Source organism: Myxine glutinosa, chromosome 1 (genome assembly GCF_964187855.1).
Source record: "Myxine glutinosa chromosome 1, kmMyxGlut1.1, whole genome shotgun sequence".
NCBI classification, from domain to species: domain Eukaryota; kingdom Metazoa; phylum Chordata; class Myxini; order Myxiniformes; family Myxinidae; genus Myxine; species Myxine glutinosa.
Genome location: NC_136261.1, coordinates 126,610,758 through 126,754,936, shown reverse-complemented (window position 1 = coordinate 126,754,936; position 144,179 = coordinate 126,610,758). Strand labels below are relative to the sequence as shown.

The following is a 144,179-nucleotide window of genomic DNA, read 5'->3' as shown; positions in this document are numbered from 1 at the left end:
AATATCAATTTAGACTTGTGCGTGCTTCCTGCAGCATGCTGCTTGATATGCGGTAACTATCAATTTAGACTTGTGTGTGCTTCCTGCCGCATGCTGCTTGAAATGTGGTAACCATCAATTTAGACTTGTGTGGGCTTCCTGCACCATGCTGCTTGATATGTGGTAACATCAATTTAGACTTGTGCGTGCTTCCTGCAGCATGCTGCTTGATATGCAATGACCATCGATTTAGACTTGTGTGTGCTTCCTGCAGCATGCTGCTTGATATGCAGTGACCATCGATTTAGACTTGTGTGTGCTTCCTGCAGCTTGCTGCTTCATATATGGTGACCATCAATTTAGATTTGTGTGTGCTTCCTGCAGCATACTGCTTGATGTGTGGTGACCATCAATTTAGACTTGTACGTGCTTCCTGCAGCATGCTGCTTGATATGTGGTGACCATCAATTTAGACTTGTGCGTGCTTCCTGCAACATGCTGCTTGATATGCGGTGACCATCAATTTAGACTTGTGCATGTGCCTTCCTGCAGATGCTGCTTGATATGCGGTGACCATCAATTTAGACTTGTGCGTGCTTCCTGCAGCATGCTGCTTGATATGCGGTGACCATCAATTTAGACTTGTGCATGTGCTTCCTGCAGCATGCTGCTTGATATGCAGTGACCATCAATTTCGACTTGTGCGTGCTTCCTGCAGCATGCTGCTTGATATGCGGTGACCATCAATTTAGACTTATCCGTGCTTCCTGCATCATGCTGCTTGATATGCGGTGACCATCAATTTAGACTTATGCGTGCTTCCTGCAGCATGCTGCTTGATATGCGGTAACTATCAATTTAGACTTGTGTGTGCTTCCTGCCGCATGCTGCTTGATATGTGGTAACAATCAATTTCGACTTGTGCGTGCTTCCTGCAGCATGCTGCTTGATATGTGGTGACCATCAATTTCGACTTGTGCGTGCTTCCTGCAGCATGCTGCTTGATATGCGGTGACCATCAATTTAGACTTGTGCGTGCTTCCTGCAGCATGCCGCTTGATATGCGGTGACCATCAATTTAGACTTGTGTGCGTGTCTTGCAGCATGCTGCTTGATATGCGGTGACCATCAATTTAGACTTGTGCGTGCTTCCTGCAGCATGCTGCTTGATATGCGGTGACCATCAATTTAGACTTGTGCGTGCTTCCTGCAGCATGCCGCTTGATATGCGGTAACATCAATTTAGACTTGTGCGTGCTTCCTGCAGCATGCTGCTTGATATGTGGTAACCATCCATTTAGACGTGTGCATGTGCTTCCTTCAGCATGTTGCTTGATATGCGGTAACCATCCATTTAGACTTGTGTGTGTGCTTCCTGCAGCATGCTGCTTGATATGTGGTAACATCAATTTCGACTTGTGTGTGCTTCCTGCAGCATGCTGCTTGATATGCGGTGACCATCAATTTAGACTTGTGCGTGCTTCCTGCAGCATGCCGCTTGATATGCGGTAACATCAATTTAAACTTGTGCATGCTTCCTGCAGCATGCTGCTTGATATGTGGTAACCATCCATTTAGACGTGTGCATGTGCTTCCTGCAGCAGGCTGCTTGATATGCGGTAACATCAATTTCGACTTGTGTGTGCTTCCTGCAGCATGCCGCTTGATATGCAGTAATTTAGGAGTCGTGGACGGCGAGAGAACGAGGCCATTTGGTTGAGTTCAAAGCTTGTTTATTCGTACAGAACCCAGCACACTCTGTAAAGCCCGTTTATCGGGTAGCAATATATATATACAATCAAACACGGCGAGAGTGGGCATGCCCGGGCGGCCTGGGCGAGCCCGGGAAAGGCGAGACTGGGCGTCTCCGGGCGGTCTGGGCGAGCCCGGGAAAGGCGAGACTGGGCGTCTCCGGGCGGTCTGGACATGCCTGGGAAAGGCGAGACTGGGCGTCTCCGGGCGGTCTGGGCGAGCCCGGGAAAGGCGAGACTGGGCGTCTCCAGGCGGTCTGGGCGAGCCCTGTACAGTGATCGCTCCCTGGTTGCGTCTTCGGCAGGTGTAAGGCGATTGTGTATGCTCAGCGGCAACCACTACAGTAACATCAATTTAGACTTGTGCATGCTTCCTGATATGTGGTAACCATCCATTTAGACGTGTGCATGTGCTTCCTTCAGCATGTTGCTTGATATGCGGTAACCATCCATTTAGACTTGTGCGTGCTTCCTGCGGCATGCTGCTTGATATGTAGTAATATCAATTTTGACTTGTGCGTGCTTCCTGCAGCATGCTGCTTGATATGCGGTAACTATCAATTTAGACGTGTGTGTGCTTCCTGCCGCATGCTGCTTGATATGCGTTGACCATCAATTTAGACTTATGCGTGCTTCCTGCATCATGCTGCTTGATATGTGGTGACCATCAATTTAGACTTATGCGTGCTTCCTGCAGCATGCTGCTTGATATGCGGTAACATCAATTTCGACTTGTGTGTGCTTCCTGCAGCATGCTGCTTGATATGCGGTGACCATCAATTTAGACTTGTGCGTGCTTCCTGCGGCATGCTGCTTGATATGCGGTAACTATCAATTTAGACTTGTGTGTGCTTCCTGCCGCATGCTGCTTGAAATGTGGTAACATCAATTTAGACTTGTGCGTGCTTCCTGCAGCATGCTGCTTGATATGCAATGACCATCGATTTAGACTTGTGTGTGCTTCCTGCAGCATGCTGCTTGATATGCAGTGACCATCGATTTAGACTTGTGTGTGCTTCCTGCAGCTTGCTGCTTCATATATGGTGACCATCAATTTAGATTTGTGTGTGCTTCCTGCAGCATACTGCTTGATGTGTGGTGACCATCAATTTAGACTTGTGCGTGCTTCCTGCAGCATGCTGCTTGATATGTGGTGACCATCAATTTAGACTTGTGCGTGCTTCCTGCAACATGCTGCTTGATATGCGGTGACCATCAATTTAGACTTGTGCATGTGCCTTCCTGCAGATGCTGCTTGATATGCGGTGACCATCAATTTAGACTTGTGCGTGCTTCCTGCAGCATGCTGCTTGATATGCGGTGACCATCAATTTAGACTTGTGCATGTGCTTCCTGCAGCATGCTGCTTGATATGCGGTGACCATCAATTTAGACTTGTGCGTGCTTCCTGCAGCATGCTGCTTGATATGCGGTGACCATCAATTTAGACTTGTGCATGTGCTTCCTGCAGCATGCTGCTTGATATGCGGTGACCATCAATTTAGACTTGTGCGTGCTTCCTGCAGCATGCTGCTTGATATGCGGTGACCATCAATTTAGACTTGTGCATGTGCTTCCTGCAGCATGCTGCTTGAAATGCAGTGACCATCAATTTCGACTTGTGCGTGCTTCCTGCAGCATGCTGCTTGATATGCGGTGACCATCAATTTAGACTTATGCGTGCTTCCTGCATCATGCTGCTTGATATGCGGTGACCATCAATTTAGACTTATGCGTGCTTCCTGCAGCATGCTGCTTGATATGCGGTAACTGTCAATTTAGACTTGTGTGTGCTTCCTGCCGCATGCTGCTTGATATGTGGTAACAATCAATTTCGACTTGTGCGTGCTTCCTGCAGCATGCTGCTTGATATGCGGTGACCATCAATTTAGACTTGTGCGTGCTTCCTGCAGCATGCTGCTTGATATGCGGTGACCATCAATTTAGACTTGTGCATGTGCTTCCTGCAGCATGCTGCTTGATATGCGGTGACCATCAATTTAGACTAGTGCGTGCTTCCTGCAGCATGCTGCTTGATATGCGGTGACCATCAATTTAGACTTGTGCATGTGCTTCCTGCAGCATGCTGCTTGATATGCGGTGACCATCAATTTCGACTTGTGCGTGCTTCCTGCAGCATGCTGCTTGATATGCGGTGACCATCAATTTAGACTTATGCGTGCTTCCTGCATCATGCTGCTTGATATGCGGTGACCATCAATTTAGACTTATGCGTGCTTCCTGCAGCATGCTGCTTGATATGCGGTAACTATCAATTTAGACTTGTGTGTGCTTCCTGCCGCATGCTGCTTTATATGCGGTGACCATCAATTTCGACTTGTGCGTGCTTCCTGCATCATGCTGCTTGATATGCGGTGACCATCAATTTAGACTTATGCGTGCTTCCTGCAGCATGCTGCTTGATATGCGGTAACTATCAATTTAGACTTGTGTGTGCTTCCTGCCGCATGCTGCTTGATGTGTGGTAACAATCAATTTCGACTTGTGCGTGCTTCCTGCACCATGCTGCTTGATATCAGAACAGGTCAGAAGGCCCTGTTTTGGGTATATAATTAAATAACCAGGAATAAATTCCCGTGTTGGGTTGTGAAAAAATGCTGACCCATCCTGGGACTCAAACTCAAGGACCTCATCGCGAACGAGGTGACAGCCCTCTATGCTGCAAGGGGTGTGTGTGTGTGTGTGTGTGTGTGTGTGTGTGTGTGTGTGTGTGTGTGTGTGTGTGTGTGTGTGTGTGTGTGTGTTGTGTGTGTGCGCTCCCCTTCCCTTCCAGCTATTAATTATCAAGTCCTCCTCGCACTTGGGGATAATTGATTACGTAATAGCTCATTGGTTGCTCCCTCCAATTATTGGTGAGGGATGTGATTGGGCCTTTGATATATCCATATATGTATCAGCAGATACTAACTTTGATTTCCACAAAATAGTCCCGGCTTTTGCCTTTTCAATCTCTCATAGTTGCGAACTTATTCAAGCAGAACAATCACCTGCAGCAATAATGTGTATGCCATGTTACCTGTACTGTATTTAAGCCTTGTTGGGCTCTGCCTCGATACTGGCAACGCCCCTCGCCACACTCCAGCTCCACAAGGTAACTTTGTACATTTCCGATGTTAATCAGTACCCTCATGGGGTACTCATTGTGGACACTTGCGTTAATCGTTGAACCTTTACTGTTCGACTTCAGACACAATGTTGAAAAATAAAGCAAGGTGGGCAGGTGGCGCATTGTGCATTTAATATGCGTCGCCAAAAACGCTGCAACAAACTATGGTGTTTGGTAATTGAATCGAGTTCAACTTGAATCTTGTAGTTCCAAGTCCAGTCGTCGGGGTTAGGCAACCAAGGGTGTGTGGACTCTGAGAACAGTAAACCGATCACACCTGCTCTCTCTGCCATGATCCAGCTGATGGCAGCACTGCATCTGCTAAACATGATATAGTCCCAGAGAGCTCAACATGCTATTGTCCACATAGTTGGGACACCCAGACAACTGTAGTCTCTTCCCACAACTAAGTGACAATCGCTGGTGGAGAAAAGATTGTTATAGAACATTTTACAAACGAAACTCATTGACTTTAATGTGCATTATTTTCAATACTAGGAGCCCATTGGTCTTCACCTTATAGCATACCTGCGGGCCAGATTCGGGGGTCTTTTGGGTCCTCGTAGTCTTTTGGGTGCTCGGGAACCTTTGGGTCTTCAGAGTCTTTTGGATCCTCTGGGTATTTTGCATGGTCGGGGACTTTTGGTTTTCTGGGTCTTCTGGGTTTTTGGGGTCATCTGGGTCTTTTTGGTCCTCGGGGACTTTTGGGTCATCTGAGTCTTTTTGGTCTTCGGGGATTTGGCGAATTGCAGTCTGCCAGATAAAGCTGTCTATCACAATAATTCCCTGGGATAACAATACTGGAAGCCATTCCATGGATGATTGATGATTAAGAGTTCCGTTCAAAATGTCCTACGAACTAGCTAGTCCAAGACATGCCAAGGAATTATTTTTTGTATATCATTATCATCGGCCCCATCTTTATTCCACTGCAGGCTGAAAGTCTCTCTCAACTCAAGCTGGAGGTACTGGCATACTCACTATGATTGCCAAGTGTGGGTTGGCGAGAGAGTTTGGGTATAAATTTAAGATTCAGGCAAGGTGCCTCCGATACCTCGCTGACTCTTCACGGAACACAGCATGGGATCTTCATACCTACCAACCACTACTGTTGGCAGATGAATCCTCAGGTTTAAACTCCTTCTGATAAATGGCACACAAATTAATTAATTGCCCTACCTGTGAAACACCAGGTGATGGTTTATGTCTGTCGAGGTTCATACCCCGGCTAGACAGGTTAGACACAAGTGTGCATACCTATAGGCAATCCTGGCAGCTCCTTCAATATGTGAGTGGATATAATGAGAAAATATCAAAATGGATATACGTATATATAGGATTTTTTTTTTTTTTTTATTGTTTTTTTTGGATACAAGATCCAGGCTTGTGAAAGAGCTAACATTAATCACACAAAAAGTCAAACCGACACATAAAACACAAAATAAGGGGAGCTGTAGACAAGATGGGGAGAGAGGGCGAAGTACACAAACACAACATTTGAGAGCAGAGACATCGAGAGAAATGTGGGAGGGAGAGGGCTAGGGGGGAGGTGGGAGAGGTATAAAACATATGGACACTGCAAGGACTTCCGGAAATAAGTTTGAATTTCAAAAAAGTGTATCTGGGGCGAATTAGCGGGGGTAGAAAAGATCAAGGTTTTGGAATGTGTCGCTTTGGTCGTTTTACACTGAAGGGAAAACTTATAGGGAGGGCATGGCGATTGCGAGTATTACAGCTCTGAAGGTACTGTATCTTTGACTTCGCATAACAGGTAAGCACAAACATGGCGGCTGTAGTAAAGAAATTGTGGGTGGAGTGTGGCGATCTGTCCAACCAATTGTTGGAACTCGCATGCACAGTTCCTTTAGTAGTATAGAATACAGATGATAAACAGGAATTTTTCTAACCGACCTAAAGACAGAAAGCTGGAGTGCAAACACTATGCTGACTGGAGAGTTCATAGAACACCTTGCCCCATGTAATCCTGAGAAAAGGACATGGGAAGGGTCTTTTAAAATCTTGCTTAAAATTTTGCACTGGACAAACAGCATGAGGTGTTTCCATATTTGTCTGAATACTGAGTCTCACAGTTACTCTGCCCTCAGGGCATGAAACAGTGTAAATATTTTCCACGTACTGCACTCTACTGCTAAACAGAAGGTTTTTGAAAGCACCAAGAAGGCAACATGTGTTCTGCAGTGTCCCAGTATATAATTCAATTGAAATCAAATAAGCTTTCTAAAGGCAGTAGAAAAAAAAACAATACAAACCTTTTTTTGGAAATTTACCACCGTTGATGCACCGTCTTTTACACCACCTTATTTAACATGCTAATTTAATTATTCGTGCCTGTTGTTTGTGTCCTTTATGACATCCCTAAAAACAGTAAGTTGCCCGTTTGGAATGATTTTCAATTTGTTTGACTGCGAGATAGGCAGACGGACTAAATAAATTACCTGACTCCTCTGCGCATGCGTGATCGGCACGATATTCCATACATTTTGCCTAAATTCAGAGCCAAAGTACTGCTAAACTGCAGGTTTGTGTTCTGCAGTGTTCAAAACATAAAATTCAACAGAAAGTAATGAATAGTCCCTTGATCATAAACCGATGTCTGTAGACAGACAGACAGACAGACGAAGTGAACCATTTGCTTAACCCCGCTTTTTTGCTTTGTGCAAGTGGGGTCAAATCAAATGCAGATGTACAGGCAACTTTTTTCACATCTAGGGCTGAAAAACAAACTCTGCTCAGACTCTGTTGTGCCTCAAAGATCAACTTGGGATAAATGACTGTGACCCTTACACGAAAAGCATATATCCGTGAATATATCGATTGAAGATGATGCACATTCAAGTGCTGTTTCTTACGAGTGCAAGTCTCCCAGGCAAAGATGCCCGAGGATATTGGCCAGTGACCGCTTGTCAGGGAGCTTGGCAAAAACAACAACAAAATGCTGAGAACAAAACAACCATGGCAAAAACAAAATGCCAAGAACAAAATAGCAGGAACAAAAAGTGAACAATAACAATGAATCAGCAGATTTTTTTCCACCACCCACCAGAGTGCACATTGGTAAGCAAAACGTGACTTCTGCAAATGGTGACTATTGGGGTTGAGCCAAAGACTGTTACATACAAACTGAGAATCTAACATATTGGTTGTACCACCGCGAGAGGGCGTAAGATCACAAATGGAGGCGAAATACCAGAGATTGGCTCACACTTGATGGCAGAGAGAATATACTTTCGCTTTTGTATAGACTAGTGGGCCCGTTGGTCCATTGGATAAAATTTTCATTGTCTTAACAGCCTTGTAGTATACCTGCCTGCTAGACTCGGGGGGTCTTTTGAGTCCTCGGCGTCTTTAGGATGCTCGGGGACTTTAGGGTCCTTTGGGTCTTTTGGGTTGTCAGGGACTTTTGGGTCTTCTAGTTATTTTGGGTCTTCTGGATCTTTTGGGTCTTTGGTGTCTTCGGGGTATTTCAGGCTATCAGGGACTTTTGGATCCTCTGGGTCTTTTGAGTTATCGGGGACTTTTGGGTCTTCTCGGTCTTTTGGGGTCTTTGGGGTCTTTTGGGTCCTTGGGGTCTTTTGCGTCCTCAGAGTCTTTTGGGTCACGTTTGAGTTTGAGTTTACGCTTGCCTCTTAGCAGGAGCTCTTATTTAGAGATAAAGTCTGATACCGGTAATGTACACATGTTGTCGATGAGAAACGAGATGAGACACAGCTTGTAAAATAATGCACAAAAACATATTGCAGTACCTGTTGTTCAGGTGTTAAAAATAAAGATCAAAGTAAAGTTTCCTGGGAAGAAACATGTCGAGAACAGAAAGGTTCATGTGATGTGCAAAGTCATAAAAGGGAGGTTCAGGTTTAAGTGAAGGAAAACTTAAAGGTTTAATTTCAAACAGATGAGCAGAATAAGGTTTAATGTCCAGATGAATGAACATGGTAGGTAAAGAAGAATAGCTAAAAGAGTAGAACAATTCGTTCTTTCATGAGTCTTGGCATCTGCATTAAAAGAGATTTCAACCCAAAATCAAAGCAGGATTAATATTTATCCAGGTGGGAGCAGTAAGTCTACAGGTCAGATTTCTTGTCAGAATCAAATTCAAAACAGTTTAATAAATAAGATGGCAGGATAGTTCAGTTTGAAGTAAGTTCGGCTTTCTACCACTGGCAGAGTCGAATCTGGCAGAGCTACAGTATGGTAAATATATTCAATGTAAAATGAAATTCACCACTGACCTGACTATCTTATCTGCAATGTGGATGTTAAAGATTCTACCTCACGTTTCTGCTCCTCCATGGGCCTCAATGATGAAGACCACTCCTTTCGCACCATGACGATGCATCGGGCTGCCGAAGCCGTTTCCTTGGCTATTGGGCACAATCCTGGACGGGTCGCCACTCCGACACAGGACACTTCAATGGCTCATTCATCCCAGCATGCTGGTACTCATTTTACCAACCTCGGGAAGTCGACAGGCTGAGTCAACCTGCCTGGCGTTCATTTAGCAATAGACCGGGATTCAAACCCATGATCCTAGGATCCCAAGCCAGCACCCTAACCGCTAAGCCAACACCAGGCATACCATGAGCCTCAATACCTGTATAAAAATGAGTTCATTCAAAAAGGCCTTTGACCAGTGCTGGAGACAAATTAAAATAAGTTGATGTAAGTTGAATATTGCCATTTATACCACCTCATGAAAAGCATCATGGACTTTAACCCTGTGTGTTTCCACTAAAGTAGTGAGTACCCCTTGGTATAGACCAGTGAGATTATGGTAGGGCAGATGATTCAATAAATCGAGGGTTTCAGAAAGTTATCCTTCTTTTCCGATATATATATATATATATATATATATTGTTGCGGATCCTGGGTCTGTCGACATACTAAGGGGGGGGGTTTATGACCCCGTTTCCCCTCAGACCCCGAGTCCACAGTCCGCCAGCCACGACTAAACTCGCGATCGATGGGTTGCGAAGCAACTTCAATCGCCAATCTCCCAGCCATGCGCCAAAGGGTTGCTGGTCACTACATGCAAATACCTTCGAGACACGCGGCCGGAGAACCCGGGGTTTGAACCCTCGCGTTCCCACACCTTATGGTGTGCTGAGCGGATCGCACGGTGTGGGTCGTGGCGTTATCTTGCGTGATTTATGGGCCTGATTAAAATCAACTCGGTTCGGACTATGCTGGGCCAATGGAGAAAAGGACGATACGAACAGGTTGAAAAGGACCAAAAAATGTACACTCCTTTTATTTACAAGGCACAGATAAAAGGGACGAGAAGCAGTCTTAACAATCCTTACCTAGCCTAATCCCAAAAGGCACCTTGCTCACCTACACAGGGAATGAATCACACTGGTTAAACTCGTACCGATGGACGTGCCGATGCTGACTTGGGTCCGCCAGCTCCCATGCGCAGCACACGGATCGATCCAGATGCGCAGCTTGAAGGAGGTCTGCAGGACGAACCACCGCTTCAAAGTCCGCACGAATGATGATCCAGGAAGGATGAATTTCAGCGCAGGAAGGACGAACCAGCACGTCGGACAGCCAGCTTCAGACGAATGATGATGGGCACTGACCTTTATTGGGTGGAATGTCCTTCTAGAAGGTTCCACGGCCTCCCATTGGCCGAGGTTGGTCACGTGGGTCTTTCCCCCCCCACCTCCTTCTGGAAGGTTCCACGGCCTCTCATTGGCCGAGGTTGGTCACGTGCGGTCATTCAGCCCTGCCTCCCTCTGGAATGTTCCACGACCTCTAATTGGAAGATTTTATACCCCGCCTCCCACTGCTGCGGTTGATCATGTGGACTGTTATTTTAGCCACGCCTCCCTGCACATGAAAACGTCTTCTTTCACCAGTACGAGGGAGTTGGAATCCTGCCTAATGCAACGCATATCTGCTTTAATTACGACACACTGGAAAGGGGAATAATCTTTACATTTAATAAGAAATAACTAACAACTGCAGGCTACATGTTGTCGTGCAATTAACTATAGGGGGGTTGCCTTCATTGCAAAACTGCAACAATACACACATATATATATATATATATATATATATATATATATATATATATATATATATATATATATATATATATATATGTATATATGTATAATGTATATATATATATATAGACAGTGCATTCAGAAATGCCCGGTGTGTCCCCTGGTTAGAATAGGTACACCGTATCCCTGCATGTCGTAAGAGGCGACAAAGAGGGTTGGCGTCAGGAAGGGCATCCGGCCATAAAAACATTGCCTCAAAAAAGAGAACCATGACAATTACAACTACATATGGGCAGGGTACAGCCCGAAGTGGAGATCAGTTTCTGAGGTTTGGGACATGGAATGTAGGGACAATGACAGGGAGATCAGGAGAAGTGGTGGAAGTATTGGTCAGAAGAAGAGTGGACATATGTTGTGTGCAAGAGACGAGATGGAGGGGAAGTGGTGTGAGAATGGTGAAGGGTAGGCAGGGACAGAAATACAAGTTTGTGTGGCAAGGGTGCCCGGAGGGCGTGAATGGTGTTGGTGTCCTGTTTTCTGAGGAGTTTGTAGACAGTGTGGTGAGTGTGACTAGAGTGAGTGATAGGTTCATGATGGTGAAAATGATGATTAGAAAGCTCTTGGTGAACGTCATCTCGGGATATGCTCCACAGGTTGGTCGGAGCGATGAAGAGAAGGAAAAGTTCTGGTGTGCGATAGAGAAGTTGATGGAAAACGTGAAAGATGAGGACGTTGTTGTGGTAGGAGGAGACCTAAATGGACATGTGGGAAGGAGTATGGACGGTTTTGAGGGAGTTCATGGGGGTTACGGATATGGTGTGAGAAATGGGGAAGGTGAAAGGATTTTGGAGTTTGCTGATGGAGATGATTTGTTGATTTGTAATACTCAGTTCCAGAAAGGGGATAATAAGCTTGTTACATACACGTCAGGTGGGTCGATGACAACCGTTGAATACCTGACGGTGCGTAGGCGAGATAGGGGGCACCTCCGGGACACAAAGGTGATCCCGGGGGAGGAGGCTGTTTCACAGCACCACTTGGTTGTCTGCGACATAAGGGTGAAAGGTGCGAGGAGAGCTCGGCGGGTGAAGTACCAACCGAGAATGAAGGTGTGGAGGTTGAAAGAGGTGACAGTAAGGGAGGAATTAAAAGAGAGGCTGAGTAGGGTAGAGGATGATGTGGTTGAGCTTGAACGTGGTTGGATGTCAATGAAAGATAGTCTGTTGGGAGCCATTGGTGAGGTATGTGGATGGACAAAAGGACCACCGAGGCACTCAGAAACATGGTGGTGGGATGATGAAGTTGGAAAGAGGATTGACAAGAACAGAAAGAAGTTCAAGGAGTGGCAGAAGGCGAAGGGTATGGGGGCAGAAAAAGCAGAGCATGAAAGTTATAAGGCAGCCAAGAAGGCTGCAAAGAAAGAGGTAGCAAAGGCGCAGGAGGCATGTAGGAAAATGTTCGGAGAATGCTTGGATTCGGAAGAGGGTCAGAGAGCGGTATTCAGGATTGCAAAGCAGATAGCGAAAGAGAGGTGTGATGTGATGAGGGTGAGTTGCTTGAAGGATGAAGTGGGACAAATCGTTATGGACCCAGATGGAATTAAAGGAAGATGGAAGAGATATATGGAAATGCTGTTGAATACAGAGAATGAATGGGATGGCAACATAGAGAGTAACCCACTTTTAGGACCGGCAGAGAAGATAACTGAGAAGGACGTTGAGGAAGCGATAAAAGCAATGAAGAGTAGAAAAGCGGGAGAGCCGACGGGAGTTGTGGGAGATATGTTGAAGGCAGCAGGAAGTTGTGGTGTGAAGAGAATGACAGAGATCTGTAATCTGGTGGTGAAAGAAGGCCGCATTCCATTGGATTGGGATCTGCGTACCCTCGTCCCTCTATACAAGGGGAAAGGTGACCCTCTGGAGTGTGGCTCGTACCGAGTGATAAAGTTATTGGAGCATGGAATGAAGGTATTGGAAAGGGTGTTGGAGAGGAGGATAAGGAAGAAGGTGAAGATCGACGAAATGCAGTTTGGATTTATGCCAGGAAGAGGAACGACAGACGCGCTCTTTATTGTGAGGCAGTTGCAGGAGAAGTACATGGAGAAGAGGAAGAAGTTGTTTCTTGGGTTTGTTGATCTAGAGAAAGCATTCGATAGGGTTCCACGCGAAGTATTGACATGGGCATTGAGGAATTTAGGAGTGGAGGAATGGTTGATCAGAGTAGTGATGGCAATGTACAAAAGAGCGCGCACAGCTGTAAGGACGAAGGACGGGAACAGTGGTGAGTTTGAGGTGAAGGTGGGAGTGCATCAGGGGTCGGTACTAAGTCCACTACTATTTGTAGCTGTGATGGAGGTGCTGGCTCAGAACGTAAAGGAGGGTTTACCGTGGGAGTTGTTGTATGCAAATGATTTGGTGTTGATTGCGGAAAGTATGGATGGACTGAAGGAAAAGATGAACAAGTGGAAGGAATGTATGGAGACAAAAGGTCTGAAGGTGAATATAGGAAAGACGAAGGTGATGGCAGGTGGTAAAGCATGTGGTGAGGTGGAAAGAACTGGGAAGTGGCCATGTGGTGTGTGCAGGAATGGTGTCGGAGTGAACTCCATTCAATGTACAATGTGCACTGAGTGGGTTCATCAAAAATGTAGCGGTCTGAGAGGGTCATTAACCAGTGTGGCAGCTACATTCAAATGTAAGGTGTGCACAGAGGGAGCTGCAGATGGAGGAAATGTTGAGTTGGATCTTGGAGACGGCATGAAGCTGGAATGTGTAAAAACATTTTGCTACCTCAGAGACATGCTGAATGGAGAAGGTGGATCAGACTCGGCAACGGTTGCCAGAGTGAGATGTGCATGGAAGAAGTTTCGGGAACTGAGTGGCGTGCTGATGAGGAGGGGAGTGTCGTTGAAGCTGAAGGGAAAGGTGTATGCTGCATGTGTGAGAAGTGTTATGATTTATGGGAGCGAGACATGGGTCATGAATGTAGAGCAGCAACGAAGGCTGGAAAGGGTGGAAATGCTAATGGTTCGGTGGATGTGTGGGGTATCGTTGAGAGAGAGGAAGACAAATGATGAATTGCGAAAGATGATGGGAATAGAGCCTGTGATTGATGCTGTGAAGAGGAACAGGTTGAGATGGTTTGGTCATGTGTTGAGGAAGGATGAAAGTGACTGGTTGAGAAGAGTGATGGAAATGAATGTGGAAGGAAGTAGAGGACGGGGAAGACCGAGAAAGACTTAGCTAAAGATGGTGGAAGAAGAAATGCGGGCAAGGGGGTTAACAAGGAGAGATGCAGAAAATCGGTCAAAATGGAGAAGATTGTCATGGGGACCGCAAGGTCTTAACCTTGCGGTTCATCCTTTATGGCCACTCTGCCATAAAGCCCAGATCGGTGGAGTGCTGCAGTGATGGTTGTCCTTCTGGAAGTTTCTCCCATCTCCACACAGGATCTCTGGAGCTCAGCCAGAGTGACCATCGGGTTCTTGGTCACCTCTGTTACCAAGGCCCTTCTCCCCCGATTGGTCAGTTTGGCCGGGCAGCCAGCTCGAAGAAGAGCCCTGCTTGTTCCAAACTTCTTCCATTTATGAATTACTAGGACGTGCCCGTACGTGGGTGCCCGTTCCTTGCCAAAAAAAAAAAAAAAAATGTCTTCGCCCATGCATGCATGGGCGTGCCCATGGGCCCATGGGCGTGCCCGTAAGTGCGTGATGTGACCGTACAATGAATGTATCGTCCCGACGCCGCAGCTCGGATGGCGCTGCAGTTAATCGGGCCTGTATCGGCAGAGTTATTATAAACGTGTACTACAATCGATCGTACCTTACAACAATCAACACAGATTGCAACGTCAAATAAATGAATACGCTCTCAAATGTGCCGTCCGAGGCAGCGTCTGCTCGCCACGTTCAGCATCAGTACGTCGTCACTATGACTATCCGTAAGTCCGGAAGTGACGTCCTCATTTGACTGTCCGGAAGGTCGCATATCGCAGTTACGATGAATCGCAAATTAGTTTGAATTAGTTTTAAAACATAGTTTAACGCCAACATAGCGCCAACATAGTTTGCCAACGTGAAATAAATGAATACGCTCTCAAATGTGCCGTCCGAGGCAGAGTCTGTTTGCCACGTTCGGCACACGTGATAGCTCGCTGCTCTCTGATTGGTTGAATCGTTTTTTGGACATAGCTCGGTAACTACTTCTCCGATTAATATGAAACCTTGAAAAGGCACATCCTCAGGTCCCCAGCAATATACCTGGCAAGTTTCAAGTATATCGGACCCGTGGTTGTCGAGAAACAGCGGTCACATACACACAGAGATTACTGGAATTATAGATAGATGGAGGCCACTGTGCTCTTGGGAACCTTCAATGCAGCAGAATCTTTTTTGTAGGCTTCCCCAGATCTGTGCCTCGACAGAATCCTGTCTCTGAGCTCTGCAGGCAGTTCCTTCGACCTCATGGCTTGGTTTTTGCTCTGATATGCATTGTCAGCTGTGCGACCTTATATAGACAGGTGTGTGCCTTTCCAAATCATGTCCAATCAATTGAATTTACCACAGGTGGACTCCAATCAAGGTGTAGAAACATCTCAAAGATGATCAAGAGAAATGGGAGGCACCTGAGCTAAATTTCAAGTGTCATAACAAAGGGTATGAATACTTATGTCAATGTGATATTTCAGTTTTTCTTTTTAATAAATTTGCAAAACTTTCTAAAATCCTGTTTCCTCTTTGTCATTGTGGGGTATTGAGTGTAGATTGATGAGGGAAAAAATGAATTTAAACGATTTCAGCATGAGGCTGCAACATAACAAAATGTGAAAAAGTGAAGGGGTCTGAATACTTTCTGAATGCACTGCATCACAATCGCTATGCTCTACCTTTACATTTTTCATTCAGTGTGAAACACAAACAAACCGATTATTAAAATGACCATCAAATATCAAAAGCATCGGCGTTACGGCTCTTCCAACAATACGGTATGTATAGGCCTTAGGCTTCATGTCTCACCTTCGGCCGTTTCCGACAAATTAAGGCCAGGTTTCTTAATACAGTAGTGTATCGTTTCAGTAGTGTCGTTTTCGTAATGGTAATAATAATATCGTAAATATGACCATAACACTTTAATCCCAATGTCGTGCATACAAAGTAAATGAATTGAAGCGGTCTATGGTTCATGAATCAATGATAAGCGGTGTATGGTACTAACAACCGCTGAAGTAAGGAATTCGCCTCGTTTTTTGATAGCATAGTATTAACCCAATCATTGTGCAGTATATAGATTACAGTAGATCTTCCCTCAGTTCTGTAAGTAAAACTTACCTCATGGATGTCGGGATTCCTCCGAATTTCTTTGTTTAATGTTATAAACAGCATTAGCGACTGTTTAAAAAGCTAATCATGTGTGTTTGTGGTTTATAATATTTTACAAGCCCGGCTACCCCGCTTTTAGACATTCGGTCCTTGTCTTTACATGCTCCCCTCCTGAAACTCGCACTCTTTTACACATTCTGGGTGGTCTCTCATCATCTGGTCTCCTTTGCCACTATGCATGGTGCCATGCTTCTTCGCTTATCTTTGACTTTTCCTCGATGCGTTAATCTTTGAGACATCGATGCTTGTATTGAATTTTGTAAACGATTTTGTGATTACGATTGGGACAACAGGTTTTGTAGGCTGAGTAACGTTTTCCTGCTCTTTATTATTATTATTATTTTGTATACAAGATCGAGGCTCGTGTAAGAGCTAACATTAATCACAAAAAAAAACATAAATGGACACATAAAACATGTAATAGAGGGTGTGGGAGACAAGATGGTGAGAGAGAGGGAAGCACACAAGTACAACAGTAGAGAACACGGACATCGTGTTCTCTACTGTTGTTCTCTACTGTTGTTCTATACTGTTGTTCTATACTGTTGTTCTATACTGTTGGGAGATCTGTGGGAGGGAGAGGGCTTGGGCGGAGGGGGCATGGGAAGGGAGTGGGGGGGGGGGGGGGAGGTGGGAGAGGAATAAAACACATGGACACTGCTAGGACTTCTAGGAAAGAAGTCGGTATTTCAAAAAAGTGGATCTTGGGTGAAATTAACGGGGGTAGAAAAGATCAAGGTTTTGAATGGGGAAAGATAAGAGATGGTGGTGAACAGCTGTTTTAAAGACCTGGAGGGAGGAGTGGGATTGAAGAGAGTGAGGGAGTTTGTTCCAGAGGCGGAAGAAAAGAGGAATGAAGGAGTGAAGGTGAGCAGAGAATCTTGATTTTGGCAGTTTAACCTGAAGAGGGTTGCTGGCAGATCTTGTGCGACCTGCAAGAATATTTGGGGGACCAAGCAGGGGGAGCAAGGCCGGAGAGGAGTCGGTCGAAGACAGAAAGGAGTCGGTAGAATACTCTTGCTTAATACACCCCGCGGTAGACTTTGAGAACCTAAACAAATGTTCCTTTTGTCGATACTGTCAACACAGTTTCTATATTGTTACATTAACATGTTGATAAACAAATTAATCTTGATCATTCTCTTTTATGACGGCAGCGTTTCGTGGAGGAGTTTTGAGGAGTTATTTCTCCAAACAGAACTGTAGGCTGTAGGAACTTTGTCCTCAGATTGACCGATAAATGTTTATGTCGGTGATTTTGAAAAGTTGCTTTTCAGGTGTTTATTTGTATTGCAATATAAATCCTACTTATTTGGCCTGGCAGTATAGATTTATTGCACACTCCGTCTCTCTCCATTGTGAAATCGTTCTAAGAACAAACGGAATGTTTTTAAACATCGGAAATACGGGGTTGAAGGAAGACAATTTTACACAATTTCCAAGGCCATCACTTCTTCCTGTGAGTTGTGAAAACTGTTTAAAGGAAAAAAAGAAAAGAAAAAAAAAGGAGTAAAGTTTGTTTCAACTCTGTTCTCCATTCTACTGTGTGGGTGATGCAGGGATTTGCCAATGTCAGGAAGTGCCGAAGTGGGAAAGACTGTTCTGGGATGGGTAATTTGTCTTGGTACCGGGGCCCACCAATAAGTCTCGGGATGGGATACGACACCTCCGCAATAACAGAATCGTTTTGATAATATCATTTTCTGATGGCAACGTTGCATTGAGGAGTTCCACCACAATTAGCACACACTTCACTCTCACCATTGTTCCAAATTTATCCAATTTATACAATTTCAAGTTTGAGCATCAAATGCGAATCAACATGGAGTCAAAAAGTTTGTTTTTCTCCCAACCATGAATGAATAAGAACAGTAATAAGACAAAAGTGTTTCGTGCAGTGTTCTTACATCATGCTTCCATAGCCAGTCTCTAGTCCAGTTGAGACAAATAAGGGGGAAGTGCATCAGCAAAATTCGAGAAAGATGTTCATCCTTTTCTATAATGTTCAGCCATTGTCACACTTTTTTTTTTTCACCCTTTCCTGATGCCACTGGAAAAGAAGTCATGTTTCTGGCTCCGAAATCTTTTTGGAAAAGGAGAATATTTTTTACAAGGAATTCCAATGCAGGAGGAGGCCATTAGGCCCATCAGTACTGAACAATCGTGTCAGTATCTAATTACCAGTTTCTCCAACCCCCACGACTTCCAAATACCTATTGAACTCAATTTATAAATTATCCACTGACTCTACTGTCACTACCCTTGCAGCGAGACCATTCTATACATTCACCACTGTCAGAGTGAAAGATCTCAACATTACTACCTTCTTAACTCATCCCTTAATTGACTCGTCAACTGTGGCCCCTGGTCCTGCCAGTGTTTATTCTGATGAAATGTTATTCTGCATTTGTTTTATCTAAACTCTTCATTACCTGAAACATATCTCAATCAGATACCCTCATAATTGTAGCTTAGTGTTGGCTTAGCGGTTAGGGTGCCGGCTTGGGATCCTAGGATCCTGGGTTCGAACCCCGGTCGATCGCTGAATTCTACGCCAGGGGGGTTGACTCAGCCTGTCATCCTTCCGAGGTCGGCTAATTGAGTACCAGCTCACTGGTAATTCTCTGTGTCGCAAGAGGCGACTAACAGGGTTGGCGGCAGGAAGGGCATCCGGCCATAAAACACTGCTTCAAAAAGGGGACCACGGTGCCCGAAAAAGGCCAACCTCTGCTCTACGGGGGAAAATGGCCTCTAAAGGTGGTTCTATACCCTCATAATTGCCTCCTTTCTAATGTAAAAAGTCTTGTCTCTCTTTCAGCTGCTCCTCATAGCCTAGACTAGCTAGGCCCGGGATCAATGTAGTTGCTCGACACTGTGCCCTCTCTATGGCAGCTATGTCCTTCTCAGATGTGGTAATCGAAACAGTGCACATTAGTTGTTGATTCTTCCATACAAGCACTTGATTCACACACTTTTGATTGAAAATGTTCTCGACCGTAATGCGTACTCTACTACAAAGTTAATTTGTGAACAACATTGGGTAAATCAGCTGGGCTGGCAGGAAAGCCTCAAAGTATTCATACCCACCTCTGAACTGTGTAGCCTAGGTTCAAATCCTGACACAGCTATAAACCGTCACTCCGGTGTTGCACATACAGGGTGAGTCGTCAATTTGTGTGCCGTCCTGTGGATAGATCGACGGTAAGCTGAAGGACATGTCTGCCGGCACCGGTGGACATTAAAGATGCCAATGCGTTAACGATCTGACTTTCAGGAAGAGTACGAGAGTTATTGGCAACACCCTGAACAAATTCCAAATTGCTGCCACCTTCAGTCGAGCATCAGGCCTGGTCAGCCAGCTCATGAAATGCTTGGCCCAAGAACGTTCCCTGGCCAACCCCACAAAAAGGGGGGGAATATTTGGGGCTCTTAAAGGAGCAGTGGTATCGGGTAAATCAGCAATGAAAAGTTTTTGTTTTGGGTTATTTACCCAACAAGTCGGGTCACCCGTTCAAAGTTGGGTTATTTAGAGTTTTAGTAAAACATCAAGAACATTGTTGTTTACAGTAGTATCAAAAATTAACTCAGGAGTTCTTTACAGCCGGAGGAAAACTTAACGCGGGAGTTCCCAAGCAACACGGCATTGATGGGTGAAATGACCTCCCTGTTTCCTTGCTTATAGGATCGTACAGGACCTGACCTGTCTGACCCCTCATCACACTCAATGCAGTCGAACGGAGATCGGGATCCCTTTGTGTGTTCATTTTCATGCTGCATATGGAATACAAACATTTCAATGCAATTGCTTTGATTCCCCATGGAGAATCACTTTTGAAATTTCAAGGCGCTGGGGCAAAAGCTAAGCTCCACCCCTATCCCCATTGAGGGGGGCACTCGACATACTACTGTCGATCACAAAAAACACCATGATTTCATGTTTTTACATCAATGTGATTTTTTCCAACCAGGTCTTCAAGACAGCTGTTCACCACCATACAAAACCACCCCACACCCTCCCCACCACCAATTTCGCTTCTGTATCCATCATATCCACCCCCTGCATTCTCCTCTACCCCTGAACCCCACCGACACACGTCCCTTGTTGTCCGGGTCAGTCTATTTCCCCCCTCGGCCCTCATTTTGGCATTTCCCCCCTTCTCTTTCTGCTGCTCTTTTTGTTATGTTGCATGCGTCCTGATCCGTTCTGTGTTCCAGCTCTTCCACGAGCTTTAACTTTGTATACAAAAAAACCTTTTTATTGTGGCATTTACCCTCCGCATGTGAAAATAATTTGGTGGAGCGAATTTCATGAAAATTGTGCCGAGGGGGGGGGGGGGGGAGGGGGTGGTGGGCGGGGGTGCAAATGTATAAGGAACAAACAAAGAAACAGATTTGCTGTCATATATTGACTCTACATCTCTCTTGTTTTGAATTCACAATCACCACAAACACCAGCTGAATCCAGTGTGTGTGTGTGTGTGTGTGTGTGTGTGTGTGTGTGTGTGTGTGTGTGTGTGTGTGTGTGTGTGTGTGTGTGTGTGTGTGTGTGTGTGTGTGTGTGTGTGTGAAATTCATACATGGAAACAATCAATATGCACTATCATTGCAAATACAGGCAGGTGTGGACAGGTGCATATAGATGCAGGTGCGAACAGACAACAACCATTATTCTAAAAAAGATGGCGGGATGGTTTCACATAATCATCTATTGTGACCATCCCTACCTTGTTTACATACTTTTTGACATACCATCCCTACCTTGTTCACATACTTTTTGACATACCATCCCCTACCTTGTTTACATACTTTTTGACATACCATCCCCTACCTTGTTTACATACTTTTTGACATACCATCCCCACCTTGTTTACATACTTTTTGACATACCATCCCTACCTTGTTTACATACTTTTTGACATGCCATCCCTACATTGTTTACATACTTTTTGACATACCATCCCTACCTTGTTTACATACTTTTTGACATACCATCCCCACCTTGTTTACATAATTTTTGACATACCATCCCCTACCTTGTTTACATACTTTTTGACATACCATCCCCTACCTTCTTTACATACTTTTTGACATAACATCCCTACCTTGTTTACATACTTTTTGACATACCATCCCTACCTTGTTTACATACTTTTTGACATACCATCCTCACCTTGTTTACATACTTTTTGACATACCATCCCCACCTTGTTTACATACTTTTTGACATACCATCACCTACTTGTTTACATACTTTTTCACATACCATCCCCACCTTGTCTACATACTTTTTGACATACCATCCCTACCTTGTTTACATACTTTTTGACATACCATCCCTACCTTGTTTACATACTTTTTGACATACCATCCCTACCTTGTTTACATACTTTTTGACATACCATCCCCTACCTTGTTTACATACTTTTTGACAGACCATCCCCACCTTGTTTACATACTTTTTGACATACCATCCCTACCTTGTTTACATACTTTTTGACATGCCATCCCTACCTTGTTTACATACTTTTTGACATACCATCCCTACCTTGTTTACATACTTTTTGACATACCATCCCCACCTTGTTTACATACTTTTTGACATACCATCCCTTACCTTGTTTACATACTTTTTGACATACCATCCCCACCTTGTTTACATACTTTTTGACATACCATCACCTACCTTGTTTACATACTTTTTCTCATACCATCCCCACCTTGTTTACATACTTTTTGACATACCATCCCTACCTTGTTTACATACTTTTTGACATACCATCCCTACCTTGTTTACATACTTTTTGACATACCATCTCTACCATGTTTACATACTTTTTGACATACCATCCCCGACCTTGTTTACATACTTTTTGACATACCATCCCTACCTTGTTTACATACTTTTTGACATACCATACCCTACCTTGTTTACATACTTTTTGAGATACCATCCCTACCTTGTTTACATACTTTTGACATACCATCCCCTACCTTGTTTACATACTTTTTGACATACCATCCCTACCTTGTTTACCTACTTTTTGACATACCATCCCGACCTTGTTTACATACTTTTTGACATACCATCCCTACCTTGTTTACATAGTTTTTGACATACCATCCCTACCTTGTTTACATACTTTTTCACATACAATCCCTACCTTGTTTACATACTTTTTGACATAGCATCCCTACCTTTATTACATACTTTTTGACATACCATCCCTACCTTCTTTACATACTTTTTGACATACCACCCCAACCTTGTTTACATACTTTTTGACATACCATCCCTACCTTGTTTACATACTTTTTGACATACCATCCCTACCTTGTTTACATAGTTTTTGACATACCATCCCTACCTTGTTTACATACTTTTTGACATAACATCCCTGCCTTGTTTACATACTTTTTCACATACCATCCCTACCTTGTTTACATACTTTTTGACATACCATCCCTACCTTGTTTATATACTTTTTGACATACCATCCCTACCTTGTTTACATCCTTTTTGACATACCATCCCTACCTTGTTTACATACTTTTTGACATACCATCCCTACCTTGTTTACATACTTTTTGACATACCATCCCTACCTTGTTTACATACTTTTTGACATATCATCCCTGCCTTGTTTACATACTTTTTGACATATCATCCCTACCTTGTTTACATACTTTTTGACATATCATCCCTACAACCTGTTGCATTAAAAATCTTCTATTTTTATTTATTTATTTTTTTTGTGTATATTTTGGGCTTTCACAACTACGCACCTCAAACAAAATTATGTATGGAATTCACGAGTTTCATGCACGTCAATGTGTTGCCGGCTAAAGGGAAGTTCCTCAGCTGGCCTTGGGGCAGCGGAAGATCACAATGCTTTCCTTCACTGCAATGGACATGATACGTGAGTGACGTGTGGGCAAAAGGTGAAGTAAGGCACACAGGCTGACCAACCTGTCAGGTTATTGTGTGAAATCGGCCTCAAAAGAGTTCATAACAGGTGTTAAATATCTTTTTAATTGCAATGCTCAAAATAAAGATAAATGAATGACAGAACCAGTTTAAAACATTCGTGCTGCTGTGCAAAATACCTTCACATGAAAACAAGAAAGACCTGAAGTTGTTGCGCATGTGCGTAGTGAGCTCCAGTACTTGGTAAACAACTTTGTTGGTTCTCCATTTTTGATAGAGAAAGAGAAAATAAGACCTTCCTAACTATACACATAATCCGCACAAATGGATGTGAAATTGACAATTTAAAACAAAAGGTAAAATTGTTCAGTGGAGATTTTGCAGCAGACGTTTCAAGAGCGGAGGAATCCTGTTTCTGTGGTTTTGTGACTATTTGGCTTTGTTTGTTTTTCGGAGGTTATCACAAGACTTGCGTCAAGGCAGCTTTGCGTGGTAGATGTGCTCGACTGTAGTTTCGAAATGTCATGCACTTATTGCCTTCCCTAGCTATTCTTTCACAACTAAAAACCACCGTTCCCCTCCCACACCCTCACCCTCACCCACACACCCTCCTACCCACACACTTCAAAGCCGTGATATTTGCTCAATTTTCTGGATTGTGAGCTGGATTGCTGTGACGTAATGAGCCATTACACGTCAGAATTGCTCCGATCTTTGAAATGCCTCATTTTGGATGCCATGTACCGGTAGTTTAGGGCTTATGACTATAAGGAATAATTAATTTGAGAAACTGCCCGTTGTGACTCTGTACTGTGCATGTTGTATGAAGAGGGATATACCACTCATTGTATGGAGAAAACGTTAAACCTGCTATATTTATTTAGTCTTTGTATCATATAGACCATTTATGCAGGTAATCTCTCCAAATGACAAAAAAACAAACGGACACATAAGACAAAATAAAGGGAGCGGGAGACAAGATGGGGAGAGAGAGGGAAGCACACAAGTACAACATTTGAGAGCAGGGACATCGGGAGGTCTGTGGGAGGGAGAGGGCTTGTGGGGAGGAGGCGCGGGAAGGGGGTGGAGGTGGGAGAGGTAAAAAAAACAAAAACACATGGATAGAGCTAGGACTTCCAGGAAAGAAGTCGGTATTTCAGAAAAGTGTATCTGGGGTGAATTAGCGGGGGTAGAAAAGATCAAGGTTTTGGATGGGGGAAGATAAGACATGGTGGTGAACAGCTGTTTTAAAGACCTGGAGGGAGGAGTGGGATTGAAGAGAGTGAGGGAGTTTGTTCCAGAGGCGGGAGAAAAGAGGAATGAAAGAGTGAAGGTGAGCAGAGAGTCTTGATTTTGGCAGGAGTCTTGCAGATGACTACAGGGCAGTGAGCAGAGTCTTGTAGATGGATTAAGTAAAAGGGTGAGGATTTGGGTTTGAGAGCATTATTACCTCCGCCACCGAAGGTTGATGGAGGTTATGTTTTCACCCCTGTCTGTTTGTCTGTTTGTGAACAGTATATATCAAAAAGTTATGGACGGATTTGGACGAAACTTGGTGGAGAGGTTGGGTGTGTGATAAGGAAGTATCGATTCATTTTTTGGTGAAGATTTGGAAGCCGGATCCGGCTAGTATAATTTTTCAAGTGATTCTTCACCATTGGGAGATGGGGCCAAAAACGCTTTCTCAGCGATTCCAAACAATGATTCTGTATTGTTATTTTCTAAGCCTGGTGTTGGTTTAGCGGTTAGGGTGCCGGCTTGGGATCCTAGGATCCTAGGTTCGATTCCTGGTCGATCGCTGAATTATTACCAGGGGGGTTGACTCAGCCTGTCATCCTTCCGAGGTCGGCAAATTGAGTACCAGCTCACTGGTAATTCCCTGTGTGTTCGCTGGAGGCGACTAACAGGGTTGGTGGCAGGAAGGGCATCTGGCCATAAAGCTTTGCCCCAAAAAGGCCAACCCCTGCTCTGCAGGGTAAAATGGCCTCTAAAGGTGGTTCTTCTTCCTCTTCTTCTGTATCGTGATTTTCTGGTCTACTCTGGGATACAAAACGTAAACTGTCCACCTGGCAGAGGTATGCTCTCTACTGAGTGCCACTCTAGTTGTGCTTTGCATTTGGGGTTTCCATTCCGTGTTAATTTTTGGGATATTTAAAACCATTATAGGCAACCCATCATGATGATGAGATAGATGTGCCATGCGCTTTACAGAACAATGGTTCTGGTGAAGCAGCTTCTTCGGGTTATGCTGGGTGGTTTGTCATTGCCTTCTCAGCAGTCCTACAGGAATTTGTCATTTGTTCAGGGTGTTGTTGATACTCTTCGCGAAGGACACTGACAAATTTTTAACGTCCCCCAACTAATACTGGCAGACGGGACATCCATTCGATGGACGTCGATGTCGATGGCACACACACTGATGATTCACCCTGCCTATTAAACACCAGGATAACAATTTATAGTCTGGCTGAGATGCCAACCCAGGCCGGACAGTTTAGAAGCAAGTTTGCATATCTACATGCCAGCCCCAACTAATCATGGTGGTGATTTTATTTCATATACCTGATATGAAGAATTGAGGAACTATAGACCTGTTAGCTTGACTTCCGTTGTGGTTGGTATTGGAAACATTAATTAAGGAATGGAAATGAAACCATTTGAACAATTTCAACCGAATTAAAGGCAGTCACCATGGATTCACCAAAGGCAGATGATGTCTAACAAATTGATTGGAGTTCTATGAAGCAGTTTCTGATTGGGTGGATGAGGGAAGTGCTGTGGATGTCGTCGATCTAGATTCTAAACTTTCAGAAGGAATTGGATAAGGTACCACATAGGAGGTTGTTAGCTAAGGTGAGGGCTTGCGGAGTGGCTGGCCGGATAACCAACTGGGTTGGAAACTGGCTTCGTGATAGGAAACAAAGAGTGTCTGGAAATGGGAAGATGTCTGACAGGGAAGACTAACTAGTTGGGTACCTCAGGCTCAGGAGTTAATACTCAGTTAGTGATAATATACAATTTACATCAATAATTTGGACCGTGGATTGAAGATCGTGTCGGCTTTCTAAATTTGCAAATGACATAAAGCTTCCAGGTGAGGTAGATAGCAGAGATAGGGGTTATCAGATTCAAGAACATCGAGGTAGGCCCCTACTTTCATAGATTGGGCAGACAGCACAGTGCCAGTCCGCTCTAAGTAAAGTAACATGGTTTTCGTTTTTGTAAGGGGATAAAGTATAAATCCAAAATAAGTAGAGTATAGGAATTTAGTGAGGTCTCATCTAAAATATAATTTACAGTTTTGGTAACCACATCTGAGGAAGGATACAGCTGCCATGGAGCGGGTTCAGCATTGGGCTACATTGATTCCGGGCCGAGCTAGATTAAGGTATGCGGAGAAAGCTGAATGAGATATGTGTTTGTACATTAGAAAGAAAGCGATTACAAAGGGATTTGATTGAGATGTTTAAGGTAATAAGTACAGACAAAATAAGTGCAGACGAGTTCTTCAGCAGAATAGACAGTGATAGGACCAGGGGCCTTAGCCTGGAAGTGAGGAAGAGAATAATTAGGACAGTAATAAAGTAGAGATATGTCAGGCAGGAGATCAGAGCAAGTAGTTAATGTCCGCAATGGTCTCCTGAGAAAGGTAGTGGCAGCAGAAAGAGTACAAAGGTCTTAATTGGGCTTAGATGGCCTCCTCCTCTTATTCTCCTCCTCCAAATGGCCTCCTCTTGTGTAAAAGTTCCTTATACATCCTTGTATTTCCTTGATATAATCAACAAGCATGAAATCAAGGCTCACATTTTGCCTTCACTTGAATGTCAAGTTCTAAAAATCCAATCTAGAGGGTTAAGTGTTGAGTCGTTCGTCGAGTCAAGTGCGACAGCGCTGTCAGTAGGTAATGTACGTGGCTTTGCTATTTCAGGAAAAGATTAATGATCTTTCCTTGAACGCTACACACATACCAAGTTTGAAATGTGTCCAATTACAAGTCACGTTTCAAGAGAGAACCGGTTAGGCCAAAAACCTGACCTGATCACTACCACTGGCACGCATGGCGTGATCGTCCTCTTCTTTCTTCACTGCTTTTGCATCTTGGATGTATTCTGCTGAATGAGATAAAAATCTGCCAAACACTTTCCCCACCTTGAGAAATTCAAATCGAATGTTTTCATGGTGGTGTTTTTAAAAATGCAAAAAAAGAACTATGTTAGATACTTTCGGAATGTTCCCTCGTGTTTGCTTTTTTGCACATGCCTTCCTTGTTTGCTTAGGTTTGCAAAAATATTTCTTTACATCTAACCAGAGGGTGGGTTCATCAAAAATGTAGTGGTTTGAGAGGGTCATTAACCCGTGTGGCAGCTACATTCAAGTGTAAGGTGTGCACAGAGGGAGCTGCAGATGGAGGAGATGTTGAGTTGGATCTTGGAGACGGCGTGAAGCTGGAAGGTGTGAAAACACCTCGGAGACATGCTGAATGGTGAAGGTGGATCAGACTCGGCAACGGTTGCTCGAGTGAGATGTGCACGGAAGAAGTTTCGGAAACAGAGTGGCGTGCTGATGAGGAGGGGGTGTCGTTGAAGCTGAAGGGAAAGGTGTATGCTGCATGTGTGAGAAGTGTTATGATTTATGGGAGTGAGACATGGGTAATGAACGTAGAGCAGCAACGAAGGCTGGAAAGGGTGGAAATGCGAATGGTTCGGTGGATGTGTGGAGTATCGTTGAGAGAGAGGAAGACAAATGATGAATTGCGAAATATTGATGGGAATAGAGCCTGTGATGGATGCTCTGAAGAGGAACAGGTTGAGATGGTTTGGTCATGTGTTGAGGAAGGATGAAAGTGACTGGTTGAGAAGAGTGATGGAAATGAATGCAGAAGGAAGTAGAGGACGGAGAAGACCGAGAAAGACTTGGCTAAAGGTGGTGGAAGAAGAAATGCGGGCAAGGGGGTTAACAAGGAGAGATGCAGAAAATATGGCAAAATGGAGAAGATTGTCATGGGGACCGCAAGGCTAACCCCCGCTCTAGCAGGGGAAATGGCCTGAAAATGCTTGTTGTTGTTGTTGTCCCCGGAGATCCATATTATACTCTCTAGAGTCTAGACAATAGCTCCAGTAAGTTTGTCGTTCTCCTGTTTCATAATAAAATGAGGAGGGGACTCTGAATATATTTATTTGCAACCCATTCACAAAATTCAATCAAAGGCCTTGCTTTTTCCATTATTCAAAACTCCGAGAACTTATTTCATTGTAGGACCAGTGCCTACCCCTCTTTAGTCTCTAGCTATTGCGACTGTCACTGCTCTGCTGAGATTTATCCTCTGGTTCTACCTTCATACGAGTACGTGTCCATACGGCTTACTCAGTTCTCTTGGGCACAGCATCCTTTATTGGTTTCTTCTTCCTCCAGACTTACTCTTTCACTTTTTTTCCTCCATTCCACCCACATCACCACCTTTGCACTCCTGAACTGTATAGATTCCTCTTACTTCCTGTCCTTCAAATGCCTTGTTAATTAATTACTTAATTTTTCTTCTGAACATTCTTTTCCCTGCATTCATGATCATTTCTCAGTCATGCGTTATGATCCTGTTGTCCCTTCTGAGTAGCTTATTATGTAAGAATAAAAAAAATTCATATTAAAAAATCTATTTCATCTTGTATTTCACTTTTTACATGAAAACATCAAAAGTTATACGTAGATTCTGCAACGGTAGTCACGAATCTCAAGGATCACTCGTAACCCCAAGTGCATTTGGCCTTCTCAGCCATAACGTCTTATTTCATGGAGTCCTAAAGACCTGTCCCTGGGGGAAAACAATGAGGAAGAAGATGAGCAGTTTCCTCTACTCCACTTTTTGTCCCCCGTCACACCGCGGAGCGAAAGGGGGACTATGGTTTTCCCCTCCGTCCGTGTGTGCATACGTCTGTGCGTGCGTCCGTGTGTGTGTGCGTGTGTGCGTCTGTGCATGCGTGTGTCTGTGCGTGCATGCGAACGTGCATGTGTGCGTGTGTGCGTAAGCGAAGGACCGAATTCTAATTTGGTGTGTGGGTGCAACCCACGTCAAAATCCAAGATGGCCGCCGCCATGTATGTCTGACGCCATGTATGTCTGAACCTTGTGAGCGGAATATCTTGAAAAATAAGCGAAGTACCAACTTCCAATCTGGTATGTGGGTGTATCCAGGCATAAGGAAGAACGCTATTGAAAATTGGGTCGCCACGTCAAAATCCAAGATGGCCGCCACCATATATATGTCTGAACCTTGTGAGCGGAATATCTTAAAAAATAAGCGAAGTACCAACTTCTAATCCGGTTTGTGGATGTATCGACGCATAAGGGAGAACGCTATTGAAAATTGGGTCGCCACGTCAAAATCCAAGATGGCCGCCTTGCGTCTTCCACTTTGTCAACTCACATCACTTCAACGACGGGGGACCTAGGCGTAACGCTTGTTACAATTTAACCTCTCAAAGCATGGAAGCATCAAAGGACTTCCAGGATTGCAACGATACACCCATTTAAATTGGTTGCCCTTCTCATCTGAAAAAGGGTGTTCACATGAAGCATGCAAACCACCTGGCCAGTTATGTTTACAGTGCAGAATCTGCTGACCAGAAAACTACCACACTCTCGGGTAGCAAGCAATGTATAACCTGGAGTAAATGGAACGTCCAAGAAACCAGACCTCCTGCTAACCCTCAGTTAAGGAGGCAGGAATTCTTAATTTATTTGGGCTGCTGGCCTACTGCAATGAAACACACCTGTGGGATGTTTTTGGAATCTACCAACTAATGCTGGCAAAAGGGAAGCGCAGGTTTACAGACCGTCGGTGCGAGCGGCGGCGCACAGATTAATGCATAGCCCTGCCAGCGAAACACCGGGGTGCCAGTTTATGGTCGGGCTGAGATACCAACCCAGGCTAGACAACTCAGAGTTTCGTGTGCACACCTCTAGACTATCCTGACAGCACATAAATCTCCTCATTATAAGGTACACAGACAAATTTACAAAAAATATTCCCAACATGACTGGTTAGCTGAGTTAAAATTATGTACCAATCGGCCATTGCCAATGTACACTACTTTTATACTTTTGTCCAGTACAGTATGTACATCTCCTGAGCCTTAGATTTTTACATTCATTCTCTGTGCAGAATGAAATGCTTAAACATTCAACACAGCAGACCGACACACAAAGGGAATCTTCATTTCTTGTCCTCCTAGCTGTGGATTGCATTGTTCTCTTTATGCAAGGTGAATGTCTGTCGTAGTTAGGGTGGGAAACCCCAGGAGCACATTCGTGTGCACACCCTATAGCACATCTAATCAGGCACACTGTCTTGAACCTCTCAGTGGTCATGTGGATTCATGCAGGTATGTGCGTGCTGACGTCTCATCCCAGGTGAAGTAGGAAGATGCACAGCAGGAACAGCCGACAGCGGGATTGGCCCCGCTTTCCAGGAAAACAAATTTAATGCCTAAGTCACACATAGGCGGATATTTTGGCGACTACTGGCGACTGCCGGCGATCAAGATTTTTCGGCGACTACTGGCGATTTGGGGCGGTCAAATATGGTCAGGCGGCAGTATGGCGACTGCATTGCGACGACGCCCCGAGTGGGATGGCGACTGTTGAAGATCGACGACGACTGCATTGCGGATGCACGGCGGCAGCGTGGCGACAGTCTGGCGGCAAGATTACGCCCGATGGCGGATCGCGGCGACTGCATTGGGGCCGGGTGGCGGTTTACTCCGACGTCCGCAAGACTGCAATAAGACCGCCGGCGATTGGAGACGATTCACACAACTTTTTAAATCTTTATTTCTCTGTTTTACATTTCACTTTATCCATTTCAATGATGTATGACATGAAGCATAAAGATGTTTGATGTACAATAAGAAAGTTAATAAAGATGCATCATTGTAATGTAATAATCAAACTTTTCTGCAGGGAGAGAGAATGGAAATAAAGTCCAACAAATTATTTCCACTGGTCCCAAGTCCCATAAATAAAGTTTCCAAAGGACCAAAGTCCCAAAAATAAAGTTCCCAAAAGTCCCAAGTCCAAACAATAAAGCCATATCCTTGTCGGCACCACAGGACCTCACTCCACGGAGACCCTCACACCATCCTGTCTTGCCATGGAATCGTGGTATGTCGTAATGCAGTCGCCAGGCAGTCGTATCTCTGTCGCCAGTGGCCGTAACTCGGCCGCCACTAGTCCTACTGCTGTCGTCGTCAGTCTCCCATAGCCGCAGGGGAGACGTGGCAGTTCTTCTGTAGTCGATACGCAGCCGCAACAGTGTCGGCCCGTAGTCGGGAAGATGCCGCAGGAAGGCCGTATGGCATTCGCATCTCTGCCGTGCTGGCTGGTGGGGCGATGCTGGGGCGATTGCGGAAGACTATGAGCGACTGGGTTGCGGCCGCTTTACGCTCTTATTACGGATACCGACGACAGCATGGCGGTTCCATCACGACAGCATGGCGGATTTTTTTCGAGTGCGACTGAGCGCGCCGTTTAAAAAATTTTTTTTTGCCCCTTTGCGGCTCTTGCCGACTGCAGCCGACCTGGGGAGGATAACCACGACTACAGGCGACCGTCCATTACGGTTTCATTACGATTGTCGGCGGGTGATGGCGATTTTTCCAGTCGCCAGTAGTCGCCGACAAATCCGCCTATGTGTGACTTAGGCATAAGGGCCCTGACTACTGCTTGATGTTCCCACTTGATCACGATGCTGCGCTCTCGGTTATATCCCATCTACTGTGATAATTCGTCCAACATCTGGAATCTCTTTTATATCCCATCTACTGTGATAATTCGTGCAACATCTGGAATCTCTGTTATATCCCATCTACTGTGATAATTCGTGCAACATCTGGAATCTCTGTTATATCCCATCTACTGTGATAATTCGTGCAACATCTGGAATCTCTGTTATATCCCATCTACTGTGATAATTCGTCCAATATCTGGATTCTGTGTTATATCCCATCTACTGTGATAATTCGTGCAACATCTGGAATCTGTGTTATATCCCATCTACTGTGATAATTCGTGCAACATCTGGGATCCCTGTTATATCCCATCTGCTGTGATAATTCGTGCAACATCTGGAATCTCTGTTATATCCCATCGACTGTGATAATTCGTCCAACATCTGGAATCTCTGTTATATCCCATCTACTGTGATAATTCGTGCAACATCTGGAATCTGTGTTATATCCCATCTACTGTGATAATTCGTGTAACATCTGGAATCTCTGTTATATCCCATCTACTGCGATAATACGTCCAACATCTGGGATCTATGTTATATCCCATCTACTGTGATAATTCGTCCAACATCTGGAATCTCTGTTATATCCCATCTACTGTGATAATTCGTCCAACATCTGGAATCTCTGCTATATCCCATCTACTGTGTTGATTTGTCCAACATCTGGAATCTCTTATATCCCATCTACTGTGATAATTCGTGCAACATCTAGAATCTCTGTTATATCCCATCTACTGTGTTGATTTGTCCATCATCTGGATTCTCGGTTATATCCCATCTACTGTGATAATTCGTCCAACATCTGGAATCGCTGTTATATCCCATCTACTGTGATAATTCGTGCAACATCTGGGATCTATGTTATATCCCATCTACTGTGTTGATTTGTCCAACATCTGGGATCTCTGTTATATCCCATCTACTGTGTTGATTTGTCCAACATCTGGGATCTCTGTTGTATCCCATCTACTGTGTTGATTTGTCCAACATCTGGAATCTCTGTTATATCCCATCTACTGTGATAATTCGTCCAACATCTGGAATCTCTGTTATATCCCATCTACTGTGATAATTCGTGCAACATCTGGGATCTCTGTTATATCCCATCTACTGTGATAATTGGTCCAACATCTGGGATCTCTATTATATCCCATCTACTGTGATAATTGGTCCAACATCTGGGATCTATGTTATATCCCATCTACTGTGTTGATTTGTCCAACATCTGGGATCTCTGTTATATCCCATCTACAGTGTTGATTTGTCCAACATCCGGGATCTCTGTTATATCCCATCTACTGTGTTGATTCTTGCAACATCTGGATTCTCGGTTATATCCCGTCTACTGTGTTCATTCGTGCCAAATCTGGAATCTCTGTTATATCCCATCTACTGTGTTGATTTGTCCATCATCTGGAATCTCTATTATATCCCATCTACTGTGTTGATTTGTCCATCATCTCAGATCTCTGTTATATCCCATCTACTGTGTTGATTTGTCCAAAATCTGGGATCTATGTTATATCCCATCTACTGTGTTCATTCGTGCCACATCTGGGATCTCTGTTATATCCCATCTACTGTGTTGATTCGTGCAACATCTGGATTCTCGGTTATATCCCGTCTCCTGTGTTCATTCGTGCCAAATCTGGAATCTATGTTATATCCCATCGACTGTGTCGATTTGTCCATCATCTGGAATCTCTGTTATATCCCATTTACCGTGTTGATTTGTCCAGCATCTCAGATCTCTGTTATATCCCATCTACTCTGTTGATTCGTGCATCATCTGGATTCTCGGTTATATCCCATCTACTGTGTTCATTCGTGCCACATCTGCGATCTCTGTTATATCCCATCAACTGTGTTGATTTGTCCATCATCTGGAATCTCGGTTATATCCCATCTCGTGTTCATTCGTACCACATCTGGGATCTCTGTTATATCCCATCTACTGTGTTGATTTGTCCATCATCTGGAATCTCGGTTATATCCCATCTACTGTGCTGATTCGTGCATCATCTGGGATCTCTGTTATATCCTATCTGCAGTGTTAATTCGTGCAACATCTGGGATCTCTGTTATATCCCATCTACTGTGTTGATTTGTCCATCATCTGGGATCTCTGTTATATCCCATATACTGTGTTGATTTGTCCAACATCTGGGATCTCTGTTATATCCCATCTACTGTGTTGATTTGTCCATCATTTGTGATCTCTGTTATATCCTATCTAGAGTGTTAATTCGTGCAACATCTGGGATCTCTGTTATATCCCATCTACTGTGTTGATTTGTCCAACATCTGGGATCTCTGTTATATCCCATCTCCTGTGTTGATTTGTCCAACATCTGGGATCTCTGTTATATCCCATTTACCGTGTTGATTTGTCCATCATCTGGGATCTCTGTTATATCCCATCTACTGTGTTGATTCGTGCATCATCTGGATTCTCGGTTATATCCCATCTACTGTGTTGATTTGTCCATCATCTGGAATCTCAGTTATATCCCATCTTGTGTTCATTCGTGCCACATCTGGGATCTCTGTTATATCCCATCTACTGTGTTGATTTGTCCATCATCTGGAATCACGGTTATATCCCATCTACTGTGTTGATTCGTGCATCATCTGGGATCTCTGTTATATCCTATCTACAGTGTTAATTCGTGCAACATCTGGGATCTCTGTTATATCCCATCACTGTGTTGATTTGTCCATCATCTGGAATCTCTGTTATATCCTATTTACAGTGTTAATTCGTGCCACATCTGGGATCTCTGTTATATCCCATCTACTGTGTTGATTTGTCCATCATCTGGGATCTCTGTTATATCCCATCTACTGTGTTGATTTGTCCAACATCTGGGATCTCTGTTATATCCCATCTACTGTGTTGATTTGTCCATCATTTGGGATCTCTGTTATATCCTATCTAGAGTGTTAATTCGTGCAACATTTGGGATCTCTGTTATATCCCATCTACTGTGTTGAGTTGTCCATCATCTGGATTCTCGGTTATATCCCATCTACTGTAAAAATTCGTCCAACATCTGGAATCTCTGTTATATCCCATCTACTGTGTTGATTCGTGCAACATCTGGAATCTCTGTTATATCCCATCTACTGTGAAAATTCGTCCAACATCTGGAATCTCTTTTATATCCCATCTACTGTGTTGATTCGTGCAACATCTGGAATCTATGTTATATCCCATCTACTGCGTTGATTTGTCCAACATCTGGAATCTCTGTTATATCCCATCTACTGTGATAATTCGTCCAACATCTGGAATATCTGTTATATCCCATCTACGGTGTTAATTTGTGCAACATCTGGAATCTCTGTTATATCCCATCTACTGTGATAATTCGTGCAACATCTGGAATCTCTTTAATATCACATCTACTGTGTTGATTCGTGCAACATCTGGAATCTCTGTTATATCCCATCTACTGTGATAATTCGTCCAACATCTGGAATCTCTGTTATATCCCATCTACTGTGTTGATTCGTGCAACATCTGGAATCTCTGTTATATCCCATCTACTGTGATAATTCGTGCAACATCTGGGATCTCTGTTATATGCCATCTACTTTGTTGATTTGTCCGACATCTGGAATCTCTGTTATATCCCATCTACTGTGTTGATTTGTCCAACATCTGGGATCTATGTTATATCCCATCTACAGTGTTAATTCGTGCCACATCTGGGATTTCTGTGATATCCCATCGACTGTGTTGATTCGTGCAACATCTGGATTCTCGGTTATATCCCGTCTACTGTGTTCATTTGTGCCAAATCTGGAATCTCTGTTATATCCCATCTACTGTGTTGATTTGTCCAACATCTGGAATCTCTGTTATATCCCATCTACTGTGATAATTCGTCCAACATCTGGAATCTCTGTTATATCCCATCTACTGTGTTGATTCGTGCAACATCTGGAATCTCTGTTATATCCCATCTAATGTGATAATTCGTGCAACATCTGGAATCTCTTTTATATCCCATATACTGCGTTGATTCGTGCAACATCTGGAATTTCTGTTATATCCCATCGACTGTGATAATTCGTCCAACATCTGGACTCTCTGTTATATCCCATCTACTGTGATAATTCGTGCAACATCTGGAACCTCTGTTATATCCCATCTACTGTGATAATTCGTCCAACATCTGGAATCGCTGTTATATCCCATCTACTGTGTTGATTCGTGCAACATCTGGAATCTCTGTTATATCCCATCTACTGTGATAATTCGACCAACATCTGGAATCTCTGTTATACCCCATCTACTGTGTTGAGTTGTCCATCATCTGGATTCTCTGTTATATCCCATCTACTGTGTTGAGTTGTCCATCATCTGGATTCTCGGTTATATCCCACCAACTGTGATAATTCGTCCAATATCTGGAATCTCGGTTATATCCCATCTACTGTGTTGATTCGTGCATCATCTGGGATCTCTGTTATATCCTATCTACAGTGATAATTCGTCCAACATCTGGAATCTCTTTTATATCCCATCTACTGTGTTGATTCGTGCAACATCTGGAATCTCTGTCATGTCCCATCTACTGTGATAATTCGTCCAACATCTGGAATCTCTGTTATATCCCATCTACTGTGTTGATTCGTGCAACATCTGGAATCTCTGTTATATCCCATCTAATGTGATAATTCGTGCAACATCTGGAATCTCTTTTATATCCCATCTACTGTGTTGATTCGTGCAACATCTGGAATCTCTGTTATATCCCATCGACTGTGATAATTCGTCCAACATCTGGAATCTCTGTTATATCCCATCTACTGTGATAATTCGTGCAACATCTGGAATCTCTGTTATATCCCATCTACTGTGATAATTCGTCCAACATCTGGAATCTCTGTTATATCCCATCTACTGTGTTGATTCATGCAACATCTGGAATCTCTGTTATATCCCATCTCCTGTGATAATTCGACCAACATCTGGAATCTCTGTTATATCCCATCTACTGTGTTGAGTTGTCCATCATCTGGATTCTCTGTTATATCCCATCTGCTGTGATAATTCGTCCAACATCTGGAATCTTTGTTATATCCCATCTACTGTGATAATTCGTGCAACATCTAGAATCTCTGTTATATCCCATCTACTGTGTTGATTTGTCCATCATCTGGATTCTCGGTTATATCCCATCTACTGTGTTGATTCGTGCAACATCTGGAATCTCTGTCATATCGAATCTACTGTGATAATTCGTCCAACATCTGGAATCTCTGTTATATCCTATCTACTGTGTTGATTCATGCAACATCTGGAATCTCTGTCATATCCCATCTACTGTGATAATTCGTTCAACATCTGGCATCTCTGTTATATCCCATCTAATGTGATAATTCGTGCAACATCTGGAATCTCTTTTATATCCCATCTACTGTGTTGATTCGTGCAACATCTCAAATCTCTTTTATATCCCATCTACTGTGATAATTCGTCCAACATCTGGAATCTCTGTTATGTCCCATCTACTGTGATAATTCGTCCAACATCTGGAATCTCTGTTATATCCCATCTAATGTGATAATTCGTGCAACATCTGGAATCTCTTTTATATCCCATCTACTGTGTTGATTCGTGCAACATCTGGAATCTGTTATATCCCATCTACTGTGATAATTCGTCCAACATCTGGAATCTGTTATATCCCATCTACTGTGATAATTTGTGCAACTTCTGGGATCTCTGTTATATCCCATCTAATATGATAATTCGTGCAACATCTGGGATCTCTGTTATATCCCATCTACTGTGTTGATTTGTCCAACATCTGGGATCTCTGTTATATCCCATCTACTGTGTTGATTTGTCCATCATCTGGAATCTCTGTTATATCCCATCCACTGTGTTGATTTGTCCATCATCTGGAATCTCTGTTATATCCTATCTACTGTGTTCATTCGTGCCACATCTGGAATCTCTGTTATATCCCATCTACTGTGTTCATTCGTGCCACATCTGGAATCTCTGTTATATCCCATCTACTGTGTTAATTCGTTCCACATCTGGAATCTCTGTTATATCCTATCTACTGTGTTGATTTGTCCATCATCTAGATTCTCGGTTATATCCCATCTACTGTGATAATTCGTCCAACATCTGGAATCTCTGTTATATCCCATCTGCTGTGTTGATTCGTGCAACATCTGGAATCTCTGTTATATCCCATCTACTGTGATAATTCGTTCAACATCTGGAATCTTTTATATCCCATCTACTGTGTTGATTCGTGCAACATCTGGAATCTCTGTCATATCCCATCTACTGTGATAATTCGTCCAACATCTGGAATCTCTGTTATATCCCATCTACTGTGATAATTCGTGCAACATCTGGAATCTCTTTTATATCCCATCTACTGTGTTGATTCGTGCAACATCTGGAATCTCTGTTATATCCCATCTACTGTGATAATTCGTCCAACATCTGGAATCTCTGTTATATCCCATCTACTGTGTTGATTCGTGCAACATCTAGAATCTCTGTTATATCCCATCTATTGTGATAATTCGTGCAACATCTGGGATCTCTGTTATGTCCCATCTTCTGTTATAATTCGTGCAACATCTGGGATCTCTGTTATATCCCATCTACTGTGATAATTCGTCCAACATCTGGGATCTATGTTGTATCCCATCTGCTGTGTTGATTTGTCCAACATCTGAGATCTCTGTTATATCCCATCTACTGTGTTGATTTGTCCAACATCTGGGATCTCTGTTATATCCCATCTACTGTGTTGATTTGTCCAACATCTGGAATCTCTGTTATATCCCATCTACTGTGATAATTCGTGCAACATCTGGAATCTCTGTTATATCCCGTCTACTGTGTTCATTCGTGCCAAATCTGGAATCTCTGTTATATCCCATCTACTGTGTTGATTTGTCCATCATCTGGAATCTCTGTTATATCCCATCTACTGTGTTGATTTGTCCAACATCTGGGATCTCTGTTATATCCCATCTACTGTGTTGATTTGTCCATCATCTGGGATCTCTGTTATATCCTATCTACAGTGTTAATTCGTGCAACATCTGGAATCTCTGTTATATCCCATCTACTGTGTTCATTCGTGCCACATCTGGAATCTCTGTTATATCCCATCTACTGTGTTGATTTGTCCATCATCTGGAATCTCTGTTATATCCCATCTACTGTGTTCATTCGTGCCACATCTGGAATCTATGTTATATCCCATATACTGTGTTGATTTGTCCATCATCTGGAATCTCTGTTATATCCCATCTGCTGTGTTCATTCGTGCCACATCGGGAATCTATGTTATATCCTATCTACTGTGTTGATTTGTCAATCATCTGGAATCTCTGTTATATCCCATCTACTGTGTTGATTTGTCCATCATCTGAAATCTCTGTTATATCCCATCTACTGTGTTGATTTGTCCAACATCTGGAATCTCTGTTATATCCCATCCACTGTGTTCATTCGTTCCACATCTGGAATCTCTGTTATATCCTATCTACTGTGTTGATTTGTCCATCATCTGGAATCTCTGTTATATCCCATCTACTGTGTTGATTTGTCCATCATCTGGAATCTCTGTTATATCCTATCTACAGTGTTAATTCGTTCCACATCTGGAATCTGTGTTATATCCCATCTACTGTGTTGATTCGTGCAACATCTGGAATCTCTGTTATATCCCATCTACTGTGTTGATTTGTCCATCATCTGGAATCTCTATTATATCCCATCTACCATGTTGATTTGTCCATCATCTGGAATCTCTGTTATATCCTATCTACAGTGTTAATTTGTCCATCATCTGGAATCTCGGTTATATCCCATCTACTGTGTTCATTCGTGCCACATCTGGGATCTCTGTTATATCCCATCTACTGTGCTGATTTGTCCAACATCTGGAATCTCGGTTATATCCCATCTAATGTATTGATTCGTCCAACATCTGGAATCTCTTTTATATCCCATCTACTGTGTTGATTCGTGCAACATCTGGAATCTCTGTCATATCCCATCTACTGTGATAATTCGTCCAACACCTGGAATCTCTTTTATATCCAATCAACTGTGTTGATTCGTGCAACATCTAGAATCTCTGTCATATCCCATCTACTGTGATAATTCATCCAACATCTGGAATCTCTGTTATATCCCATCTACTGTGTTGATTCGTGCAACATCTGGAATCTCTGTTATATCCCATCTAATGTGATAATTCGTGCAACATCTGGAATCTCTTTTATATCCCATCTACTGCGTTGATTCGTGCAACATCTGGAATTTCTGTTATATCCCATCGACTGTGATAATTCGTCCAACATTTGGACTCTCTGTTATATCCCATCTACTGTGATAATTCGTGCAACATCTGGAACCTCTGTTATATCCCATCTACTGTGATAATTCGTCCAACATCTGGAATCGCTGTTATATCCCATCTACTGTGTTGATTCGTGCAACATCTGGAATCTCTGTTATATCCCATCTACTGTGATAATTCGACCAACATCTGGAATCTCTGTTATACCCCATCTACTGTGTTGAGTTGTCCATCATCTGGATTCTCTGTTATATCCCATCTACTGTGATAATTCGTCCAACATCTGGAATCTCTGTTATATCCCATCTAATGTGATAATTCGTGCAACATCTGGAATCTCTTTTATATCCCATCTACTGTGTTGATTCGTGCAACATCTGGAATCTGTTATATCCCATCTACTGTGATAATTCGTCCAACATCTGGAATCTCTGTTATATCCCATCTACTGTGATAATTTGTGCAACTTCTGGGATCTCTGTTATATCCCATCTAATATGATAATTCGTGCAACATCTGGGATCTCTGTTATATCCCATCTACTGTGTTGATTTGTCCAACATCTGGGATCTCTGTTATATCCCATCTACTGTGTTGATTTGTCCATCATCTGGAATCTCTGTTATATCCCATCCACTGTGTTGATTTGTCCATCATCTGGAATCTCTGTTATATCCTATCTACTGTGTTCATTCGTGCCACATCTAGAATCTCTGTTATATCCCATCTACTGTGTTCATTCGTGCCACATCTGGAATCTCTGTTATATCCCATCTACTGTGATAATTCGTCCAACATCTGGAATCTCTGTTATATCCCATCTGCTGTGTTGATTCGTGCAACATCTGGAATCTCTGTTATATCCCATCTACTGTGATAATTCGTTCAACATCTGGAATCTCTTTTATATCCCATCTACTGTGTTGATTCGTGCAACATCTGGAATCTCTGTCATATCCCATCTACTGTGATAATTCGTCCAACATCTGGAATCTCTGTTATATCCCATCTACTGTGATTAATTCGTGCAACATCTGGAATCGCTTTTATATCCCATCTACTGTGTTGATTCGTGCAACATCTGGAATCTCTGTTATATCCCATCTACTGTGATAATTCGTCCAACATCTGGAATCTCTGTTATATCCCATCTACTGTGTTGATTCGTGCAACATCTAGAATCTCTGTTATATCCCATCTATTGTGATAATTCGTGCAACATCTGGGATCTCTGTTATATCCCATCTTCTGTTATAATTCGTGCAACATCTGGGATCTCTGTTATATCCCATCTACTGTGATAATTCGTCCAACATCTGGGATCTATGTTGTATCCCATCTGCTGTGTTGATTTGTCCAACATCTGAGATCTCTGTTATATCCCATCTACTGTGTTGATTTGTCCAACATCTGGGATCTCTGTTATATCCCATCTACTGTGTTGATTTGTCCAACATCTGGAATCTCTGTTATATCCCATCTACTGTGATAATTCGTGCAACATCTGGAATCTCTGTTATATCCCGTCTACTGTGTTCATTCGTGCCAAATCTGGAATCTCTGTTATATCCCATCTACTGTGTTGATTTGTCCATCATCTGGAATCTCTGTTATATCCCATCTACTGTGTTGATTTGTCCAACATCTGGGATCTCTGTTATATCCCATCTACTGTGTTGATTTGTCCATCATCTGGGATCTCTGTTATATCCTATCTACAGTGTTAATTCGTGCAACATCTGGAATCTCTGTTATATCCCATCTACTGTGTTCATTCGTGCCACATCTGGAATCTCTGTTATATCCCATCTACTGTGTTGATTTGTCCATCATCTGGAATCTCTGTTATATCCCATCTACTGTGTTCATTCGTGCCACATCTGGAATCTATGTTATATCCCATATACTGTGTTGATTTGTCCATCATCTGGAATCTCTGTTATATCCCATCTGCTGTGTTCATTTGTGCCACATCTGGAATCGATGTTATATCCTATCTACTGTGTTGATTTGTCAATCATCTGGAATCTCTGTTATATCCCATCTACTGTGTTGATTTGTCCATCATCTGAAATCTCTGTTATATCCCATCTACTGTGTTGATTTGTCCAACATCTGGAATCTCTGTTATATCCCATCCACTGTGTTCATTCGTTCCACATCTGGAATCTCTGTTATATCCTATCTACTGTGTTGATTTGTCCATCATCTGGAATCTCTGTTATATCCCATCTACTGTGTTGATTTGTCCATCATCTGGAATCTCTGTTATATCCTATCTACAGTGTTAATTCGTTCCACATCTGGAATCTGTGTTATATCCCATCTACTGTGTTGATTCGTGCAACATCTGGAATCTCTGTTATATCCCATCTACTGTGTTGATTTGTCCATCATCTGGAATCTCTATTATATCCCATCTACCATGTTGATTTGTCCATCATCTGGAATCTCTGTTATATCCTATCTACAGTGTTAATTTGTCCATCATCTGGAATCTCGGTTATATCCCATCTACTGTGTTCATTCGTGCCACATCTGGGATCTCTGTTATATCCCATCTACTGTGCTGATTTGTCCAACATCTGGAATCTCGGTTATATCCCATCTAATGTATTGATTCGTCCAACATCTGGAATCTCTTTTATATCCCATCTACTGTGATTAATTCGTGCAACATCTGGAATCGCTTTTATATCCCATCTACTGTGATAATTCGACCAACATCTGGAATCTCTGTTATACCCCATCTACTGTGTTGAGTTGTCCATCATCTGGATTCTCTGTTATATCCCATCTACTGTGATAATTCGTCCAACATCTGGAATCTCTGTTATATCCCATCTAATGTGATAATTCGTGCAACATCTGGAATCTCTTTTATATCCCATCTACTGTGTTGATTCGTGCAACATCTGGAATCTGTTATATCCCATCTACTGTGATAATTCGTCCAACATCTGGAATCTCTGTTATATCCCATCTACTGTGATAATTTGTGCAACTTCTGGGATCTCTGTTATATCCCATCTAATATGATAATTCGTGCAACATCTGGGATCTCTGTTATATCCCATCTACTGTGTTGATTTGTCCAACATCTGGGATCTCTGTTATATCCCATCTACTGTGTTGATTTGTCCATCATCTGGAATCTCTGTTATATCCCATCCACTGTGTTGATTTGTCCATCATCTGGAATCTCTGTTATATCCTATCTACTGTGTTCATTCGTGCCACATCTAGAATCTCTGTTATATCCCATCTACTGTGTTCATTCGTGCCACATCTGGAATCTCTGTTATATCCCATCTACTGTGATAATTCGTCCAACATCTGGAATCTCTGTTATATCCCATCTGCTGTGTTGATTCGTGCAACATCTGGAATCTCTGTTATATCCCATCTACTGTGATAATTCGTTCAACATCTGGAATCTCTTTTATATCCCATCTACTGTGTTGATTCGTGCAACATCTGGAATCTCTGTCATATCCCATCTACTGTGATAATTCGTCCAACATCTGGAATCTCTGTTATATCCCATCTACTGTGATTAATTCGTGCAACATCTGGAATCGCTTTTATATCCCATCTACTGTGTTGATTCGTGCAACATCTGGAATCTCTGTTATATCCCATCTACTGTGATAATTCGTCCAACATCTGGAATCTCTGTTATATCCCATCTACTGTGTTGATTCGTGCAACATCTAGAATCTCTGTTATATCCCATCTATTGTGATAATTCGTGCAACATCTGGGATCTCTGTTATATCCCATCTTCTGTTATAATTCGTGCAACATCTGGGATCTCTGTTATATCCCATCTACTGTGATAATTCGTCCAACATCTGGGATCTATGTTGTATCCCATCTGCTGTGTTGATTTGTCCAACATCTGAGATCTCTGTTATATCCCATCTACTGTGTTGATTTGTCCAACATCTGGGATCTCTGTTATATCCCATCTACTGTGTTTATTTGTCCAACATCTGGAATCTCTGTTATATCCCATCTACTGTGATAATTCGTGCAACATCTGGAATCTCTGTTATATCCCGTCTACTGTGTTCATTCGTGCCAAATCTGGAATCTCTGTTATATCCCATCTACTGTGTTGATTTGTCCATCATCTGGAATCTCTGTTATATCCCATCTACTGTGTTGATTTGTCCAACATCTGGGATCTCTGTTATATCCCATCTACTGTGTTGATTTGTCCATCATCTGGGATCTCTGTTATATCCTATCTACAGTGTTAATTCGTGCAACATCTGGAATCTCTGTTATATCCCATCTACTGTGTTCATTCGTGCCACATCTGGAATCTCTGTTATATCCCATCTACTGTGTTGATTTGTCCATCATCTGGAATCTCTGTTATATCCCATCTACTGTGTTCATTCGTGCCACATCTGGAATCTATGTTATATCCCATATACTGTGTTGATTTGTCCATCATCTGGAATCTCTGTTATATCCCATCTGCTGTGTTCATTTGTGCCACATCTGGAATCGATGTTATATCCTATCTACTGTGTTGATTTGTCAATCATCTGGAATCTCTGTTATATCCCATCTACTGTGTTGATTTGTCCATCATCTGAAATCTCTGTTATATCCCATCTACTGTGTTGATTTGTCCAACATCTGGAATCTCTGTTATATCCCATCCACTGTGTTCATTCGTTCCACATCTGGAATCTCTGTTATATCCTATCTACTGTGTTGATTTGTCCATCATCTGGAATCTCTGTTATATCCCATCTACTGTGTTGATTTGTCCATCATCTGGAATCTCTGTTATATCCTATCTACAGTGTTAATTCGTTCCACATCTGGAATCTGTGTTATATCCCATCTACTGTGTTGATTCGTGCAACATCTGGAATCTCTGTTATATCCCATCTACTGTGTTGATTTGTCCATCATCTGGAATCTCTATTATATCCCATCTACCATGTTGATTTGTCCATCATCTGGAATCTCTGTTATATCCTATCTACAGTGTTAATTTGTCCATCATCTGGAATCTCGGTTATATCCCATCTACTGTGTTCATTCGTGCCACATCTGGGATCTCTGTTATATCCCATCTACTGTGCTGATTTGTCCAACATCTGGAATCTCGGTTATATCCCATCTAATGTATTGATTCGTCCAACATCTGGAATCTCTTTTATATCCCATCTACTGTGTTGATTCGTGCAACATCTGGAATCTCTGTCATATCCCATCTTCTGTGATAATTCGTCCAACACCTGGAATCTCTTTTATATCCAATCAACTGTGTTGATTCGTGCAACATCTAGAATCTCTGTCATATCCCATCTACTGTGATAATTCATCCAACATCTGGAATCTCTGTTATATCCCATCTACTGTGTTGATTCGTGCAACATCTGGAATCTCTGTTATATCCCATCTAATGTGATAATTCGTGCAACATCTGGAATCTCTTTTATATCCCATCTACTGCGTTGATTCGTGCAACATCTGGAATTTCTGTTATATCCCATCGACTGTGATAATTCGTCCAACATTTGGACTCTCTGTTATATCCCATCTACTGTGATAATTCGTGCAACATCTGGAACCTCTGTTATATCCCATCTACTGTGATAATTCGTCCAACATCTGGAATCGCTGTTATATCCCATCTACTGTGTTGATTCGTGCAACATCTGGAATCTCTGTTATATCCCATCTACTGTGATAATTCGACCAACATCTGGAATCTCTGTTATACCCCATCTACTGTGTTGAGTTGTCCATCATCTGGATTCTCTGTTATATCCCATCTACTGTGATAATTCGTCCAACATCTGGAATCTCTGTTATATCCCATCTAATGTGATAATTCGTGCAACATCTGGAATCTCTTTTATATCCCATCTACTGTGTTGATTCGTGCAACATCTGGAATCTGTTATATCCCATCTACTGTGATAATTCGTCCAACATCTGGAATCTCTGTTATATCCCATCTACTGTGATAATTTGTGCAACTTCTGGGATCTCTGTTATATCCCATCTAATATGATAATTCGTGCAACATCTGGGATCTCTGTTATATCCCATCTACTGTGTTGATTTGTCCAACATCTGGGATCTCTGTTATATCCCATCTACTGTGTTGATTTGTCCATCATCTGGAATCTCTGTTATATCCCATCCACTGTGTTGATTTGTCCATCATCTGGAATCTCTGTTATATCCTATCTACTGTGTTCATTCGTGCCACATCTGGAATCTCTGTTATATCCCATCTACTGTGTTCATTCGTGCCACATCTGGAATCTCTGTTATATCCCATCTACTGTGATAATTCGTCCAACATCTGGAATCTCTGTTATATCCCATCTGCTGTGTTGATTCGTGCAACATCTGGAATCTCTGTTATATCCCATCTACTGTGATAATTCGTTCAACATCTGGAATCTCTTTTATATCCCATCTACTGTGTTGATTCGTGCAACATCTGGAATCTCTGTCATATCCCATCTACTGTGATAATTCGTCCAACATCTGGAATCTCTGTTATATCCCATCTACTGTGATTAATTCGTGCAACATCTGGAATCGCTTTTATATCCCATCTACTGTGTTGATTCGTGCAACATCTGGAATCTCTGTTATATCCCATCTACTGTGATAATTCGTCCAACATCTGGAATCTCTGTTATATCCCATCTACTGTGTTGATTCGTGCAACATCTAGAATCTCTGTTATATCCCATCTATTGTGATAATTCGTGCAACATCTGGGATCTCTGTTATATCCCATCTTCTGTTATAATTCGTGCAACATCTGGGATCTCTGTTATATCCCATCTACTGTGATAATTCGTCCAACATCTGGGATCTATGTTGTATCCCATCTGCTGTGTTGATTTGTCCAACATCTGAGATCTCTGTTATATCCCATCTACTGTGTTGATTTGTCCAACATCTGGGATCTCTGTTATATCCCATCTACTGTGTTGATTTGTCCAACATCTGGAATCTCTGTTATATCCCATCTACTGTGATAATTCGTGCAACATCTGGAATCTCTGTTATATCCCGTCTACTGTGTTCATTCGTGCCAAATCTGGAATCTCTGTTATATCCCATCTACTGTGTTGATTTGTCCATCATCTGGAATCTCTGTTATATCCCATCTACTGTGTTGATTTGTCCAACATCTGGGATCTCTGTTATATCCCATCTACTGTGTTGATTTGTCCATCATCTGGGATCTCTGTTATATCCTATCTACAGTGTTAATTCGTGCAACATCTGGAATCTCTGTTATATCCCATCTACTGTGTTCATTCGTGCCACATCTGGAATCTCTGTTATATCCCATCTACTGTGTTGATTTGTCCATCATCTGGAATCTCTGTTATATCCCATCTACTGTGTTCATTCGTGCCACATCTGGAATCTATGTTATATCCCATATACTGTGTTGATTTGTCCATCATCTGGAATCTCTGTTATATCCCATCTGCTGTGTTCATTTGTGCCACATCTGGAATCGATGTTATATCCTATCTACTGTGTTGATTTGTCAATCATCTGGAATCTCTGTTATATCCCATCTACTGTGTTGATTTGTCCATCATCTGAAATCTCTGTTATATCCCATCTACTGTGTTGATTTGTCCAACATCTGGAATCTCTGTTATATCCCATCCACTGTGTTCATTCGTTCCACATCTGGAATCTCTGTTATATCCTATCTACTGTGTTGATTTGTCCATCATCTGGAATCTCTGTTATATCCCATCTACTGTGTTGATTTGTCCATCATCTGGAATCTCTGTTATATCCTATCTACAGTGTTAATTCGTTCCACATCTGGAATCTGTGTTATATCCCATCTACTGTGTTGATTCGTGCAACATCTGGAATCTCTGTTATATCCCATCTACTGTGTTGATTTGTCCATCATCTGGAATCTCTATTATATCCCATCTACCATGTTGATTTGTCCATCATCTGGAATCTCTGTTATATCCTATCTACAGTGTTAATTTGTCCATCATCTGGAATCTCGGTTATATCCCATCTACTGTGTTCATTCGTGCCACATCTGGGATCTCTGTTATATCCCATCTACTGTGCTGATTTGTCCAACATCTGGAATCTCGGTTATATCCCATCTAATGTATTGATTCGTCCAACATCTGGAATCTCTTTTATATCCCATCTACTGTGTTGATTCGTGCAACATCTGGAATCTCTGTCATATCCCATCTTCTGTGATAATTCGTCCAACACCTGGAATCTCTTTTATATCCAATCAACTGTGTTGATTCGTGCAACATCTAGAATCTCTGTCATATCCCATCTACTGTGATAATTCATCCAACATCTGGAATCTCTGTTATATCCCATCTACTGTGTTGATTCGTGCAACATCTGGAATCTCTGTTATATCCCATCTAATGTGATAATTCGTGCAACATCTGGAATCTCTTTTATATCCCATCTACTGCGTTGATTCGTGCAACATCTGGAATTTCTGTTATATCCCATCGACTGTGATAATTCGTCCAACATTTGGACTCTCTGTTATATCCCATCTACTGTGATAATTCGTGCAACATCTGGAACCTCTGTTATATCCCATCTACTGTGATAATTCGTCCAACATCTGGAATCGCTGTTATATCCCATCTACTGTGTTGATTCGTGCAACATCTGGAATCTCTGTTATATCCCATCTACTGTGATAATTCGACCAACATCTGGAATCTCTGTTATACCCCATCTACTGTGTTGAGTTGTCCATCATCTGGATTCTCTGTTATATCCCATCTACTGTGTTGAGTTGTCCATCATCTGGATTCTCGGTTATATCCCTCCAACTGTGATAATTCGTCCAATATCTGGAATCTCGGTTATATCCCATCTACTGTGTTGATTCGTGCATCATCTGGGATCTCTGTTATATCCTATCTACAGTGATAATTCGTCCAACATCTGGAATCTCTGTCATGTCCCATCTACTGTGATAATTCGTCCAACATCTGGAATCTCTGTTATATCCCATCTACTGTGTTGATTCGAGCAACATCTGGAATCTCTGTTATATCCCATCTAATGTGATAATTCGTGCAACATCTGGAATCTCTTTTATATCCCATCTACTGTGTTGATTCGTGCAACATCTGGAATCTCTGTTATACCCCATCGACTGTGATAATTCGTCCAACATCTGGAATCTCTGTTATATCCCATCTACTGTGATAATTCGTGCAACATCTGGAATCTCTGTTATATCCCATCTACTGTGATAATTCGTCCAACATCTGGAATCTCTGTTATATCCCATCTACTGTGTTGATTCATGCAACATCTGGAATCTCTGTTAAATCCCATCTACTGTGATAATTCGACCAACATCTGGAATCTCTGTTATATCCCATCTACTGTGTTGAATTGTCCATCATCTGGATTCTCTGTTATATCCCATCTGCTGTGATAATTCGTCCAACATCTGGAATCTCTGTTATATCCCATCTACTGTGATAATTCGTGCAACATCTAGAATCTCTGTTATATCCCATCTACTGTGTTGATTTGTCCATCATCTGGATTCTCGGTTATATCCCATCTACTGTGTTGATTCGTGCAACATCTGGAATCTCTGTCATATCCAATCTACTGTGATAATTCGTCTAACATCTGGAATCTCTGTTATATCCCATCTACTGTGTTGATTCGTGCAACATCTGGAATCTCTGTCATATCCCATGTACTGTGATAATTCGTCCAACATCTGGCATCTCTGTTATATCCCATCTAATGTGATAATTCGTGCAACATCTGGAATCTCTTTTATATCCCATCTACTGTGTTGATTCGTGCAACATCTCAAATCTCTTTTATATCCCATCTACTGTGATAATTCGTCCAACATCTGGAATCTCTGTTATGTCCCATCTACTGTGATAATTCGTCCAACATCTGGAATCTCTGTTATATCCCATCTAATGTGATAATTCGTGCAACATCTGGAATCTCTTTTATATCCCATCTACTGTGTTGATTCGTGCAACATCTGGAATCTGTTATATCCCATCTACTGTGATAATTCGTCCAACATCTGGAATCTCTGTCATATCCCATCTACTGTGATAATTCGTCCAACATCTGGAATCTCTGTTTTATCCCATCTACTGTGATAATTCGTGCAACATCTGGAATCTCTTTTATATCCCATCTACTGTGTTGATTCGTGCAACATCTGGAATCTCTGTTATATCCCATCTACTGTGATAATTCGTCCAACATCTGGAATCTCTGTTATATCCCATCTACTGTGTTGATTCGTGCAACATCTAGAATCTCTGTTATATCCCATCTATTGTGATAATTCGTGCAACATCTGGGATCTCTGTTATATCCCATCTACTGTGATAATTCGTGCAACATCTGGGATCTCTGTTATATCCCATCTACTGTGATAATTCGTCCAACATCTGGGATCTATGTTGTATCCCATCTGCTGTGATAATTCGTGCAACATCTGGGATCTCTGTTATATCCCATCTTCTGTGATAATTCGTCCAACCTCTGGGATCTATGTTATATCCCATCTTCTGTGATAATTCGTGCAACATCTGGGATCTCTGTTATATCCCATCTACTGTGATAATTCGTCCAACATCTGGGATCTATGTTGTATCCCATCTGCTGTGTTGATTTGTCCAACATCTGAGATCTCTGTTATATCCCATCTACTGTGTTGATTTGTCCAACATCTGGGATCTCTGTTATATCCCATCTACTGTGTTGATTTGTCCAACATCTGGAATCTCTGTTATATCCCATCTACTGTGATAATTCGTGCAACATCTGGAATCTCTGTTATATCCCGTCTACTGTGTTCATTCGTGCCAAATCTGGAATCTCTGTTATATCCCATCTACTGTGTTGATTTGTCCATCATCTGGAATCTCTGTTATATCCCATCTACTGTGTTGATTTGTCCAACATCTGGGATCTCTGTTATATCCCATCTACTGTGTTGATTTGTCCATCATCTGGGATCTCTGTTATATCCTATCTGCAGTGTTAATTCGTGCAACATCTGGAATCTCTGTTATATCCCATCTACTGTGTTCATTCGTGCCACATCTGGAATCTCTGTTATATCCCATCTACTGTGTTGATTTGTCCATCATCTGGAATCTCTGTTATATCCCATCTACTGTGTTCATTCGTGCCACATCTGGAATCTATGTTATATCCCATATACTGTGTTGATTTGTCCATCATCTGGAATCTCTGTTATATCCCATCTGCTGTGTTCATTCGTGCCACATCTGGAATCTCTGTTATATCCTATCTACTGTGTTGATTTGTCAATCATCTGGAATCTCTGTTATATCCCATCTACTGTGTTGATTTGTCCATCATCTGAAATCTCTGTTATATCCCATCCACTGTGTTCATTCGTTCCACATCTGGAATCTCTGTTATATCCTATCTACTGTGTTGATTTGTCCATCATCTGGAATCTCTGTTATATCCCATCTACTGTGTTGATTTGTCCATCATCTGGAATCTCTGTTATATCCTATCTACAGTGTTAATTCGTTCCACACCTGGAATCTGTGTTATATCCCATCTACTGTGTTGATTCGTGCAACATCTGGAATCTCTGTTATATCCCATCTACTGTGTTGATTTGTCCATCATCTGGAATCTCTATTATATCCCATCTACCATGTTGATTTGTCCATCATCTGGAATCTCTGTTATATCCTATCTACAGTGTTAATTTGTGCAACATCTGGAATCTCTGTTATATCCCATCTACTGTGTTGATTCGTGCAACATCTGGAATCTCTGTTATATCCCATCTACTGTGTTGATTTGTCCATCATCTGGAATCTCTGTTATATCCCATCCACTGTGTTGATTTGCCCATCATCTGGAATCTCTGTTATATCCCATCCACTGTGTTGATTTGTCCATCATCTGGAATCTCTGTTATATCCTATCTACAGTGTTAATTTGTGCAACATCTGGAATCTCTGTTATATCCCATCTACTGTGTTGATTCGTGCAACATCTGGAATCTCTGTTATATCCTATCTACTGTGTTAATTCGTCCATCATCTGGAATCTCTGTTATATCCTATCTACAGTGTTGATTTGTCCATCATCTGGAATCTCTGTTATATCCCATCCACTGTGTTGATTTGTCCATCATCTGGAATCTCTGTTATATCCTATCTACAGTGTTAATTTGTCCATCATCTGGAATCTCTGTTATATCCCATCCACTGTGTTGATTTGTCCATCATCTGGAATCTCTGTTATATCCCATCTACTGTGTTGATTTGTCCATCATCTGGAATCTCTGTTATATCCTATCTACTGTGTTGATTTGTCCATCATCTGGAATCTCTGTTATATCCTATCTACTGTGTTAATTCGTCCAACATCTGGGATCTCTGTTATATCCCATCTACTGTGTTGATTTGTCCATCATCTGGAATCTCTGTTATATCCTATCTACTGTGTTGATTTGTCCATCATCTGGAATCTCTGTTATATCCCATCTACTGTGTTGATTTGTCCATCATCTGGAATCTCTGTTATATCCTATCTACTGTGTTAATTCGTCCAACATCTGGGATCTCTGTTATATCCCATCTACTGTGTTGATTTGTCCATCATCTGGGATCTCTGTTATATCCCATCTACTGTGTTGATTTGTCCATCATCTGGAATCTCTGTTATATCCCATCTACTGTGCTGATTTGTCCATCATCTGGGATCTCTGTTATATCCCATCTACTGTGTTGATTTGTCCATCATCTGGAATCTCTGTTATATCCCATCTACTGTGTCGATTCGTCCATGATCTGCTGATGTCATTGTAGCTGTAGTGGAAGTACAAGTGTCTCCTGTCGTCCATGTCGTACGTGTGATACAAGTACAAACTGTCCCATGTCGAGCGTTGGATCACTGGGAATTAGAAACAAAACATCAGTGAGTTCTGCACTTCGTGTGAAAACATTTTCAGTAAAAATAATTAAAAAATAAATAAACAACTTTCCCAGCAGCTGGGACAGAGGGAGAGTGAATACCCATCCCTGCTATCGCAGTTCACCGTCCCGTGCTCACACACAACCACAACCACAACCACGTTATCCTTTCATAGAGCAGCCATTGAAGAAGCTGCGGTGCGCTCGGTAAATCTCTGTGGTTACAACTGCAAAGTCATTTGATTCCTCGTTGAACCCGTTGGTGTCGTGAGTCAGCGCCATGTGGCGGCGGCTCGCCTCCTGACCTTCCCGTTCGTCCTACGATCCCGGTGGGCGACTGTCTGCTGCAGACAAGGCAAGGCATGCCTCGGCCTGTCTGCTGCAGACAAAACAAGGTATGCCTGGCCCTGTCGTGTCTGCTGCAGACAAGGCATGGCATGCCTCGGCCCGTCGTGTCTGCTTCAGACAAAACAAGGTATGCCTGGCCCTGTCGTGCCTGCTCCAGACAAGGCATGCCTCGGCCTGTCGTGCGACCATCTACAGGACAACTTTTTGGATCGAGCACCCTCCACCCTCAGGGGTCACAGTTCACACCATCTGCAAAATTATCACACCGGGTGGTTCGCCTCCAGGCTCAAAATGCCCACTTTTCTTTCTTCATTAAGAAAGTTCTTCAGAAAACGAATACCCCCCTCCACCTATCCCCCCAACCCTCCTCCACCTTCCCCCAAACTCCTCCCCCCCCCCCCCACTCCCTCCCCTCCCCCTCCCACTCCCAGATCACCCCATGAAAATATGAGTGGATCAATATAATTATTACTGCCGTCACCGAAGGTGCATGGAGGTTGTTTTCACCTGTCTGTCTATTTGTTTGTGAACAGGATATCTCAAAAAGTTGTGGACGGGTTCGGACGAAACTTGATGGACATGTTGGGTGTACGACAAGGAAAAAAATGATTCAATTTTGGTTCAGGTCCGAATCCAGATCCTACCTACCTGTCAGTGGGATACAAAACGTTAAAGTGTTCAGCCTGGTGGAGGTATGCTCGCTACCGAGTGCAGTTCTAGTTCGTAACTATTAAGGTAACTATTTAAGTTAACTCATTACCTCCGCCACAAAAGGTGGATGGAGGTTATGTTTTCACCCCTGTCTGTTTGCCTGTCCATTTGTCTGTGAACAAAATATCTCAAAAAGTTGTGGACGGATTCGGACGAAATTTGGCGGAGATGTGGCGAATGTGACAATGACGAAATGATTAGATTTTGGTGACGATCCGGATCCGGCTACTAGAATTTTTAAAGTGATTCTTCACGGTTGGGAGATCAGGCCAAAAACGATACATCGGGAGAGAGAGTGTGTTTGGGGGGGGGGGCAGGCAGGGGCTGGGGGGAGCAGGGTGGGTTATGGGGGCGGTAGGTAGTGGGGGTATCTCAAAAAGTTATGGATGTATTTGGACAAAACATGTTGGACAGGTTGTGTGTGCGGCAAGGAAGAATCGATTCAATTTTGGTGAAGATCTGAATAGGGATTCAGATCTGAGAATTATTTAATTTTGTAAGTGATTCTTCACCATTGGGATATATGGCCAAAAACGATACATAGCAGGATATCTCAAAAAGTTGTGGATGGATTTGGACCAAACTTGTTGGACAGGTTGTGTGTCTGACAAGGACTAATCGTTTCAATTTTGGTGAAGATCCGGATCCGGATCCGGCGAGTAGAATCTTTTAAGTGATTCTTCACCATTGAGTGATATGGCCAACCAGGTGGAGGTATGCGCTCTCCACCGAGTGCCGTTTTCGTTATTAAGGTAACTATTTCTGTTTGGTAATATATTATGGCAGAGGACAGAATGATGCTTTTCAGGTAATAATAGGTTTCCTTTACACCGATGGTAGGTATGCTATGGACACATCTGTAGAGAAGAAAATGATGTTGTTTAAAATTGACCGAGCTGTGTTTATGAAATTATTGAACGGCTATTAGAGGTTAATAAAACGATTTTGAAAAGCAGCAAGTTCATGGAATCCGTCCCAGGATTTAGTGAACCGTTTATCGTCTATCAGGTGGGATCTCGGCCATTTAAAGCACATTTGGAGGTCATTTTAAAACTTTTTAGGGACACGTCGTGCACGAGGCTCATAAAAGTACGATTTGGATCGAAAACATTGGCTGATGATGAATGGGCCACGAATAAAGGGTCACAGGTGAGTGCCCTTGGTTTTCAACTGGCCCGCAATACGCACACCTTTTCACTTTTTGCAAGATGGAAGAGGAGAGCCGTGCTAGGTTCATGTGTGCACACCTGTAACGAACACCACTTTCTATGTGTTAACCCCATTCTCACTATGAAATTAATCGAACAATTGGCGTTTCATATTACTGGATACGGTTTATGATGAACGCAAGCGTCCGATTGATCTCCCGGGTACCGGCGCGCAATGGCCTGCTCCTTTCTAGAGGATCTTGAACAGGATCTTTCGAGAGGAGTGAGTGCTCCAAGATGCTGCACCTCTTGGACGGCAATTTTAGTACGTCACTGGGAATGTTCAGGGAAACAAATCCAGGACAACTAGCCTGTCTCTGGCCGCACAACAACAACAACAACAACACGCGCGGATCTTCCACCAAAATCTTCCACGAAGATCCCCAACCTGGCTCAACTTTGCTTAACTTCCGAGATGTGACTCATTGAGCGAATTAAAGTGGATGAGTTTTCCTGAAGGTCATCATTATGTCCAAGAAAAACAAGCTTCACTCGGACAATGTTGTGCGAGAATGACAAGAGCAAATGAATGTTGTTGTTGTTGTTGTTGTTTTGTAAGACAGTCGCGGATATCGAACGACCAGACAAACAAGAAATGAAATGCAAATGTCAGACAGATGTGTCACCAAATCCACCCTGAAAGTCCAAGTTATCCTCCCGGTCACGTGCTTTTGTTCCACCGGGAATCTCCGTCTCCGCACCTTTGCCAAAAGCCCCGCCCACTTGATTGCCGCCTCATTAGTACAAGTGAGCCGTGCTTCAGGCTCCAACAGAGCCGGCCATGTGGCCCACACCTTTACCGGGGACTCATTGTCTGGATTAAAACAGCACGTTGGAGACCAGGACGGCTACAGTCACGTGGTATAGACAAGAGTGCGGAGCATGAGACGGGACAAGAAATGACTTGTGGATTGTACAAATTATAATAAATAAATAAATAAACCACAACTAGGAATTCATCGCAATTTTATTTGGGATCTATTATTTAATTATCTCCTTGTGTGTGTTTTACACCTCAAACTATATAAATAAATAAAAACACCAGACTCGGTGGTGCCATAGTGGGAGGGTCCACTCTAAGTCTGGGAGGTCGATGGTTTGAACCATGGTGGGAGGGTCCACTCTGAGTCTGGGAGGTCGACGGTTTGAACCATGATGGGAGGGTCCACTCTGAGTCTGGGAGGTCGACGGTTTGAACCATGTGGGAGGGTCCACTCTGAGGCTGAGAGGTCGACGGTTTGAACCATGTGGGAGGGTCCACTCTGAGGTGAGAGGTCGACGGTTTGAACCATGTGGGAGGGTCCACTCTAAGTCTGGGAGGTCGACGGTTTGAACCATGGTGGGAGGGTCCACTCTGAGTCTGGGAGGTCGACGGTTTGAACCATGATGGGAGGGTCCACTCTGAGTCTGGGAGGTCGACGGTTTGAACCATGTGGGAGGGTCCACTCTGAGGCTGAGAGGTCGACGGTTTGAACCATGTGGGAGGGTCCACTCTGAGTCTGGGCGGTCGACGGTTTGAACCATGGTGGGAGGATCCACTCTGAGTCTGGGAGGTCGACGGTTTGAACCATGTGGGATTGTGGGAGGGTCCACTCTGAGGCTGAGAGGTCGACGGTTTGAACCATGTGGGAGGGTCCACTCTAAGTCTGGGAGGTCGACGGTTTGAACCATGTGGGAGGACCCACTCTGAGTCTCGGAGGTCGACGGTTCTAACCATGGTGGGAGGGTCCACTCTGAGTCTGGGAGGTCGACGGTTCAAACCCCGGCCGAGTCATAAAAAGCCTTTAAAGATCGTCTGTGCTGCTTCTTTACTTCATGCTCGATCAGCATTGAAAAACGAAAGAACACGGACAAACAACCATCGGGTTTGAAGGGCCTAATGGTCTCCTCCAGGGTCGACGTTCCTTGGAAACGAACTCATGTTGTTCCTGTATATTGGAATCGTTCACCTTCCTTCAGTGTTGAACATTTCACCCACACAGGTCACTTACGGAGGGGTCTACGTGTTCGCGACGTTAAACAATGGCTGGGCTTTATGAAGGTCTCTTCTCTCTCCTTTACAATCATGACAACCATGGCGGTTTACCCTGTGAGAACAAACGTGGGGCCGCTTGCCCTGCACCCTCTCTCGCCATCGGTCTCTGCTGCCCGTGCGTTTAAACCACAACCAGATGTGAGGCTGCTCACGTGAAAGTGAAGGAGAAACGAGACACCCAATGGAAGGTCTTGAGGATAAACGACGATTCCACACTCGCTCTATTCACCTTCATTGTTATTGAAATGGCGTCCATTATCGTCGCACATCTAAATTAGTTTTCATAACCTTGATACCTCTTCTTTGCCAACCATTGCAAATTACTTTTTTGGCGAAGACCCCCCCTTGTTCCAAATTTACAAATATAATCTTCACTACTCAGGGCTGGCAGGATAGCCTCGACCTATAGGTAAGCGCACCCGCCTCGGATGGACCTTAAACTGGGCGTCCTGTCTGCCGGAACCAGTTGGGGGAAGATAAAAAAGAAGAAGAAGCTACGATTGTTTTTTGGGGGTTTTTTTGTATACAAGATCAAGGCTCGTGCAACGTGTAAGAGCTAACATCAATCAAAAAAAAAAAAAACGGACACAAAAACATATAATAAAGGGAGCGGGACACAAGATGGGGAGAGAGAGGGAAGCACACAAGTACAACAGCAGAGAACAGGGACATCGGGAGATCTGTGGGAGGGAGAGGGCTTGGGGGGAGGAGGCATGGGAAGGGGGTGGGTGGGTGGGAGAGGTATAAAACACATTGACAGTGCTAGGACTTCCAGGAAAGAAGTTGGTATTTGAAAAAAGTGGATCTGGGGTGAATTAACGGGGTAGAAAAGATCAAGGTTTTGAATGGGGGAAGATAAGAGATGATATCACCTTCAGATCACCATAGCTCTAAACCCTCCAGCACGTGCACAAAGCTATGGAGAACACTTGGGAAGAGGAAGAAATCGCTGACTGAGTAACTAAATAAAGAACGAATTTGCACAAAGTCAGACTTTCTTGATCAATGAGAGGTGCACACCACCACCATGATAACCAGGACAGAATTCCAGCAGCCAAATGGACTTTCCGCACGCGCGGATTGCCTATATTATGTTACGAACAGGTGAAACAAATTGGCCATGGAAGGTAACCAAAACACATCGTTTAATAACCAAGCCGGGCATTTCCATCACCACCGGAGTAAACAACAACAACAACAGAGACATGTGCCTTGGGGAGGTCTTTCTTCCCCACTCACTCTCTCCAGTCTGTTGCCTGTGGGCAGACGCTTCACCGGATGACTCAGCGATGCTGTGGTCTCAGCAAAACAAACCGAGAGGGGCAGGGAGGGCTTCTTGGAGCGGTGGGGGCAAACAGGGAAGTCGGGTGAAACAAGACGCTCCTTTGCCTCCTGGTTCACCCTTTTCACATGATCAACACCCACCCCTTCCACCTCCTTCGATCCTCACATCCTCTCCTTCCCCCTTAATCCTTATTTCTGCATGTTGGCTTAATGACTAATCCAACAGCTGATAATGAGAGGAGAAAATTATCTGCAGGAATTAGTAATCTGTTTGGTCTCATTTCGGCCTTATCTCCCCCTTCTTATTCTCTCGGTGTTTTTTTCTGTGGCTAAACATCGCAACTGCCAGCTTTTGCGGTCGTGATTTGTGATGTTCGGCTGCGGAGAAGACGGAACAAAAACAACAGAATTCTCATTGGCGACCCACGACTATCTCCATAAAGAACGAGCAAAAACAACCATTGCCATTAAACACTTGTACAGATCTCACCGAGTGCGGCGTGTAAAACAATCGGAGGTCTAGCTGGACATCCTTGAAGTCCAGAGACCGGTCGTGGACCCCTGAGCTAAAGTGAAGTACACAGAAACCGAGGAGAGAACGCCATCGGCCTAATGATCGAGTGGCATGTGGATTTCAGGTGGTGGAGCCTGCATAGCTGGGCCACCTCTCGCAGAAGTAGGCGTCATGTTTACACTTGGTTAGCGTTACCATAGCATTGGCAAGGGCTGGGCCTTCAGCCGCCCATCTGGAAAAACTCGCAGAGCTGCCAGGCCCCACAGGGCCTTCCCACAAGAAAAATATTTAAAAAAAAAATAGAGCTAGAGAGAGAAAAAAAACAACAACCCATACAGAAGGGCGCCTTGTGGCATTGAGCCTCTGTGCTTCGGGTCAGATGCCACCAGGTTGGCAACAGAACTACACATCACGTGGGTCAACAATTCTTTGCGTGAACACGATTCCACGTACACAGTCAAAACGTGGCAATGCAGACTTCTACCGAGACTCCCACTAAATCTCTCGGTACAACTTTGACCCCTAAAACCCAACCGCAAACTCTTCGTGTTAAACCTTCAGGTCTGGCTTTTACATCTGTATGCGTTCAAAGCTATCCGGCCTCTATTATAATATTAATAATGCTACTAGGAGTCGGGCACGTCTCGACCCCTCTCCGAGGAGGAATCAAGCATGGCGGAGGTCCCAGAAACCTGCCTTTGATGTGCGACATCCAAATACTAATGAGGAGCCTGATGTGCCAATGACTGAACGCAGACTGCTAATAGCTCGGGCACGGTTTAACCGCAGGCTAGTCACCTTGCACGTCACTTTGTGCCTCAATTTGTACGCACGAGAAGAACCCGACGAGCGGCCATTTGGGGGGTAGAATGTTCAGTACCGCCAAGTTCAGCTTCGAATGAAGACCGATTTCCTCCAGTGATGCTGACCATTTAATCTCGCATTCCTTTCAAGCCCAGAACATTCTGCTCGACTGCTGGGCCGAGTAAACACAAGCATCTTCATGAGAGAGAGAGAGACAGAGACAGAGACATAGAGATAGAGAGAGAGAGAGAGAGAGAGAGAGAGAGAGAGAGAGAGAGAGAGAGAGAGAGAGACAGACAGAGACAGAGAGACAGAGAGAGAGAGAGAGACAGAGACAGAGAGAGAGAGACAGAGACATAGAGAGAGAGAGAGAGAGAGAGAGAGAGAGAGAGAGAGAGAGAGAGAGAGAGAGAGAGAGAGAGACAGAGAGAGAGACACAGAGAGAGACAGAGAAACAGAGAGAGAGAGAGAGAGAGAGAGAGAGAGAGAGAGACAGAGAGAGACAGAGAGAGAGAGAGACAGAGAGAGAGAGCGAGAGAGGGAGAGGAGATAGAGAGAGGAGAGAGAGAGACAGGAGAGAGAGATAGAGAGAGATAGAGGTAGAGAGAGAGAGAGAGGTAGAGAGGAGAGCGAGGTAGAGAGAAAAAAGAACGGCCAGATGCAAAATCTGATACAAAAGATCTTTACAAAGCGGAATCAAAGCAAAGAAAAGAAAGTTTGGAGCTGAGGAAGTGAGATGGAGTGGGGGGTGCGGTGGAGTGTGTAAGGGAAGGGAGGTAGGGAGGGTAGTTCTCCACTGTAGCCTTCATCTTCACCCTGCATGAAACTCCATTGCCTTGCCTCGGAGTCTGAATCGGAGCCAGGGCATTACAGCCTCATATTTGGCTTGGCAAACGGTGAGAGATAGCCCGCGTGGTTTATACTCGACAGCCAAGACCCTGCTCTCTTCCCAGCCATGCCCATAAGCAGTTGTGATACCTGCTGGAACATGTCGCCACGCTTTAGGCCGCCATACTTTCCTACGATTAAGTACCGACGTTTGCTTTCAGTGGGGGAGAAGACAGGCGAACAATGATCATTGTCATTGTAATCCACATGAAGATTAATAAATGTATCCATAATATGATGTCCATTACATGTGATCCGCCAATTGGGAGTCAGTTTATCTTTCAACGACATCTAATGCTCATCTATCACTTGGACATTGACAACGCAGTGGACATTTAAACAAGCAACCAAACAAAAAATGACATTATGTGTCTCGCACTTCCTGTTAAAAGTCTCGGCCATGTGATTTCTGGGAACTGGTTATTGGGATTGATGAGAAGGATCAACCCGACAAGAACGTTTTAGCGCAAGAACAAAATGTTGGCCTGTTGGCGTTCCCATCTGCACTCCTCCGGCTCATGATGTACAGAACCCAGGTTCAAATCGCATACCGTATGTGTTCGTCCATTGTCTGCAAATGTCCTTGTGATTCACGGAGGAATACGCTGATGTCTTTGGCCTGAATGTGATGTGCGCACGAGCTTCACCATCGCTGTAAACAATAAAAAGAAATGTATGTAACTGGGTTAAACAGGAATAAATTAGGCCAACTTACAGTGTATGTGAGCGTGCTTCAATAAAGATTCAAAAGGATTTCCTTGTGTACATGGCCGAGGCCACTGGAAGAGCTAGAGCAGCATGGAAGGGAACAAAGTCGATCGGGGGTCGGGGGACAATGCCAACAGCTGAGTCGAAGAGTGAGATCAAGGGGAGGAAGAGAAGAACACGTGGGGTAAACAAGCTGTACATGAGCTGAAACAGAGTAAGAAGAGGAATGAGAAAGCGGGGAGTTTAAAAAGGAACAAAACCAACCGACAACTAACAAAGGAAAATAGGTGAGGGAGATGAGGAGAAGAGGGATCACAATAACTTGGAAAAAGGATGTGCTTGGAAAATGGGTCATTTGGGGTAGAAGAGAGGGGATGCCGGAAGGTAGTGGGGAACAGCTGTTTTGAAGCAGTGGAGGGGAGAATGGAACACAGACTGGGGAAGTTGGTTCCACAGGTGAGAGAAAAGAGGAACAAATGAGTAGAGGTGAGCAGTGAGCCTGGATTTGGGAGTTTAACAAGAAGAGGGTTACTGGCACACCGTGTGCACTCTGCGGAAACCTGGGAGGGACAGAGCCAAGAGATGGCAGAGGGTGCAAGACCAGAAAAGAGGCGGTAAGATACAAAGACCACCAAGCTCCTTGCGATGCGAAAGTAACAGGCCTAGACACAGCTTAGTCGCAGGAGATCCCAATGATTTTGACAACCTTGCTTTCAACCTTTTGACGACCTTGTATTAAGAAGGTAAAGGTGTGAGGCGAGAGCACCAGCCAAAAGGAGAGAGCAGTACTCCATCAACCTGAGAATGAAGGCCTTGTGAATGATTCAAGTTATAAGTTTAAACTTCGAAGTCATATTGGACTCCTAAGTTATCACAGCCTGCCATATCCTATTCATACCTGTTTCCTCCAAGGCAGAGTAGTGAATGAAATGCATATAATAATATAAACTATAAACCATTTCAATTCCTATCTGGTTTCTGACAGGACAAAGCAGACAGAACAATGCCAGACAGATATAGGTAAAGCGAAGGTAATATGTATGGGAGGTAAGCAGACAGGACAATGCCAGGTAGCAATAGGTAAAGCGAAGATAATATGTATGGGAGGTAAGCAGACAGGACAATGCCAGGTAGATATAGGTAAAGCGAAGATAATATGTATGGGAGGTAAGTAGACAGGACAATGCCAGGTAGCAATAGCTAAAGCGAAGATAATATGTATGGGAGGTAAGCAGACAGGACAATGCCAGGCAGTTATGGGTAAAGCAAAGGTAATGCAGTATGTATGGGAGGTAAGCAGACAGACCAATGCCAGGCAGCAATAGGTAAAGCAAAGGTAATATATATCGGGAAGGTAAGCAGACAGGCCAATTCCAGGCAGCTATAGAGATCTGTCTGTCTGTCTGTCCGTCCTTCCGTGACGCAAACATGGTAGTTATGATCACCACATGGCACGATGGTGTGAGAGCATTATCATTTTTGGCTCCACCTCCTGGGGCCCTGGGCAGGGTAAAAGGTCAAATACCCCAAAAACGCAATTATGGGGATATTTTAAAGTATTTTTTAAATGAAACTTCATATAGGCGATCATCATTGGGGGATGCACGAAATATGTAACGATTTTATGGATTTTACCCAGAGGTCCATGCCCCAGAGGATAGTGGAGAGTTGGGTTCACAGGGATCAAAACAGAAGATTTTTTTTTAATCAAAATTTGATATTGGGTCATTCATTCCTGGTGAAACGTTTTGTCATCTTTCAACCCTGCTTTAGGTGGGAAGCGTGGGGACTTGCGATAGTGCGCCATCGACTTCGCTTTAGATGTTATTATTATTACAAAGTTTTTTTTTTAAGTGGTGCGCTGGTCTCACCCAGGGATATCGTACAACTTATCACATGCAATTTCCTAGGAGCATCGTAGGTTTTGTGTTGAACGATCGTGGCAAAAGTTTTTTGTTTGTTTGTTATTAATCATGGAAGGTATTTGTCCTGCACATTGTAATGAGATCAAATGCTGGAATAAGAGATGAAAATAAGTTGGGAGTTGATCCTTTTTGCGCATTTCCTCTTCTGTTAGTAAACGCAGATGCTTATATCCAATGAATATAATTCATTACATGAATTACAAAATCAATGAATATTGCACAAAACACGGGTAAAATAGAAAAGGTTATGTAGTTTGTGATTGTGAAATTAAAGTCAAATAAAAAGAAAGGCATTCGGTGCAAACAGATTGTGATGAATATAAGAAACAACAGTCAACATACATGTTAGTAAAAGGGGAGTTTATTTGAATAATTTTATTGAATTGTTTGGCATGGTTTGTAGAACTATAATGTTGACATATTGTTGTTATGACCAATGGTACCTGCCCTATGGGCGGGGCTTCAATTGGGGAGCCCAAATGAAAAGGCAAAATATCAGAAATTGAAGGCTTCTTTTATTTTAAACGATTCAGCAAATCATCAAAATCTAAACAGTACATGGCGCCCATTTTGAAAAAAGATTTAATTCTGCAAAACGGAAGCGGCCGCTACACGTCTTTCTCAGTGCACGTTTATGTGTGAGGAGTACGTGCCGAATCTGTAACACGGAAGCAGCCGCTACACCTGTTTCTCAGTCACTTTGCACACGCTGCCATGTTACTTTGGAGCTGCACGTTTATATAGGCAGAGTTCGTCAGGAGTCGATCTACTCTCTCCTGGTACGTAGAATAAACAGTATTTGTAGAATTTCAACAAAAGCCACATCACTGTTCATATCGGTAAATATTATTCCATCGTGTTTGGAAAAACTGGAAAATTGGAAAACTTGGGAAACTTCGAAAAATTGGAAAAACAATGTAGCCTATTTCACTCCCAGGGGTCCCAGGAATACCCCCCCTCCCCCCCCAAATATCGTTGCGATCGGTTGAGCCGTTTTTGCGGTACCTTTGAACGGACAGATGGACATTTGATGAATTATAGTAAGATAATAATGTTAATACTGTAATTTAGAGCTATACTCAAGAAGGATATAATGTTGACAATATTTAGTGTTAGCAGTCTCCTATATGGCGTAAATCGGATCATAACAAGAGTGTGTGTCAATAACTCTCTCTCTCTCTCTGTCTCTCTCTGTCTCTCTCTCTCTTTTTTTCTCTTTCTGCTGACACCACCCTATAAATCTGCTGTCTTTTATGTTCTTCTGCTTTAAATAGCCTTATGAGGTTTGTAAAGCTCCTCCATCAGTTGCATTACATTGGAAACCTCACCGAGCCTTTGGTGGGCTCGAAGTGTGAAATTAGACCAGAAAAGGCATGGGAGACCCACTGGAACACCAAGTATTAGTTGGTAACGAGGTCAGTCTGCATATACATCCTAAATCTGCGTACATCTCTCCTCCGGGACCGATTGTTGCTCTGCTTTTGGATGGTAGGCTGGACACACTTCCTAAACTTGGCATGGTCCACAGCTCTGTTGATTGACTATGGTAGCTGAGTATGCATCAAAATGAGCTTGCACTTTGTCAATGGAAGAGCTGGATAAGAGAATGCAGCTGAGAGACAGACCCAAAACAGCGTTGAGGGATACAGGCAAACAAGGCGCAAACAAACAAAGAGCAGCATGAAAAAGCAGAGCTCTTAAACCCACAGACATTAAAGAATTCAGAAGTAACCAATAGAATCGACAAGTTTCTCACTTCCATAAAACACCCCCACAAATTCCATAAAACAAACATGTTCACATTCTCAGACAGGTGGACCATTTGTAATCATTGACATTGTCAAGGGATGTCTAGATCTCCGAATCTTAAAAAAAACAGAGCGATGAGGGCGATGGTTGAAAAATAAAAACACCTCAAAACATTGTCAGGCTGCTCGTTTGATTCAAGGATAAATCACTGATGAAAAGGAATGGCTAACCATATAATAAACCCTTCCTATTGAGGAATCAAGCCCTGACCTGTGTAGCAGACAGCTCATAATCAGGCCACTTAAGCTGCGCATCTTGCATGTCGAGGCCTGCACGCCCAGGTGCCCCACGCAACATCGCTGGAGCCTGCGCAGAACCCCACGGCATCTCGCTGTTTACCATTCCCTGACAGTGACGTCTGCAAGAAACCTTTGTCCTCGGGCACCAGTTGCAATATTCGAGCTTTCTCACTCCAGAAAGAGCTTTTGAAGGCATGACATGATTATCCTACTCACTACAACACACACCAAGTTCCCATTGTGTATAAATTCCTGATTGGCTTGTAGTAGATGTGCAAATCAAAAATGATTGAGGAGACTCGATGAGCTTTCAGGTTTCAGATACGATTTTGAAATGAGTTTCCACATCTACAGAATAAGAAAGTGACATTTCATGGTGGTACTACAGTTATCTGGTGTTATAGATGCTCACCATTGATTGCTAACCTCCCATACATATGTTGTCGTGTTTTTAATTACGTGGTGGTGGTTTTGAATCACGTGGTGGTGAGGTATTTTGAATTATGTGGTGGTGAGGTGTTTTAAATTATGTGGTGGTGAGGTGTTTTAAATTATGTGGTGGTGAGGTGTTTTTAAATCACGTGGTGGTGAGGTATTTTGAATTATGTGGTGGTGAGGTGTTTTAAATTATGTGGTGGTGAGGTGTTTTAAATTATGTGGTGGTGAGGTGTTTTTAATTATGTGGTGGTGAGGTGTTTTTAAACTATGTGGTGGTGAGGTGTTTTAAATTATGTGGTGGTGAGGTGTTTTAAATTATGTGGGGGTGAGGTGTTTAAATTATGTGGTGGTGAGGTGTTTTAAATTATGTGGTGGTGAGGTGTTTAAATGATGTGGTGGTGAGGTGTTTTAAATTATGTGGTGGTGAGGTGTTTTTAAATTATGTGGGGGTGAGGTGTTTTAAATTATGTGGTGGTGAGGTGTTTTAAATTATGTGGTGGTGAGGTGTTTTAAATTATGTGGTGGTGAGGTGTTTTAAATTATGTGGGGGTGAGGTGTTTAAATGATGTGGTGGTGAGGTGTTTTAAATTATGTTGGGGTGAGGTGTTTTTAAATTATGTGGTGGTGAGGTGTTTTAAATTATGTGGTGGTGAGGTGTTTTAAATTATGTGGGGGTGAGGTGTTTTAAATTATGTGGTGGTGAGGTGTTTTAAATTATGTGGGGGTGAGGTGTTTTAAATTATGTGGTGGTGAGGTGTTTAAATGATGTGGGGGTGAGATGTTTTAAATTATGTGGTGGTGAGGTGTTTAAATGATGTGGGGGTGAGGTGTTTTAAATTATGTGGTGGTGAGGTGTTTTAAATTATGTGGGGGTGAGGTGTTTTAAATTATGTGGGGGTGAGGTGTTTTAAATGATGTGGTGGTGAGGTGTTTTAAATTATGTGGGGGTGAGGTGTTTTAAATTATGTGGTGGTGAGGTGTTTAAATGATGTGGTGGTGAGGTGTTTTAAATTATGTGGTGGTGAGGTGTTTTTAATTATGTGGGGGTGAGGTGTTTTAAATTATGTGGTGGTGAGGTGTTTTAAATTATGTGGTGGTGAGGTGTTTTAAATTATGTGGGGGTGAGGTGTTTAAATGATGTGGTGGTGAGGTGTTTTAAATTATGTGGGGTGAGGTGTTTTTAAATTATGTGGTGGTGAGGTGTTTTAAATTATGTGGTAGTGAGGTGTTTTAAATTATGTGGTGGTGAGGTGTTTTTAATTATGTGGTGGTGAGGTGTTTTAAATTATGTGGAGGTGAGGTGTTTTGAATTACGTGGTGGTGTGTTTTAAATTATGTGGTGGTGAGGTGTTTTGAATTACGTGGTGGTAAGGTGTTTTAAATTATGTGGTGGTGAGGTGTAATCGTCCCAAACTTCCAGTCTGCACCTACCCCTCCCCTATGCATGTGCTGAGGGGTTCTTTTTTGAATTTTTTTTTCAACCTAAATCTTCAACTTAAATTGCTTATAAAAATGTGATATCACAAATACTACAAATAAATTTGTGTAAAATAATTGTTTGTATTATGATTGATGTAAATCATGACAACACAGCAACTCAGATACAGTAATTATCCTCAGCTAAAATGAGCCCGTTCCTCAGTAACGACGCGTGGTGAGGCGAGCGCAGCAAGCCAAGCCGAGCTAGTGTATATATATATATATAAATATATATATGGTATATATTTATATATATGGTATATATTTATATATATATGGTATATATTTATATATATATGGTATATATTTATATATATATATATATATTTTAATATATTTATATATATATATATTATATATATATTTATATATATATATATATTTATTTATTTATTTATATATATATATTTATATATATATATATATATTTATATATATACATATATATATATTTATATATATATACATATATATATATATATATATATATATATATATATATATACTCACATATATACATATATATATATATATACATATACATATACAATTATACATATATATATACATATATACATATATATATATATATATATCTATATATATATATATATATATATATATATGTATATATATATATATATATATATATATATATATATATATATATATATATATATATATATATAGTACATATACAGACTTGGCATATAATATGGAATTATTTTTTTTGTGGGGGTGAACTTACTTTTCAAGATGTCTTAGAACCAAAAGTTCATTGGAATTATGTTGAAATTATTCTAGATTTTGTTAACGTGACCTTTAAAAGAAACAAAAAACACATTTGACATTTCGAAACAAATAAATTGATCCTTGAAAGTGATGTAAACTGATATCGAACTCAATTCATGGACAGTTCTGTGTTAAACTTCTGTACGTTTTCCAGAAGTATCTCTTTATTTTGCACATTAGCCAAAAAAAAATTTAACAACACCAAAAGTTAAATCACGACTGGGATTACGGACAGTAAAATTACAGTTCAGTACTTAGTGTAACCCCCACGAGCATTCAGGGGAGCACGTACACGTTGAGGCATGCTGTTCACGAGATTTGCCAAGGTTTGGACAGGAATCGCTTGCCATGCAGTGACAATAGCCTGCTGCAATTCACGCACAGAGGTCGGCTGCTGGTCCAAGTGGTCGATTTGACGCGTTAATTCTGCCCACAAGTTCTCTATCGGATTCATATCAGGGGACAAGGCAGGCCACTCCATATGCTCTACACCACGGTCAGCAAGAAAGTGTTGGATCATGCGAGCACGATGAGGCCGTGCATTGTTATCTTGGAAGACAAAGTTTCCTCGAAAGGCTGCACGAGCAAATGGAAGCAATGTTTCTTCCAGAATGGCCCTGTACTTGAACTGGTTCAGGTTTCCATTCAGAACAACCAGGTCAGTTTTGCCCCCTGCATGAAAAGCAGCCCAAACGGTCACCCCACCACCTCCAGCTTGGACTCTTGGCACTATACAATCTTTGTTGTAGGCTTCATGCACTTGTCTGCACACTCGGACGCGGCCATCTTGACGATAGACCAGAAATCTAGACTCGTCACTGAAGATCACGTGATTCCAGTGTCCTGGCTGCCATTGACGGTGCTCTCTGGCCCACTGCAATCGGCGCTGGCGGTGTTGTCTGGTCAGGCGTGGCTTTCTCAGGGGATGCCTGGCACGATAGCCTGCTTGAACCAGTCGTTGGTTGACTAGCCTTCTGGATACAGGCACATTTGTCAGTTGCTGCCACTCAGCCCTAAGCCGATTAGCTGACTTGGTACGGCCATTGCGGACTAACCGGTGCAGCTGGCGACCATCCCTCCTTGTGGTTCTGCGGGGACGTCCTGGCCTCGGTATTGGAGTAGGAACACCCCTCTGAGCATTTCGTTTCAGGATCTTTGACACCTGACCTTGAGTGATGCCATACTGCTGAGCAATATCACGCTGTTTCATGCCGTAATTTCGTAAAGCCACCACTCCATGACAAACATTGTCGAGTTGACGGACCATCTCCAGAGGAAGCGGCAATAACTTTTGGAGACGTGCAGCAGTTGTTTTCCACTAATACAGAACGCAACAACCCTTGTATACTCGACTGTGAAGCCAATCATCAAATGCACCTGTCCGTACATTTTGCCATGCCACCTGTGATATAATCCTGTTGTTGACTTCTTGCTGCGACAGACAATCAGTGACATGGTTCTTTTAACAAATGAATCACCAAAGTGTAAAAGAAACTCACCAGATTGATATACTGAGTTAAGAAAGTAAACCCATGTCAAGAAAACATATATATTCCATATTAAATGCCAAGTCTGTATATTGTTGCGGTTTTGAGTTTGTACAGCGAGTCTTATAAAGGTTAAAATTTGCCCCTCATAGTTAGTCACACAAGCAACATGTAGCCTCGCGATAGTATAGTTGTTATGTCTTAGTATTTGTGAGCTTAGTTCCTTTCCATTGTTAGTTCTGCGTTGAAGTAGGAGCCAGGAAAATAGGCCCTACTGCCACCGATCATCCTATGTCCGTAGCCTCAATCCCTTTTGCGTTAACGTTAGTTCATTTTGGGCGAGTTAAAACGAGGCAGGCTAGGAAGGTCAGGAGGACCGAGGCGGAGCGGCAGAAGCGCTGACGGTAAGCACGAGCCACCAATCAGAGCTCAGAGGTGGTGGCGGCAGCGTGGCGTCACAGGGTGTGGTGAGAGGGATCGAGAGTGTTTCAGAAGTTTCAGGGGGCGTAGCTATAAGACCCGCTGCGCAAAGCCCTCGACAGGACTCGTGTTGAAAAGGGTTGATAAAAGGATTACACAGGTCTCTCGCAGATGAACACAGGACTTGAAGCAGAGGACTGGCGCGAAAAGGACTTGCATGAGGATTAGTACGGAAGAGGATCGTTATAAAGAACTTGCACGAGAACTCGCGCGCACTAACCAGCTCGGAGGATCGAGAAGGAGGAGTTGGCAACGCGTGAGAACTGTACAGATACGCGGGCGCAGCCAGACACGCATTAGCCGATATACAGTGCATTTGAGACGCGCGAGTGAGAATGGCTGAGTAATCGCCAGCCGCGCTGAAAGTCCCGCCCTTTGCCGTTCCACCCCATCATCTGCCTTGTTCGGGAGATGCGCTACGAGTCCCTGCCTTCGCCTGCCACCATCTTCACGGGACGTGCCGGGGCCGTGGAGAGCCGGACGGGGACCGTCTATGGACGACCACATCGACGCGTTGGGGAACATCTACCCATCTGCAATTCCCTGTGTGAGTGTGAGACGGGCCCGTTGTCCAAGGGATAAGTTAAGGTTGTCTAAGGTTGCTCTGTGTCTCTGCGTCCCTGAACATTGTATATACGTGTGGGAATAATTAAAACCTTTGTTCTTCCTTTCTTCCTGATTCGATCGTTCCTGTGGTTTCCTCATTTGACTAAACGTGGCACGAGCACAACCGCTCTAATCAGGTTCCAACCTCTAGGTAACTGCGCGGACCACGTGTACGTACGCAATCCGCTCGGCGTACTCACATCACACGTGGTTCGTGCGAGGTTTGTTTCCTCACTCCCAGGGCAGCGCAGGAAATTAGGTACGAGCGAGAAGTGGTCCCGAAACCCTACTCCGCGTTTGTCCGGAAGGGACGTTGCAAGTCTCGGTTCCGCCAAGCCCAGTAAAGCCAAGGGGATTAATCCCCCCTAGGTAAGGGGAAGAAGGGCGGCGTAGAGAACCGCAACAATATATATATTTTTATACAACTTATCATATATATATATACTAACACGACTACTTTCTAACTGCCACAATTCTTCCTCCACTCTTGTTGTGTCGGCTGATCCTATCTTCATACCTGCTTGTAATCCGTACTCTCACTCCTGAAAAAATACCTTCAAATTTGAATACATTCTTGTGCTGATTTTCAAGAGTTGCTGTACTTAAGAAACTGAAACATCATACATATGCTATGGTTTAACTTGATGAATCATCGCCAACTCAGTATCAGCACTATTGCCTTTGATTCAGATCATCTTCAGTCACGATTATACTTCAGTTGATGCTCCTGTTTGGAAGTTTGGTAGAAAGAAATACGTTCAAGTTTGCGGGAACCTACACAGTACACATGCTGCACTGAACTAAAAGTTTAATTTCGATGTCACCAAAATGATTGAAAAACTCCAGAAGTCTTGATCGGCATCTAGGTATAAAGAACAGACAGTAAGGAGACATAAACATATCTTATATGTGAAAGAGGGGAAGAGGGGAAGAGGGGGGACAAAGAGTATATATGAGAGGAAAATGAGGGATGCTGGAGGCACATGTAAAAAAAAAACCCCACACTTTTGCATATGTGCATATGTAATATGTAAATGACCCCTTAAAAAGGAAGAATATAAAGTGAATACCATAAAGTTGGTGTTTAGACTCACATTAAGGTCTCACAGACAAATGAGGGGTCGGGACAATAGATAGATCTTGTGAAAAAGTCCTTAATTCACATAAATGGTGCAAGATGTGTCATTCTTTTGGAGAATGAATAAGCACATTATTTGGTGAAATAATAATGCATCTTGCAGTATGAATGGGAATGAAAGAGTTATGCAAACTTTTAAACTTCATTATCTCAATATCAATCAAGTTGTGCCTTGAGTGGCACTACATTGAACAGACCCCCTAATTAATCTCCCCTCTGTTGTAATCCTCTTCTCTCTTCTTCATCACCTCCTTTTCCCAGTCTCTCTCCGTCTCTCCTCTTCAGCATGCTACTTGCCATGCTTGCAGCTCACAATACATCGCAATCAATTACAGCGAAAAGTGCAGATGCCAAACTTACAGTGCAAATATTTGATACATCCTGGAAACTTTCCATGCTGCCATTCGTTCTGTAACATCACAAACCAGAATCTGCTCAAAGTCAAGTTATCCGCGGGGCACTCCACGGAGCACGTATGTGCCAAGAGCCAAGGAACTCGAAGTTCCAGCTACAAAGGCACATTCTTGCACACAATAATAGACTTGGAGCTCAGATAAGCCTTCCTGTATAAACTGCCCAGGCAAACCATGGAAACGTAACACGATGAAAGCACCTTTACTGCAATGTTTGAAAATATAGGTGATCATATAGTAGTAATCAGATGATACAGTAAATTTGTGAATTTACGAACTTTATGAGTAAATTTACTGATACACGAATTTACTAATATTTAATTACCGGTAGTAATTATTTAATTACTGACGAGTTTACTGATAGTAAATTTACTGATACGAGTAAATTTAATTACGCATTTACTGATACAATAAATTTACGGGCTTGTGAATTTACGAGCTTTATGCGAATTGTGTGGATCTATAAATGAATGACTGATTGCTCGTGGGGTTGGCTCATTTCGGACCAGACTATAAACTGCCCAGGCAAACCATGGAAACGTACGTAACACGATGAAAGCACCTTTATATTACTGTAATGTATGAAAATGTAGGTGATCAAAGTAGTAATCAGATGATACAGTAAATTTGTGAATTTACGAACTTTGAGTAAATTTACTGATACACGAATTTACTGATATTTAATTACTAGTAGTAATTATTTAATTACTGACGAATTTACTGATAGTAAATTTACGGATGCGAGTAAAGTTAATTACGAATTTACTGATACAGTAAATTTACGAGTTTGTGAATTTACGAGCTTTATGCGAATTGTGTGGATCTGTGTGGAAATTTGTGTGGAAATTTGTGAATTTACGAACTTTATGAGTAAATTTACTGATACACGAATTTACTGATATTTAATTACTAATAATAATTATTTAATTACTGACGAATTTACTAATAGTAAATTTACTGATACGAGTAAATTTAATTACGAATTTACTGATACAGTAAATTTACGAGTTTGTGAATTTACGAGCTTTATGCGAATTGTGTGGATCTATAAATGAATGACTGATTGCTCGTGGGGATGGCTCATTTCGGACCAGACTATAAGCTTCCGTGCTGGTGATTTACATGTACGGTGTTGCATTCATGATTGCGCTGTCCTTCGGAGAAATATTAAGTAGGGTGTCCTGAGTGATAGCATTCATTGTGGACGTTAACGTTCCCACTATGTCTTTCTCAAGAGTAGGCCGTCATGGGTAAAGTTTTTTAAAATTCCTGCCCTAACTTACAGGTTACCTGAGGAATGGTAACCTGTCTCATGTTGTTTCTCAGGCATGATATCGTGCATTATTTGACGCAAGTGCCCTAATTATTTGTGAACGGCATTATCTTGCTTATACCTATATGTACCTGTTAGCTGTCTTGAGATCTTAGGGTCCTGAGTTTGAGCCTCCGTCATGCCGTTGAATTAACACCAGGTGGGTTGACTCAGCCTCTCATCTTTCCGAGGTCGGTAAAATGAGTACCAGCTGATTGGTAATGGGGGTACTGCATCAGCGGCACAGCCGTGCCCCCAGAAAGTGATGCAACCAGCGGCCACAGGCTGCACTGCTTACCTGGTGCTTACGTCAGAGTGTTACTGACGTCTTTTGGACAGACCTAACGCTCAGTGGTCTACCTGCTGGCATTGACTTGTGACATTCTAGGTACCATGGGGTCTTTCAAAAAGAGTAGACTATTCTGTGCGGTTACCTTGGTCAAATACTCAATTCTTATTAGGTTACTTTGATCAAACACACACATCATTTCTGGAACAAACGCCCTCACTCTCTTCAATCCCACTCCTCCCTCCAGGTCTTCAAAACAGCTGTTCACCGCCATCTCTCATCTTCCCCCATCCAAAACCTTGATCTTTTCTACCCCCGTTAATTCACCCCCAGATCCACTTTTTTTGAAATACCGATTTATTTCCTGGAAGTCCTAGCAGTGTCCATGTGTTTTATACCTCGAACCACCCCCCCCCCCCCCCTTCTCATGCCTCCTCCCCCAAAGCCCTCTCCCTCCCACAGATCTCTCGATGTACCTGTTCTCTCCTGTTGTACTTGTATGCTTTCCTCTCTCCCCCCATCTCGTCTCCCACTCCCTTTATTGTATGTTTTATGTGTCAGTTTGTTTTTTTGTGATTAATGTTAGCTCTTTCACGAGCCTCGATCTTGTATACAAAAAAAACAAAAAAAATCCTGCCATCACATCCACAATGGCAAACCAGAGTGACTGCTCGGGCAGCACCGCCACACTGCTCTGAACAGAACATAATTGAACAACCATGAAGAAGAGGATTCCGTTTCTTAACGAGCAGTAAATTAATTAAGCAGCTTTAATTTGAGAAAACAAATTGAGACAAATTCCCAAGCCGCGAGTCCCAAGGTCTCTCCCAATTAGCAAGTGTAAATATGTCGAGCGAGAGTCCTTAGGTCTCTTTTGGCAGTTTATTGACACCTTCCCACCCCCTGTGATGCTCGGAGACGCTTTGTCTGTCCCCACCCGAGAGCAGACGTGACTCGGTTAATGTGAGCAATGTCGCCCTTTTTAAATTCGATCAGCTTCCATTCTGCAAGATGTTTTTTTTTTTTTTTTTAATAGTCAGGTTCACTATGTCAATAAATTATATTTCGTTCAAAATCATGGTAGATTAGCAAACCTATACATTTTTGGAAAGGTTAAAGCATAAGGAAACTAAAAATCAATGTTTACATTTGGAGAGATACCTGTATGGCGGCCATTTTGGATTTTCAAAATGGCCACTGTCAAATACATATTTTGTTCTATTTCTGCCTCTAATTACCCTAAAAACTTTTTAAAATATACTAAACCTATATTTTCAGGGACAAGGAATCCAATGAAAGTATCAAATTAGTGCTATGGGGAATGGTAAGACACGAATCAAAGGTTTTGAATTGCAAAATACTGTCTTTATATTCGCGATAAGTTGCATAATCAAATACATGTTATCATTTTGTACAGGCAGTTAATAACATCAAAATGTGTCACAATAATTCATATCACCAAACATACACAGGCAGTCAGCAAAATCATATATACACATGCAGTCAGTATAACTTCACATCTACACAGGCAGTCAATGACAAAATATACACAGGCAGTCAATGGCATCAAACATACACGATTACAGAATATGCCATTTAGAGTTCGTCATCACTGTCCTGTGTGTCGTATCCGACAATATAGTCCGCATCGTTTTCACAGTCCGTTCCACACAAGCAAAGGTCGGTCAAATAGATTGGCAAATCGAATTGGTCGAATGGTCGAATGGTCGATCGAAGCGATTGGTCAAATGGTCGAATGGTCGAATTGGTCGAATGGTCGAATTGGTCGAATGGAATTGGTCGAATTGGTCGATTGGTCGAATTGGTCGAATCGAATTTGTCGGAATTGGCAAATGTAAACATTGATTTTCAGATTTTCCATGTAATAACGTTTCCAAAAATGTATAGGTTTGCTAATCTACCATGATTTTGAACGAAAAAACATAGTGAACCTGACTATTAATATCTGTGGCATCCGAAAGCTCAATCAATGAGATAGTCTTGCCCTTCAGCTGCCTCCACATTTCACAAACTTCTAGTTGAACCTCCTGCACTTTCTCCTTTTCAGAAGCTCCCTCATAGGAAATGGTAACCTGTCTAGTGTGCCATTTTTGGATGAATTCAACGGAAATCAAGGTCGTGTCTAAATTGCCATGTCCTGTCATTGTTAAGGCAAATCTAAGATTGCTGCGCCCATGAAGTTGCTGTCACGTGACTGCGGCTCTGATACACTCCTTCCCCCACCCCTCCCTACCCTGTGACGTTCCCGGAAACATGCCCACTCACCGACCAAAGCGTCACGTATTTTGTGTGCGTCCCCTAATAAGAACTGTAAACAAACTAATTGAAAAACACAAAGAAAACTAAACACAAACAATAGACTATATAGACTTACATAAAAGACTTTACAGTGGACAAACAATATTCGCTGTTATCTATAGTCACACACGCATGTCAGTTTTAAAACGGTAGGATTTAAAAAGAGTCTTGTAAAGGGATTTTGAAAAGTTTTACCTGCTACTGAAATTAGTGCGGAAACCAAAAACAAGGTGCAACACCAAAATAGCTTGAGAGATCACAAAAACGCATAATGTAATGTTAACCATCAGGTTACCTGTAAGTGTGGAATAAAAAATATATATATATATATATATTGTTTACACATTCTAAGGCTCATGGAAGAGTTGTTATATACAGAGAGATATTAGACAACAATGGATTTGACTTCAGACAACCAATCTATGACATAGGGGAACCAGTATTTTTTTCTATATATACATACATATCTGTATATATATATATATACATGTACAGTATAACATATTTTTCTCTTCACAGTCAGTGGAGAAATTAAGGACAAATTCATTAATTTGTGTGCAACACCTGGTTGCCGGTTGCATAATTTCTGGGAGTGTCGCAATACCGCAGACACGGTATACCCGCGTGTAAGTTATGGAAGGAATTTATAATTTGGTGAGGGTGCGGGTGACAATGGACTACTGTTTGCGAAAGGCACTGTGGGATCTTTAACGCCCACCAGCTACCGATGCTGAAAATCGGACCCCTAGCCTCATGTATCACCTGATGTTGGCCTAATGGTTGGGGTTGTGGGCTTGGGATCCTAAGGTCCTGAGTTTGAATCCCGCTCAGCTGTTGAATTAATACCAGGTGGGGTTGGCTCAGCCTGTCATCCTTCCAAGGTTGGTGAAATGAGTACCAGGGTACTGGGTCCTCTCTCAAGGAGGTTGGTGGCAGGATTTGCATTCTGGCTGCGGTAAAAACACCTCATTCCGCAGCGCACACAGTGGTGTGTGTCAGGATGGTGCTGAGTCGTCCAAGGACGCAGCGACGGGCTGATCCAGCGTACGCTCCCATATATATATATATACATATATATAGCCTCATGTCCCATCCATGCACTCGTTGATGTAACACCTGACTGGCAAAGCACCAATCCAACAGTTTATAGTCAGGACAGAGAATGAAATGCAGACTAGACAATGTCAAACACACATGTGCTACCTCTCCATCCCAGGATACTTGAAGGCCACATGAAAGAATAATGTTTATAGTCAGCGCTCAACTGTGAAACGGCTGCCATGTTTTTTTCGTTACCGCACACACGAAAAGCTAAAAGCGGGGTTAAACAATTGGTCTATGTCCGTCCGTCTGTCTGTTTGATCAGTTTCTGATTGAGGAACAACTTATTTGAATCAAATATTATATTTTGAACGGAACGTTCGGAACATGAATCGGAAGACAAGTCTGCCGTTGTACCGTATTATGTCTCAAAATTCATCCCAATCGTGAATGCGCAGAGTAGTGAGATAATATTTTACTCTGCCCACCTGGCAGTCAAAAAAAAATCGAAAAACATTCCAAACAGGAAACCTAGTGTTTTTGAAACGTTATAAAGGACATAAGTAACAGGCACGAATAACTATTGTAAGTGTTATTTTGGGTGATGTAATAGACAGTGGAGGAAACGGCGGTAAAACCCAGAATTAATTTATTTATACACCTTTAAACCTCTTTCAACCTTTATTTAAATGTAATTATATACTTTAACACTGTAGAACACAAATATCCTTCATAATAATTCCAAGAACCATGCTAAATGTCGATTATATGGCATGAGAGGGTGTAGCATGTTTATCAGGGTGAAGAAGAAGCCGCCATATAGCAATGCATGATGATGATTGATGCTGCATTAATTGGTGATCAATAAAGCCCCCATCTCCTAAATTGCAACTCGACTTCATCTTATTACACAGTGTATAAGAGTGGTTGGTGCTTCAGGAGCGCTAAAGTTCCAGATTTTTTTTTTTTAACGATCTCTAAAACCACCATTTTATTGAAATTGAAGTGCAGGAGGGCCTTCTCGTTCGTGGGTTTCCCCTTCGCGGATTCGCTCTCTATCACATGAATTTATTGAGTCAATGTCTGCGGATTGCGATCAATGCGCTCAAATAACCACAGGTTGGCGAACTATTTCCCACATTTATTCACCAAATCAATATGGGCCGTCACCACAATTAGCCCACTCAAACCCACCAACATAATCATCACCATCACCTCCACAACTCGTCTTTATCTTTGCCATTTTTCAAGATGTTAATAACTCAAGAAAACAAACTTTGTTTTATGTTCTTAACACAGGAAAATGAGCCTGGTGTTCACTTAACTGTTAAGGGGCCTAGCTTAAGATCTTAGGGTCGATAGTTTGAGCCCCTGTCCTGCTGTTAAATAACAGCAGGTGGGTTAACTCAGACTGTCATCTTCCCTAGCTTAATGGAAACAGGAAGAACTTCATCACAGCCATGCTCCCAGCAACAATGCAACCAGCAGACACAAGCTGCACATTAAATAATAAAATAGGAAAAGAATAATCTTCTTCTTCTTTTAACACAATTATTTCCCCACCTTTCCTTGTGGGGTCAGCTGTAGGAATGTTGGCTTGAGTCTTCATAAACCGGATGGCCAGGCCTGACGTTCGACTAGTTATGCCAGGAAATTGGAAATTGGCCCTGGTGCCGGCGATATCTCATCTATTCTTCGCGAAGGATGCTGTGGGATATTTAACGTCCACCAACGAATGCTGGCAGACAGCACACGTTGATGAATCACCCTGCATGTGAAACACTAGGCTGACCGTTTATAGCTGGGCCGGGAATCGAACCCAGGATAGACAGCTTAGACTTTAGATGGGAGTGTGTGTACCTCTAGGCCATCCTGCCAGCCCAAGCCCAATAATACTTTATTTTGGGCTATTAATAACTCTTTTATTAATGAAAATCATACAACGCAATGCACAAACATGTTGACTAAAGGTATAGTTTGGACAAATTTTAAAAGTTGAAGTCCCTAACTCTATTTCCCCATTACCCCCATAAGTTTGTGCATCGCGGATTTGCAGTTCACGGTGATTTTCAAGAACGTAACCCCAGCGAACAGCAAGGCCCTCCTGTATATACCTGAACGCTGCGTGGGGTATCATGTTCTATGAACTCTCTAGTTTTAAATATTTTTTTGTTAACTTCTTATGTTTTGTAAAAACTTGCAAAAATATGTGTGCGAGTATTTGTTGCTAAGCCATATCAAATGTGGAGCACCTCGTCAAATAAGAGGATTGTGAAAATAGTCACTGTAAAAAGAATTTACAACGCAAAGTTAAAGTACATAAATATAACTAGTGAGTGGGCTGTGATTTGAGATCCCTTATAGCCAACGAGCGAGGTACCCGTACTATGCACGGGTGGGAAGCCAAAAGCAAACAAACAATGCAGAAACGGTGAATGCTAAATCATAGAACCAATAAATTACACATTCCTGTGCCACCTTCAGCCGAACGTCAGACGTGGACAGCCGGTTCGTGAAGGACTTGGGCAAAAAACGGGGAATGGGAAATGATGAACCAATAAATTCCACATTCTTGTGCCACCTTTAATCGAACATCAGGCATTGACACCAGGTTCGTGAAGGACTTGGCGAAAAAAAAAGTACCCAGTCTGAATGGTTCTTTTGCTAGTCAATGGCGAATCTGCATATGGCGAATCCGCGAATGTCACGGTTAGAAAGTAGAAACCCACACATCATTTCCTCATTCATATTTAAACTCAATATCTGTTTTCCTTACAAACAGCATCATTCCAATCGTACATTAATACTATAACAAAATACTGTGTTAAATCACGATTGTATTTGGATATTATCAAAACAGCCCATTGTTGTCATCTGTCTACTTCCAAATTTGGGCAGGTCCGTATTGAGTCAATTTCAAAATCAGAATTTAATTGAGGAATTTATGAAACCTCCTACCTACCTTACAACATCCACTAGGACCCCAGAACGTTCCACAGGAGGTTTTGTGGGGCTAGCCCCAAAACTGAGGGAGTAGTTTGGGGATGGGCGGATGGACAGACACTCCTGTTTTATGATATAGATTATAGATTCATAATGTTAGCCAATTCGTAGCACTTGAAATTCTGCCTCATAATGAAAACAAATATTTCCCCCCTCCCCCCCCCCCCCCCAAAAAAAAGCAGGACACCACAGACACCAAGACTAAATAAAAAAAATTTCAATAATGGAAAAAAAATAATTCAAAATTGAAAACTATTTGAAATAATTAAAAATTGTTTAAAAATATATTAAATATTTGAAAATTTTAATAACTAGAAACCAAAAAAATATTTTGCTAATTATATTTGAAAAAAAAACAAGTAATGGAAAGTTAAATAATTGAAAACTGGAAAAAACATTGTAAATGTTTGATCTCTGAATGGCTTGATCTCTGATCATCAATTTGGTTTCAGACCAGGTCACTCTACTCTGGACATGCTGCTTCTGCTGTCTCAACAATGGATGGAGGTCCTCAATGCCAAACAGGAAATCAGAGCTGTCTCCCTCGACATATCATGTGCCTTCGATACGGTCTGGCACCCCGCTCTGCTCACCAAACTCTCCTCCTTTGGTATCCATGGAAATCTCCACGCATGGCTGACAGACTTCCTCTCTAGTCGTAGTCAACGTGTGGCCCTGAATGGGTTTCTCTCATCTCCCCTTCCTGTTCAGGCTGGAGTTCCCCAAGGCAGTGTTCTGGGCCCTGTGCTTTTTCTGGTCTTCATCAATGATCTCTCTGACTCTCTTGAAAATCCTCTCTATCTCTTTGCTGATGACTCCACTCTCTGCCGCTCCATTCTTCATCCCTCAGATCGGCAGTCTGCAGCCTCCTCACTCTCTGCAGACCTGGACAAAATCACAGACTGGGCAAACAAGTGGAACATGTCTTTCAATCCTGACAAATCTCACACTCTTACGATGTCTCTCCGAAAAGACCGACTGGACAACCCTCCCATCCACTTTCTGAATAATCCTCTCCAAGAAGTTCTGTCACTCAAGCTTTTGGGTCTCACTATCTGCCATGATCTTTCCTGGGAAAACCACATTTCCAAGCTGGCCTCCAAAGCCAGTCGCCGACTGGGCATCCTCCGTCGTGCGAAGTCCTTCCTTGGCACACCTGAGCTCCTCACCACATACAAGGCTTTCATCCGCAGCTCAATGGAGTACTGCTCTCCCCTCTGGGCTGGTGCTCCTGCCTCACACCTAGCTCGTCTTCACGCTGTTGAAACCAAAGCGTTCAGAATCATTGGAATCTCCCGCGATGACGCTATCTCCGAGGGCCTTTCACTTACTCACCGCAGGCAGGTTGGTGGTCTTTCCGTCTTCTACCGACTCCTCTCTGGCCTTGCTCCCCCAGCTCTCTCTGGGCTCTGTCCCCCAAATATTCCTACAGGTCGCACAAGACCTGCCTGCAACCTTCTTATGGTTAAACTGCCAAAAGCAAGACTCTCTGCTCACCTTCACTCCTTCATTCCTCTTTTCTCCCGCCACTGGAACAAACTCTCTTCAATCCCACTCCTCCCTCCAGGTCTTTAAAACGGCTGTTCACCACCATCTCTTATCTTCCCCAATCCAAAACCTTGATCTTTTCTACCCCCGCTAATTTCACCCCAATCCCACTTTTTTGAGGTGCCGACTTCTTTCCTGGAAGTCCTTGGTGTCCTTGCGTTTTATACCTATCCTGCCTCCCCCCAGTCCCTCTCCCTCCCACACATCTCCCGATGTCCCTGCTCTCAAATGTTGTGTTTGTGTGCTACCTCTCCTTCTCTCCCCATCTTGTCGACCGCTCCCCTTTTTATATACTTTGTTTGCTTGTTTGTTTGATTTGTTTGTTTGATAAATGTTAGCTCTTTCACGAGCCTCGACTCTGTATACCCCAAAAAAAAAAAAAAAATGAAAGAAAAATTTAAATGGAAAGATTATTTTTCAAAAAGCGAGACACCACGACACCAAGACTAAAATACCTCCATCTGGAACCATAATTACATTTAATAGTGTTGAAAATGCAAAGGTATTCTTTTGAAAGCACTCCTTGTTTACCTGTGGAAATAATAAACTCTGTGACTGAACACAATGAACACCAAATTAAAAGTATGTTAATTTCCATTGATCTAACCAGTTCAGCAGATTTCAAAAGGGGGGAGAGAGGGAGGGACAGGTGAACTAAAAAGGTACAAAAAGATTACAATAACATTTGCTGCCGAGGGAAAGCATGGTTAAAGAGCAATATAAGGAACCAACGTAGACGAAGGAGGGAGTAGCGGATTGTGTCGTTCCTGCTCATGTAGCCAGGGGAATCCCCCAGCGAAGCCCCGCCCCCTGCGCCACGCCACACCGAAGCGCCGCCCCCTGCGCCACGTCTCAGTGCAACCCCGGCGGCACAAGGACATCCCAGCACCGGCGCTCTCTCACAGTCAAGCCAGTTTCCTGCCTCCCTTTCCTTTCCTGCACTTGTCTAACATCTCCTCCCACTTCCCTCCCTGCCTGAATTTTCAAAAATATCGATCTCCACCTACGTCTGATTGGATGACGTCCGGATACAACGAAGGGTGTGGACCCGACATTCACAGGTGTTTTGGGATGTATAAAGCAACGACGCCACCAATTATGTAGTGCGCATTCCCATTATCGCTACAATATACAATCATTATATCAAAGGGCAGGATGGCCGAGAGCCCTAGAGATGCGCACACTTGCTCTATGCTGTCCAGCCTGGGTTCGAATCCCGACCCAGGATATTAAAGACCCAACGTTGTCCGTGTAGAGTACCCTGAACAAATTACTTAACCAATGCCCTAACCTGAGTCGAACGTCAGGCCTGGCCAGCCGGTTCGTGAAAGGCATCAGTCAAGCTTACCCTCTCCTCCCCACTGTACCCGTTAAAGAAGAAGATAAATAATTATTAATCAATCAATAAATCGATTTTATCTATCTTTATTTTCGCTCGGTTTGGAAATGAAAGGAAAATTATATTTTCCATTGTTTATTCGTGCCCGCTGAACAATTAACACCTGTTTGAAATGTATAAAGCTGGTTCATGATTAATTCCGTTTGTGATAACTCATTGCGAAACAACCAGGTAAAATCAGAGTACCGGCACACATTGGCATGCCTTTGATCATGGAGTCAGGTAAATAATGCCAGGTGTGAGTCATGACGGGTCAATAAACATGTCACTTCAGTACGATACAAATTAATGTTACTTGGTAATGGATGAGATATGATCAGGGTAACGTCACATTAAATGTGTACCGACTACTTAGGTGAAGAATGTATCAAATTCGATGAATATTACGACTATTGTAGCCGCTCCACTTCTTCTAGCCTACTTGTAGGGTCGGCCGGGAACGTTTTTGACCCAAGGCTTTCACGAACCGGCTGACCAGGCCTGACATTTGACTGAAGGTAAAAGGAATTTGTGTTTTGTTCAGGAGTCCTATCGATAACTCACCTCCTCTTCACGAAGGGGTCTTTAACATCCACTAACTAGAAGGTCATTCGGTAGACCAGCATACCTCCGCAAGGTTGAAGAGTTTACGTTTTGTATCGCACTGATAGGCTGGACCTGGATTCCGATCTGAACCAAAATCGAATCGAATCGTCCTTGTCAGGCACCCAACTGGTCCACCGAGTTTCGAACAAATCCGTCCACAACTTTTTTGAGTTATCCGGTTCACAGTCAGACAGACAGACAAACAGACAGGGGTGAAAACATAACCTCCATCCATCTTTGACGGAGAAGGTAACAACGGAGAGGGGGAGAGGAGGTTGGGTGGAGGACACCAACAGCAAGGCCGATGGACAAACTAGAGTTAAAGGGACAAAAAGAGATGTAGGAAGGGATGAGGGGAAGGGAAGTATACAGGGGTGGATAAGATGGATACAGAAGCAAACTCTCAGGAATGTCAAAAATGGGAATTTGCAAGGAGGAGGGCTTAGGGCGATGGCCAGGGTGGTGTTTAACAAAGTAGAAAAGATCATGGTTTTTAATGGGGGATGACCGGAGAATTTGGTGATCAGCTGTCTTGAAGAACTGGAGGGGAATAAAAGATTGAAGAGAATGTGGAAGTTGGTTCCACAGACTGGACAAAAGTGGAACAAATGAGTGGAAGTGGGCAGTGGTAATGGATTTAGGTAGCTTCACCAGTAGGGAGTTGATGGTGGACGGCATGCGACCTGTATAAACAAGAGCAGAGGGTACAAGACCGCAAAGGAAGAATACTGAGAGACCACCGACCTGTCTGTGATGGCGAAGTGATACGACTGTGGACTCACCTTCATCGCAGGAGATTCCAATGATGTTGAAGGCCTGGGTATCCACGGTGTTAAGCTGAGCAAGATGAGCGGCAGGAGCACCAGCCCAGAAGGGAGAGCAGTACTCCATCAAGCTACGGAGGAAAGCCTTGTAGGTGGATAAGAGTTCAGGTGAGTCAAGGAAGGACTTTGTACAATGGAGGATGGCTTTGGAGGCCATCTTTGAAATGTGCTTTGAATTTTCCAAACTTTAGACAAAGTTAGATGTTCCTCGCAGCTAATCCTAATCATGGGTTTTGTGATGAATCCAAAGTGTTGGTTGTTTCAATATCCAGAAACCAGGTAGAGTGTTTGCCCTTCCCCCCCCCCCATCCCTTTAATCCTTCCTCCTGCTATTCTCTTTACCATCTCCCAAAATATTCTCATTTTTCTTATTTTCCCTCGACCCCCCCAAACGACTTCCCTCGTGTTTACAAAATAAAATATATATTCCCTAATCCATCCTAGTATTATTCAGGTTGTAAAATGGCTGCCAGTCTCCTTATTAGGTCATCTCGATTCTCGAAGAAATTAACTTATAAATTAAATCATGTCCGTTCGTTAACTTTTTGGTATTTTTTTTCTACTCCTCCATTATCCCCCCGCTGATTGTTCTGCAACTTGATACATGAATACAAGAAAGTATCCCGCACAATCGCCTGGGCTGAGATTTGTCGATTTCGGATTATGGTGTCTCCCAGAGGGGGACTTAACCCCCAAATTCTGGATCCCTACTCGTCCCTTATTTACCAACCGAATGCTCTGAAACTCCATACAGCCCTTCGACTCGATGGTCAACAGGATCACTCGTTCTTACATTTTTCCATTTCGGATCAGGGGCCTCCCAGGCAGGGTTCCCCCAAATCAGCAGAGGTCTACACAGGACCCACCCAGGTCTACCCAGGACCCCAGGACCCAGGAACCCAAGAAACCCAGGACCCAGGTATGGGTCTACCCAGGAATCGGCAGAGGATCAGGTCTGATCTACAACCTCAAGATATGACCGTCAGCCCAGTCGGGGGGTTATTTTATCTTCCTTCTGAGCCCCCCCCCCCCCATCACTAGACTTGATCACATCACTCCTACTAACTGGAAACGGCACTCGGTAGAGCACATACCTCCACCAGGTTGAACAGTATGTTTTACATCCCACTGATAGGCCGGATCTGGATTCGGACCTGAAGCAAAATTTAATTGGCTTGTTTCTAGTTTAAGCTTGTTTAAGCACCGAACCACCTCATCCACCAAGTTTCGTTCAAATCTGTCCACAACCTTTTGAGATATCCTGTTCACAGACAGACAAACAGGGGTGAAAACATAGCCTCCATTCACCTTCGGTGGCAGAGGTAACAAGAGGCAATGCATCTCGACATCCCATTCTCGTTAACCTCAAAGTTTCAACTTCTCAGGTCACCTCCACTCCGACCTGTGGAACTAACTCTCTGGATTGTGGGTGCTCACCTATATCTCATGTGTAACCCTCATAGCTACCTGTGACCTTTTCTTCTCCATACATTTCATGTATACACAAAGAATTAAGTTAAGCACCCCCCCGTTTTTTTACAACCTCGTACATTACAAGTTTGTTGTCGTCAAAACAGTGTAATATACCCATGATATTGCTATATTTTCTGGAGAAGTGATATTATGGTCACATAAAAACATAACAATCATGCCGTTTTCAATATTTTATTCTGAATAATTTAAGGTGAAATTTTTTGGGAATTTTAGGCATATTTGCACCTCAATTTAAGTATGGAGCTATAGGTCCATCACGGACAGTGTGGATGACGTTTATGTTTTCTAACGTACAGTCATTGTTCTGAGAAGACCTCTAGCGATCTTTGCGTCAATAACGTGTGTAGGACCCACGTGATCGGATCACTGACTCAACCCTACGTCTCATAGACCCTGTAAGCCGTCGTATGCGTTGCTGTGGCAGGTTGTTCCATTCCCGATGTAATGCACGTTCCAATTCATCCAGATTGGCTATTGGAGGGACCATCTTCGCAATTTGTCGTCCCAACATGTCCCAAACGTGCTCGAGGGGGTTCAGGTCAGGACTGTACGCAGGCCAGGGGATGGTTGTCACAGCACCTTGCTCCATCCGATCACGTGGGTCCTACACACGTTATTGACGCAAAGATCGCTCGAGGTCTTCTCAGAACAATGACTGTACGTTAGAAAACATAAACGTCATCCACACTGTCCGTGATGGACCTATAGCTCCATACTTAAATTGAGGTGAAAATATGCCTAAAATTCCCAAAAAATTTCACCTTAAATTATTCAGAATAAAATATTGAAAACGGCATGATTGTTATGTTTTTATGTGACCATAATATCACTTCTCCAGAAAATATAGCAATATCATGGGTATATTACACTGTTTTGACGACAACAAACTTGTAATGTGCGAGGTTGTAAAAAAACGGGGGGGTGCTTAACTTAATTCTTTGTGTATATAAACACCTGATGTACCCCAGCATGTCATTCTGTCACTTACCAAACTTGCACCTCCCTCCTTCACAAGTTTGTTAACCTCACAGAAGTTGTTGTTGCACTCCTCCGCAAGACCGCTGAATGAGGTATGCAAAAACAACGCGATAAAGAGCAGTATTAGAGAAGTTTGTACAGTACACATAAGCAGTGGTCCAAAAGTTCCAATACAGTAGTAAACTTGTTCATTATATGATTATTATAGAGAAGTTTGTACAGTACACATAAGCAGTGGTCCAAAAGTTCCAATACAGTAGTAAACTTGTTCATTATATGATTATTATGGAGAAGTTTGTACAGTACACATAAGCAGTGGTCCAAAAGTTCCAATACAGTAGTAAACTTGTTAATTATATTATTATAGAGAAGTTTGTACAGTACACATAAGCAGTGGTCCAAAAGTTCCAATACAGTAGTAAACTTGCTAATTATATGATCATAGAGAAGTTTGTACAGTACACATAAGCAGTGGTCCAAAAGTTCCAATACAGTAGTAAACTTGCTAATTATATGATTATAGAGAAGTTTGTACAGTACACATAAGCAGTGGTCCAAAAGTTCCAATACAGTAGTAAACTTGTTAATTATATGATCATAGAGAAGTTTGTACAGTACACATAAGCAGTGGTCCAAAAGTTCCAATACAGTAGTAAACTTGTTAATTATATGATCATAGAGAAGTTTGTACAGTACACATAAGCAGTGGTCCAAAAGTTCCAATACAGTAGTAAACTTTTTAATTATATGATTATAGAGAAGTTTGTACAGTACACATAAGCAGTGGTCCAAAAGTTCCAATACAGTAGTAAACTTGTTAATTATATGATCATAGAGAAGTTTGTACAGTACACATAAGCAGTGGTCCAAAAGTTCCAATACAGTAGTAAACTTGCTAATTATATGATTATAGAGAAGTTTGTACAGTACACATAAGCAGTGGTCCAAAAGTTCCAATACAGTAGTAAACTTGTTAATTATATGATCATAGAGAAGTTTGTACAGTACACATAAGCAGTGGTCCAAAAGTTCCAATACAGTAGTAAACTTGCTAATTATATGATTATAGAGAAGTTTGTACAGTACACATAAGCAGTGGTCCAAAAGTTCCAATACAGTAGTAAACTTGTTAATTATATGATCATAGAGAAGTTTGTACAGTACACATAAGCAGTGGTCCAAAAGTTCCAATACAGTAGTAAACTTGTTAATTATATGATCATAGAGAAGTTTGTACAGTACACATAAGCAGTGGTCCAAAAGTTCCAATACAGTAGTAAACTTGCTAATTATATGATTATAGAGAAGTTTGTACAGTACACATAAGCAGTGGTCCAAAAGTTCCAATACAGTAGTAAACGTGTTAATTATATGATCATAGAGAAGTTTGTACAGTACACATAAGCAGTGGTCCAAAAGTTCCAATACAGTAGTAAACTTGTTAATTATATGATCATAGAGAAGTTTGTACAGTACACATAAGCAGTGGTCCAAAAGTTCCAATACAGTAGTAAACTTGCTAATTATATGATTATAGAGAAGTTTGTACAGTACACATAAGCAGTGGTCCAAAAGTTCCAATACAGTAGTAAACTTGTTAATTATATGATCATAGAGAAGTTTGTACAGTACACATAAGCAGTGGTCCAAAAGTTCCAATACAGTAGTAAACTTGTTAATTATATGATCATAGAGAAGTTTGTACAGTACACATAAGCAGTGGTCCAAAAGTTCCAATACAGTAGTAAACTTGCTAATTATATGATTATAGAGAAGTTTGTACAGTACACATAAGCAGTGGTCCAAAAGTTCCAATACAGTAGTAAACGTGTTAATTATATGATCATAGAGAAGTTTGTACAGTACACATAAGCAGTGGTCCAAAAGTTCCAATACAGTAGTAAACTTGTTAATTATATGATCATAGAGAAGTTTGTACAGTACACATAAGCAGTGGTCCAAAAGTTCCAATACAGTAGTAAACTTGCTAATTATATGATTATAGAGAAGTTTGTAAAGTACACATAAGCAGTGGTCCAAAAGTTCCAATACAGTAGTAAACTTGTTAATTATATGATCATAGAGAAGTTTGTACAGTACACATAAGCAGTGGTCCAAAAGTTCCAATACAGTAGTAAACTTGTTAATTATATGATCATAGAGAAGTTTGTACAGTACACATAAGCAGTGGTCCAAAAGTTCCAATACAGTAGTAAACTTGCTAATTATATGATTATAGAGAAGTTTGTACAGTACACATAAGCAGTGGTCCAAAAGTTCCAATACAGTAGTAAACGTGTTAATTATATGATCATAGAGAAGTTTGTACAGTACACATAAGCAGTGGTCCAAAAGTTCCAATACAGTAGTAAACTTGTTAATTATATGATTATAGTTGTACTTTTGGATCGCAATGTTTCACAAGTAGGGGACACAATAAAATGAGATGATGAAACTTTTTTAACGGTTTCTGAAATCATAAAGCTTCCATCTCCCAACAAACCTGCATCTTGGTAGTTTTGAGCAGAAGGTATCAGATTTACCAGAGTGAGGGCAGGGGATTGGAAACAAGCGAAAGGAATCCATGTTTGGATTTGAAAGGGTTAACGATTTGCAAGCACACCTTTGGAAAGAGATTAAAACAAAGCGAAAAAAACAACAAAACAAACTTCAGTGGTTCAAAGAGCAACGCGTCAAACATGGCGATCTAGGTATGCCTTCGCTATCCTCCCACCTAGAGAAAGATAATTCGAACAAACAAACTGCAGCTCTGAACCGAACGCCGCGACTCGTACAGACAAAACAAACAGGTTTGGAAACTTTCTCTGCCGCCACATTCAAGCGCAGCAGTAGGGTAGAGGGCCACGTGAAACGAACCTCGGCTCAGTTCAACAATTAGGTCCCACAGGGTGGTGCAGGGGTCGTGCTCTTACTTATCATTTGCACTATATGGTCGTCCAGTCTGGGTTTCATTCCTGACCCGACTACGAGCTGCCACGTTGTTGCTTCGCAGGTAGGGATGGACGTTAACCTCGGTGGGTGTCCCTTCTGTTAGCGTTAGGTGCTGCACGTTAAAAAAAAGCCATCGGTGTCTTTCACCAAGAGTAAGTGAGTTATCTCCAGCATCCTGAAAACAAATGACAAAATCTTATCTTCAGTCGACCGTTATGGCTGGTCAGCAGGTTCGTGAAAGACTTAGGCAGCAGGTTCGCAAGATGCCATTAATTGGAGTCGTTAAAACAGCGAAAGAATGCCTGGTGTTTACTTAACGGTTAAGGTATTAGGGTCTTGAGTTAGAGTCCCTCTCGTGCAGTTGTAAATAACATTAAGTGGGTTGTCACCTGTCATCCTTCCGAGGTTGGCAAAATGAGGACCAGGTGACTGGGCATGTGAGTACCCCACGTCGGAGTAGTGACCCCGTCCAGGATTGTACTCCTTAGCCAAATGAAACTACCTCTGCAGCTCCTATTAGTCCCATACACCTCATGGGGTTAAAGGAATGGTTATTATTGTTAAAGTAGTAAAATATGATTCCTCTAACAAGGAAATGCTCAACGCAAGAGGAGGCCATTAGACCCATAAAGCCAGCGCAATGGTTCCCAACCTATAGTTCTTTGTATATACCCTATCCTTTTTAAATGCTGAACAAAGCAAAGCAGCAGCACATATCATTTTAATAATCTTTGGTATGACTCGGCCGGTATTCGAACCACCGACCTCCCAGACTCATAGTAGTAGTAGTAGTAGTAGTAGTAGTAGTAGTAGTAGTAGTAGTGGTGGTGGATAGTAGTAGCAGAACTGGTGGTGCTGGGTGGTAGTATTGGTGATGGTTGGTAGTAGTAGTAGTGGTGGTTGTGGTGGATAGTGGTAGGAGTGGTGGTTGTGGTGGTGGATAGTAGTTGTAGTAGTAGTAGTAGTAGTTGTTGTTGTTGTTGTAGTCGTAGTAGCAGTAGTGGTGGTGGTGGGTAGTAGTATTGGTGATGGTTGGTAGTAGTAGTAGTGGTGGATAGTGGACCGTTATGTGGTGGTTGTAGTGGTGGGTAGTAGTTGTAGTAGCAGTAGTTGTTGTAGTAGTAGTGGTGGGTAGTAGTAGCAGTAGTGGTTGTGATGGTTGGTCATCTCCCACAACAAGTGGTGGATTGTGGTAGTAGTGGTGGGTAGTAGTTGTAGTATTAGTAGTAGTTGTTGTAGTGGTGCATAGTAGTAGTAGTGGTGGGTAGTAGTATTGATGATGGTTGGAAGTAGTGGTGGTGGATAGTGGTAGTAGTGGTGGTTGTAGTGGTGGGTAGTAGTTGTAGTATTAGTAGTAGTAGTAGTGGGTAGTAGTAGTGGTGGGTAGTAGTTGTTGTTGTAGTAGTAGTGGGTAGTAGTAGCAGTGGTGGTGGTGGGTAGTGGTGGTTGTAGTGGTGGGTAGTAGTTGTAGTAGTAGTTTTTGATGTAGTAGTCATGTGTAGTAGTAGAACTAGTAGTGGTGGTGGTGGATAGTGGTAGTAGTGGTGGTTGTAGTAGTAGTAGTAGTTGTAGTATTAGTGGTGGGTAGTAGTAGCAGTATTGGTGATGGTTGGTAGTAGTAGTAGTGGTGCTGGATAGTGGTAGTAGTGGTGATGGTGGTTGTAGGTAGTAGTTGTAGTTGTAGTAGTAGTATTTGTAGTAGTAGTTGTATTAGTGGTGGGTAGTCGTAGCAGTATTGGTGATGGTTGGTAGTAGTAGTAGTGGTGCTGGATAGTGGTAGTAGTTAGTGGTGATGGTGGTTGTAGGTAGTAGTTGTAGTTGTAGTAGTAGTATTTGTAGTAGTAGTGGTGGTGGTGGGTAGTCGTAGTAGTGGTAGTTAGTACTGTACAATTACTGATATTGTATAATGTATATAAATATAATGCGTTTCGTGTTTACTGTTACTTGAACGTGACACGAGACACCACTCATCAATTCCCATCTTCGCGCTCGATCCGGATCGATATACAGTAAGTACAGTACTCGGTCCGGGACACGGAGGGAACGCGCGATTCGGAAACGGTTTCACCCTCATTGTTTCAAAGCTCACGCTAAATGCGCCTCGACGTGCATGATCGAACGGAAGGCGACATTTACAGTAAGTGCATCAAAGCTTGTCCTCGATATTAAAATTAAAAGTGAAAATATGTAAGCGGAAAATATTTGAGACGATGAAAAAAACGGATTAAAAAAACCGCGAAAAAACAAAAAGTTCGTTACGTAAAAGTTTGGAGTAGATTTTTTAAAAATCGAGCACGTGACCCTTAGCCAGGAATTAACGGCGGGCACAAAAAGGTTTTAAACTTAACAACAAGTTTAACGTTCTCGGTATATATGTTTATTGTTAATATTTAACCGATACATTATCATGTACATCGATCGGTTGTATATCAAACGTGCTCGGACGGATAAATCCACCACATCTAAAACGCTAAAACGTCGGAAAAGAAACCAAACTTTTTTTTCCGAGACACGTCACGTGATTCGAACGCCCAATCATAAACGGTCATTGCCCGTGCTCGCCGGAAGTCGGGGGAAGAAGAAAGACGTCATCCCACAAGGCACCGCGCTATTTGCTCGTTGCTAGGGCGACGGAGGGCGGAGCGAAGGACAGCGGCCCAATGAGAACGCCGCGCAATGATGTCAGCGCCGTCCAATGGGCGCACGTACTCGTGACATCATTGCTATTTCAGGGCCGCTTGTGGGCGGAGTCAGCGGCTTACATATAAAATATTGGGCGGGGTGACGGGTTTACGGCGCCGCGGCGGCGGCGGTGGTGGTGGGGGGTAAAATCTCGTGACCCGAGTATTATAAAGGCGGTAACAGGCAAACCTGCCCGTCCTTGCGTCCCAGGTTAGCCGCAGCAAGGGAGCAGCGCGGCCCGTGGTTTCCTGACTCTTCCTCCCATTCTTTCTCCGCCTCGCAGCTCCAAAGTCTCGGGTTGAAGCCGACGCTCTCTTAGCCCAAGACTGTCGCCCCGGGCTATAGGCGGCTCCCGGCAGGGTGCGGGGCCGGTGGACTCGCCCTCTGCCGTCCCCTCCCTGTGTTCACAAACCCAGCCCTCCCGAACGTCTATGAACTCGAGGATGGAAGCGCCTTTTTACCACGATGACGCGCTGAACGTTGCCTTCGGAGCAGCAGAGTCGGCGATGCCTCTCGTCCTGTCCGCGGCCTCCAGCGTCTCGTCCGCCGCGTCCTCCAGCACCTCGTCCTCCGTGTCCTCTCTCGCCGCAGCCGCCGCCGCAAAGAAGAAGAAGCTCACGCTCAACCTGCACGACCCCAGCGGGAACCTGAAGCCGCACCTTCGGGCTGCCGAGCAGCAGCAGGGGGGTCTCCTGAAACTAGCGTCGCCCGAGCTCGAACACCTGATCATCCAGTCCGGGAACGGCCTCGTCACCACCACACCGACCCCGACGCAGTTCCTGTGTCCGCGGAACGTGACGGACGAGCAGGAGGGCTTCGCCGACGGCTTCGTGAAAGCCCTGGAGGAACTGCACAAGCAAAACCAGCTGAGCGGTGCCGCGTCGCCAGCAGCCGTGGCCGCGGCCGTGGCCGCCGCAGCTGCTGTGTGCGCACCCGGGCAGCAGCAGCAGCAGCAGCAGCAGCAGCAGCAGCAGCAAGCGCAGCCCGTGGGACCCGGGGCGAGCGAGGCGCCCGTTTATGCCACGTTGAACAGCTACGGACACCAACAGCAACCTCCGCAATCGCAGCAAAGCTTCGGTTTCGGCGCCTTCCCGCTCACTCACCCTCGACTCTCGGCTCTCAAGGAGGAGCCGCAAACGGTGCCCGAACTGGGCTCGTCCCCTCCGCCGCTGTCGCCCATCGACATGGAGACCCAGGAGCGCATCAAGGCGGAGCGCAAGCGCCTGCGGAACCGCATCGCCGCGTCCAAGTGTCGCAAGCGGAAACTCGAACGCATCGCGAGGCTCGAAGACCGGGTCAAGGCCCTGAAGGCGCAGAACTCGGACCTGGCGACGACGGCGGGAGCCCTCCGGGAGCAGGTGGCCAGCCTCAAGCAGAAGGTGATGAAACACGTGACCAGCGGCTGCCGGCTCATGGTGAACCAGCAAATGCAGGGATTCTGAAGGACTCTCACTGGACCGTTGTCGCCGGTCTTCGTGTTTTCATCACGAGGTCTTCGTGCATCGAAGGTTGCCTTGTACACTTGTAGTGAAGGCAGCACGATGCGTTCGAACAGTTTGTCGAACTACTCTGACCGGACGTTGCTGTGATTTCCTGTTTTTTTATTGGAGTTCTTGAAGACCTCTCGGCATTGGCTCTCGTTGCCAAGCAACCGTCAGGCCTCCGCTGTTCAGTATGGACGCTCGCTTGTCACCTGGCCAGGTGCAAGCCAAAGCCATCCAAAGGATTTGCAAAGTTTACTAAAAAAAAGAAAAGTTATTCATTTTCAAGTGCCCTCCATTCCTCGTGTGCCTGTCTGTTACCTGTGTGACTGCTTTAGTGACCCTATGCGTACGTCATCAATCAGATACAGCCATTTTACACTCTTAACCACAGTGCCTATCGTTAGTTTAACTAGTTAGTGTCCAGCCTGGTTTTGTACTTGATGATTTCTCGATTTGCCTTCACTCCCTCCGTTTTTGCTTTTGGGGAGAACGTGTGCACGTCACCATCATTGTGACCCCTGTTAAGGTATTACACTGACACGCGCACCTTTGATTTGATGCAACAACCACCTGTCTGGGTGGAGCAAACCCCACCTGGGTTTCATTTTCTCCATAGGTATCGTCTATCTGTACCTGCTCTATTAGCTTTTGGGTGATGTTTATTTTTTGGAACGTCACCTCAATCGTCCACCTGTAACTCCTCAAACAGCTGGCTTTTCCTTGTTGCTCTTGGAACATTTATTCCAAAGGATTTGTTCTCCCAACTTCCATCTTTGGGAAGATGCCCCAGATTTTTGATGAGGGAACGTGTTGAGTTTCGATGGCATTAATATGGAAAAGTGAACACTATTTTGTTTCTGTTACATTTTTTTTTTTTTTCAGCGAGTTGGGGTTTTCAAAGTGCATCCTTCACTCCCCTCCCAAAGATGTTCCTCTTTCTCCACTCCGCATGGTCGCCCCTCTTTTACCTCCAGGCGGATGCGTGGGTCAGCTTGGTGTTGCGCAAGTGACTGCAGCTGGCTTGGTGACGTTGTCTCGGCCTGTCGTCCTCACGCCCACTCCCTATCCGAGTCCTGTAGCACGTTTACATGGGGGCAGGAGGGGACACCTGAGGATTTTGGTGGAGGTGGACACAGCCCAAGACCGAACACCTTCCTCGTCCTCCTCGGTTGTCCTCGACTTCCTCTTTTATTATTTTATTTCCACTCTTGGTTGCCTTTGTAAGTAACTCATCGACCAAACCCTGTTTCCTTTCGACTTGCACAGTTATGGGGTGGACACACAAGCCTGACATGAATTGCCTTAAAGATTATTGACTTGAAGGAAAGTGTTGTTGTTGTTGTTGTTGTTGTTGTTGTTGTTGTTGTTGTTGTTGTTTTTTGTTTGAGCCACATTGTGTGGATTTCTGAAGTTTTATCTTGAGCTTCACGTTCGAGGCGTTAACACGTCCTGCAGTATTATGTACAAGTGCAAACCTACGGGAACACAGCTGAACCGGTCTTGCCAAGGATGGCTTTGCTACTCGCACTCTTTGAACTCTTTGAACTCTTTGAACTCTTTGAACACTCTTTGAACTCGCACTCGCAAACACACCAAAGCCTAATGTCATGTATGTATAATTATTATTATTGTTGGTGTAAGTTATTTGGTTTTGCTGTAATCCCTGCGGGTGCTTTGTCCGTCTATCCCTTACATCCTTCATCCTTCCGTGTCCGTCGCTTCTTATACATACAAATGTAATTTTTTTTTTAACTTTTTTTTTTTGCTTCAATTATGCTTTATTTTTTTTTCCAAGATATATTTATTGTAATAAAACGAATAAAATTATGGAATAGTGTTTTTGTTTATTTTTCTGCTGGAGGCCATGGTTACATAAACGTTACATGCCGACGCTGGAGGCAGCAGCCATGGGAACTCGTGCATTGTAAAAAGTTTTGTTTGAACTTCGTCTGCCACGTGTTGCTACTTGTGGGGAAAGGAGTAGCTCAGGGGCATCGACCATTAATTAGTCCCATGTAACAAACTATTTTGTAATATTACCAAAGGTGGATGGAGGTTGTTTTCACACCCTGTCTGTCCGTTTGTGAACAAAATATCTCAAAGTTGTGGACGGATTCGGACGACATTTGGCAGAGATGTAGTGTCTGTGACAACGACGAAATGCTTAGATTTTGGTGAAGATCCGGATCCGGCTACTAGAATTTTTAAAGTTATTCACCATTGGGAGATAGGGCCAAAAATGATACATAGCAGGATATCTGAAAAAGTTGTGGACGGATTTGGACAAAACTTGGTGGACCGGTTGAGTGTCTGATAAGGACGATTCGATTCGATTTTGGTGAAGATCTGAATATGGATTCGGATATGAGAATTACTTAATTTTTAAAGCGATTCTTCACCATTGGGAGATAGGGCCAAAAATGATACATAGCAGGATATCTCAAAAAGTTATGGATGGATTTGGACAAAACCTTTTGGACAGGTTATGTGTGTTACGAGGAAGAATCGATTCGGTTTTGGTGAAGATCCGGATCCAGCGAGTATAATTTTTTTAAAGTGATTCTTCACCTTTGAGTGATATGGCCAACCAGGTGGAGGTATGCTCTCTACCGAGTGCCGTTCTAGTTTTATCCGTATTTAATTCGATTTGTGTATAAACTGCAGACCCTCGTTCGGATTTCGTCCAAGACCAGACGTTTTATTTATGGAGCCTGGATCCGGAACACCCATGGTCTTATCGTTAACCTCATGCTTGTTTACTAAGGTTATGGATCCGGTCGAACCGGTTCATCCTAACCTGAACACAATCCCAGGTCGACATGAAATGCATATTGAACGTGCTCTTTTACACATGCGTCTAATCCATTAAAAACAAATAATTATGTTGGTGCTAACTGCTAACGCCCCCAGGTTCAAATCCCGTGCGCAGCACGAAGCTGATCTCTGCGTTTGCCGTCGATGTGCGTAATTTGTCCCGAATGTGATCTATGACGGTCGACAGATCGACAAAAACATTGAAAACGGCCTGATCCTCCTCGATATGTAAACATTCACGTTTGTTGATGAACAACCAATCCATGATTTAACAAGGGTCTTGAAGGCCCGTTCTTACATAAGATGTTTTGAAGTCCACCTGTTGCGAGTTGGGCACTCCCTCCACCTTCGTAGAAAATAAATAATAAAAAGGAGCGTGCTCCACGATGCTGCACCCACACGTGCGCAATGGCAATTCCATGACAGTCCTGGGTTTTCCCGGAAGTGCCATAAACGGCGCGTGCAGCGTGTGACGGTGTTTGAAATGAGGGCCTTGGGATCCGGTGTGCTGCGGGACGTGCCTGCCCTCAAACCCAAAGGTACAAGAGTTGGTCTCCGCAGATTAATATCCTTTGGGCGTTAAACAAAGAGGATTTGCAGCGAGGCGTGTCGGCTTTAAAGGGTTCCACCCTAGTGGGTCTTTTATTTATTTATTTCTTGTCTGTTTGTGTGTGGGTGTGCGCACCCGCCCTTCTGTGTGGGGGCAGTGGGGGTTCCCATTTTCTCCATTTTTTTGAGCCCCACCCTCTCTCAACATACCTCGCTGTGGTTTCATACCCCCGCACCGCCTTGAGAAGCCCAGCTCTCGTCCCGCCTGCTTGCCGTGACCTGTTGAGCTTGCCCGTGGGGCGAGTCCCCGTTCGTAGGCCATTCCGGTGGGAACCTGGCCAAGCTGTGGGCTCGTGGATCCCGATCCGAAAACGTTGGCAGCAAACTATGCGAAGTACAAACAGCAAATCGATCTTCGAGCAGGCGCTGTTTACAATTGCGTGATTTATCGCCTCTGATCAAAACAAATATGAGTGTGCATATTGGCTTTGTTCGTTCTCATTGTTTTGTGTTTTTTGTTTTTTTTGCCTTTCTTCATTCTTATTATTTTGTGGTTTTTTTGTTGTTGTTGTTGGCTTTCTTCGTTCTCATTGTTTTGTGTCCTTTTGTTGGCTTTCTTCGTTCTCATTGTTTTGTGTCCTTTTGTTGGCTTTCTTCGTTCTCATTGTTTTGTGTCCTTTTGTTGGCTTTCTTCGTTCTCATTGTTTTGTGTCCTTTTGTTGGCTTTCTTCGTTCTCATTGTTTTGTGTCCTTTTGTTGGCTTTGTTCATTCTCATTGTTTTGTGTCCTTTTGTTGGCTTTGTTCGTTCTCATTGTTTTGTGTCCTTTTGTTGGCTTTCTTTGTTCTCATTGTTTTGTGTCCTTTTGTTGGCTTTGTTCATTCTCATTGTTTTGTGTCCTTTTGTTGGCTTTCTTCGTTCTCATTGTTTTGTGTCCTTTTGTTGGCTTTGTTCATTCTCATTGTTTTGTGTCCTTTTGTTGGCTTTATTCGTTCTCATTGTTTTGTGTCCTTTTGTTGGCTTTCTTCGTTCTCATTGTTTTGTGTCCTTTTGTTGGCTTTCTTCGTTCTCATTGTTTTGTGTCCTTTTGTCGGCTTTCTTGGTTCTCATTGTTTTGTGTCCTTTTGTTGGCTTTCTTCGTTCTCATTGTTTTGTGTCCTTTTGTTGGCTTTCTTCGTTCTCATCGTTTTGTGTCCTTTTGTCGGCTTTCTTAGTTCTCATTGTTTTGTGTCTTTTTGTCGGCTTTCTTGGTTCTCATTGTTTTGTGTCCTTTTGTTGGCTTTCTTCGTTCTCATTGTTTTGTGTCCTTTTGTTGGCTTTGTTCGTTCTCATTGTTTTGTGTCCTTTTGTTGGCTTTCTTTGTTCTCATTGTTTTGTGTCCTTTTGTTGGCTTTGTTCATTCTCATTGTTTTGTGTCCTTTTGTTGGCTTTGTTCATTCTCATTGTTTTGTGTCCTTTTGTTGGCTTTGTTCGTTCTCATTGTTTTGTGTCCTTTTGTTGGCTTTGTTCGTTCTCATTGTTTTGTGTCCTTTTGTTGGCTTTGTTCGTTCTCATTGTTTTGTGTCCTTTTGTTGGCTGTGTTCATTCTCATTGTTTTGTGTCCTTTTGTTGGCTTTGTTCATTCTCATTGTTTTGTGTCCTTTTGTTGGCTTTCTTCGTTCTCATTGTTTTGTGTCCTTTTGTTGGCTTTCTTCGTTCTCATTGTTTTGTGTCCTTTTGTTGGCTTTCTTTGTTCTCATTGTTTTGTGTCCTTTTGTTGGCTTTCTTTGTTCTCATTGTTTTGTGTCCTTTTGTTGGCTTTGTTCGTTCATTGTTTTGTGTCCTTTTGTTGGCTTTCTTTGTTCTCATTGTTTTGTGTCCTTTTGTTGGCTTTGTTCATTCTCATTGTTTTGTGTCCTTTTGTTGGCTTTGTTCGTTCTCATTGTTTTGTGTCCTTTTGTTGGCTTTGTTCGTTCATTGTTTTGTGTCCTTTTGTTGGCTTTCTTCGTTCTCATTGTTTTGTGTCCTTTTGTTGGCTTTGTTCATTCTCATTGTTTTGTGTCCTTTTGTTGGCTTTCTTCGTTCTCATTGTTTTGTGTCCTTTTGTTGGCTTTCTTCGTTCTCATTGTTTTGTGTCCTTTTGTTGGCTTTCTTTGTTCTCATTGTTTTGTGTCCTTTTGTTGGCTTTCTTTGTTCTCATTGTTTTGTGTCCTTTTGTTGGCTTTGTTCGTTCATTGTTTTGTGTCCTTTTGTTGGCTTTGTTCTTTCTCATTGTTTTGTGTCCTTTTCTTGGCTTTCTTCGTTCTCTATGTTTGGTGTCTTTTGCTTTGAGTTGAATGATTTGTGCTTGTTATGTATCCTTCGGATAATGGTTAATCCTTGACATTTGAGCTAGCAACGTTGTCTCTTTGGGGGTGGGCAGGGGTTCAGTTAAGCAACCCTAGTTTCACTATCAAACGGCAAAATATCTAAAACCTCTGAATGGTTCACTGACGGGTGTTGGTTTTCTTTTTTTGTTCTTTTTTTTTTTAATGAAGTTTTATCTTGTGTGGATTTCTGAAGTTTTATCTTGAGCATAGAATCACGTAGGATCTTGTGCTCTAGCCATATGTTTACAGCTCACAAAGAGATACTTAAAGTAAAGAGTTCATAGAGACCTTATCCCATCCCATGCAGGTGTGCTGTCATGAGAAACAAGACAATGGGCGGGGTCAACTAGCGAAAAATCTGATTGGTCGAGATGATGTAACATTCTGTAATATTTTGTCCCATTACTGCAAAAGGGAAGGGTTTTGAAAGTGCCAAAAAGGCGATCTGTGTTCTACAGAATTCAAGTACTGAATATAAAAAATTGAAGTAAAATAAAGATTTTAAAGGTTGTAGAAAAAACTAAATTCGGACACTTTGTTGTCTTTTACACTTTGTTGTCTTTTACACTTTGTTGTCTTTTACACTTTGTTGTCTTTTACACTTTGTTGTCTTTTACACTTTGTTGTCTTTTACACTTTGTTGTCTTTTACACTTTGTTGTTCTCTTTCTCTTCCTTTTATAAGGGGTGAGGTCCAATGGCACGAAGCTCCTGCCCTGCCTTGACCACTACTCCTCCATCCTCCCTCCCTTGTCCTCGGCCAACTCTCTCCACTCTCCAACCACCCCCACCTTACTGATATCCATCTTCACACAATCCTCCCATCTCAACCATGGTCTACCTCTTTTCTTCCTACCTTGTTCCCTCAACCAATCCGCTCTTTGTCATTTTTTCTTCCCCCATCTGCACCAAATGACCAGCCCATCTTAGCCGGCATGTCACCAATCTCCCCGTCAAGCTCATCTGCACACCAATCTCCTCCCTCAGTTAATTCATTCTCCTTCTATCCACCCTCTTCACTTCAGCAATCCTCCTGACCTAGTTGTTCTCGCAAACCTGCAGCCTCTGTTGTTGTCTGTCAGTGCCACCATCTCCAGACCATAAAGGTAGGTCGGCATTACATACGACATCAGAACCTTATGTTTGAATCTCCTTTAAATCCTTCTGTCTGCCATTAAACCCTTCACCCTCCTCCATGCATTCACGCCCACCTGAATCCTCCTCTGCACCTCTGCCTCTGACATACCATCCCCAGTCAGTGTTGCGCTTAGATACTCAAGCCTATTTCCTTGTCTGATCTCCTTCCCCTCTAACCGGATATTCATTTATTTTCACAGCTGGCCAATCAGATCACCTCCATCTCCCGCCATACTCATCTTCAGCCCATGTATGTCGAATTCCTCCTTCTACTCCCCCAGTAGTTGCTGCATCTCCCACCCACTCTCCTCCACAACAGGCAGATCGTCTGCATACAATAAGAGGGGTGCAGGCAGATCTTGTGCGACCTGTAGGAATATTTGGGGGACAGAGCCCAGAGAGAGCTAGGGGAGCAGGGCCGGAGAGGAGTCGGTAGAAGACGGAAAGACCACCAACCTGCCTGCGGTGAGTGAGTGAAAGGCCCTCGGAGTTAGCTTCATCGCGGGAGATTCCAATGATTCTGAAAGCTTTGGTTTAAACCCCTTAATTCTAATTTCTTCTTTCATTCGTTGTACTCTCATTCATCTAGCATGTGCACTTGGGATTCAAAAAATAACTGAACATAAAAATTCAAAAGGCGGACTTGTATGAAGTATTTTTCCCAGGTTAACGTAGAGAAGAGGGCTTCACCCAAAACTCTTCAGATGCCATTTTAATATCTATTCAGCAGTATGGTAGAACTATCAGTTTTGTGGTTCATTTTTTATTGCAAACCAACTTACTTAATTCACTGTTGTTTTGATGCATTGTATCATAAATGGCAATGGATTCATTGCCTCCGCCACCGATGGTGCCCCATGATTGTCTGTCTGTGAACAGGATATCTCAAAAAGTTGTGGCCGGATTTGGACAAATTTGGTGGAGAGGTTGGTTATATGACAACGACGAAATGCTTAAACTTAGATTTTGGTGAAGATCCGGATCTGAGAATTTTAAAAGTGATTCTTCACCATTGAGAGATGGGGCTAAAACCGATATATAGCATGATATTTCAAAAAGTTGTGGACAGATTATGACAAAACTTGGTGGGTGATGTGGTTAGGTGACAAGAACAAGCCGAATAGATTTTGGTTCTGGTCCGAATCCAGATCTGGCCTATCATTGGGATACAAAACGTAAACTGTTCAGCCAGGTGGAGGTATGCTCTCTACCGAGTGCCGTTCTTGTTTTCTGTGTTTTTATGCAAAAAAGGAGGGTTGGCAGGATGGCCTAGGCCCTAGAGGTATGCACACTCAACAATGAGCTGTCTAGCCTGGGTTCAAATCTCGACCCAACTGTAAACTGTCATCCTGTTGTTTCACAGGCATGGTGATTCATCAATGTGTGTGCCACTCATCAATATCTGTGCCAATCATCAATGTGTGTGCCACCCATCAATGTGTGTGCCACCCATCAATATCTGTGCCACCCATCAATATCTGTGCCAATCATCAATGTGTGTGCCACCCATCAATGTGTGTGCCACCCATCAATATCTGTGCCACCCATCAATGTGTGTGCCAGTCATCAATGTGTGTGGCACCCATCAGTCTGTGCCACTCATCAATATCTGTGCCACTCATCAATATCTGTGCCACTCATCAATATCTGTGCCACCCATCAATGTGTGTGGCACCCATCAATGTCTGTGCCACTCATCAATATCTGTGCCACTCGTCAATATCTGTGCCACTCGTCAATATCTGTGCCACCCATCAATGTGTGTGCCAGTCATCAATGTGTGTGGCACCCATCAATGTCTGTGCCACTCATCAATATCTGTGCCACTCATCAATATCTGTGCCACCCATCAATGTGTGTGGCACCCATCAATGTCTGTGCCACCCATCAATATCTGTGCCACTCGTCAATATCTGTGCCACTCGTCAATATCTGTGCCACCCGTCAATATCTGTGCCACCCGTCAATGTGTGTGCCACCCATCAATGTGTGTGCCACCCATCAATATCTGTGCCACCCATCAATATCTGTGCCACCCATCAATATCTGTGCCACCCGTCAATGTGTGTGCCACCCATCAATGTGTGTGCCACCCATCAATATCTGTGCCACCCATCAATATCTGTGCCACCCATCAATATCTGTGCCACCCATCAATATCTGTGCCACCCATCAATATCTGTGCCACTCATCAATATCTGTGCCACTCATCAATATCTGTGCCACTCACCAATATCTGTGCCACTCACCAATATCTGTGCCACTCATCAATATCTGTGCCACTCATCAATGTGTGTGCCACTCATCAATGTGTGTGCCACCCATCAATGTGTGTGCCACCCATCAATGTGTGTGCCACCCATCAATGTGTGTGCCACCCATCAATGTGTGTGCCACCCATCAATGTGTGTGCCACTCATCAATATCTGTGCCACTCATCAATGTCTGTGCCACTCATCAATGTCTGTGCCACTCATCAATGTCTGTGCCACTCATCAATGTCTGTGCCACTCATCAATGTCTGTGCCACTCATCAATGTCGGTGCCACTCATCAATGTGTGTGCCACCCATCAGTGTGTGCCACCCATCAATGTGTGTGCCACCCATCAATGTGTGTGCCACCCATCAATGTCTGTGCCACCCATCAATGTCTGTGCCACCCATCAATGTCTGTGCCACCCATCAATGTCTGTGCCACCCATCAATGTCTGTCACTCATGAAAGTGTGTGCCACCTATCGGATGGACGGTAAGCTTTTGGACCCGTCAGGCAGCACTGCTCGTCGGTCCATCATGTTAACGTGAAGTGCCAAGGTGTCCGTCACAAAGAGTAAATGAGTTAGTTATCTGACATACCCTGAACAAATTACAAATGCCTGACTGATTGCTGAGTAGGCAACGGCAAGCCACCCCAGCATAAACCTTGCCAAGAGACGACCTCAGCAGCATCGACGATCTGTAAAGAACATGGTACGATGATGAATCCTGAAACAGCTGCCTGAGGGTAGTTGGTGTACGACTTGTACCTGCACAGTATACCTATCTAGGTATTTGCTTTCTGGTCTAAACAATGTATGGAAGTTACTCTCTTAGAGGTCTATATAGACCCTGATATCGCGCATGTTAACCATGTCCTGTCAATTTGACATGGAAATACACACACCATCATTCCTGTGTCATATCCGCATCCCTGAAGATCATTCAAAAAAGGTAGCACAGTGGTGGTTGTGGAAGGGGAAGAAGGGGTGCAGCTGGGGAGGATAGGGTAGAAATAGGAAAGGGAATGCCGGGAGGGGGAGGTGAAGGAAGACATATAACAAACAGGACATTTCACTTGCATTAAACTACTTTAAAACTCGAGCAATGCTTCCAGTAATTACCAGCAAAAGGGCAGAGGTGGACTTGAAGGATCTTTTCAGAAAGCTATATCGGAGGGTAAAAGGGTAACTCTGAAGGTTCTAGCCACTTCTTGGTGTCCTGTCCGTGATCCCATTGAACCACATCTTCCCTGCGCAAGTGGCACGCCTGATCCCCACAACAGGCGGAAACCTCAGGGGTGCGAGCTGCAGAATGAGCACAAGCTTTGGCAGGAAGAGGGCCCATTGGAAACCGTTTTCCTGCAATTGTATCCTCGTTTAATGTAGGCTCGTGGGCTCATTCTTCCACACTCCGCATCGAACTAAAACTGCCCTTGGATGTAATACCACCGACACAACCTACCTAATTTGTGCATTACGAGAGAGCAGAAAAGACAGGAAACTGCAAAATACACCAAAAGAAAAGAAAAGGAATGAACACGATTGGGAAACGGGCTAAAAGGGAATTACAAAGGGAAACATCATATACTTAAGGTCGAAGGAGTAAGGATGCTTAACTTTGGAATCGGGATGTAAATATAGCACATGACTATAGGATAATGATCGTACTCCTTGTAGACTATAACGTTCGTTATTTGAAATGTTACATTTTCATTGGACTTCAAAATGTTTGGAAAAGTATAAACTTTTGTTGCTTTTTGAGCTTTGACCTATATAATATGTAGTTGACCTTTCTCAATGACCTCGTGAGTTTCACCCACAGGGTTTCACAATATTGACGATATAAAACATTCTTAATATTTTAAAACTTTGAAGGACGTGTAGGAGCTGTGCTCCAACGTAAATCGAAAGAATGGACGCGACAAAAAGCTGGAATTCGTCCGAGTTTCTTTATTGTGTCAAATCAACTCGGGTACTCTGAAAAGCCCGTTTATCGGGCAGCAATATATATACACATTATCCCGGAGCATTTGCCCGGGAAAGGCGAGAGGGGGCGTGCCCGGGCGTCCTGGACGAGGCCTGGCAAGTCGAGAGCGGGCATGCCCGGGCGTCCCGGACGAGGCCTGGCAAGTCGAGAGCGGGCATGCCCGGGCATCCTGGGCGAGCCCGGCATGGTGATCGCTCCGCGTCCTCGGTAGGTGCAAGGCGATTGTGTATACCCAGCGGTAGCCGCTACAGACGCATATTAATATTTGTTTAAACAAAGAAATAAACAAGAAAGAGCAATCAAAGATGGCAGACCCTCGCCAGGACGTGTTCGTATTTTGTGTGGTGTTCATTAGCTGCTCTGTTTGTGTGGTTTTTTGACCACGTGGATTTATGTTCAATCCAAAATGGCTGCCGAACCACGTGACCGATGACGTCATCAATTTAATTATCCCATCCAATTTTTGTGTAGATCACGCTCAAGAAACTTCAAACTGATCGGATCAAGGATTCTACTCTAATTATGTCATAATGAAGGCACCGATGACGTCATCATGAACCTCTTGGTTGTTCCTCTTGGTGAGTACTTGACAATGAGCCGTGCTTCAATTTTTCCGATGGAGAGTTTTCGGAGATATCGAGTTGCAATTTTTTCTTTTTTTCCAAGATGGCACCCTACCACGTGACCTGTGACGTCATAATTATCATTTAACTATTCTACAGGAGGAGGCGTTCCCATGGCGAAAACTTCGTGTCAATCAGGACCAACTGTTGCAGAGAAAAGCTTCTCACGTTCTGTGCAGACAGACAAACAGACAGACAGACAGATGGACACACAAGCAATGTATCTTGAATATAATAAATTGTTCGGGCCGTCTCCCCGGACATATCCGAGGCTTCAATGGCATCCTGCTCTACTTGTCAAACCAGCTGCCTGCGGCATGCAAGGCCACCTTCATATCTGGATTTCTGACTTCCTCCACTCGCACAGTCAACATGTTGCTATCAATGTGACCCTCTCCTCCCCTCTCCGGTGGAAGCTGGAGTGTCCCAAGATAGCGTCTAGGGCCCAGTCTTGTTCATCAACTATACAAATGACCTATCTGTCTTAACGTTCCTCTTCTTCTTTGTAGATGAATCGACATGTACTTTCATAACTTTTGATGTGCACAGGATGGAAAAAACTACAAGTGCTGCACAAAGCATAATTAATAGTTTTACACAATACAGTTCAAATCTTTAGGCTTCAATCTAACCGCCATCTTTCAGAATACATCGTCCAGTCCGATTTTACAACTTCTAACCCTAACCCTAACCCTAACCCTAATTTGTTGAAAACATTCTCTAGTTGCTGTTGAGTAATTTCATGAATTGCATTTGTGATCATCGCACTAGGTTCATCCAAAGAATGTGGTTAGGATGAGTGAACAATAGTTATATATAATAATCTATAAAATGTCACCCATTAGGGATAGGTCAGGTGAATGAGGTGGCCAAGAAATTGATCTGTGTCTGCCAATCCACTTGTCTGGAAAGACATCATTCAAGTTAAGTACGGTTGCACGGCACACGAGGCGGCAGGGTGCTTAGTATAGTCTTGCTGGTGCAGGTGATTTGTGAAATGTTTAATCATCGTAGTTGGGAACAAAGAAATCCTACAACATTGCAAAGTAACGTTCATCCTTGACTGTTGCTTCTTCCAAAAAGAAAGAAGAGGACCAATGATGCATGACTCCTTGAAGGAACACCAGGCATCGATTTCTGGTGAGTCTTTAATGTTGCCAGACTACCTGGGGTTTTCTGTCCCCTAAATTCGGTAATCGTGGTGACTGCTATGGTAGATTAGCCCCGGCCAGCTAGAACAGAGCTGTGGTGCTGACACAGCCGATCAACCTCCTGGGAGCAACCCAAAGATCCCTCACATCTAAAATTTGGTTGATGACTTTACCACTGATGTAGGTAGACGTTGCCTTAACAGAAAATGTCAACTCATTAAGAAACCCAGCAAAGTTGTGGATCTAACAATGTTAACATCAACAAAACTTGATGCATTATACTTTCATATGCCAGTTACAGTTTGTTTATATCATCTGCACATCAAAATTTATGGTAGTTCAAATTTGACAAGAACTTTATGGACACCCTGTATTATTACACCCTGTATTGTATGAACTTTCCATATATATATATATTGTTACGTTTGTGGGGGTATATGGAGGAATCCCATAGTAAAGATGGGATTGTATAGTTACAGCGTGGACGACTGGACGTGCAGGAGACATCTTTATGTATTTAAGTAGGGAAGCTGTAGCTTAAGATTGTTTATGTGTCTTCACACGAAGGGTGAAGCTGTGTGAACTAGGTAGGGATTAAAGTTGGTTTTCCCCTGTACGTGATATGCACTCTGTGGCCTTTCCCTACGTTTTCACCTCTACCACAAGGCCAGCCATGCAAAACCCCCATTAAACAACATTAACCATCTACTGCATGCCAACAGAACCCAGAACATAGCCGATCGGACTAAGCCCCGCCTCCAAAAGAGCGGAGCAGGCAGGCCACGCCCCCAAAGTTCATCATTGGTCAAGAGGACATGGGGTGAAATTAACAAAGCTCGGCGATTGGTCGGTGTGACGTGAGGGAGAGAAGGTTCTGGAGAGAAACGGACGTTGGAAAAGAGTTTTAGAAGAAAGGAGAGAAGCTTGTTTTGCCTGTGAGGAGAACTGTAAAAGCTTTTGGTGCTTTTTGAGAGCTTTGTAAGTAGAAGTGAGGGGGTTTTGGTGGCTGTGGTGTTCTTCGGAGGCGGAGGAGGCCGCGAGTGAGGCGAAGGAGGTCGTCTTGTCTGCTTGCCTCATGCCGGTGGCTGCTACGGGCACGGCGCCGCCGCCGTCTTGTGCGCTTCCCGCGCGGTGGCTTTGAAATTCAACGACCACCAAGATCCTAAAAGCCATTTGGGACCAGAGCTGAGTGCCGGCTGGCTAAAGGGATTTTATTTTATTTGTCCCCTTGGTGTATGTATGTGAGTCTGCCTGTGAGGTACCTCAGTTAGAATTTTCATTTTTACTTCAACTTTTATTTTGACACATTCGTATGACATTTATTTTCATTAAATCATTATTCGTTGAATTTACCGTCATGTCTGTTCGTTGTGGGTTCCAGATTAAACCCGTGTGCTCTGTTCAGGTAAGCGCTTCACATCCTTCCATCCCGCACGTGACAAACCAACCGCCAATTTGGGCTGCTCGCCTCGGAATTAAAGACCGTTTCAGTTATTTATGTCACGTGTTTTCAATCGCCGGTGACCCAACTATATATATATATATTTTTTTTTTCTAAACAAAGGCGCTTCCAACCAGAAAGTAAAGCTAGATGTGCTTCGCAAATTTGAGCAAATAAGCAAGAGCAGACCCAGTCTCAAGCGACGATTCACCTGCTTCACAGCAGGCTTCCTCAGGAAAATAGACCCCGATCCTCAGCAGATACCGGGTTTTTATTCACAACATGACAGCTTCCGGTTACGTGCCGTGCCGGTGCTCGAGGTCAGATGGAGGAGCTTTTTATTTTTGTAAACCTCAAGAAAATAACATGAAAGCACATCATTGATGGGCTGTTCTGAGCTTCTTTTGTCATTACCTTCGCAAAAGCGGAAGGTTATGTTTTGATCGCTGTGTATTTATTTGTTTACCTTCGCAAAAGCGGAAGGTTATGTTTTGATCGCTGTGTATTTATTTGTATGTCTGTGTGTGTGTATGTTAATCGCATAACTCAAAAAGTATTCAACCGAATTGCATGAAATTTGGTGGGATGATTGGTTATTATACGGGACACATTTGATTAGATTTTGGGAAACAGATTTGCTCAAATTCTGACTATTTTTAACTCGATCGTATTTCACTCAAAGTTATGAGCGACTGAAGAAGAAGATGTCCATCCAGGACGTCATCACTATAACGCGATCTCCCGCGATCATTTCAACCTCAAAAAAAATTATAATTGCAGATTTGACAATAGATGAGGCATATTAACAAACGAATGAAACAGATTTGCTCAAATTCTGACTATTTTTAACTCGATCGTATTTCACTCAAAGTTATGCGCGACTGAAGAAGAAGATGTCCATCCAGGACGTCATCACTATAACGCGATCTCCCGCGATCATTTCAACCTCAAAAAAAATTATAATTGCAGATTTGACAATAGATGAGGCATATTAACAAACGAATGAAACAGATTTGCTCAAATTCTGACTATTTTTAACTCGATCGTATTTCACTCAAAGTTATGAGCGACTGAAGAAGAGGATGTCCATCCAAGACGTCATCACTATAACGCGATCTCCCGCAATCATTTCAACCTCAAATGAAATTCAAATTGCAGATTTGTCAATCGGGGAGGCATATTAACAGACGAATGAAACAGATTTGCTCAAATTCTGATTTTAAAAAATCGATCGCATTTCACATAAAGTTTGAGGTACTAAAGAAGAAGAAGATTCGTTTAGCTTCTCAGATAAAATAAATAATTCTGTCTGCAATTTCAGGTTAATTACCTTCGCAAAAGCGGAAGGTTATGTTTTGATCGCTGTGTATTTATTACCTTCGCAAAAGCGGAAGGTTATGTTTTGATCGCTGTGTATTTATTTGTATGTCTGTGTGTGTGTGTGTATGTTATTCGCATAACTCAAAAAGTATTCAACCGATTCGCATGAAATTTGGTGGGATGATTGGTTATTATACGGGACACATTTGATTAGATTTTGGGAGCAATCGGGTCAAAGGTCAAGGTCAAGGTCACGAAAAGGTCAAAATCGTATTTTTGTTGTTCTGTTCCCTACACTCCCATGCCAAGTACAGAACAGTAGCTGCGGCGAAGGTATGCGCTCTACCGAGTGCCCGTTCTAGTTACTTACATGTGATCTGGTGTTGTACGAGTGTGCGTAAGCATGTATATGACCTTGCTGTTGTTTTTGTTGGTGTTGTTGTGTTTCCGGGCCACAAACATGAGTGGTTTTGTGTCTGGGTTGGATGTGATGAGGTGTGAGTTGTGTGATTGTTGGAGTTTCCGTTGGGTGTTGTACACATGTGGGTGTGGTGTTTGGGATTGAGTGTTGTTGTTTGTTGCTCACCTTATCCAGCTGTTTGTATACCATCCAGTTTTCACCATTTGTATGAGGTGTGTATTGTGTGGGTATGTCCAGAGTCTATCCAGTTAGACCACCTTCTCGGCTCTTTACATGCCATGTTTCCAATATCAATCTGCGTCGTTTGTTGGACATTGTGTCTAGGACACAGGTTCCTTCAAAGTCAAATTTGTGGCCAGATTGCAGTATACTTTATATAGTACAAATGTATAATCCCAACCAATCTTTTATTATATACTAGCCGAAAGCACCCGGCGTTGCCCGGGTTCTTTTTGAATGAATTTACTACTATAATTCAGCTTTTACTCGTGGCCGTAGAAGATTGACTACTATAATTTAGCTCAGCTTTTATATGCGAAATGGGCCCAGTCCGGCCGAGGCGGTCTCGACCGGCCTCGCCACCAAGCCTATAACCTTCCTGGGGCCTGCCCCGACATTTTTAGTTCTTTTTGAATGAATTTACTACTATAATTCACCTTTTACCCACGGCCGTAGAAGATTGACTACTATAATTCAGCTCAGCTTTTAATTGTGAAATGAGCCCAGCCCGGCCTAGGTGGGCCTCGCCACCTAGCCTATAACCTTCCCTGGCCCGTCCCGACATTTTTTGTTTTAGAGGTTTCCTCCTATCTTTCACCGTTCAGGAGATTAGCGCGTGCAGACAAACAAACAAACAAACAAACAAAAACTTTGTTTTATATATATATATAATAATAGAAGAAGATAGATATATATGCTAGAAAAAGTACCTGTTAAAAGCGATGGGAAAAGCTAGCAAAAGTATCCGTCTTCTCTCTCTACTTCTCTCGCATTCTCCTCCTGGAAGGGAAGTCAGACCGAAGGCAATCTCAGTGCATTCCAAATGTCCGCAACAAGTGTATCTACTCAGGAGAGCCAAAAAAACCCATCTGTCCAACCTCAAGAATTAACTTTCAAACTTGTTTCCCTCCTCTAAAGGTCGTGACTTGGTAAGTCTGTCTCTGGTGTATGCCCCCCCTTCCCTTTCCCTTCCCTCAAATGTCACCACAGCCGACTCTGCTCTTGAGAAGGCTGAATGCCTCAATTCTGTGTTTGCTTCCAAATATTGTCCCCAACCCCTCACTCTCTCTGTATCCACCCTTCCCAGTTGCACCCAACTGCTCCAGAATTATGTGTATTTTGCACCTAAGAAGGTGGAAAAGTTTCTGGCAACCCTCGACTCTGACTCTGCAACTGGACCAGCCGGCATCAGCTCACATGTCCTAAAAATCTGCTCTGCTGCTCTTGCACTTCCTCTCTCTGCCCTTTTCATCCTATCATTTACCCTCGGTCATCTTCCATCTGCTTGGAAATCAGCCAACATCACAGCATTACATTAAAAGGTGCAAAATTTATCTCCTTAACTACAGACCAATTAGCTTATATCCAATCCATCAGCAGTCATTGAATACATCATCACAGTTAATATAAATCCTTTCCTTTCCTCCAATGACCTCATCTCACCTTATCAATTGTGATTCAGACCTGGTCATTCTACCTTAGACATGCCACCATAATATGAGGTGAAATTGAACACTTTTTGAAGTTTGTTTTACAATTTAGAAGAACTTTAAAAAATAATTTGTGGTATTACTGGATTTAAATCCCCAGCAGGGTGTGACTTTTCCAACATCCCAATTTGGTGATCATCAGATTTGGGTTGATTGTTTTTTTTGTTTTTTTTTGATATTCAGACGTTCAAAGTCACCTCGTTCTTGGGGTGTGTTTGAACTAGGTTTGAACCCAGTGCCAGTGGTTATTCTCCAGGTTTGAACACATACCAAGTGATGATATTCAAAGTCTTACCCTAATTGGGGGGAGAGGCTTTGTACTGTTTAGGAGTTTAAAAAAAATAGCGACAACACATTTCTGTGAAAAAAATCATCCGAATGAACCTTATAACGAGTGTTCAAAGTCACCTCACTATACGGTACTTCGATGCTCCCATCAATGGATGGAGGCCCTCAATGTCAGTCATGAGATCAGAGCTGTCTCTCTTGACACACCCCGAGCTTTCGATATAGTTTAGCATCCTGCCTTGCTTTCTAAACTGTCTGCTTATGGAATCGGAGGCCAACTCCACTCTTGGATTACTGACTTCCTTCACTCTCGTAGCCAACATGTGGATCTCAATGGAAAACTTTCTTCACCTCTTCTTGTCAAGGCTGGAGTACTCCAAGGCAGTGTTTTAGGTCCCATCCTTTTCCTAACCTTCATCAATGATCTGACTGACTTTGGAAAATTCTCTTTGTCTCTTTGCTGATGACTCCACTTTCTGCCGTGACATCCCTCATCCTTTTGACAGACAGGCAGCAGCCTCTTCCCTCTCCTCAGACCATGACAAAAATCACAATCTGGTTAAACACTTGGAATATGTCTTTCAATCCTGAGAAATCCCACACACTCACTCTCTCTCTCTCTCTCTGAAAGGATCATCCCACAAACCCTCCCATCTACTTTCTCAACAACCCTCTCAAATCGTTTCAGTCATTCAAACTCTTGGGTCTTGCTCTCAGCCATGATCTCTCTTGGGCAAACAACATTTCAAAGTTGGCCTCTGATAGGCAGTGACCAACTGAGCAAAGCCCTTCCTTGGCACACCTGAACTCCTACACACCGACAAGGCTTTCATCCACAGCTTGATAGAGTACTGCTCTCCTTTCTGGACTGGCTCCCTGTCTGGAGTACTGCTTGATGGAGTACTGCTCTCGCCTCTGGATTGGTGCCCTTGCCTCACATCTTGCTCAGTTTGACGCCGTGGAAATCGAGGCCTGAAAGGTCATGAGAATATCCCGCAAAGAAGGTGAGTTTATGGACCCATTACTTCGCCATTGTTGACAGGTCGGTGGTCTTTGTTTTCTTCCACCTCCTTTCTGGTCTTGCACCCTATGCCCTCTCCATGCTATGCCCCCCCCCCCCCCTCACGTATTTTCAGGACATGCATCATCCACCACAAATCCCATTCTCATAAACTCCCAAAGTCCAGAACCAATGCTCACCTCCACTCATTTGTTTCTCTTTTTTTTTTCTCCCTGTGGGACCACCTTCCACACTCTTCCATCTCGTTCTTCCCTCCAGGTTTTCCCCACACCTGTTCATCCCAATCTCAGATAATGCCCCATCCAAAACCATGATCTGTTCTACACCCGTGAAACCACTCCACACTCCCTTCCCCGAAATGTTTTGTTTCTTTATCCATAGACCATATTGTCCACCTATGGTGTTCTTCCCTACCCCCTCATCGTTACCCACATCCCCTGTTTGTCTGTCCATCTATTTTCTCCCTCATTGCTGTTCTTGGCGTTTCCCCATTATCCTCCTGCTGTTCCTTTTGTTGTTGTTGTTGTTGTTGTCGTCCTGATCTGCTCTGTGTTCCAGCTCTTCCACAAGCCTAGTCCTTGGCTATTTTCATTGAAATATTTTACACATTTGTCCGAGTTATTTAAGAAATAAAGAAATGGTTTAGTCTTATATGGGATACTGCGTCCATCTTACTGAAATGAGAATTTTATATAGTAGTGCAAGCTATTTTATTTAGCTCATGACGTGGGGTTGACATTGTGCTTCTGTTCCATCTCTTCCTCCTTCGGAGGGATTGATGAGGAATTGATTGATGGCAAATTTGGGTTTAGAGGGATCAATGACGAATTTGGATTAGGGGAGATATGGGGAAGACGGGACGTTAGCGACGGATTTGTAAATTGTGTAAATAAGGGGTAAGGGCAAGGGTAGATTAGGTGACAGGGGGGGACGTACGGTAGGGACGAGCTTTCTCGGCTCGCTCTCCTGCGCACCTCACCTCTGCATTACCTTGTGTTGATGTGTACTCTTGCGCCCTTGCACCCCGCTAACCCTGCTTTGTCTTCCTTCCCCACTCATGGACCGTGGTCTTTGTGTGCCGAGGGGAAAGTGTGCAGGTGTCGCAGTTGTGTGCCCGCGCCCTCGCTGCTGCCTGCCTGGACCGGTACCCCACTTATGGTAGCTTGTGTCCACAAGCTAATTTTATATAGTAGTCCCCGCTCTAGCGGGGAAAATGGCCTTAAAAACGATCATTCATTCGGTGCAAATCAAATAAAAACATTACACATTGTGATAGGGATAAACACAATTAAATAATGAGTAAATTAAATAGGACATTTTTTTCATGATTATAACCCATATTGCAGGCTGGCAGGATAGTCTGGACACACACACACACACACACTCGTTTTTGAATATCGGCCCAGCTATAAACTATCATCCTGATGTTTCGCAGGCAGGGTAATCGATTCATCAATGTGTGTGCCGTTTATTGTCCCTAAGATGGACGTTAAACTGGTGTCCCGTCTGGTGGCATTAGTTGGTGGACGTTGAAGATGCCACGGTGTCCTTCGCGAAGTGCAGGCGATCTATCGTCGGCATCCTGAACAAATGACTAATTCCTGCTCCTACCTCCAGGGGGCCCTCCCTTGGCTTGGGCATCAGTGGTAGAGTCGTGCTTCTAAGAGAACTGATGTTAACCTGCAGCCAAGTGCTGCATACGGACGACGACCCATATTGCAACTAAAACAGACATTCCGATAACATCTATCCAGTTTGGCATCCGATAGACGAGATTTTGTTTCATGGTCTGATCCAGTTCCATGCTCATTCATATGGATATCTCGCTTTCACTACATCACGTTGGCTGGACATGGACGAGTTGCTCTGAGCTGACGATCCAGATGCTCTCCCTGGTGCTCGATCATACTCGTTTCTTGGTTTCTGGGACCTCAGGGAAGAAGTTTAATTTGTTGTTTCCTCTTCATGACTGTGGTTGCAAGAGCAGATTTTCATGTAGCATCATTCTCTTGAAGAATAAAGGATTTACACATCGTTATGCCTATTCAGTGCAATGGTTTTCAAAATGTCAGTGTAACATGTGTTACGTATTACCTCCCCAAACCCTGGTTACGGTGCCCCTCAGAGTCTGGAGCGGGAACACGGCAGAAAGATTTGTTATTTTGAGTGTTCTAATAAACCATGGTAAAACCACACCAATGCAATTGTAAAACAAAACAAGTAATTGTATTAAGAACTCTCACATGCACAATAATAACACTATGAAAGAAAGTACAATGAAAATATCACTTGCATCAAATGAACAATACATATGATGGATGGTACCATCATTCCCCAATGCTCTGAAAGCAATAAACTCACGACACGACAAACGTGAGTGGAATGTAACATTCCCCAAAGTCCATGCACGAATCTCCACGCTGGTTGAAGACCGAGGTCGTGCAGAACGGCAAAACAACAGACAGGTATTGGCGCAGCTGGGGATGAGGAGTTACGAGGTGAGAGGTCGATATGGGAATTGAGCCGATAGGTAAACCAACGGCAACCAACACGATGAGGTCGATATGGAAATCCCAACGGCAAAACAAGATTCACCAAGCGGACAGCCTCTTCTTCGAGGACAACATGGCAGATCGGCCCGTAATGGAGGCGCTCAATTTCTCCAACGATGACACACTTAGTGATAAAACCTGAGACGCAGGTTTAATTGCAATCGCAATATATGACCATGTCGCAAACAATCCCTTTCACGGGAAGCCTCAACTCATTCGTGACCAACATATAAAAACAAGTCCGCTCGCAGCCTCCACGTGACTCGCAGCGGTCTCCTCCTCTCTCTGCCCATATCCATCTCTTTTCTTCTGGTGCTGCGTTTTCGTTTTTCATTCACAAACATTTATTTTTACCTTTTACTAAAGTCATCTCCATTTCACACAACAATATTACCTGAAACTAAAAATCCTACAAGTATATAATAACAACAAAGGCGGAAGTGACGAATCCGTAACACATGGCAGAATTGAGACATTCAATAAATACCCGGCCATCTTTCCCCATGCCAAATCGCTGCCATATCATATCGCTCCTGCTTCCATGCTGGGGAGACATATGGGAATATAGAGGTCTTCGCTCGGTCATCTCCAATCCGAGATGCAACTTACATATGTGAACTGTCAAAATCCTTGACGCGTTGGAGCCGAAAGCATGCCACCAATGAAAGTTTTGCTGGGCTTCTCTCGCCAGACTTGTCGAAGCAATTTCATTCCAATTTGTCAGAAGGGGCTTTGTACATCAAGTCATGCACCCTCTGTACAGTACAGCCAAATCGGTAGAGAAGACGTTGGACAGTTAGTTGGCTCATCATTGTTGCACGAGTGATGTCAGCAAGAGAACATTGATGAGGGCGGATGTGGCAAGCTATGGCACGTTCTTGTACAGCGGTGTCACCGTTCAAGGCTTTCCAGGTCATTTTTCTACAGCAGGGATATTCTTGCTCAACCTCACGATAATATTGGCCACATATCTACAAGATTTGCCGTGGTTACACTCTTGACGCCCTGTAACACAATCTACGGTAGAAAGAGATATAATGTAATGTGACGTTCTCAGAATTGTGACAGTGCCCACTTGTTATCCACACACTTGCGCATAAAAACGTCGTTAAAATTGTAAATTTCTTGCAGATCCATTCATTCATGGCAGGCCTCTACATTATATTCCTGACAATTACCATAAAGTAAGTTAATTTTAATCAAATGACATACAATGATACAACATGAAGTATTATCATGTTCGTATCGATTTCTGGACAATAGATGATTTTGTGTGTATTTTTCTGTTGGCGTGTGTGGTTTCTTCTTCTCATCTTTCTTTTTCTCTGTGTATGGAGGGGTGAATCTTGCAAATAGTTTTTGTAAGGCTCACCTGACTGCACCTGGATGGGTTTGAGGGTAAAGGAGTAGCAGCCGTAACCCAAATCGTACCCAGGTTCCTCCTGATGACTCCATCTTTGTTTATTTTGGTTCCCCCTAATACTCCAGTGCTGTATTTGGTCATTATTTGACTATGAGTATGAAGACTTTGACAAGAGATGAAGACACTCAACTGGTATCCTAGAGGTTGTAAGTTTTAATCCCATTGAGAGCAGAAGTCTTCAGGATTTGTTTTTTAAATTTTGGAAACCAAGGTCATCTCAGGTCAGTTTTCATGTCACTATTATCTTGTTACTATTATATTGTCGCTTCAGAGGTTCGCAAACGTGATATGCCTCAGCGCCGGAATCTTTGATCCCACGAACAGCTGAAAGGTGGTAAGCTAAATACCAAATTCAAATACGAACAAGAAAAAGAGCAGAGATTGCAAACCCTCGCCAGGATGTATTTTCAGTGGTTTTGAAGGCTTTTGTGTTAAAACAAATATGGCGGCCAAACCACGTGACCAATGGCGTCATTATTTTTTTCACCACTAATTTATTCCTAGATTATGCTCAAAAAATTTCATCTTCATCGGATGACGTTTTGTACTTGTCAACTTATGATGTCATAATGGAGGCACCTATGACATCATTAAGATATTTTATTCCCATGGGGAGTTCTTTACAATGAGCCATGTCTCAATTTTTTTCTATTCAGTGCTTTCTGAGATATTAAGGTGCAATTTTTTTTTGGTTTATCCAAGATGGCGGCCGAACCACGTGACCTATGACGTCATAATTATCATTAGAAAATTATACAGGTGGAGTTGCACCTATGGTGACAATTTCCTGTCAATCGGACCAAAAGTTGCAGAGAAAATCATATTTATTCTGTGCAGACAGACAGACAGACAAACAGACAAATGAAAAATCGGTCAGGGACCGAGGATTTGCCAGAATGTACTTTTTTTATCAGCCATTTTGGACAAATATGGTGGCCGAACCACGTGACCAATGATGTCATCATTGTTTGTTTTTTAAACGAATTTATTCCTTGATGATGCCCAAGAAATTTCATCCATCGGATGAAGTTTTGTACTCGTCGAATTATGACGTCATAATGGAGGAACCTATGACATCATCATTAACATATTTTATTCCCCATGGAAAGTTCTTTACAATGAGCCATGTCTCAATTTTTTCTATTCAGCACTTTTGGAGATATAGAGGTGCAAAGTTTTTCGGTTTTTCCAAGATGGCGGCCGAACCACGTGACCGATGACGTCATCATTATTATTTTTCTCCACCAGTTTATGCCGTCATGTCGCTCAAGAAATTGCATCATTGGATGAAGTTTTGTACTTGTCGAATTATCAAATTATGACGTCATAATGGAGGCCTTGGGCTGAGAGAGTTAAAAATTGGGCACAGTCCAGGGCAAGACAAATATGTGTGTAAAATTTGGCGATTATATGTGCAACGGTGTAGACGTAGTACTGTGCACAAACAGACAAACCAACCGATCAACATACTTGCCGGAATCTTTTCCGGCAAGTAACAAACAAGAAGACGTCATGCGGAGCACGATACTTGCAAAATCCCCCCCCCCCCCTCCTTCCTCCCCAAGAAAAAAAATTCCATTGATGCAGCAAATTGTCCATTTCATCAAGATTAAAATTGACAAAATTGATCAAAGCTCGGGTCAATAGGAAGAAAATTGACGATTTTTCAGATTAAAATGATGATTTTGGAAGGTTGACCTTTGCCCTTTTGACCTCAAAAAAGTTGGTTTCCCTATTTAGTGACAATGTGCAAATGCTGTCAATTTTCAAGTCAATCGGTTGAGAATTGACGGGTTTTTCGATGAAAATTGATTTTTTTAATTTGACCTTAAGTTGACCTTTGACCATTTGACCTCAAAATAGTTCGTTTCCCAATTTAGTGACTTGATATACAAATGCTGTTCAATTTTCAAGTCAATCGGATTTAAAATGGCGATTTTAGAAATTTGACCTCCAGATGACCTTTGACCTCAATAGGCTTCTCAATCGGGACGACTTATACAACTTGGTGAGGTTTCGTGACGATCGGTTTAGAATTGTGACCTGTATGCCGGTGACAAACAGACAGAACCACAAACGGAACCGACCGATATACTTCAAAAATCTTCGATTTTGCAAGTAATAAACGGACTCAAATGCAATACGCTCTCCTCTGGTGAGGGTAATTACCTTGCGCTTGGATTCACCTTGTGATTCCCCGAGGTTATTCCCAATTAAGCTGAATTCGACGGTGGAATATGTGCGTGAGGTGAAAGATGGGAAAATGTCTCTTACCCTTATCTGAGTTTATTTTCAATAAAAAAAAGAAATATGGGGAGAAGAGGTGGATGGGGAATGGAACAAAGCAAGCAGCACGACCGACACGTATAGGGAGAAGTCTAGTCTATAGTCTCGTCTCCCATGAGTCTTGACTCGATATAAAAACAAACAAGCCCAGTCCAACCATAAAGGTTAGTAATCCTCTTTTCTCCATGGCGTCTATAAGGCTCATGGAGAAGATTGTTCATAAATAATATTCACATGTAAGCCAAGGATATGAGATAATGTACAGGTCAATATACGGTAGTTTATGTGATTACCTGCGCCACCAAAGGTGGATCGAGGTTGTTTTCACCCCTGTCTGTTTGTCTGTTCGTTTGTTTGTGAACAAAATATCTCAAAAAGTTATGGACGGATTCGAACGAAACTTGGCGGAGATGTGGCGAATGTGACAAAGACGAAATGATTAGATTTTGGTGACGATCCGGATCCGGCTACTAGAATTTTTAAAGTGATTCTTCACCATTGGGAGATCGGGACAAAAACGATACATGGCAGGATATCTCAAAAAGTTAGGGATGGATTTGGACGAAACTTGGTGGACAGGTTGGGTGTCTGACAAGGACGATTCGATTTTGGTGTAGATCTGAATATGGATTCGGATATGAGAGTTATTTAATTTTTTAAGTGATTCTTCACCATTGAGTGATATGGCCAACCAGGTGGAGGTATGCTCTCTACTGAGTGCCGTTCTAGTTAAATCTGTAATTCCAACATCATGACCTACATAGGGGCTAAGAGTGGGAAAACCAAACAGACTTGTATTAGATTACCTGCCCTTCTTCTTCTTCTACTTTCATGGGTAGCACATGGGTGCAGGTAGCATAATTTGCCAGGGACGCAACTGTCATTGATGCAGTGCCCCCTGTAGGTTGGAGCGGATTTTTAACATCCATCAATTAATGCGTCGGCAGACGGGATGTCCATAATATCCATCCGATTTGAATCCAGATCCTGCCTGTGAAACATCAGGATGACAATTTACAGCTGGGTCGGGATTCGAACCCAGAGTAGACAGCTTAGAGACGAGTGCACATACACACCTGCAGACTATCCCGCCAGCCCTCCTGAACGTGCTTTACACGTGGTGCCATCACACATTGGGTGCTGAACAATCAATACCCGAGATATGGAAAGTTGAACACAGTGCTGTGCAAAATCCCATCATCCAAAAATATGATTTAAAAAGGTTAAAATTAAAGACAACAGCAGGCGAGTTATCGCCTGCATCGTGACCAAATAAAAAAATTCCCGGCATCTCCAGTCAAACGTCAGGTCTGGCCAGCCTGTTCATGAAAGACTTGGGCCAAAAATGTGGATCAGGTGGGATTTATTGGAGCCAAGGGTGTGAATAATTCGTTGGTGTTGTTATAGTAGTTTTATAGTGTTATACTCGTAGTGTAGTTACTACTCAGGAATGCAAAAGCGTCCAGACGTCCTCAAAAGCCGTTCACGGAATCCGTGACGTTTGGAGGTGAGTTTTCCGGGAACGTCACGGACGAGGAATAAATATCATTCGTTATAAATATTATAATGTATTTTAAACATTTCATAATCGTCTTTAACCTTACCAGATATCATGATTGTAAACTGAATAAATCATTTCGGAAATGTTTTGTGTCGATGTGAAAGGGAAGGTTATTCTGGGGGGTATTTTAGAGGAAGGGTATTTTGGAGGAGGTGGGGTATTTTAGAGGAAGGGTATTTTGGAGGAGGTGGGGTATTTTAGAGGAAGGGTATTTTGGAGGAGGTGGGGTATTTTAAAGGAGGTGGGGTATTTTAGAGGAAGGGTATTTTGGAGGAGGTGGGGTACTTTAAAGGAGGTTGGGTATTTTGAATGAGTTGGGGTATTTTGGATGAGGTGGGGTATTTTAAAGGAGGTGGGGTATTTTAAAGGATGTGGGGTATTTTAAATGAGGTGGGGTATTTTGGATGAGATGGGGTATTTTGGAGGAGGTGGGGTATTTTAAAGGAGGTGGGGTATTTTGGATGAGTTGGGGTATTTTGGATGAGGTGGGGTATTTTGGAGGAGGTGGGGTATTTTGGATGAGGTGGGGTATTTTGGATGAGGTGGGGTATTTTAAAGGAGGTGGGGTATTTTGGAGTAGGTTGGGTATTTTGGATGAGGTGGGGTATTTTGGAGGAGGTGGGTTATTTTGGAGGAGGTGGGTTATTTTGGAGGAGGTGGGGTATTTGAAACGAGGTGGGGTATTTTAAACGAGGTGGGGTGTTTTAAAGGAGGTGGGGTATTTTGGAGGAGGTTGGGTATTTTAAAGGAGGTGGGGTATTTTGGATGAGGTGGGGTATTTTGGATGAGGTGGGGTATTTTGGATGAGGTGGGGTATTTTGGATGAGGTGGGGTATTTTGGATGAGGTGGGATATTTTGAATGAGGTGGGGTATTTTGAAGGAGGTGGGGTATTTTGGAGGAGGTGGGGTATTTTGGAGGAGGTGGGGTATTTTGGAGGAGGTGGGGGTATTTTAAAGGAGGTGGGGTATTTTAAAGGAGGTGGGGTATTTTAGAGGAGGTGGGGTATTTTAAAGGAGGTGGGGTATTTTGGAGGAGGTGGGGGTATTTTAAAGGAGGTGGGGTATTTTAAAGGAGGTGGGGTATTTTGGATGAGGTGGGGTATTTTGAATGAGTTGGGGTATTTTGGATGAGGTGGGGTATTTTGGAGGAGGTTGGGTATTTTAAAGGAGGTGGGGTATTTTGAAGGAGGTGGGGTATTTTGGAGAAGGTGGGGTGTGTTGGAGGAGGTGTGGTATTTTAAAGGAGGTGGGGTATTTTGGAGAAGGTGGGGTATGTTGGAGAAGGTGTGCTGTGTTGGAGGAGGTGTGGTATTTTAAAGGAGGTGGGGTATTTTGGATGAGGTGGGGTATTTTGGATGAGGTGGGGTACTTTGGATGAGGTGGGGTACTTTGGATGAGGTGGGGTATTTTGGATGAGGTGGGGTATTTTGAAGGAGGTGGGGTATTTTGAAGGAGGTGGGGTATTTTGAAGGAGGTGGGGTATTTTGAAGGAGGTGGGGTATTTTGAAGGAGGTGGAGTATTTTGAAGGAGGTGGGGTATTTTGAAGGTGGGGTATTTTGAAGGAGGTGGGGTATTTTGGATGAGGTGGGGTATTTTGGATGAGGTGGGGTATTTTGAAGGAGGTGGGGTATTTTGAAGGAGGTGGGGTATTTTGAAGGAGGTGGGGTATTTTGAAGGAGGTGGGGTATTTTGAAGGAGGTGGGGTATTTTGAAGGTGGGGTATTTTGAAGGAGGTGGGGTCTTTTGGATGAGGTGGGGTCTTTTGGATGAGGTGGGGTATTTTGGATGAGGTGGGGTATTTTGAAGGAGGTGGGGTATTTTGAAGGAGCTGGGGTATTTTGAAGGAGGTGGGGTATTTTGAAGGAGGTGGGGTATTTTGAAGGAGGTGGGGTATTTTGAAGGAGGTGGGGTATTTTGGATGAGGTGGGGGTATTTTGGATGAGGTGGGGGTATTTTGGATGAGGTGGGGGTATTTCGGAGGAGAAAGGTGGGTATTTTGAAGGAAGTGGGGTATTTTGGATGAGGTGGGGGTATTTCGGAGGAGAAACGTGGGTATTTTGGAGGAGGGTTGGGATATTTTGTTGGAGTCACGTATTATTTTCGTGGGGAGTGGTGCGTGTAAAAATAGTTATGTATATTTCAGTGTACGACCTTTCAATGGGATGTTAAGGCTTTTAATTACCATTTTCATTTGTTTCAACTTTTCCTATTATGCATCTTGGTTTAAACTTTAATACCATATACTAAGTGAATAATATATCTCTGCAATACTACGTTTAATGAAGGTAATACTTCATGAAACATAAAAACCAGGAAAGTTAATCAAATACGGGTGTACAGTTGCTTCTTGTTTTAATGATGGTCCCAGGTTCGAGTGTGATGGTCTCACAACAATGAAATGTGTTTCTAACCCTTCATTTTGTTTATTGATTGTTTAGCATCTTGTGATACTTAATTGTTTAAAATGCACTTTATTAAAAATACACCGTTATTATTATTATTATTATTATTATTATTATTATTATTATTATTGAAAGCTGTGCCTTGTGTATGGAAACGATTCCCAGGACGATGTTTATTTGCTCCGACTGAGCGTGGATCACAACAGTTACCCACACATTCACCATTACAACACACATTGCTGCTTGTGTTTTTTTCCCTTCATTCCCACTGGATATTGCCAGCTGCCTTTGGCCTTGCTGACCCGGCCCTTGTCTGGCCACTAGTCTGGCTTATCATGGTCCATAGGCCTGTCAAAAGAGCAGGCGACGCCTAAGGCGTCTGCCCACAGCCGCCCTCTTTTACCCTTCACAACTTTGCTGGTTTTGCTGTTAAAAACAACACGCAAAACGTACTTTTTGTTTGTGTTGAATCTTATTTCTTCCACTTTAATTTCTCATGGTCCATGTTTTTTTGTTTTCTTTCGACAGTTTGTTATTTAGAATCTCCATTCTCTTAATTGTCACTACTTTATTTTTATTTTTACAGATCAAAGTGTCACTGTGCAAGCTTCACAACAGGATGGATGTCCGAGGTATTACATGTCGGACATGGACATCAGGATAGATCAGTATACTTTACAAAAATAGGGGCAATGCCCCTGGGTGCTCACCTGGTAGAATAAAGCAGTATACAACGACTAAAGGTATTTTAAACCATTTTAAATGGTTGCTAGAAGACAGGGGAGCATGTAGAATCATACTAACATAATCATAAGACGTTAAACAAGCAAAAAAAATACCTATTTTGGGGAGCAACTCCCCCCTCCTCCCCCATTAGATCCTCTTACACCCCGACTTTCTTAATGCCATGAACAAACTTCGATACATCATGGGTGATGAAGGTTGTAGTCAAGTTTCATCGAAATAATGTGTAGTTTCAGAGAAGAAAAGAAATACCTATTTTGGGAGGTAAAACTTGGACCTACTTTGACCCCTTTAGAGCCCCTCAGACCACGAATCGTTTAAATGCCGTGAACAAACTTGAGTTGCAACATAACAAATATAATTTGCGCCAAGTTTGGTCATAATCCCATCAGCAGTTTTGGAGAAGAAGTTGCAAGTGTTTACGGACTGACGGACTGACGACGCGCCATCCCATAAGCTCCCGGGAACTACTTGTATGTTCCATTGTTCCAGGTGAGCTAAAAAAAAAAATCATATTTTTTGTGTACAAAATCCATACCCACTGAAGAATGAAGTGGTGAAGTGTAGAAGGCCAATCCATTGACAGATAGAGAGTGGGGCATCAGGCCGACACAAGCAAGGAAAAGAACAAAGAGGAAAACAAGAGAGAGAGAGAGAGAGAGAGAGAGAGAGAGAGACAGAAAGAAAGAGAGAGAAAGAGAAAGATGGTGCATAGGACATTGAAAAGTTATTCCAATAAGATAATCACCATCATACTAAAATATGCAATTTGGTGTCTGTCCGTCTGTCTGATGAATTTTTGACCCCGATACATTCTGTCGTTACTTATCCAATCTCAACCAAACTTAACAGGATGACGAAGGGTTACACAATGAAGGTTGTAGCACATTCATTTGCCGCCCTCCCCAAGGGGGGATTTCTCCCCCGAGCAGGGTTTCCCCACCATTGTCGGCAATGGGGTGCATGTTGAGGTGTATATCAATGTTAAATTAGCTTTATCGTGGCGTTTGTCCAAAGAAGATTTATCGTGGCGTTTTTCCAAAGACGCTTTTAATAACAAAATTAATGATAATCGCATATTGTTAATGTTATTACAAAACAATATTAATACTAATAATGTCCCACTTCCCCAAGGCGTTTGTCCTGCAGTGATAGCCGGCAAAGCCGGTGTTGTGAATGAACGCGTATGTTTTATGTTGAAAAGCCAGATTTTGCTGGATCCTTTGAGAATTCCAAGCTTTGACACACCAAATCACTCAATGGAGGCCGCCATCTTGCGGATGCGGAAGTATGCATAAAAAATTGCGAAAAAGTTCAATAGGAGTTTGTTTCAGTTTCACCCGTCCTTGTTTGATTCACAATCTTATGCACCTCTAATTTGTAATTAAAATACTTTAAGACCAACCTCGTTCCCCGGGACCACACGGGCCCTGGTTATCTTCAACGAAAATCGTCACCAAACACCGGAACCAATGAGATTCGAGCATTTGAAAAATTATTTCAAAAAAGCTTATTACCGCGTTTCGGTGGCTGAAAATGGCGTCAAATATTCTAAAATTGACGAAGAATGATTTTTTAGAAATCTCGCGGCCGTAGGGGATAGTTTTTCACGGCCGGAAATATCCGAAGTTGAGACGGAATTCACCGAATTAATCAAGAATTCATCGAATAAATTTTAATCTCATCCAGAATGCAAATGGTTTCATTTTGAAATAGGTATGGTACCTACTACACCTACCTCCTACCAACTACCTAACCTACTGATGCAACAGTGATGGGTAAAATGAGTGGCAAGAGGCTTTGGCTTCGCCGGCTCATTGTGGCTTTGCAGTAGGGTACTAGTAACGTGTATAAATAGCTTGTAGTTATAATGGCCTTTCCGTGGGAGCAACGGCTTCTTCAGGAAGTAAAAATATTATAAACCACAAACACGTATGATTAGCTTTTTAAACAGTCGCTAATGCTCTTTGTAACACTAAATGAAGAAATTCGGAGGAATCCCGACATCCGTGAAGTAAGGTTTACTTACAGAAATGAGCGAAGATCTACTGTACTATATTTAACCCACAAATGTTGGGTTATTAACATGGCCCTTTCTGCCGCTACCGTGGCATTTTTCGTAGCGAACTTTTGAAACTCGCTCCTGCCATTTCATACGAAACTCAAAGGGAGAAGCTCGGGTTGTGCTCCTTTACCAAGCAACTAGCTAGCGCTTGCCAAGCCAGCCGTTCCTTAAGGGTTTTGAATGAAGTGCTTACTCAAATGCTTAAACCACTTGACGATCTCTCCACAAGAAACTTGGTAAATGAACACACACCCAATGTTCTTGAGACCCGCCCATAGATCGACTGTAATCTACATACCACAAAGAGGAATGACCCTTCCTGCCCCTCCCGAAGTCTGCGGGTGGACTATTCAGAAAAATCCAAGACAAGAGTGCATCAATATATATCTCTATAGGGCATCATATATTGAAAACTACAAAGCCATTGGAGAGTCTTGAACTAACAAGCAAGGGATTACTAGAACATCTGCATTGTAGATGGCCTGGGGAGGGTTCGAAGACTGGAAGAGCAGAGGGACACAGACAAGAAGAGAGGTGGCAGAAAATGGTGGCCTCCAACCTGTCTGCGATGAGAAAGCAGCAGGCCTTGTGTTTCTGCGTATATGTGAGTGATGCCAATGATGTTGAGAGCCTTGGATTCCACAACATCCATAAGTAAAATGGGTGAAGTGTGAGCACGGATCTGGTGGGGATGGTTTTGTGCAAAGGGAGGCCATGTGGAGGTTTTGTGCAAAGTTGAGATTTGCCAACAAAGGACCTGCCACAATGAAGAATATACAATCCGTGGCTACGTTTAGTAGCTACCTTGGATATATGGTCTGCTTAGGAGAAGTCATGGCAGACAGTGAAGCACAAACGTTAAAGGGAATGAACCTGTTCCAAACAGTTAATCAAGGAAGTTGACAGGTCTGCTTACGAGATTAATTTTCTGGAGACACAAGATGAGAGTTCTTGTAACATTTTGTTCAAACTTGTTCAAACAAGTATATTTTGTAACTTCCTGGCTTGGGAAGCAGCAATGCTGCTGATGGAGTTCCCCCTGTAGGTTGGAGCAGGCATTTGCAATTTGGCCATGGTGCAGACGATAACTTAGCGAAGGATACCACGGGTTCTTTGACGTCCACCAACTAATGCTCGCCGATGGGACGCCCAGTTTATCATCCATCCGAGTGACGACACACACATTGATGACCCGCCCTGTCTGCGAAACACCAGGGTAACAGTTTATAGCTGGGCTGAGATTTGAACCCACATTAGACAGTTCAAAGGTGAGTGTGCATTAGCCTCAATGCCACCTGGCAGCCCAATGTGAGAGTTGCCCAGATTGAATGACATGTTACATGTGTCTGACCAACATCTAATCCTTTCCAGCTCAGCAGAGAGGGAAACAGCTGCAGCCTGCCATTGGAATGTGGTACCATTCGGCATAGTGTGTGATCATCTGCAAAGAGGCAAAGGTGATTTTCGAGAGTTGCAGAGACGTCATTTCATTTGGTCCGCTCACGTTTTCTCTTTATCTGCATTCCCTTGGTAGAATTTTAATATCAACTTTCACTGTTATGCTGAAGATACCCAGATCTACCTGTCTACCGAACCTGCTCATGTGCTCCTGTCTGCAGCTCTCAATTGCCTTCTCTGAAATTCAAACATGGATGTCGATGAACTTTCTCAAACCCGATGCTGCTAACTCTTGCACTTTCTCGGTGCCACTATGGAACCACCACTTTGCTATATTACACACATTGCTAAAATATTTATACGAATTTTCGTTCAATTGTACTAATTCCAAATTGGGAAATATTGAAAGAACTGAACCTCTAGTTCACGCTCTCATAATGTCATACTTGGATTAGATTACTCCAACTAACTTATCAAGTTTGCCTGCTCTCAAGCCCTCACAATGCATTCAAAACATTGCTGCCAGGCCTTTAATTTTGATCACATCACTCCAAATGCCAAAACACTTGTGTGGCTCGCTGTATGCCAACACATAGGCTTTTGAATTTTACTGAAAACCTGTAAAACTAAACATAAATTGGCTCCTCCCTCCGTTTCAGACCTCATCACACCGCACACCCCTGCAAGAAAAAGTTGATCAAACCTAATCACACCTTATATGCTACTAATTGGTCTTCTGGTCATTCCTCGCATGAGGATGAAGATTATTTTTTTTAACAATTGAGCATTCAGGTAATGTTTCTTAACGAAGGAACATCAGCCTCATCTATCGCGGTTTGTCTTTTCTTTAAAATGTCTTCATCTTCTCTCTGAAATTCAAACTTGTATGTCCGTGAACGTTGTAACGTGACGCTATGGAACCAATGCCTTCAGAAAGTATTTGGTTGTGTTTCAGCCTGAATATAGTAAAATGGATTAAATTGAGATTTTTTGTCACTGAGCTACACAAAATACCCCATAATGTCAAAGTGGAATTTAAAAAAACTAGCAACGGTACCCGCCCTATGGGCGGGGCTTCAATTAATTGGGAAGCCCAAATGAAAAGGAAAAGTATCAGAAATTGAAGGCTTTTTTATTTTAAACGATTTATATAAACATCCGTTGAATCATATCACACGCAAATCATCAAAATCTAAACAGTACATGGCGCCCATTTTGAAAAAAGATTGAATTCTGCAAAACGGAAGTGGCCGCTACACATCTTTCTCAGTCGCACGTTTATGTGTGAAGAGTGCGCGCCAAATCTGTAACACGGAAGCGGCTGCTACACCTGTTTCTCAGTCGCTTTGCACACGCTGCCATGTTACTTTGGAGCCGCATGTTTATATAGGAAGAGTTCGTCAGGAGTCGGTCTACTCTCTCCTGGTACGTAGAATTTCAACAAAAGCCACATCACTGTTCATATCGGTAAATATTATTCCATCATGTTTGGAAAAACTGGAAAATTGGAAAACTTGGAAAAACAATATAGCCTATTTTATTCCAGGGGGTCCGAGGATTACCCACCCAAAATATCGTTGCGATCGGTTCAGCCGTTTTTGCGAAACCTTCAAACGGACAGACAGACGGATGGACGGACATTTGGTGAATTATAGTAAGATAAACTTTTACAAAATAATTAAAAATGAAAAGTTTAAATGTCTTGAGTCAATAAGTATTCAACCCCTTTGCTATGACACTCTAAATTGAGCTCAGGTGCATCAAATTTCCTTTGATCATCCTTGAGATGTCTCCACAACTTGATTGGAGTCTACCTGTGGCCAATTCAAATGACTGGACATGAGTTAGAAAGAAACACACCTTTCTATATACGGCCCCATAGTTGACGGTGCATGTCATAGCAGAAACTCTACCATGAGGTCCAAGGAACTGCCCGCAGAACTCTGAGATATAATTGTAAGGAGGAATACATCTGGGGAAGGGTATAAAACAATTTGTAGAGTGTTGAAAGTTCCGAAGAGCACAGTGAGCTCCATCATTAGGAAATTGAAAGAATATGGAACTACTTAGACTCTTCCTAGAGCTGGCTGTCCAACCAAACTGAGCAACCAGGCAATGACCTTGGTCATGGAGGTGACCAAGATCCCAATGACCACTCTGACAGAACTACAGAGTTCCTTGACTGAGATGGGAGAACCTGCCAGAAGGACAACAGTCTCTGCAGCACTTTACAAATTTAGGCGTTATGGGAGAGTGGCCAGACGGAAGCCACTTCTGAGAAAAAGGCACCTGACAGCATACCTGGAGTTTGCAAAAAGGCATTTGTAAGACTGAGATCATGATGCAAAATATTCTGTGGTCTGATGAGACAAAAATTGAACTATTTGGCCTAAATACAAAGTTCTATGTCTGGCGGAAACCGAGGTCAGCTCATCACTCATCTAACACCATCCCTACCGTGAAGCAAGGTGGTGGCAGCATCATGCTATCGGGATGCTTTTCGGCGGCAGGAACTGGGGGGACTTGTAAAGATAGACAGAACAATAAATGGAGCCAAATACAGGCAAATCCTTGAGGAGAACCTGTTTCAGACTGCAGTAAGGATTTATGTTCCAACAGGACATTTACGTTCCAACAGGACATTTACGTTCCAACAGGATTTATGTTTACGGCCACTCTGCCATTAAGCCCAGATCGGTGGAGTGTTGCAGTGATGGTTGTCCTTCTGGAAGTTTCTCCCGTCTCCACACAGGATCTCTGGAGCTCAGCCAGTGTGACCATCGGGTTCTTGGTCACCTCTATTACCAAGGCCCTTCTCCCCCGATTGCTCAGTTTGGCCGGGCCGCCAGCTCGAGGAAGAGTACTGGTTGTTCCAAACTTCTTCTATTTAAGAATTATGGAGACCACTGTGCTCTTGGGAACCTTCAATGCAGCAGAGTTTTTTTTTGTAGGCTTCCCCAGATCTGTGCCTCGACACAATCCTGTCTCTGAGCTCGGCAGGCAGTTCCTTCGACCTCATGGCTTGGTTTTTGCTCTGATATGCATTGTCAGCTGTGAGACCTTATATAGACAGGTGTGTGCCTTTCCAATTCATGTCCAATCAATTGAATTTACCACAGGTGGACTCCAATCAAGGTGTAGAAACATCTCAAAGATGATCAAGAGAAATGGGAGGCACCTGAGCTAAATTTCAAGTGTCATAGCAAAGGGTATAAATACTTATGTCAGTCATATTTCAGTTTTTTCTTGTTAATAAATTTGCAAAACTTTCTAAAATCCTGTTTCCTCTTTGTCATTATGGGGTATTGAATGTAGATTGATGAGGGAAAACATGAGTTTAAACGATTTCAGCATAAGGCTGCAACATAACAAAATGTGAAAAAAGTGAAGGGGTCTGAATACTTTCTGAATGCACTGTAAATCAGATATTTCTGTATTTCATTTTTAATTATTTTGTAAATATTTCTCAAGAAAAATTCCACTTTGACATTATGGTATATTATGTGTAGATCAGTGACCAAAAAAAATCTCAATTTAATCCATTTTAAATTCAGGTTGTAACACAACAAAATATGAAAAAGTCAAGGGGTGTGAATACGTTCTGAAGGCACTGTAACAGCTTTGCTGAAAGGCGAATGAACACCTTTCTGTCCATCCAAAACCCATCCATCCACCCATCCAAAACTTTGATCTTTTCTACCCCCGTTAAAACACCCCAAATCCGCCTCTTTAAATCCCAAACTTCTTTCCTGAAATTCCTAGAAGTGTTAATTTGCTTTATACCGTGTACCCCTACCCCTGCCCCCATCCCTCCTGATTTCAGACTTACACCGCCACTAAGCTTGAAGGGGGATGATGCACCTTCCTAGGCCCCAGGGCTGTCATCTTTATGACGTGAGTTTTTCTCTCCCCACTCAGAAGGGATATTAAGGAAAAATTTCCTTCTTCCCATGGTTGTCAACCTGGAGTTGTTTGTCCGTGCCCCATTATTTCTTTGCAGATCATTATTGTGTAATCTTTGTTAACTTTCCCCTTCACTCATTTTCATCACAGCTGTACTGAAGTCGAGAAGAGTTGTTAAAGCCACCACAATGTCCTTCTGTCAGTCAAGCAGTGGGTCCAGTGGCAAAATATAATAGAGCCATTTATTTTAATTTCCATTCAGGTGGTAAGATAATTTGCTAATCAACTCAAAATATAATCTATGTCTGTATGTCCATCACATATTGCGAGATTCTGTCATCTCACGAGATTAGTGATGTTTTTAAAAAATTTAAACCTCTTAATTTAACCTCCTAAATTAATTTGATCTTAATCACAACCTATTTAACCTCTTTTATAGATTTTAACCTCTTGATGTCATTATTACCCTCTTGCTTTGAAGAACAGGAAAGATAGGGGGAGAGGATGACAGAGAATTGGGAAGGGGGTGGAGGAGGAGGGGAAGGCTGTTAGAGAATGGGCAAGCCTTCCAGTCCTTTTTAATCCCTTTTAGTCCCTTTACCCTTGAAGTCCTTTGAAGGCCCTTTTGACATTTTTACACCCTTTAGAACCCCTTAAGAACCTTAACACCCTGTTGACCCTTTAGACCCAACTACTATTGGGATATACCATTTGGGCCTTTTGACCCCATAGACCATTTTGACTATTAGACCCTTTCAACACTTTAGAGTTTAGACCCTTGAGACCTATTGGACTGCTTAGATCCCTTTACCCTTTAGACCAGTTGTTCTTAACCTTTTTTAAGGCGCCGAACCCTAACGAAACCCACTGAACACTCGCGGAACCCCTCAAATTTGACCAAAAAATTAAGAAGAATTGCATCTTAATGCGTTTTCTGTTCTTCTTTTCAGGAGGCGATCTGGGAAATGCGTGGTTTTGTTTTGGCAAGGGCCACCCTCAAATCATTTTCGCATGCAAGCCTGTTCCTTTTCTTTGTTTGAATGTCCACCAGTTTCGAAAACGCATACTCGCAGAGATACGTTGTAACGAACGGCGTGAGGATCTCAAGGGCAATTTTAGCGATGTGAGCATACCCTTCCATTTGGCGGCACCAAAACGTTGAGAGTGTTGTTGTGCCGAAGAGTTGTTGTTGAGTCTGGCTCTGCTGAAGTTCGATAGGGTCGTCGAGGTATTGGTCGTTGACATCTGCCGTTGCAACGTCAAAAGTAAACGGCTGCCGCACCCATGCTGGGTATTGCTCTTGGTTGGGGAAGTAGCCGTCGAATGACTTTCCCAGCTCATCCAAATGCATGGCAATCGCTTGCTTCAGCTCCCCCGGTACAGCAGTGCCTCCAACTTCAGACTCATCTTCGATCCCGCTCACGCACTCGTCCAGTAGCGAAAAGTTCACGAAGTTGTCGTTCTCTGTTCGCCGCCTCCACAACGGTAACTTCTTTCGGAAAGCGCTCAGCTTTTCTTCAGATTCGATGACATTCACTCCACCGCCCTGCATCTGGCAATTGAGATGATTGAGTGCGTCAAAGATGTCAGCCAAGTACGCCAAGGCGAGGATGAACTCTGACTCTTGGAAGTGCGTTGCATGGCAATGCTGGTGTTCTCACAAAAACAGGGCTAATTATACACGCAAGGCAAAAACACGGCTCACCACCTTCCCTCGTGATAACCATCGAACGTTAGTGTCAGAGAAGGACTTCGAATTCAGAGCCGATTTCATTGCACAGCTCTTTGAAGATGCGATGATTCAGAGCACGGCTTCGCACGTAATTCACAATTTCAACGACGATTTTCAGAACATTGGCCAGTTTTGGAGGCAGGGTTTTTGATGCCAGCACGTGTCTGTGCAGGACGCAGTGCGTGACGATGATGTGTGGTGCATCGGCCTTCACCAGCGCTCCAAAACCGGAGTTGCATCCCAGCATGGCTGGAGCTCTGTCCGAGCAAACTGCAGACACCATGTTCCATGAGAGGCCGTTGCTTCTGAAGAAGTCGTCCACAAGCTTCTTCACGTCAGCTGCCCTCGTCGTTGTTGTGAGACTGTGAGAGGCTTGCAGAACAGAAAGTCTTCCTTGATCTCGTCTCCTTTGACATAACGAACAAATAAGATGAGCTGGCTCAAATTCGAAACATCGGTGGTCTCATCGAGTTGAAGGCTGAATTTTGTCGGGCTCGCGACTAAAACTGCAACTACCTGGGCGAGGATGTCGTCGCTCATGTCGTCGATTCTGCATCTGATGGTGTCATTTGAGAGTGGAACGAGAGACAACTTGTTTTCAGCAGCTTTTCCCAGCATGATGTTGGCCATCTTCAATGCGGCCGGTTTGATGAGTGTCTCGCCAACGGTGTGCGGTTTGCCCTGCTTTGCGATCAGGTACGCAACTTCATACGACGCAGTGAGGATCGGTTTGTCAATTGGAACGAAGCCGAGAGTGGGCAAGGTAGCACTTGCGTCGAATCGGACTCTTTTCAATTTGAATTCATCCAGCGTTGCGTCTTTGTACTGCCCCTCGCCATGCAATTTTTTGAAGTGTTCCCGTAGTTTTGCTGGTGCTAGGCTGGAGTTGCTCAACTTGACATTGCAAAGCATGCATTGAGGATGCTGACTTCCGTCCCGTTCGTGAACCCGTACCGCACGTAATCCTCCGACCACTTCCTTTTTTTGCTCAACACACTGCAAAAAAAAAAAAAAGTAACAAACTGATCTTAATTGAGTTTGGGCAAATAATTATATGACAAAAATTAAAAAAGGAACATGCTTAAATATAATCAGTACCCCTCTGAAAACTGATAAATTTTAACGAAGAAAACATAACTTATAGTTACGATGATGGGATTTATTATATCTACTCAACTCTATGTCACCTCAAATCCCATTATAATATTACATAGAAAACTGCAAATTGTTAGTTTTGAATTGCGACCAAAGGAGTTATATCACCTCCACATAATTTTCTGAGTAATTCAATCATATTTTATAATCACCATCCACTTTTGACTTTAATATAACTCTGAACCCACCCTGCATATCCACAATCATTTCCAACTTACTTTTCAATTAATCAGTAACTCCAAAGTAAGGCGCGTCCAATGACGCACGGCACACGGCAAGCTAATCGAGGCTATTCACTGGAATTTCCGAACACCTCCAAAGTCCAAAATCCAGTAAGTAAGTAAGCAAGTAAGCACCATCAACAGAATAATTAGCATGTTGCTCATTGATTCAACTTACTACAGTCAGTGTGAAACAACTTATCATAAACACAGACCAGAGAAACCATGAATGGGATGGGAATACAATTACAAATAACATTTCCATTCGTTCGTAACATACATAGCAAAATAATAATAATATTAATAATAAGCGTAATTACACATAGATTCAAAATTGATACAAAACTTTAAAAAAAAATTTAAAAAATTACAATGCATTTCGGAGGACCTCCGCCGAACCCCTGAGAATGGCTCACTGAACCCCTGGGGTTCGGTCGAACCCAGATTAAGAACCACGGCTTTAGACCTTTAAACCCTTTCAACCGTTCAAGACCCTTTTCAGACCCTTTAGACATTTATATCCTTTAGATACCTTAAGGCCGTTTTAAACCCCTTCGACCCACACTACTTTTGGAACTCATCCTTTTAGACCTTTAGATCACTTAGACCCCTTAGACCTTTTTAGCCATTATGACTCTTTAAACACCTATAGACCCTATCGACCAGCCCCTTGCACCTGTAGACCCTTTTAAACTTTCGACACTTTAAACTCCTTTATACACTACACCCTTCAGACCTCTTAGATCCTTTTGTTTAGACCCTTTAAGCCCCAACTACTATTGGGCCATAACATTTAGACCTTCATACCCCTTTGACCCCATAGACCTTCAGACCCCTTAATACCATTTAGACTTTTAGACCCTTGAAAATATTAATCATTTGAAGACCCATTTTAGATATTTTATGACCCTTTAGACACATTTAGACATTTACATCATTTAAACCCCTTTGGACCCTTACTACTTTTGGAACATACCCTTTATACCCTTACTACTTTTGGAACCTACCCTTTAGACCTTTAGACCACTTAGACCCCATAGAGCATAGACCTTTGGACCTATTTTGACCCTTTAAACCCCTATACACCTTATAGACTTGTATACCCTTTTGACCTTTAAACTTTTGTATAGACTTGTATACCATTTTGACCTTTAAACTGTTTAACGCCTTTAGACCCCCTTTTTGTATACATAGTCGAGACACATGGAAGAGCTGGTACAATGAATGGATCAGGACGTAACGAGACGCAAAAGGAACAGTAGAGAGGAACTCATGTTCTTTTATATGCAAGTTTATTTATATTTAACAATGTAACATTGATTTACGTTGAAGTTGCTGTATAAACTCAATCATTCAATCAATGCACAATTAAATCTACAGGCTAGCAAAAAAAAAAACTATGAAATGAGTATGTTATATTAAATTACTGTCACCCATCCCTCTAGACTAGTTAAACTATTATATGGCATTGCTAAAACGAAAACCTTAATACAGAACACAGTAAGTACAAAACGCCAATATATTAAGTTAAAAAGAAACATGATCTTGACAACTACTTATACTACTACTACTTTAATGCCAACATTATTGTAGTGTCAGCAACTCGGGTTGTCACTTTCCACGTGACCACATTACTCACCACTCTATCCCGAGCATCCTCTCAACACCCCTACTTCTTTCATGTCCCTCTCCATTACTTCCTTCCAAGTTCCACTTGGATTTTGGTCTGCACTTTCTATTCCAGTCAGGTGCATCCATGTCAAAGACCTGTCTGAGCATATATTCCTCCAGCAACGTGGACATGCTCTGCCATACCTTTTCACTTAAGTCGCATTACACCTGCCCACTTACTGCTCTCACCGTTCCTCTTCCTTTTCATCAGAGAGCGCCAGCCATCCCTCTCATCCTCTTTATCTACATCCTCTGCATAGCAACCTCTCCTATTTGCAACTCTTTAATCTCAAAAGAGCACCAAGACAAGGGCTTTGCTACTTCCCACTTGTCTTTCCAAATATCATAGGGAATTTGGAACATGATGACAGCGGTCTAGGAACGATAACATTCATGTTCCAACAAAATATTCTGCTAGAAGGGATGAGCTGGGATGGCTTCTCGCCAGGGACGTTTTGCTGGGCTCGTTCAAGGCATGGGGGGTTTTTTTGGAGAATGGTGGATTTAGGCCGAGAAGGCTGCATTTCAAACTGTTTCAAAACGAGAACATTTCAGGGTGCAAGCGAGGGAATAGACATTGAGGTGCAACCATATAGGGATGAGCTGATTACTAGGACCAGGAGGGACATCCTACCATTTGCAAAGATCCGAGTTGGAAAGTTCAAATTTTCCGATCCATGGTCTTGCAGAATTATAAGGATGAATCCTGAATTGCTCAAGTATTTAATAGCCAATCAACAATAACCCTATTCAAAATGATTATTTATGTTGATCTTAGACTCATGGACCAGACTCGGTAGCGTAGTGGTTAGAACGTCCTCTGTGAGCGTTGGGAAGTCGGTGGTGTAAACCCCTGCCGAGTCACACAAAGGATTATAAAAAGGGTACGTGCTGCTTCCTTGCTTGACAAATAAATTAGTAGACATCTTGTACTTTTAACATTGACTCCAAGGTTATTAGTAGACAATGGGCAAACAATATCGTATACAGGATTTTAACTTTGGTTCTCTGGATCATGAGCTATTGGCTCAGATGGGACCACGAAAAGGAAAATCCATTATGTACACAAAAAAACGGAGGACCTGAGCCAATTGTTGGCATGGCAGCTGCACTTGTTGTTGGTGTGTTCATTTTGTAAAGACAACCCCATTTTATCACCCCACCCAATTTCATGTTCTTCATAGATCCCTTTTCTCTTCTTTAAAAAAAAACTCTGATCATTCCTTATCTTCTGATTTATTTTTTCATAAATTTTCAAACTTTTTCTCATATTATAAGCACTCGAGCGTAAAACGGCCTATTGTCATTAAGCATCATCTCTATGTTATGTATGCAACAAGATGGAATTTTGACGTCATTATATATCATACATCACACTATCTCGTGACCTTTCCCTCCTCATCCCTTAATCTTATCTCACAATAACTTCTTCATTTTCTTCCCAATCCTCTCCAACTTTCCCAACCTCACTTTTCACTCTGATTCTCTCCCCTTGCTGCATTTTATCAATTTAACCGCTTTTCCATTGCTATGTAATATGTAGACAGATCTTTACTAAGCAATAAAGTACTAAAGAAGTAATAAATAAATAAATAAAACCACTCGTTTGATGCAGCCAATGGACACGTACCCAAGGTTTACATTGTGTTTGTTTCACAGTCTGTCATCAACCCCCAAGAGCTATTTCAGGCTCACTCGGTCACCCCAAAAGTAGCTGGGACAGAAGGGTCTGTCGTGTCCCTGGCTCTGGCTACTGGCTTCCAGAGCTCAGCAGAAGGGCTCTCGGATGATAACTCGCGGTTACAGGAGCGTGCATGGACCGATTGTTCTCGCAAAATAACCACGAGAGAAAACTTGCCAGTGGGGCTTGAGATACATTCCAGAATTCATGCTTTGTGTTCTTCAACTTTTGTTGTGTAAATTATAACACCTTACAATGTAATTCAACCAAATAACAATGTCCTCTTAGACATAGACCCTCACTGCCTATGACTTATAGACTTGAATGCACCAAATGCAGTTACATCTTTGACTGTAAGCGGAGTCAATCCTGGTTCATACTAGGATGGAAGACATCCATCCATGGGTGATGGAAGGCAGCTGAGCTGGTAGTGTGCTTGTGCTCATGGATTTATTTGCCTGCGGTATCTAATGTGACAAAAACTGCCCTCACTAGTCCCCTTTCAGGTGGGGACATAAAGTCAGTTGTCCGGTCTACAAATGAATTTGTGGCTGTGAAAGATACTATGGTATCTCTTGAAAAAGAGTTAATCATTGTGCGCTGGCACTCTGGCTAACTTACCTGTGTAGAGGTTAAAAAGGATATCTCAGGTTCATCATGAAGGGTTGCGGATGTGTATAGGTTTGATGCCCGATGAAGTCTAATGCCAGAAACTGTGGCCCTGCTATATCCATTGTTTGTGTTGGGGCTTATGAGCAAAACTTCCCTTGAGGCTGATAAGTTCATTACTCATATTTCTTGCAATTCAACAGAGGTATCAACTTTGCTTGTTGGAATGAAGTAAACAACAGCGCTCTGGGAAGAACAAGGAAAAAGGGAAGAGGGAGTGCAGGCAAAGGTCAGCTTCATTGGTTGATTGAACATAGGAATATTCCAGACATTTCTCATGATAGTCCTTTAAAAGGAGTGGGCAGTGTTAAAGACAAAGAGTGGGGAGTCCTGCCTTGGTGGACAATTCTAAGTAAGCAACCTTGAAGACAAAGTTGTTTTTACAAACATGGCATGAAATTAACAATGTAATGTCTCACATAAAACCAGCACTATGCAGGGGAAAGCGTCACCTAATGTACATGTTCATGAGCCACATCACAGGAAGCAAGCTGAAAATCGCCTTCCCCACGGCTCACAGTGTCCCCTTGTAACATTCTGCACAATGTGACACTGAGAAAGCCATCTCGAAATCTCTATTCCTCGCACATATGGGTGGGAAACATGACAACACCGAGTTTACAGCTAATGGGTGGGAGAATTTTTTTTATAGGATTAAATCATTGTGTTTTTTCAATGTCATTGGATAAAAATAGTCTGGAGGACAGGAGGCAGAATTGCAAAAGAGAAAATAATGAAGTGGGTGGAGAGGAGAGAAAAAAAAAGAAAGCGATAGTGTGAGATAGAGCTGTAACACAGTTTTCCTATGGGCCTGGCATTTCTCTGCCGACTGAACCACTCTCCCTAAAAACACCCCTTCCCATCCCCCACTTCCATACCAACCCCTTCCCCAACCGCATCACTTTCACTACATTTTTCACAAAGTCCATTAGTCTATGAAAAGCACCGTTTTAACAGCTTCACATCCAACAGCAAGAGCCCACGAGCTCAAAATGCCTTTTAGACCAATGCCATCAATTACACTTTTCTTGGATTGACTGTGTTGCGAAAAAAATAATTGACAAAAATCATTGTTTTTCACACGTTATAAAATTCGGATTCACATAGTGCAAATCGTTTCCCGTAAACTCTAATTCTCTTCATCAAAACATTTAATAGCCATCATGCTTACGATACCCTCGATGGCATGGTGTTGCTGATGTTTCTTATGGCGTATGTCAGTGGTCCCCAACCGGTGGCTTGCGGGCAACAAGTTTCTCACGAGACCTTCTGGCATTGGCAATGGTCACAGGAAATTAAAAAAGTTAACGCTCTCCAAAAGTTGTCACGAATTAATAACACATTAACAGCATAAAATCTGCTGGCCCTAGGTTCATACACCCAGAGGATCTGCAGTGCCAAATATTGCACTGTCACAGATAGTGATATATATATAATTATATATATATATATATATATATTTATATATATATATATATATATATAGATATATATATATATATATATATATATATATATATATATATATATACAGTGAAACCTTGACTTACGAGTTTAATTCGTTCTGTGACCGAGCTCGTAACTCAATTTGCTCGTTTCTCAAATTAAATTTCCCCATTAAAATGCATTGAAATGCTATTAATCCGTTCCAGCCCGCCAAAAACCACACCAATTTTTTTTTAAATATACAGTATATATAAAAATATCTCGCGCTTTATATTTCACCTGTATGCAGCATACAAGTTGGCAGGATGGCCTGGACTGGAGGTACGCACACTTGACTCTAAACTGTCCAGCCTGGGTTTGAATCCCGACCCAGCTATAACCTGTCATAGGTGAATCACAGGCAGGGTGATTCATCAATGTGTGTACCGCTAAACTGGGCGCCCCGTTTGCGTCCCATTAGTTGTTGGATGTTAAGGATCTCACCGTGTCTTCCACAAAGAGAAGGCGAGCTATCGCCGGCACTCTGAACAAGTTGTCGCCTGGCATGCTCTTCTCCTCTGCCGTTATATACGTCCTCCTCGGCATCTTTTTCCAGAAGAGCCCTGTCTCGTCACAGTTGAAGATTTGCTGGGGGATGTATCGTTCGGCTTCTATCAGTTCGGCAAAAGTTATAATAAAATCTTCAGCTGCCTTCACATCCGCCTCACCAAGTCGACAACACGCACACCTCGCTCATGTTTTTCGACGATTGTGTGTTTTATATCCAAGCACATCATCCTCTTCTTCTTCTCAGTACTGCCCTTGGCACTCAATTTCTTAGGACCCATGGTTAAAACTAAGAAATTTTCCAAAATAACCAAAATGCGAAAACAAAGCAGCAGCGATATACGGCAGAGATGCTTGCACGGCAAGATAACCACGTGACCGGAACCCACCTGGTGGCGGGTGGCGTAAGCTCGTAACTCAGATCTCGGCTCGCATCTCAAAGCAATAAACCGCCCGAGCGACGGCTCGTATCTCGGAAAACTCGTAAGTTGGTGCACTCGTAAGTCAAGGTTTCACTGTATATATATATATATACAGTGGTACCTCGGCTTACGAGTTTAATCCGTTCCGTGACGGAGCTCGTAAGCCAAATCGCTCGTAAGTCAAAGCAAATTTTCCCATTCAAATGCATTGAAATGCTATTAATCCGTTCCAGCCTCAAAAAAAAAACACCAATTTTTTTTGTTAGGTGCTTTTAAATAACAAAAATGTACTTTATAAATAACAAATAATGTATAAACAAGCACGACCTCGTATATACTGTACATAATACAAGAGAATGTAAAGAAATAAACTGGTTTTATTAAGCAGAGGAGAAGAGCATGCCAGGTGAGGTGTGCGTGTTGTCGACTTGGCGAGGCAGTACGATCGTACTCCTTCTACGATATGTACGATTTTGAAGCAGAAGGAGTCCATAAAGGCTATAACGCCAGCCAAGGGCGTTACGATTATTTCAAAGCTCCGGACCTCTATCCATGAAGATATGGAGAAGTTGTTGTTTGTGTGGTTGAAGGAGAAGCAGCTCGCAGGAGATACCGTGACCGAGAGCATCATGTGTTTGAAAAGATTGAAACTCGGATATCGAGCACGGACCACGAGGTGTTTTTTCTTTTTTCTTAATCTCGGTTTCAGTGAACTTTTGCTCTGTGCTCACGTGTACTGTACCTGTACCTGTAATGGTACGTCAGAGGATGGCACCTGTTGTCATCATATTAAGTGCAAGATGTTCTGCATCGTAAGTTGGTACACCGTGGTCTTTCGGCGGTGTTTAAGCCGGCCGTCTTGGCTTCTGTCACCATTGGCATTGAGTCTTTCGATGTAGGTAGGTCGTTGTGTGCCGGTGCCTTGGCCGAATTCCTTCATTGCTGCATTGTTAGCTCACCTGGTTTTTTATACCACATCTTTGGTTATCGGACCAGCGAATGACGTCATCTCCTCCAAAGTATGGCTTATTCTCACTTGTCTTGGACGATCTTCTACTTCTAGCCTTCCACCGTGCATTTGGTGTCCACTGTACTTACTGTACAGTGCCTGGTAAAATTGATGTAATGGGTTTTTGACCGTCAACGCCATGAACCGCCATGAACCGTCAACGCCATGAACCGCTAACACTCAAAAGCCCATTTATCGCGCCTTATAAAGCAAAACGCAAACCGAAAGCCATGCCTCTCAAGCGAGGCGTGCTTCCGTGGTCACGTGATCCACAGGTGTAGCTCATTATACCCGCACGCGCGACACGCTTTGGCGGTCACGTGACCAGCCACTCTGGAGGCGGGGATCCCCGCCGATGACGTCACCGGCTGGAGCAAGGAGATTCCTCGCTCATGTATTTCGACGATTGCGTGTTTTATATCCAAGCAGAGATGCTTTCACGGCAAGATAACCGCGTGACCGGAACCGGAAGCCACAACCGGAAAATTCAAAAAAATAAATTTTTTGAGCTCGTACATCGGATCTCGGCTCGTATCCCAAAGCAACAAACCGCCCGAGCGACGGCTCGTATCCCGAAAAACTCGTACGTTGGGGCACTCGTAAGCCGAGGTACCACTGTATATATATATATATATATATATATATATATATATATATATATATATATATATATATATATATATTGTTGCGGTTTTAGAACCCACACTTTTGTAAATAAATAATCACTTGTAAATATGACATTAAAGGTTAAAGGTTGCACCCCTAGTTAGGCCACGGCAACACGTAGGCCACCTCAGAAATTCCAGTTATTTCATTATTATGCGTTTTAGTTAAGGCCGTGTTTCCAATAGTTGAATCTGCGTTGCATCAATTAAATAAGAGTAGGTCCCCAATCCATTCCATCCATTGTGCGACCTCCCTCTCCAAGCGCCGCCATTACGCGCCTTGCCAGCAGCCTTGGCGTTCGCTCAGGCGCCGCCATTGACCATGCGGTCAGGCTTGAGGAAGAAGGGGGCGGGACGCCAAGAACAAGGTGTGGCCACGTCAACTCACCATCAGGGCGTGGCCGGTAAGCCCTCACCAACCAACCAGGGCTGAGGTGAGCTCGCCGAAGGGCGTGGCTTTTTGGCTGGCGGAGTAATCATTGGCTCGTGTTATAAAAACGCGAGCGCAAAGCCCTATTACGGACTTGAGAGGACGGACTTTTACTGGAGGACTCGCGCGTAACGGACTTCTTTCGGAGGACTGGTGGGAGAGCGCGCATTGTAAAGGACTTGTTCAGCGGCGCTCTTGTAACAGGACTCGCGTGCACACGGCAGTGGCGAAAGGACTATACGGCGGCGCTCATTGCAAACGCACCGAAAGGACTTGGAGAGGGTGCGTTTAGCATGACCATCCATTCGTTACGTACGCTGAAGGACACGAGCCTCCCCCCCCCCCCCCCCCCCCGCCATATGTAAGGTCCGGTCGCGTTCCAACTACGCGCGAAGCTGCCTGCCGGGTTTTCGCCCGCTGGACCGGAGTCGACTGGAGCCTGGACCATCTACCTGGACCTTCCACCCTACCAGCTACAATCCCCGTGTGAGTGTATGTTTGTCTGGGGTCGTAGAATAAGACTGTAGTTAAGACTGCCCTGTGTACTGCTTCTTCTTCTTCTTCTTGTACATTCTTTCCTTTCCTCT

The 144,179-nt window shown here is 43.0% G+C and overlaps 1 protein-coding gene and 3 long non-coding RNA genes across 4 annotated transcripts in view; 2 read left to right on the top strand and 2 right to left on the bottom strand.

The window, feature by feature from the left end:
• Positions 1-60,732: 60,732 nt before the first annotated feature.
• On the bottom strand, positions 60,733-87,515 carry LOC137428186 (uncharacterized). The gene is made up of 3 exons (XR_010984652.2): positions 87,437-87,515; positions 61,672-61,772; positions 60,733-61,210 (listed from the first exon to the last, which is right to left on the bottom strand). It is a non-coding gene; the product is annotated as an uncharacterized LOC137428186 (long non-coding RNA).
• Positions 87,516-93,170: 5,655 nt separating this feature from the next.
• LOC137428172 (transcription factor Jun) lies at positions 93,171-96,381 on the top strand. The gene has a single exon (XM_068118132.2). It carries the CDS (start codon positions 93,492-93,494, stop codon positions 94,500-94,502), a length of 1,011 nt encoding a protein of 336 aa, XP_067974233.2. The 5' UTR covers positions 93,171-93,491; the 3' UTR covers positions 94,503-96,381.
• Positions 96,382-111,672: 15,291 nt separating this feature from the next.
• LOC137428168 (uncharacterized) lies at positions 111,673-115,802 on the top strand. Its single transcript, XR_010984641.2, has 2 exons — positions 111,673-114,767; positions 115,092-115,802. It is a non-coding gene; the product is annotated as an uncharacterized LOC137428168 (long non-coding RNA).
• Positions 115,803-132,174: 16,372 nt separating this feature from the next.
• The window catches only part of LOC137428240 (uncharacterized), a 41,209-nt gene continuing 29,204 nt past the window's right edge, over positions 132,175-144,179 (bottom strand). Inside the window, exons 2-4 of the long non-coding RNA XR_013623276.1 lie at positions 139,027-139,260; positions 135,051-135,145; positions 132,175-134,673 (exon numbers count right to left, since the gene is read on the bottom strand). This is a non-coding gene — a long non-coding RNA (uncharacterized LOC137428240). The remainder of the gene's footprint in view (positions 134,674-135,050; positions 135,146-139,026; positions 139,261-144,179) is intronic.

What these genes read in the sequence shown, in the direction of transcription:
- LOC137428172 (XM_068118132.2), top strand. Translation starts at nt 93,492, where the DNA reads ATGAACTCGAGGATGGAAGCGCCTTTTTACCACGATGACGCGCTGAAC.